This window comes from Schistocerca piceifrons, chromosome 3 (assembly GCF_021461385.2).
Source record: "Schistocerca piceifrons isolate TAMUIC-IGC-003096 chromosome 3, iqSchPice1.1, whole genome shotgun sequence".
In the NCBI taxonomy this organism is placed as follows: domain Eukaryota; kingdom Metazoa; phylum Arthropoda; class Insecta; order Orthoptera; family Acrididae; genus Schistocerca; species Schistocerca piceifrons.
Window position 1 is genome coordinate 800,577,730 of NC_060140.1, and position 144,179 is coordinate 800,721,908.

A 144,179-nucleotide genomic window follows, 5' to 3' on the forward strand; every position below is an offset into this window, starting at 1 on the left:
TAAACTATTACTGCTAAGCACAATAATCTATAATCAGGAAGTTCATACAATGTATCAACTGTTGAAATATCTCTTCTCATGAGCATGATAATTAATTTTCTTTTAAGAACTAATATGTCTCTCCAAGAACAGTCACCTGACTATCCACCAGCACATGTAGTGTCTGGAGTCTCCACAGTGGGCTGGAAAATGTGGAGGATCATGAACCGCATAAAAAACAATGACGGCAGTTAAACATGATCAGGTGGAGTCACGGTAACGTGGATAACGGCGAGTGCGATTTTATGCTGTGCTACTGTGATGCTGTGCAAAACGTGGAACACCTCCTGGCCCTGTACCTACAGTTGGAAACTCGACATTTTGCGGCTGGAGAAGACAGAAACCCCGTACGTAGCTCAGTACTGGACCCAAAGGCTATGAAAAAGTTAATACAAGATAAAGTACAGTATTTAAATTAAATATTGTTTTTACGTTAGATACTCTCAGATTAATTATTGTGCAAATTTCCCAAATCATAATCATTACCTGTGGCCCAATATATTGTTATCCATTTACATTTGTGCACACATAAATTCATAGGTTATATCTTAGAAAAGTGACCGAATCAAAATTAGTTTCCCGGGTTGGGAAGATAAAATCACAAAGCGGGGATTTTGCAAAGAGTGTGTCAGAGTTCCATTCGCACCCGACTAATCGCAAAATACTTATTCGTAAATAAAGTCCCCTCCCTGCGATCTTACACCACCTGTTTGAGAAATGCTGCCGATGACCAATAGACAGGGGTCCACTTTAGATGAAAGGAGTATAACTGTCTACAAGCAAAATAACTAACAACTCCCCTAATGCTATTAATCAGCCGGACAAGATTTAACCTCAAATTTACGCAGAAGATGGTATCCACCGAAACCTGGGAGCAGCAGAAGTACTGGCAGCAGTCGGAAATTCGTTACCTATCCCTCTTTTTCCCCACCGTCGCCTTTCCCCCCACTCCTTAGTAGGCAGATATTGGAAAAAATTCAAAAGCCTTCAGTCATGTAGGTAAAGTCGCTAAATTTGTTCTAAGGTTTCATTTTGGTCCCTTGTTGGCCAGTCTGGTGTGGCAGTTGAAGATAGCAAAATGAAAGCCCAAGTTTTAAATTTCACGTTCAAGAAATCGTTCACACAGGAGAATCGTACAAACATATCGCCATTACACCATCTGACAGACGACTCCCGTATGGGAGACATAGTAATAAGCAGCCCTGGCGTAAATAAAGTACTGAAAAAGTTGAAAGCTAGTAAATCACCAGGTCCGAGTGGAATCCTAATTCAGTTCTACAAAGAGTAGCCTATGGTGTTAGCCCCTTACCTAGCCTGCGTTTATGGTGAAACTCTCGCCAACCACAAAGTCCCAAGCGATAGGGAAAAAGCGCAGGTGTCTTCAGTATATAAGGAGGGTAAAAGTACGGACCGCAAAAATTACAGAACAATATACGTAACTTCGGTCTGCTGCAGAATCCTTAAACATATTCTCAATTCGCAAATAATAAACATTCTTGAGGTCGAGAAGTTTATGTCCACGAACCAGTATGATTTTAGAAGCATCGCTCGTGCGAAACTCAGCTTGCCCTTTTCTCACATGATTTGCTGCGAACTATGGATGGAGGGCAACAAGCAAATTCCATAATCCTAGATTTCCGGCAGGCGTATGACACGATGCTCCATTACAGACTGTAAACGAAGATACCAGCATATGGAGTAAGTTCAAAGATATGTGAGTAGCTCTAAGACCACTTACATAATAGAACCTACTATATTGTCCTCGACGATGACTGTTTATCAGAGACAAGGGTACTGTCAGGACCGCCCCAGGGAAGTTTGATAGTACCACTGCTGTTCTCTATACACCGGGTGATCAAAAAGTCAGTATAAATTTGAAAACTTAATAAATCACGGAATAGTGTAGATAGAGAGGTAAACATTGACACACGTGCTTGGAATGACATGGGATTTTAATAGAACAAAGAAAAAGTTCACAAAATGTCCGACAGATGGCGCTGGACAGCAAAACGTCAGTGACTGCGCGAATAACAATCGTGTATAAAGGGAGCTGTAATGAGAGAGAGAATCAGATACGCCAGCAGTCGCAGCATATTGACGTTACCTGAAAAGGCGCTTTTAGTGAAGCTGTATTATCAGAATCGGGAATGTGTTAGTTCAGCGTTGCGATCGTATCGCCATAGGAAAGGGATTCGAACGGGTAAAGGTCCGTTGACAAATGCAGCTGTGGCAAAAATGATTACGAAGTTCGAAGCCGCGGGTTGTTTGGACGATAGACCCCGTAGTGGGCGATCGAGAAATAGGCGTAATGCTGCTGGGACAGTTCAGGAACAAATGGAGGCTGTAGCGGGTTCGTCTGTTCACGGGGAAGTCAGCCCTCGTGCAGTCGCACGTCGCATCGGCATTCCATACACTACTGTTTGGTTGGCACTTAGGCGTACCCTCCGATGCTATCCGTACGAAATCCATGGGCATCATGAACTGTTACCTGGCGATTTAGTGACGCGAAGGGCATTTGCGGTATGGGCGTTTCAAAAGATGACGGAACATGACGATTGGTTGAGTAACGTGTTGTGGACCGACGAAGCTCATCTCACGCTCCGAGGGTCTGTCAACGCCCACAACTGCAGAATTTGGGCTACCGAAAATCCTAGAACTGTTGTCGAAACTCCATTGCACGACGAGAAAGTCACGGTATCGGGCCTTTTTTCTTCGAAGAAATGCGTGGTTCTGGTTTTGTAACTGCTACCATGACGGGTGAGAGGTACGCCGGTATGTTACAGAATCGCATAACCCCCGCCTCGCTGATAAACACCTGCTGGAACGTACGATGTTTATGCACTCCACCCCTTATTGCTAGACGCGTGAAAGATCTCTTGCGCGCGTCGTTTGGTGATGATCGTGTGCTCAGCTGCCGCTTTCGTTATGCCAGACCTCAGTCCATGCGATTATTGGCTTTGGGGTTACTTGAAGTCGCAAGTGTATCGTGATAGACCGACATCTCTAGGGATGCTGAAAGACAACATCCGACGCCAATGCCTCACCATAACTCCGGACATGCTTTACAGTGCTGTTCACAACATTATTCCTCGACTACAGCTATTGTTGAGGAATGATGGTGGAAATATTGAGCATTTCCTGTAAAGAACATCATCTTTGCTTTGTCTTACTTTGTTATGCTAATTATTGCTATTCTGATCAGATGAAGCGTCATCTATCGGACATTTTTTGAACTTTTGTGTTGTTTTGGTTCTAATAAAATCTCATGTCATTCCAACCATGTGTGTCAGTTTGTACCTCTCTTACCTACATTATTCCGTGAATTATTCAGGTTTCAAATTTACACTGTTTTTGATCACCCAGTACATTAATGATGTGGTGGAGAGGGTGGGCAGCAATCTGCGGTTGTTTGATGATGATGCCGCGGTGAACGGTAAGTTTTCGAAGTTCAGTAACTGTAGGTGGATGTAAGACGACTTACAGAAAATCTCTAGGTTGGAGTCATGAACGGCAGCTAGCTTTAAATGTGCAAAAATGTAACACAATCAGGACGAGTAGGAAGAACAAACCTGTAATGTTCGGATACAGTATTACTACAGTCCTGCTTCACACAGCGAAGCTTTTTAAATATCTGGGCGTAAAGTCGCAAATTGGTATGAAATTGAACGAGCTTGGGAGAACTGTGGTAGGGAAGGCGAATAGTCGACTTCGGTTTATTGGGAGAACTTTAGGAAACAGTGGTTCCTTTGTAATGGAGGACGCTAGTGCGACATATTCTTGAGTACCGCTAGAATGTTTGCGATTCGTACAAGTTCGGATAGAAGAAAGACATCGAAACAATTCAGAGGCGGACTGCTATATCTGTTACCGGTAGATTCGATAAGAGTTACGGAGATGTTTCGGGAACTCAAGTGGGATCCCCTGGAGGGAAGGCGGCGTTCTTTTAGAGAAACACTCTTTAGAAAATTTGGAGAACCGGCATCTGAAGCTGACTGCCGATCGATTCAACTGCAGCCTACGTACATTGTGCGTAAAGGTCACGAAGATAAGGCACGAGAAATTGGGGCTCATACAGAGACATGGAGATAGTCGTTTCTCTATCCCTCTCTCTCTATTTGAATGACTAGTAGTGATACAAGGTATCCTCAGCAACGTACAGTACAGTAGGGTGCCTTGCGGAGTATCTATGTACGTGTGGATGTAGATCTATCTGTGCACACCACCGATCTTTGATATTCTGCAACACCCTATAGAAGTAACAGCAAGAACTCTCTTGGTGAACGTGAGTGAGAAGTGTAAGTGACGGCTACGTAAACCATGTTAGTAATACGCTTCTGTTCTGTAATAGTTGACTGTTTGTTACATTGCTTGGAGGAAATGCCATTAGAGCTGACACTGTGGTAACAGCGTCCATTTCGGTAGTGGGGAGAGGGAAAGGGGTCTTAACGGAGGTAGCAGGCAGAATGCGAGGGGTAGGACAAGTCACCGTACTTCAGCCCGTTAATTTTCAACCCTAGAATGCATAGTACTGAAATCATACATGAATGTGTATGCACAGCCTGCGACGCCCTGTCCTTATTTTAAATTGTTCTCTTTTCATACACTCACTTTCTGTAGTTGATTTTATTTGTTTCAAATTTATTGCAATATTAAAACGTTTCTAAGTTATACTAAAAGAATCGCCTGGCCCTAACCAATGTCTTACTCATATTTTAAAGAACTCGATTAGTTCATCTCATACAAACAACACATGATTATCATTATGCACTGAAGCACCATAGAAACTGGTATAAGTATGTGTAATCAAATGTAGGCCGTTGTGGCTGAGCGGTTCTAGGCGCTTCAGTCTGGAACCGCGCGACCGCTACGGTCGCAGGCTCGAATCCTGCCTCGGGCATGGATGAGTGTGATGCCCTTAGGTTACATAGGTTTAAGTAGTTCTATGTTCTAGGGGACTGATGACCTCAGATGTTAAGTCCCATAGTGCACAGAGACATTTGAACCATTTATATTCAAATACAGAGACATGTAAACAGGCAGAATACGGCTCTGCGGTCGGCAACGCCCATAACAACAACAAGGATCCGGGTCAGTTGACAGATCGGTTGCTGCTGCTACTATGGCAGGTTGTCAAGATTGAAGTGATTTTGAACTTGGTGTAATAGTCGGAGCACGATCTATGGTTCACAGCATCTCCGAAGTAACGATGAAGTTTGGATTTTACCGTACGACCATTTGACGAGTGTACCGCGAATATCAGGAATCCGGTAAAACATCAAATCTCCGACATCGCTGTGGTCGGAAGAAGGTTCTTGCAAGAAGGGGACCAAAAACGACAGAAGGGAATCGTTCAACGTAGCAGAAGAGCAACCATTCCGTAAATTGCTGCAGATTTCTATACTGGGCCTGTGATATCACAGTTAAATAAAAATTTTTAATTTTTTTAAAAACCTTTGCTATATTTGTATTAGTATGTTGAAGTAGCGATATATGGTGCAGAAGATTAAATGTAAGTGGAATCTGAATGAGTATATTATTTGAATACGTTCTTTGAACATGTAAATAGAAAGTACGAAAGCGTTAATAATCAATGGAACTAAAAATGTTAGGGTATCAGGATGCAATATTCGTACTGATTGTAAGAACCTCATGGTTATTTAAATTGTGATTCATTTAAACAAACATAAAGTAAACAAATAGGGAATTCACGTCAGGTTTTACATGCCCAGTTGTGTGGATGAGCCGGCCGGAGTGGCCATGCGGTTCTAGGCGCTACAATCTGGAACCGAGCGACCGCTACTGTCGCAGGTTGGAATCTTGCCTCGGGCATGGATGTGTGTGATGTCCTTAGGTTAGTTAGGTTTAATTAGTTCTAAGTTCTAGGTGACTGATGACCTCAGAAGTTAAGTCCCATAGTGCTCAGAGTCATTTGAACCATTTTTTTTGTGTGGAAGACCTTGGCGAGAGCTGTGCCAATGGGGAAAAGATACAAAGTTACAATGGAGCCCTCGCACTTTGTACATCGTGCTGTGTCATGTCCGCCGATGTATGGCCTAAACAGTGCTAATAATGTGTAAAAAGTGCGACTAATATTTTTGCGACAGCGTAATTTATGTCCTTAGGTCGTCTCCATAATTGTAAGTTCGGAAATCAACAGTATCCGACTGTTTCATATGACGGAATCCAGCCGACGCATCATCAAGTAAACATGGCTGTCTCGGACTGCGTGGCTAGCTTATATTAATTCCATCACTCGTGACGTGAAAAGCCAATGGAAATTATTCTGCAGGGAACACTGTTCTAGCACCTAAAGGTGCACAAGGCAAGACACAGTTAATTAACATTTCCATCTCGGAGTGTATGAGGGGTGTTACATTCACAGTTTTGGCCTGAAGACGAACAAATGCTGTTAAAAGTATTTCTGAGAATGTTTAACCCAAGTCACAACTATTTACATGTTTCCTTATCATTTATGTATAAAAGTTACTTGTGTGTTAAAGTAAATTTGTTTATTTCAAAAGTTGTGGAAAATGCACAAAAGTTGAAATCTTCCATGCTATGGTTTGGAACTTGAAGAGGAGACTGGAATGCCACACGCAGTCATAGGCTCGTTCAATGTCGAGGGAGAGGAAGATAGTGGAACGACGGGAATTAAGCTGTTCGGAGAGGAGATGAGTGAGGTGAAGGAGAAGGTCATTGGAAGAGAAGGACGGCAGAGAGCCACACTGGGTAACGGGAAGGAGGTGGTGTTGGCAGAGATGGTGGTGGATGCATTGGGTGAGGATGGATTCCAGGACCTTGCTGAAGACTGAAGTAAGGCTGATTGGATGGTAGGAGGAGACAGCGAATGGCGGGTTGCTGGGTTTAAGGAACATCAGGATACGGGAGGTTTTCCACAGGTTCGGGTAGTAACCGGTGGACAGGACTACATTGTAGAGCCTGGCCTGGGTGGAGAGGAAGGAGGCAGGAGCTTCACGGAGGTGGCGATAGGTCACACGATCATGACCAGGAGCGGTGTTGCGTTTCGTGCGGAGTGTAGCGATGAGATCCTGTGTAGTGACAGGGGATTTGAGTTACGTGTGTGCAATGTTGTCCAAGTACTGGAAACCAGGTGCGAGGGGAGGAGAGAGGTGTCAGTTCGATCGCGGACATCTGGGAAGAGGGAGTTATCGAACTGGGGATCGTCAGGGATGGTACAGACATCGGAGAGGTAGGAGGCAAAGTGATTGGACTTACTAAGGTTGTCAGCGAAGGGTTGGTTGTCATGAAGGAGAGGATAGTAGTTGGGGCTTAGATCTGGTAAGGCGGCGGAAGGCAGACCAGTACTTGGACGTGTTGATTGGAAGGGTAGTATATAAATGGGTGCATGTCTGCCGCCAGTCCTGGCGTTTCTTAGCCACGAGAAAGTTACGGATGTGTCTCTGGAGTTCCGGTGGTGTCATAGTGTGTCAGGGTCACGTGTGTGGAGGAATGCATGGTAGAGATGGCGGGATTCATGGAGGAGGAGGATGGCCTGTGGGGGTAAGGTAGGATGGTGGGGCAACAGAAAAGACATGGGCCTCCACAGCCTCAGACAAGGTCTGCTGGAGAAAGGAGGCGCCCTGGGTAATATCATCAGGCTGGCGGTAGGTGAAGGGGTGGCAATCGACCTGGGTGGATAGGGTATCCTGGTAGGCATTCCAATCGGCACGGGAATAATCATGGGCGTACTTCAGGGGAAGGTCATGACAGGGGTCGGGGTGGGGGCGACGACCGTCTGAAATGGTGAGGAGGACAGGGAGATGGTCACTACCAATGGGGTCCAGGACATCTGCTGTTATGCGGCCAAGGAGGTTAGGGGAGGAGAGAACGACATCAGGAGTTGAGTTGGATTTGGGGTGGGTGTGCTGGGGAATGGGGATGAGGTCGCCCTGCAGGGATAGGAGGAACCAGTGCCACCACCGTAGCTGGGTGGTGGAACGACTATGGATGTTGAGGTTGGCGGCGTTCACGTAGGTGGAGAAAGTATGGTCAATGTGGGAGAGGAAGTCAAAAGGAATAGGGGCGTTAGGGCAGACGTAGATGGTGGCGCAGGTGATGGTAAGGCCAAGGAAAAAGAGACTAAGGATCAGGTGTTCTGTGGGGTCGGGTAGGAGAGGTTGGAGCCGAACTGGGATCTGGCGATGGTGACCAATGGCAACTCCGCACTATCGGAAAGGGATTGTTGGAGTGGTGGAGGAAGTAGGGCGAGGTGTGAATGGTGTGGTGGGGCTGAAGAAAGGTTTCATTGAGGAGGATGGCATCCACGTGGTGGGTGGCCAGTCTGTGCATGAAGAGGTTCTTGTTGGCGGGAAGGGAACGGATGTTGTAGAAAAGGATACGGTCCTGTCATGCCATGACAGGAATTTAGACAAGGGTGACGAGACGGGAGAAGGTGAAATGGGCCTGGTTGTGGGAGTAGGTGGCATACATTTTAAGGTGGAAGACGGAACAGTTGGCAAGGAATATTTGCTGGAGGGTGTGAGGGCGCTGGAAAGGGTGGACATTCAGTAGAACAATGGTGAGGAACCTGATGATGTCCTCTGCGGTGGGGGGGGGGGGGAAGGGGACGAAGGGAATTGCCAGGAGGGGTGGGGGCGTCCAGAGGGCGGACAGGGATGGTCAGTTCAGGAGTGGTCAGAGGGGGTCGGGCCTTACATTTTTGGGTGTATGTGGGATGCTGGAGATTACAGGTATTACAGGAAGGAGGGGACTGAAGGTTAGGGCACTGCCGGAGGAAATGCGCTTGCCTATAGTGCGGGCGGGTGGGGGCCTCTTGGCACTCAGCTGTTGTGTGTGCGTTGTAGTGCAGACACCTCTGGCAGTGGAGGGATTGAGGAGGGGAACGGCAGGGGTCGACCTTGTATCTCTGGTTGAAGAGGAAGGCGCCCTCCTTCAGGAGACGGTCAATGGAGGGGGCGTCTTCCGAAAAAACCCGCATAAGGTGGGTGGGGCCGGGAGAGTTAAAAATGTGATGGACCACCCAGACCTCCAAATTGGATGCGCCTTAAGCTCCACCAACACCTGCTCCTCCGTGATCATCAGACTAAGCTGAGTGATCACGGCGGTGAGGGTCGATGGGCGACGTGGGGGTTGGGGTTGGTGGGTAGGAGATGGGGAAGGAGCAGGGGTGAGGGAGGCGTTGGGACCAAAACGGGTGATGGGAATGCGGGAAAGGACGTCAGTATGAATGGTGAGGCTTGGGGAGGAGATGGGAACAGAGTCTCTTCAGGGAGTGAGGAGGGAGATGGGGGCTCCCGGGAAGTGTTGGCAGAGGAGGAGGGAGAGGTTCTGGGCCTCAAGGAGGGAAGGGTTGGGATGAGAAAGGAGGTATTAGGAGGAAGAGGGGGGGAGAAAGAGGAGGAGGCAGAGGGATTAGGGCCAGGCGGGGAGACATCCATGGCATCTTGGGGGAGGGGGGGGGGGAAGGAGGACAGGGCGGGGCCTTTTTGGGAGCTGAGGAGGTGGTGGTGCCACAAGGGCGTCTGCGAGCAGCGGAAGGGTGAGTGGTGACATGCGGGACGGGAGCAACAGGGAGGTGGCGGCAAATGGCCGGTCCTGGCGTGGATGCAGTAGTCAGCGCAGGAGATGGCGATAGTGAAGGCGACGGCGACGGCGATGACGGTGATGGCAAAGTCGATGGGGAGAGCTGGGCATGGTCGGTGGCACGTCAGGCCACCACCCTAGCTGGAGCTCCAGTGACAGGCAGAGGGAGTGGGGGGAAAGGATCAGAGGTGGAGGTGTGGGAGGAAGAGGCTGGGGAGGGGGCGACGAAGAGCATGGGCGAAGAGAGAGTTAGAAGAGGAGGGGTGGAAAGAGAGAGGGGCGACTAGGCATACCATGTAATGGTGGTGGTGGCGGCGGCGGAGGGGGAAGTATAAACTTTTGCGTTGGTGGTGGTAGTAGTAGCGGTGGTGGGGGCTGACATGACGACAGGTGGGAACTAAGACAGTACAGGACGAAAACGAGAGAGAAAAACCGAGGACGGACGAAGACGGACGAAGTCGGACGAAGACGGACGATGATGGACGAAGACGGACGAAGACGGATGACAACGGGGGCCAAAGTCCCACGCTGTCGGCACTGGCGACTGCTGGCAGGACCGCTGGCTGGCAGGAACGCCGCTGCTGCTGCTGCCGCGGACGGGACCGCCACCGCCGCCACCGCTGCCGCCGCTGCTGCTGCTGGCTGGACCGCTGCTGCAGCCGCTGCTGGCTGGAACGCTGCTGCTGGCTGGACCGCTGCTGGCTGGCTGGCTGGACCGCTGCTGGCTGGCTGGACCGCTGCTGCTATCGGCTGGCTGGCTGGCTGGCACCTGCAAACCTAACACTTCGATTAGTGACAAAGCACGAATCGAAGGGCGGTGAGCCGCGGCTAGGTTGCTCGGCGCTTCGCGAAGATGCCACTCCTGTTGTGTGTCGTTCTAGTCAGCATACTATTGACTGACGTCGTCTCTCACAGCCATCTCTGCTCTTCCGATCTTCATCGTTGCGCTGGCACTTGTCGCTACACCAGACCAGATTTTGAAATAAAACAGACGTTATTTAGATTCGACATCTTAATTCTTTATCTCTACGTTTTCATTTCTGAACATGGTCACCTTCCCGACGAAGACATTTCTCCCAACGTCGGACCAAATTGCTGAAGCCACCAATATAGAATGTTTCATTTTGTTGACGGATCAATAATCTCACCACTGCTTGCACAGCTTCATTACTATCAAAATGAAGTCCTCGTAGGTGTTCTTTAAATTTTGGAAACAAATTAAAATCTATGAGGCCAAGTTGGGACTGTCTGGGGGATGATCGATGACAGTGAACCCAAGGCGTAGGATTGTTGCAGATATCGCAGAGCTGGTGTGTTGTCTGGCATTTTAATACTGAATGATAGGGCTCTCCACTCATGAACGAACTTTCCTGCTGTCGGAAACTCGATTACAGCGTGTTGTTTCTCACTCACAGACACATTTACTTTACGTACCTCCATGTTACACAGTACATCCAGTGCCGTGTAGCGGCGGAGGGCGGCAAATATGTCGACTTGAAGAATAAAGATGTAGAATGTTAATAATTTTTGTTTTCTTTTAAGAGCTGTATGAGTTTTCACACAAAGAATTCGAAGAAATTACTTTTCACCACGTCCTGGAGTATACCAAGAACCTCAAATGAGTGACCGTTACTCCTTCATCATCCACAGAAGGTGATGTCCACTATACATCCCACACTGAGTAGTGTTACAAGTTGATGCCTATAGCAATGTGCGAGCAGCTACCACTGCCCAGAACATGTACATTACAAAGAAGACGCCAAGGTTGTCAGATATGTAGTTATGCATAGGACAATGCGAATCCACATACCAACTGTTGTCCCGAATATAAAGGTAGAAGCGAAATTCGCGCACTTGGGCTTCGCAGCACGACTCCTCACATGCTAGCGATAAAAAAATGTCGCTCACAAAATTTCGTTTGGTGAGTACATCTGGCAGAGAAAGAATGTTAAAGAGTGGCAATCTGGCAACACTGTAACCTGGCAACACTGTAACCACATGTGCGGTAACTAACTCTGTCAGCACATATTAGCTGAACTGTACAGATGGTGCAGAGAATAGAGTTTTGGGTTAGCATGCAGGAGGTCAATGGTTCGATCCCGGCGTTGAGGCACATGTTTTTTATTTGGTAAACGTAGTCCTGGTTGTATGCTATCTAGCTTCTTAATCGTTAGCAGTGATTGCAAGGGGTCCTCTAGAAAACGTTTCCACTTACATACTACAATCGTAAAAATGTAAGATTCCATGTATTCTTTGTGCCCTCCTCCAATGGTCCCACAGATTAGTACCATCTATTATTCTTGCCTCGTACACAAAAATGGTTCAAATGGCTCTGAGCACTATGGGACTTAACAGCTGAGGTCATTAGTCCTCTAGAACTTAGAACTACTTAAACGTAACTAACCTAAGGACATCACACACATCCATGCCTGAGGCAGGATTCGAACCTGCGACCGTAGGGGTCGCGCGGTTCCAGACTGAAGCGCCTAGAGCCGCTCGGCCACTCCGACCGGCTGCCGCGTATAGGTCCATTACATTTCGTTAGTGCCTTGCCTTACCGGTAGGACTAGCAACAAGCTTTGCGAATAATGTCCAAACTCGGTTACTATTTGTTTTGTTATCACCATGGTCCCGCTATTTATGCCTTTCTACATTGAGTCTGGGAATCACATGCTGTTTAGTACATATAGAAAATTATTATTATTTTATTATTATTATTATTATTATTATTATTATTATTATTCTATCGATGGCATTGTGGAAACATGACATCTATTACTTTTAAGGAAACAGTAATTCCAAAATTAGCGGTGTCAGGATCAATCATTCACAACAATATCTGTCAGAAGTGTAATGCGCGTTAGGTGGAACAGCGCAAGGGACTGATGGAGTGTTTACTCTGTATGCACTGTCCACCAGACAGGGACTAGTTTCGAGTGGAGTAACGCACCTTTGACAGACTCCAATGTACATCCGTACACGTAACAAATTTTCTCATTGTACAACCTAAACCCGTGTGGCAGACGTATGGTATACACAAACGATTAATATGTGGGTATGCTTCTGACCCTTGGTGCATCTGATAACCGGGCTGGTGTTGCCACTCGTGGATATTCTTCTAGATATCCTCGTCGATGCCATCCAGATAATGATGTGTTTCGTTGTCTGGAGCTGCACGTTTGGGAGTAAAGTTCTCTCCTTCCATCACTGCGTGACAGAGGTCGTCAGCGGACTCGAGGTACCAAGAACCTCAGCAAAGTACATGTAGCGTAGCAAGGCAGCTGCGTGTCTCCCAATGCACAGGCGTTAATGTACTGCATGAGCATGGGCTGCACCCCTATCATTATGCTGTCATGCTACACCTGCTTCCTGCAGATCGCCATCAGCGGATGCTACTCTTTGAAAAGTTCCGACAACAATAGGAAGCCAACGATGACTTCGTTAACACCGTAATATGTTCAGATGAAGCAGCATTCTCTCGTGAGGGTGTCTTTAATATGCACAATGCCTTCGATTGGTGTGGGGTTAACCCGCACGTCACCAGTGATTGTGGATGTGAAGTAAGCTTTGGTATCAATGTTTCGGCCAGAATGTTGGGCGACAGGTGTTTGGGCCCCTACATGTTACCTGACCAGTTGACTGCATTAAGGTCTCATGCATTCCTCTCAAATTATCTGCCTGATGGGTTGAAAGATATTCCATTACATGTTCAGCAGCGGATATTGGACCAGCATGTTGGTGCACCTCCACATTCTGGAATTAATGTGCACAGTATTTGGAGAGAATATTTCCAGGGAAATGGCTCTGATGTGGACGTCCAGTTGTGTAGCCACCGCGTTCACCTGACCTAAATCCACTGGATTTCTTCCTGTGGGGACACCTGAAGGAGCACCTGTACTCTACTCGGCCGACAAATGTGAAAGGATTGGTACCGCTTCTTCAAGCTGTTCTTGTTACGGTGGACTCAGCTTTGCTCCGTCAGGTGCAGAGCTCCATGACTCGGCGGGTTGCGCAACATTTGTACGTGCAGAGAGGCCGCTTTGAGCATGTGTTGTTCTGAGGACAATGTATTCTGTTGTGATGGTCATGCGGTCATTAATATGGATATTAGTACTGTCACTGGTTCTTAAGTGCGACATTTGGGCCCTCTTATTACGTGCTGGCATGAGGAAAGTTTCCATGCGATTTCTTATACACAAACAGCAGTTGACCGGCGTTGCCTGGTGAAACGTTCTTGTGATGCCTCGTGTAAAGAGCAGAAATGCATACCATCACGTTTCCGACTTTGATAAAGGTCGGATTGTAGCCTATCGCGATTGCGGTTTATCGTATCGCGACATTGGTGCTCGCGTTGGTCGAGATCCAATGACTGTTAGCAAAATATGGAATCGGTGGGTTCAGGAGGGTAATACGGATCGCCGTGCTGGATCGCAACGGCCTCGTATCACTGGCAGTCGAGATGACAAGCATCTTATGCGCATGGCTGTAACGAATCGTGCAGCCAAGTCTCGATACCTGAGTCAACAGATGGGGACGTTTGCAACACTACAACCATCTGCACGAACAGTTCGACGACGTTTGCAGCAGCATGGACCATCAGCTCGGAGACCATGGCTGCGGTTACCCTTGACGCTGCATCACAGACAGGAGCGCCTGCGATGGTGTGCTCAACGACGAACCAGGGTGCACGAATGGCAGAACGGCATTTTTTCCATTTTCTCGGATGAATCCAGGTTATGTTTACAGCATCATGTGATCACATCCCTGTTTGGCGACATCGCGGTGAATGCACATTGGAAGCGTGTATTTGTCATCGCCGTACTGGCGTTATCACCCGGCGTGATGGTATGTGGCGCCATTGGTTACACGTCTCGGTCACCTCTAGTTCGCATTGACGGCACTTTGAACAGTGGACGTTACATTTCAGATGCGTTACGACCCGTAGCTCTACCCTTCATTCGATCCCTGCGAAACCCTACATTTCAGCAGGATAAGGCACGACCGCATGTTGCAGGTCCTGTACGGGCCTTTCTGGATACAGAAAATGTCCGACTGCTTCCCTGGCCAGCACATTCTCCAGATCTCTCACCAACTAAAAACGTCTGGTCAATGGTGGCCGAGCAACTGGCTTGTCACAATACGCCAGTCACTACTCTTGATTAACTGTGGTATCGTGTTGAAGCTGCATGGGCAGCTGTATCTGTACACGCCATCCAAGCTCTGTTTGACCCAATGCCCAGGCGTATCAAGGCCTTTATTACGGCTAGTGGTGGTTGTTCTGGGTACTGATTTCTCAGGATCCATGCACCCACATTGCGTGAAAATGTAATCACATGTCAGTTCTAGTACAATATATTTGTCCAATGAATACCCGTTTATCATCTGCATTTCTTCTTGGTGTAGCAATTTTAATGGCCAGTGGTGTATTAGAATGTACCAATAAGAGCAGTGTGTAAGCACAGTCCAGAAACTTTTCCATGAAATTATGGGTTGGTTGTGAAGGTGAAATCATGTCGGCCATTTCTTTGGTTATTTCGTATTATTTTACCCTATATCTAGAGAAAATGCTAGTCAACATGTGCTGAAATAATCTGACGATATCGGAAGAGGAGTGGTTTGACCATAAAACGCAAAGTACCTTCTACGGGTACTATGGTAAATAAAATAGAGAGATTATAGCGTGACTTGCCATAGTTTCATCTGCGAGTGTCTTTATGAGTCTGACTAAACCGAGAGACATTTGAGGGGTCGTAACGTAGTGTTCACAGTGGCCAACAGTAGACGCCATTAATTCCGTTAAATACTTTGCCAGTCTTTGTGTTGGGGAGGCAATAGCACCGCCGATGGATCTTAGTCGTACGCATCTTTGCGAATTTTTGGTGGTCTACCAGGCACTAGTTGCAGATTCCATCCGACTTAATTAGTAAGGCCTATCATTCTACGAGTGCCTGCGCAGGAGCACGTCTCTTAAGTCATTACATACTGTCCTCCAACAAAGCAGAGAATTTCTCATGATGCTCTGCGACATTACAAATATATGTAGTATTTCCCCCATCAGCTGGAAACTTAATTACATCTTCAGCATCCTGCAGGCCTTCTCTTCCCACTCTGCTGCTACTGATCTTTGGGAGTTTGGCAGGTGCTAAAACAAGGCCAACAGAAAGTCTTATATGACAATCCCCTTTCCCAGTCGGAAGGGGCAGGGCTTATCACACACCACTCGTTAGGCGCACTACTATTAGGGTGCGTGGAATTGGACTGCAATTTCACCATTCATGGAGAGGAGAAACGTCATCTTCGTCATACTCCATATTCAGTAATTTATATAAGTACGAGGGTTGGAACATAAATAGTGGCAACTATTTATTCCCAAGCGATAGAAAAGGGAAACATGTTTGCACTTGTTACTGTCCTTCAAAGTAGTCACCAGCGTTGGGTAGAACCCGTTGCCAGCGATGTGGAAGGCGTAGTATTCCGTTAGCAGAGCCCGTTCTGTTGATGCTGCGAATGGAGCGGTCTACTGCCTGTCAAATCTCTGGAACATTTCAGAAGCGAATGCCACGAAGTGGTTCCTTCATCTTCGGAATCAAATCAAAGTCACAAGGACTTGTGTCCGGGGAGTATGGTGGATGGCACGGTACTTCCCAGTCCCATCGACCCAACAGAGCAGTCACAGCTTGTGATGTATGCGCCGGCGCATTGTCGTGCAAAATAATGGGTGGGTTGCGCAGAAAGTGTCGCCGCTTATTTCGCAACATTGGTCGCAGGTGCCGCTCCAAAAACGAACAGTAATACTGTGCATTTACGGTCTGCCGTGGAGGAACGTAATGCATTTGTGTCTCCGCAACAGTGTTGCCACTATTTAAGTTCCAACCTACATTGGAGCATCACTTGCTACCAGCTTGGCGAAAGAAGCGGCGACAATATCTGCGCAACCCACCCATCATTTTGCCCGACAATGCGCGGGTGCATTCAGCGCAAGCTGTGGCTGCTCTGTTCGGTCGATGGGACTGGGAAGTACTGTACCGTCCACCATATTGCCCGGACTTTGATTTGATTCCAAAGATGAAGGAATCACTTCGTGGCAGTCGCTTCAGAACTGTTCCAGAGATTCGACTGGCAGTTGACCGCTCCATTCGCAGCATCAACAGAACAGGCTTTGTTAATGGTATACTACGCCTTCCACATCGCCGGCAACGGGTTCTACACAGCGCTGGTGATTACTTTGAAGAACAGTAACAGGTGCAAACATGCAACTCTTTTGTATCGGCTGGGAATAAATAGTTGCCACTATTTAAGTTCCAACTCTCGTATATTATATGTAATTTCTAGGAACTACATACGGAGCAATGAAGTTTCTGTCACTTTCAAGTTTTTTGACTGGTTTGATATGACCCTACAACAGCCTCTTCATCCCAGAACAGCCCAGAGCAGCCTCTACGGAGACCTGGCAATCAACAAAAGCACTGTTAGTCTTCCGGCGAGACGCATGTCATCATCGCAGCAAGGTCGCGCAAACTTGCCTGATCTCCCGCGTGACGGCCGGCCACACACAGCTGTGAATGCTGCAGTGTTGGAACGTGCGGACAGTCTCATTCGAGATGATCAACGGATCAGAATCACAAACACCTCGCTGTACAACTAGACGTCTGTATTGGTAGTTCTGGCACACTTGTCCACCAGCTGGGTTACTCAAAGGTTTGCCCCCGCCCCGTTCTTCGCCGCCTTACAGAAGACCATGAAGAGCAACGAAGTATGATCTGTGCTGAAACGCTTCCGCGTTACGAGGCTGAACGTGACAATTTTTTGTCGAATACCTTCACAGGCGACAGAACACTGGTTCATCATTTCAGGCCGAAAACAAAACGTAAAACATGTACTGGTGCCACACCACCTCTCCACCGAAGAATAAGTTGAAAGGCGCACCCTGAGCCGGTAGTCATGTCTACGGTCTTCTGGGCCTCGTCCATTATGGTGCAACAGTCAATTCTGAGGCGCATTATGTACCATCAGGAAATTGAAGAAACGACTTCAGCGTGTTCGTCGCCGCAGAAATGCAAACGATTCTCCTTATCAATGAGAACGCAAGGTCTCATACAAATCTGCGCGCCCGAGAGGAACTCACAGAACTTCATTGGACTGTTTTACCTCATCCACTCTACAGTATTGATCTCGCGTCTTCGAATTTCCTTGTGGTTAGGCCAATGGAGAATGTATTCCACACGAAATAGTCAGTGGAGATGCTGATGCGGCAAGACATTGGCCCATCGTCGACCAATAAAGTGCTACTACGCTGGCATACAGTACCTCCCAGTAACGTGGTGTAAGGCCGTCGCATTGAACGGAGCTTATGTTGAAAAGTAGTGTTTTGTAGCAAAAAGTGAGGGATCTAATATGATGTATTGGGATCCTGAATAAAACCAATATACCTACAGAAGAAAATGTTTACATTACTTATTATTCGCTCCTCGTATACCCTCCACATCCAGTCCGAAGCGGGCAGAACTGTAGTCACAATATCGAGATAGTGAAGTAAATTGCAGGTATTAGCGTCTAATATGCATAAGAACGTTCTGTGTCATTTTGTCTGCAGGCTACTACGCAAATACAAAAGGAAAGAGAACTACCTTTCTTAGACATTGGAAGATGACCGCTGTAGTTTTAGCGACTTTCATTATCTCGTACTCGCACGACAAGTATAAGTCGTTAAGTGAAAGACGGTTCCGAAGCTAGTCGATTTTGTTTGTTGAAGGGGTGCATCCTTACAGTGGGAATCTGCAAGTATCTCTTAGGGGGACGAGGAAGCTTTTATTGGTGCCGGTCATTCCGAGCACTCGGCGCGTATTTGTCAGTTGAAACATCACGTGCAGTTTTAGCATAAAGCTCTCTTTTTCTTCCTGGTAGCTCATCGAACGGAAATAATTTAGACCCTTGTCTTGTGCTTTCGAGATGGATGCATTCCACAGACATCTTTCAGCATTACGTAGAGATTACAACAAGCGCCGAGCATTCGAGATATATTTAGGCCTTTGGAATTGGCGTATTCTTTCAGGTTATAAAGATTGGTGTCCTTTTCACGATTCCTATTGCATTCTAACACGGAATGGAAAGCGCTATGCTTTTGTTCTGGCTTTTGATCTCATGAGCACACGAGGTGATCGGTTCCTTCCATAGTTAACCATCCGTACATTCAAAAGACATACAAACAAATTTTCGGGCCTTATTTCACAAGTTCGTAACTTACGTTTTGAAGTTCTTGGGCAGTGATGTTCAGTTGGGATGTTAAACTGTTTAATCCGATACTTTTATTTATTCATGAATAGTAATTTTATGTAAGTTGTTCGTACGACATTGTACTGAATTTAACGTAAGTATGGGCTTCTTAAATTTATTATCTTGCACCTCTTCCCTTGTTCACGAATTCCACCACTTGTCCCATATCTCCATACGTGAATACCTAAAATTTGCTTCACAAAACGTGTTCCACTCACTTTTATTACGACCTGCTCAGGGGCAACGATAAACTCATAGGCAGCACTTGCTGTTACATTCCATAAGAACTTTAGAGGACTACAGGGCAAGAGGCGTATTTGTGTTACTTTCAGACATGCGGCAGTGGAAACAGCTACATAGAAACGTATTTCAACCACCATACTAGGTATTACTTATTGAAGTTCCCAGTGCAGGCTACGAATGATAAATAAATCTGTCCTGCACAAACTAGACCTATAAGGCACAAAGTATTTGAGGTGTACAGTACGGTGTTTACAGTCAGTGACCTAGTTGTAACTTTCAGTAAAATTTAGTGCAATACCTAAATGAATCCCAATTATATTGAAATACTTAAATGAATGGCTGAACTGTAAATTCATACAAAACTGGAGCTGTCGTGTAGAGTGTTGTAGTTGCAAATGGTGTGCTTACTCTGTGTTACACTACTGGCCATTAAAATTGCTACACCCAGAACAAATGCAGATGATAAACGGGTATTCATTGGTCATATATATTACACTGGAACTGACATGTGATTACATTTTCACGCAATTTGGTTGCATTCATCCTGAGAAATCAGTACCCAGAACAACCACCTCTGGCCGTAATAACGGCCTTGATACGAGTGTGCATTGAGTCGAACAGAGCTTGGATGGCGTGTACAGGTACAGCTGCCCATGCAGCTTCAACACGATACCACAGTTCATGAAGAGTAGTGACTGGCGTATTGTGACGAGCCTGTTGCTCGGCCACCATTGACCAGACGTTTTCAATTGGTGAGGATGTGCTGTCCAGGGCAGCAGTCAAGCATTTTCTGTATCCAGAAAGGCCCGTAAAGGACCTGCAACATGCGGTCGTGCATTATCCTGCTGAAATGTAGGGTTTTTCAGGAATCGAATGAAGGGTAGAGCCACGGGTCGTAACATATCTGAAATGTAACGTTCACTGTTCAAAGTGCCGCCAATGCGAATAAGAGGTGACCGAGAAGTGTAACCAATGGCATCCCATTCCATCACGCCGGGTGATAACGCTAGTATGGCGATGACGAATACACGCTTCCAATGAGCATTCACCGCGATGTCGCCAAACAGGGATGCGACCATCATGATGCTGTAAACAGAGCCTGGATTCATCCGAAAAAATGACGTTTTTCCATTCGTGCACCCAAGTTCGTCGTTGAGTACACCATCGCAGGCGCTCCTGTCTGTGATGCAGCGGCAAGGGAAACCGCAGTCATGGTCTCCGAGCTCATAGTCCATGCTGCTGCAAATGTCGTCGACCTGTTCGTGCAGATGGTTGTTGTCTTGCAAACGTCCCCATCTGTTGAGTCAGGGATCGAGCCGTGACTGCACGATCCGCTACAGCCATGCGCATAAGATGCTTGCCATCTCGTCTGCTAGTGATACGAGACAGTTGGGATCCAGCACGACGATCCGTATTACCCTCCTGAACCCACCGATTCCATATTCTGCTAACAGTCATTGGATCTCGACCAAGGCGAAGAGGAAAGTCGCGATACGATAAACTGCAATCGCGATAGGCTACAATCCGACCTTTGTCAAAGTTGGAAACGTGATGGTACGCATTTCTCCTCTTTTCACGAGGAATAACAAGATCGTTTCACCAGGCAACGCCAGTCAACTGCTATTTGTGTATGACAAATCGGTTGGAAACTTTCCTCATGTCAGCACGTTGTACGTGTCGCCACCGGCGCCAACCTTGTGTGAATGCTCTGAAAAGCTATCACAGTATCTCCTTCCCGTCGGTTAAATATAGCGTCTGTAGCACGTCATTAATGGTCGGTATTGCATATATAGCGAAACTTTATACGAACTGATTGGGCTACGAAATTCCCAATACCAATAAAGAAATACAGTCACTGAAAAATACATTCAGCCGCTAGGGGACTGAATCCTCTGGCCCTGTTCCAAACTGACAACCTTGGACCCTGTGACATAACAGATAAATAAAACAGTCTTACCTCTAAAGGAACGACGGTGGATCGCATTGTATTCTGCTCTCTCAAGAAAAAGAATAAAAGCTACTAGCTACAGGCTCAGCGGTGTGCAGTCCTGACCAGAATGTTTTGAAATATACGTGAAATTAACTTGGATGATAAATGAAAACATTTAATTAACATTCAACGACTTTAAAATACATATGACCTAGACAGGGGGCGGTAGTGATTTGGGTGAATTACTGTCACTGTCCTTTTCAATAGTGAAATTGTATTCGGAGTTAAGTTTGGATTTTCAAAACATCTGACAACTGAAATTACATTACTCAGACAAATCACATCCTTTTTACTAAATGAATACCTGTCTTTGGTGACGTAGTTACAAACAATGCGATTTGTACAGCAAGTACTGTCTAACATCATCAAAGAGCATAAAGACAAATCATCAAATTACGTATACCTGTGTTAACCAATCATAGAAACATTGCAAAAGGCAAATAGCTAATTAGCGCCCTGCAAATGGGAAGCAATAAAAATTTAAGTTCTTTACCTTAACTGCAAGAAGACTTCTGCTTCCACATTTATGTTTTTAACGATACATGTACTCGTAATGCTTCTTTGTAATATCAATCCTGTAATACTATCTTTTCAAATTAAATTTACATTTTATTATAATACCACTCATCATTTTCAACTACCTATTTTACGTCCTACATTACAATGTAGCACTTGGTGGCTTTACAGAGCACACCACAAAAACTGCCTGCTGCATCCTCTTTCGCTCACAGACTGACACACACTGGTGTGCGCCAGGCCCTCTCTTATTCCAACACTACAATCTCAGGCCAGAATCAGTGTCTTTGGCCCTGCGGTCTTGCAAAGTCAGCGATCCGCTGTATACAGCCCATCAGAGACATACATCGTTTGCAGTATAGTAGTTTAATTTTCGTTTGCATTAGTATCATTACAATATTCGGGTGCCACATATAAGTGTACCCCCACAGACTTCTTTCGTAATTTAAATCACAACTGTGTTGCTTCGGAGTAAATCCTCACATTCTGGTCGCAATTTCCAAAGGCTTTAGCATCTCTGGAACGTTAATAGTAGCCAGACTGTGTTATTAATGGCTAATGGTCAGTAGCTGGGGCTATAGTTCAGTGTAGAACTCTGGTTGGTAATTGAAGAGTGTAAAATCTAACATTCGTTAGGAGAATGAACATATTTGTATAAATCTATTAGTACAAAACTACTTTGTATCCAGCAAGTGAGAAGTTCTTCTCAGAACACAGAATTATGCTGCTCACCCCATCAGCACAAATAATGAGACAAGATAGCAAATAGACATCATTTTTAAGAACGTTCTAAATGCCATACCAGATAATTGACTAGCTCTAAATTTCCATAAATAATCTTTGTAAGTCATTTAATGGTCGTCGTCAGAGCTCTGGAAAGTCACGCTAGAGAAAGGCTGTACAGGAACAATGAATGTAATGTTTCTATGGGTACCAGTTAACAGTATACTGGAGACGAAAGATGGTGCAGAGGGATTAATATTTGCTCTTGGACACTCAGTACATCCACGCTTACAGATATCACAGAAGCATAATGTATGTTGTTACACTAAGTATTCAGTTTTACACAAAATTAACAGACGCAACATTCAGATAATTTTATTGTATGGAAAAGTTAGTTAGTGTCATTGTAATATAACTACAATGTATTACTCGTCTCTGCCTTGGGTGATGGTGTTTGCGCAATGCGCTCCCTCCATACACTAGAGAGTTAGATAATTTGCGTCAACGATCTTTTGGAATACTCCTTTAAAATAAAAAGAAAATAACGTAATACTACGTCCGATATCTTTACGGCGTTACGCACCAGTTTATTCTCTGCTACTACGAAAGAATATGCTATGGCAAGCTCGGCGAGATGTGCATTTTTCCCATCATGTTGTGCCACGTGCCTCTTTGTCTTTGGTCGTCACTCTGCAACCCGCAACGTATCCTTCTCTGCAGGGTCACGTTTCTGTCATCCAAAATTGCGTGATCGCATAGACCTCCGGGCCAGCACGCACCCGTCTTCTCCCTGCCTTCAGATCTAGAGGATAGGTCCAGACAGACTGGAAATCGCTGGGGTCTCTCCCTCGCAAAAGGCTTGAATTCACCTGATGTCTAATCTCTGTTGCTGCTCACCTCACTCCTTATGTTACTGACTTTTATGGATTTCTAAGTCGAAGATAACTTCGCAACCTAAGGAAACTTTTTATTCGCATTCTTTCTTATCAATATTTTACGTTATACAGCTTTACAGGACCATCTGTTTGTTGTCCTGCACTGATAGCTCGTCAACTGCAAACCAAACGATATAAATGAGGATTTAATCGGAGACTTAATATGTCCACAGATTTTTTTAAAACATGATTCTGACGTGGTAAATTGTTTTTCGTATAAATTTGTTATTAGTCACATTTAGTTGTGACTGGTCCATTTACATTGTTTCGTTTGCAGATGACAAGCTATCAGTGCAGGACACCACACAGATCGGCCTGAAAAGTCATATAATATAAAATCGTGGTTAGAAGAAAAACGAACAAAAACTTCCTTTAGGCCTCACTTTTTTGGATCAGTTTCAACCTAAAATATGTTCACTTTTTGCAATTTTCAATAAACAAAACCCACTGATCATGGCACAGAGGTGTCACAACATGTTTGGGTAAAAAGTAGAAACAGTGTTTCAGCATAAAGGTATAACCTGTAACCTGTTATACGGGAAGATGAGTGAAATCTTGGGTTTCCAAGCGTAGCTTACCGCTGACGTTATACAACAAACAACAGAGATTTGCGTGACATGGAGCCAGAGCCCACTTGAAAATTTAGTGTAATTCTGTGATGTGCACCGCTGAGTCTCACCTGCGTGGCGATGAAATCGACGGCATCCCCGTAAACGCCCCAAGTCTCTCCAGTTGCTGGAATTATGCTCGGGGAGCTATTAGATACGACTAAATCTACATCTACACGGTGTCTCAGGAGGAGTAGTCAATATTCAGAAATATGATGGGAACGCTGATTTGAAACAAAAAATTTCATGTGGACAGAAGGCCTATTCCGAGTAGTTCCCGAGACATAATATATTTAATGTACATTGTTATTTATTTTCTACATTATTCAACAGATTATCAGGTTTACACAAGTACACATAAACGACATTTAGTAGCCTAAACATTACACCATTGATTTTTCAGATTATCAGTTGAAAAATACGCATTTCTTAACACATTAGCCTCTAAACATTATCGTACTTGTCAGATTACAGTTGTTGTATAGTTCACAATAAATGATTGAATATCTCACCGTAAATTTCAACATATTCGTGCAATCTTGAGATGTGATATTGTATTTCTGGTCTGACTGCCTCTGCACGTTCACTAATGAGGGCAGTAGCGCCCATGATACTAGAAAGCAGTCACCTTTCGTTTATACAGCTGGGACTTCATCCGACCCCATGAGCTGGAGACCTTGGTAGCCAGTTCATTGTATTACCACGACCAATCCAGCGATTATGGCAACTGTGGTTGAGATGTTCCCTCAGACGTCTGAGGAAATGTGAAGGGCCTCCGTAGTGCTGGAAGTACATTGCCGAGAGCGTGACCCAAGGAACGTCCTCAAGGTGTTCAGCAAACGAATTTTCCAAAAAATGCACGGCCTTTTGCCCCGTTATTTGTTCTTCTAAAATGAATGGACCTATCAACATGTTACTGATCATGCCTCACCAAACGCTGATCGCAAAACTAAAATGGAAATGGATTACACTGTAGCGTGTGGATTTTGGTCCGACCATGGAAGATTATTACATATGCTGTTAAGTAAATGTTGCTTCATCAGTGCATAGTGTTAATGGAAACAAATAACGATTACAATACAACCAGTGGCAAAATTCAAGTCATGTGGTATTGTTGCTAATGTGAACATTGTGTACACGGTGTATACGAAATGGATACAAGTTCACCTATGTAATGTTCGTCGTACACGTGTTCGTGGGACATAGGTAAGTGCGGAAAGTCGCCATTTTGTTAGTAGGAGAATTAGGCTCAATATTTCAACAATGTGTTGATGTTCTGCAAGGGCTGTTGAACTGCACCTTCAGAAGGAAGATGGAAGCTTGGAGGAATACTTCTTTCACGCAGACTGCTGAAAACTGTGTAAACACTGTAACGTCAAGAATTCGACTTCACTCACAACTCGTCATAAACAACAGTGCTTACAAAGGCCTAGTTTGTGACAAAAAGACTTAGTCTTTGAAAAGAACGGTGTGGTGGTTAGTGGGGCAAATGAACGGCAGATAGGAATTTCCTACTTATCGCAATAACCCTGTCTCGCCCATGAACAGACTTCTAATGATATTAAATGCATATTCAGCTGGAGCATCAATGATATATGGGAGTTCATAGCAGCAATGTCTCCCTGATACGTAAAGTTGCTTTCTCGATCAGCATTACACTCCGCGATGGATGGTTTCAGGGTAATGGGCGGATTTCCAGCAGTCATTGGTATCACAGTGGATTTCAGTGCTATGGCACATCGATGATCTGTCAAAAGCGCATCGTTTTTATACAATTTCTCATAATTAAATATCAAATAACAACATCTGTAGATACGGTATTTACAAAAGGTATATCGATTCGGAGGGACAGCAGCATGCTTAATGCCATAGCCGAATTGATAGATCTTTATTTATAAAGAGAAAGGTGGTAGATTCTAGTCGATCAACTTCCAAAGTTCTTTTAATCAAATATTTTCTGAAAGATGCTGACGCTTTCTTCTTAATTTAATAGAAGTAATACACGCAGTAGTCGATGCTATTTATTATAAAATCTGCAATTCTTGTTTCAAAGGCCAATGTCTAGGATATTGCCCCAATGACCAGAAACCATAACGTGGCCTAAATGTCAGTCTGTCAGAAGATAAGTACAAGTTACACACTGCCAGTTTTTATTGTGACGAAACTTCGTGTAAGATATATACAGGGTGTTACAAAAAGGTACGGCCAAACTTTCAGGAAACATTCCTCACACACAAATAAGGAAAAGATGTTATATGGACATGTATCCGGAAACGCTTAATTTCCATGTTAGAGCTCATTTTAGTTTCGTCAGTATGTACTGTACTTCCTCGATTCACCGCCAGTTGGCCCAATTGAAGGGAGGTAATGTTGACTTCGGTGCTTGTATTGACATGCGACTCATTGCTCTACAGTACTAGCATCAAGCACATCAGTACGTAGCATCAACAGGTTAGTGTTCATCACGAACGTGGTTTTGCAGTCAGTGCAATGTTTACAAATGCGGAGTTGCCAGATGCCCATTTGATGTATGGATTAGCACGGGGCAATAGCCGTGGCGCGGTGTGTTTGTATCGAGACAGATTTCCAGAACGAAGGTGTCCCGACAGGAAGACGTTCGAAGCAATTGATCGGCGTCTTAGGGAGCACAGAACATTCCAGCCTATGACTCGCGACTGGGGAAGACCTAGAACGACGAGAACACCTGCAATGGACGAGGCAATTCTTCGTGCAGTTGACGATAACCCTAATGTTAGCGTCAGAGAAGTTGCTGCTGTACAAGGTAACGTTGACCACGTCACTGTATGGAGAGTGCTACTGGAGAACCAGTTGTTTCCGTACCATGTACAGCGTACACTTCTGCGAATGGTTCATCCAACAATGTGTCAGTCCTCATTTCAGTGCAAATGTTCTCTTTACGGATGAGGCTTCATTCGAACGTGATCAAATTGTCAATTTTCACAATCAACATGTATGGGCTGACGAGAATCCGCACGCAATTGTGCAATCAAGTCATCGACATAGATTTTGTGTGAACGTTTGGGCAGGCATTGTTGGTTATGTCTTGATTGGGCCCCATGTTCTTCTACCTATGCTCAATGGAGCACGTTATACTCCACCTGTGCTGCTAGAACATGTGCCTTAACAAGTACGACACAACATGTGGTTCATGCACGATGGAGCTCCTGCACGTTTCAGTCGAAGTGTTCGTACGCTTCTCAACAACAGATTCGGTGACCGATGGATTGGTAGAGGAGGACCAATTCCATGGCCTCCATGCTCTCCTGACCTCAATCCTCTTGACTTTTATTTATGGGGGGATTTTAAAGCTCTTGTCTACGCAACCCCGGTACCAAATGTAGAGACTCTTCGTGCTCGTATTGTGGACGGCTGTGATACAATACGCCATTCTCCAGGGCTGCATCAGCGCATCAGGGATTCCATGCGACGGAGGGTGGATGCATGTATCCTCGCTAACGGAGGACATTTTGAACATTTCCTGTAACAAAGTGTTAGAAGTCACGCTGGTACCTTCTGTTGCTGTGTGTTTCCATTCCATGATTAATGTGATTTGAAGAGAGGTAATAAAATGAGCTCTAACATGGAAAGTAAGGTTTTCTGGACACATGTCCACATAACATATATTCTTTGTTTGTTTGTGAGGAATGTTTCCTTAAAGTTTGGCCGTACCTTTTTGTAACACCCTGTAGACTTATCTGTCAGCTTTATGGACTGCCTCATGATTCTATGTTGCTGGTATATATCTCCATCAGTGATGATAAGCAGCTTCGAAAAACTTTCCACTTCCAGTCAAACGAAATAACGAAACGAATCCCTATCTAAAGGTCTCTGTGATGAAGTACGTTCTTTCATAGGGACGATAGTTAATGCAACATCAGGAATATGAATGTTATGCATGTTCAAACTGGCATTAGACACTGTAATTTAACTATATTCAGTTTAAAACCTAAAATGGGATGAAGAATCAATGGAGGTAACGAATAACTTCTACTTGTTTGTGTGTCAGAGCACTGTACAGCATTATTTGCTGTTCAACGCCCCGAAGAGTCACGAATCTTCTTAACATAGTTTTTCCACATTCAAATTTTGAGAATTTATGACTTCTTTTCTTTCTCTCCATAGCGCAGTTAACAATACCCACGTTACGAGAATAAACTGACAAGCGCGCATTTGCACCATAGACAGCGATTATCATTAAATCTGCATGTATAATGGGCGTTTCCCTTTGTAACACATGGAGTTAACCGCGGTCATATTCTCAGTTAACCGAACGCGTTTTGCTAACCGGCGCTTAACCTTGTTGTACTGCGATTACGCTTTAACCGTAATCACGGAACCCTCTATTACCATGCTCTTCAATGGACGGTATTGCGGTCGGTCCCTAGTCTAATATATGAAGATATTATATGTTTGTTGGTGCAATCAGTAATTGATAACTTGCTTGGTTTAGATATTGCCATCAAGCACAATAAATTTAATTAGTGGCACAAATAATCGTCTCTCTCAAATTACTTTCTTATCTTGAATTACGAAATTAGACTTTAAGACAGAAAGAACGATGCACAGGAAATAACTATCCGAATGTAACGGAAAGCGACATAGCGCATTGGCCCACCTATGGCAGTTATGCAAGCGTTTATTCGGCTTGGCAATGATCGACAGAGTTGTTCGATGTCTGCCTGTGGTACATGCGTATTACTGATTTCTGTCCGATTGGCGCCTTAGGTCGACAAAATGCCGAGCTGTTTGGAGGGACCTGCCCATTATGCTCCAAACGTTCTCAATTTGGGAGAGATCCGGTGACCTTACTGGCCAAGATAGGTTTTGGCAAGTACGAAGACAAGTGGTAGAAAGTCTTGTCGTAGGCGGACGGGCGTTGTCTAGCTGAATTGTAAGCCAAGGATGGCTTTTCGTGAAGGGTGAGTCGTTTCGTTTCCTTTTATTACTTATTTTTCGTCTTAGAGTTCTTGCGTTATTTTGATCATAATTCATTAAAGTTATTCTTTTATCTAAGTGCTAAGTGAACTACAGCTCGTGAAGTTCTTATATTTATCGTTTACATATTGATGCAAATTTGTGCAATTAGCATATAGTCAGTAACAGACATTTCATTCCTTGCTTCCCATTGCTGAAAAATAAATTTTGGGAGTTCGAAAAATATCTCTCACGTTTTTTTACATGTTCTTCCAAACTTTTCCTAATATGTTATTAGTCTTCTATACATTTATCCCTTAATACAACCTACGGTACCAGTTTCTGTCTTCCAGTTCGTTGAATTTCTCTCCATCACTATAGTGAGTCTTCATCATCAATCGCTTGCAGACTAATAAATATCGCACCACATCCCAACTGATATACCTACTGTTATGTTCCAGTAATTGTAGGCTTGTATGATAAATAACTTATAAATTCTGTTTCACCATCACTAACACTCTTACTCGCTCCATTATCCCTACTCCACTGCTTCATAGAATACGCTCTCATTCAATATTTTATCATTATATTACCGTTTTATGGTTTTGTTATGGTTCTCAGTCAGAAGACTGGTTTGATGTAGCTCTCCATACTACTTTGTTCTCTTCAAGCCTGTTTAGCACCGAATAACTACTGCAACCCACATTCACTTCCATATGAGGCAACACTCTAGAATAATACCTCCACAAAAGACTTCCTTATTACTTAAATTTATATTCGACGTTAATAAATGTCTCTTTCTATGAGAAGATTTCCTCATCATTGCCAGTCTGCATTTTATACTCCCTTTACTACGGCGATCATAGGTATTTCATTACCCACATAGCAGAACTTTTCAACTACTTTTAATGTCTCACTTCCTAAACTAATTCCCTCAGTATCGCCTGATGTAATTAGAATACATTCCCATAGCCTCGTTTTCTTTTCTTGATGTTCATCTTATAAACTCTTTACAAGATACTGTCCATTCCGTTCAGTTAAGTCAAGCCTCTCCTTAAATTGACTGTACAGCTTAACGGGACAAATTAACATTATTTTACATAGTCCAGTAACATAAATGTGACCACCTGTCAATATCCTGAATAATCATCTTCTGCAGCACGGGCCGCTACAAGACGTGCACGAAGAGAGTCAATGAGGTTTCAGGGGGTACCGACAGGAATGTGGAGCCATGCCGACTTCAGTGCCTTGGCCAGCTCCTCTATGTCTCTCGGTTGAGGATCCACAGCGCGAACAGCCCGATCGAGGTGGTACCACAGCTTCTCCATCGGGTTTTAATCCAGGGAGTTTGGTGGCCATAGTAATATGGTGAACTCATCCTGGTGATCTTGAACATCACACGTACACCGCGAGCTGTGTGACACGTTCTGCCGGATAGATGCAATTCGATCGTGCCGAGGAAAAGCAAACTGCATGTAGGGTGGACATGTTCCCCATGGACCGCTAGGAAAGGGGTCTGCGTGGCGCCACCGGGGCGAGGTGTGTTGCCTTCCATAACTCGGTTAAAACCGCCAGGAGATCCTCTCATTCCAGGAAATCTTCTGATTATCCCGAAATACTCTGTCGGCTCAGAGGAACCTGCGTGGGGCGGGGACCGTAACGGCCTATTCCGTGGCCTTCATGAGACCCTGGCGCTCAGTAGCCCCCTGGATGGGGTAAAGCTAACACGGGAAGGGCCGTCCATGCGTGACGTTAAAAGGTTAGCCCTTGACTGGGTGAAATCCTCACTGGTCCCCACTGGCCCACCGTAAATTATCAAAAACGGTGGGTGAGACATGGTCGGTCATGATCCCCCAGTATGTGTGGAGGCCCTCCCCGGAACGTAACTCTGGTATGAGTGCCGCACGGTCTAGTTGACGTCATAATGCACAATGCCAACATATTTCTACATCTATGGGCTGCATTGAACGGTGAGGGTTGTCATATGTCAAGGAAGGACTTTAAGCTCCCATCATGGTAGGACGTCAAACGCCCCCAACCCAAAGCGAAAGCAAAGGGTGCGTGGCTCAGGGGAAGCTCCGTTACGAGAGACACGCCATCTGTCTCTCTTGAACTGAGCGGCGGTGGTCGGGTGGGGAGGTGAGGGCAAGTCTAACGACGAGCCCGGGCTCCTGCGGCCTGGATGCTGCCACTCCTCACGTCCTGCACGACGTTACAAGTCTCCCAACCCAAGGCGAAAGCAAAGGCTGGGTGGCGCAGAGGGAGCTGCGCAACAGGGACACCACATCTGTGCCTCCTGGGTCGAGTGGCGGATGTAGGGCGGGAGCAACGCGTTGCTGGCCTTATCTGCGGCGTGCTGCGTCTGCCTGGCGCCGCTGCTCCTCAGAATGCAGAGACGTCTCCATCTGTGTCTCTGCTGCCGGTGGCCCGGTTTGCCGTCGTGGGATCTTGTCCCAAGTCGGCAAGTGTGCCTCTCCGTGCCTCTGGTCTTCTGAGGCGAGTTCCGCCAAGCCCAGGAGGTGGTAACACAGCCCAGGTTAGGTTAGATGTGTCCAGATCTCCCAAACGACTGGGTGACCGACCCACCACCTGATTAGGAGTGGGCGCCTGGCCTCAAGGTGGAAGCTCGTGCTAGTAGGGGGCGAAAGGTGCATCCACTTCTCTGGAGTGCGGGATGCACTTGCAAGACGAGTGAAATCGGCTGTGATCAGGTACTGAAGGGGACCAGTGCGCTGGAAACGGCGTGTTGAACACGACAGCTCTGAGGGGTCCTTGGCCTAGGGGCGACTCTCATGAGGGAGTTACAGTTTAGTCCCCTCCCCCCGTGCAAGAGGAGTCAGTGCGGGGAAAGAAACGAGGCTCCCAAATATTTCGCTCGTCAAAATACATGAAGGCTTCAGATGAGACAAGCGATTCTGGTGCGCCCATAAGGGCTTCGATGCTAGCCGATCCCTCACCACAAGATGGCCTGAGTCAGGCGACAGAGGACGATATTATGGACAGGTATACAAGGATCACCCAGATATTTGATCAAAGCATTAAGAGCGGAAAAATTGGTCAGGCCGCAGTCCAGGCCATTAAAAATTAACTGGCTGCGTGGGCAATTGCCAACGCGAAGCTAGAAGGCCGCATTGAAGAGCTAGAAAAGGAAAATGATAAGTTAAGGAAGTAACCTGTGAAAACATGGGCTGGCGTGGCTGCACAAGCAGCACCAAAAGCCCAGTCAACCAAACACAATAGACAAAGTTTCCAAACCGCCGAATGCAGCGGTCTTTCTAAGACCCTACAGTAAACCTGTCTAGAGAAAAAATAAACATAAACAGAGTCAAAGCAACCAAGAATGTAGTTGATTATGCCACCGAAGAAGATAAGAATAAATTCCTAGCCGATCAAAAGCTGTGCAAGGTCATCAAATGCGAGAAACCCCGAAAGTGTAACCCATTGATTATCTTATATGATGTCCCCACGTCTCTAAATGATCAGGACCTATGTGAGACTCTGTATCATCAGAATTTAGATGACATGGACATTAACACTTTCATGAAGTATTCCAAGTTAGGTTTTTGACAGGACCTAGGGACCGAGATGTACTTCATCACGTTGCCAAGGTCTCGGCTCTCCTGTGGAAGTAACTAACGACTATGGGCAAGGTATTCATAGGCTTCCATGCTATAAATTTTAAAGATTACCTCGTGGTACCTCGTTTCCATAAGTGTTGGGACATTGATCATGTTCACAAGCACTGTAGCAAGAAGCCGGCATGCTCCAAGTGCGGAGCTGAGGATTATGTAAGAAAAGACTGCACAAAACCAAGAGTCTGTATTCCATGCACGAGCAGAGGCAAAACGACCTGCAGTGCCACTGGTAGAAACTGCCCAACATACAAAACGCTAGAACAGCGTTTGATATCTCGAATCGATTATGACTGAAGCTGTCACCATGACTAGGATGGTCAAGAACGGAAAGTCTCCGAGTAGAAGGAGGAGAGATGCTGAGAGGATATGGAAATTCAAAGACATCCTGAAGTCTTCGTCAGAAATGAGAGCGCGAAGAATAACGATGGGTGATGTATGCATTTAGACTGAGCCAGTGGCTCAGGCTTCTCGAGGTGTCTCCTCCTACCTCAACCAGAGGCACAGCCAAACGTGGAAAGACATGTGGGGCGACCAGTGGCAGTGGGCCAGCCAGTAATAATGTCGGGCAGCGAAATCATAGACAAACGCTCGCGGGCCAGTACGATTAACAGTACTATACCTGCGCACAAAGAACAGTGACACCAAATAACTCAGGATAGTACAGTAATCAGCACGATACCCCTATTGGAAGCGGCGCAAGTAAGAGGTACTGGTGCAGACCCAAAAAGGGTATACGCCAATTAAGAGCATGCCATGCAGCTGTCGCGCTTGGAGCAGCTGGCTGTCCTGAAAACTGCACTAAGACACGTCGTTCATGTAGGACACAAATATGACAGAGAAGTCACCTGCTCGACCACGGAGGCTGTGAACAGAATACAGTTGAAGTCGATGAATCTCCTCATTCACATTGGAGCCCTGCTTGACCTCATTAAAAAGGCTTTTGAAAGAAGAGATGAAAGGTTTGACCAAGATGAAATCTACATACAGACCGTATTAGCAAATGGGCGCATTGCTCTAGACTGGAAAAACACCTGGCCAGATTGTAATGTGTACACCTATTTTCCGTAATGTATCGTGAAATAAACATCGAACAGATAAACACGCAGAACAGTCGTTTGGTGATGCAGTAGCTGCAAAGGGTTGTGGAGGAGTGGAGACAGGATGTAATCTGCCTGCAAAAGCCATACCCCCAAGCTGTGGCATATCTCTTTTACGGCTGCCACTTGGCAGATGATTTGTACCGGGGAAGAGCCAGAAGCATCTTTAATTGTAGCAACAAGGCTCTACAGGTCACAATCCTAACACAACTATCACATAGCCACTGCAACGTCGTGGAACTACGGTCACCTGTGGGGCTCGTTTACATCGTCCACATGTACTTCGAGTATGGAGGTAACTTTGAAGATTCCTTGGATCACCTTACACGAGTCACCACGGCGTTGCGAGGGCGCAAGATCATCCGATATGAGCGCTAAATCCCCCTTATGGCTCAGCGGCACTGGAGATGCAAATGGGGAGAAAGCTGAAGAGCTAATAATGGCTTCACAACTAGTTGTGGCAAGTAGACCAGGAAATCCTCCTCTGTTTGCCTGTTGAGTGAACATAGATGTCACCCTGCAACACCCAGTGTGATCAGCAACATTAAAAACTGGAGAGTCCTAGATCAAGTCACAACAAGTGACCACAATCTGATGATGTTCAAGAGAAGTGACGAGGAGTGCCGCTGAGACATGGTCTGGGAGGTTCAAAATAATTTCAATTGAACAGTTTGGGATAGCCTAGCTCAGGAGTGTGATGTTCCTCCATTGCCCGAAGGTGACGAAGACGTGGATAGATATGTCAAAGAGCTGGTAGGGTCAGTAGTCAGAGGGGTCTTAGCTGCCACACCAACCAGGAGCAAAGCCACTGCGGCCTCCCCATCTCCATGGACTGCCGACCTTTAAAGTATGCGTCAGTCTGTAAGAAGGGAGAGGAGGTACTATCAGGGAAGTGTCGTCTGGCAGGAAAAACAGTTCTGGCTTCAGAGATACTGAGAACCAAAGATGTTTTCCAGAAAGATGTAAAGGAGACAAGGATAAAAACTTGGGAGAGGTATGTGATGCATCTGCTAGCTACTGACCCTTGGAGAGTCCCCTATGAGCTGGTCAGGGAAAAAATGAGACCTCCCGCGGTTCTTTCCACCATCAGGGATGGCGGCCGAGTCCTGGCACGAGACTGCTGTGGTCCTCCTTCGGAAATGCAGTGTCAGATATGCAGGGACGATTTAGAAGAGTATACCAACAACACCGTGGTGTACCCCTTGTCGGAGGTCGAAGTGGCGGCACATATCAAATCTCTAAAAATTGGGAAAGCTCCAGGGCCAGACGGCATAGTAGGGAAGGCCATGCAGTTCCTCGCCCCTCAGCTAACTGCACCTCTCTGAAGGCTTTAAAACGAGAGCCTAAGTCTTGGCAAATTTCCGAAACCTTGGAAAGAGGCAAATGCCGTTATTATAAAGAAGGGGAAAGACGAGGATCCAATGGAAGCCAAGCTCTACAGGCCAATATGTCTCCTGGATATCTTGAGGAAAATACAGGAGAAACTATTGGCTGCCAGACTGACGGAGTGAGAAGGAGTGCCCAGGGCCATCTACGGATGTCAGAGGAGGTATTGTGAGGACAGGGAGATCTGGTTATCATCGCCTAGCGGAAAAGTAAGTAAAACCATTATGAAAGGGTGCCCTCAGGGACCTGTCCAGGGACATAGACATGCAACCTCTGCTAGAAAAACTACGGCTCAGTGAGGACGTGCTAGACTTGATAGCCTATGCAGACGACCTCCTGCTGCTGGCCGGCGGCCATAGCCGCGAGGACTTAGAACCAAAAGTAGAACAGACCATGACATCGCTCGCTGAATGGTGGCACAAATCGAAAATGAAGGTTGCACCACACAAATCAATGTACTTACTGCTGAAAAGTAATCTAATTAGGTATCCTGCTGTAAGAATTGAGGGAACACCAGTTCTTTGGCGCCACGATGCTAGATATCTTGGAGCCATGAAAGATTAAAAATAGAATTACACATCTCATATAGATGCCACAGCCCAACGACCTTAGGAAATCGTAAATAATCACATCAACATTGGCCACAAAAGATTACATCTGCCACCCAGTCTAATTAAACTGTACCATAACAGCATTTTAACATCAATTATGCATTTGGGGCTGGGGTCTGGGCACGCAGGCTCACGAGGGTTATGCCTGCCACGACTGTAAGAAGGGTGCAGCGGAATAAGCTGCTACGCTCTGTTGGGGTGTACCGAAAAACTCCTTGGGGGGCGGGGGGCTTTGCTAATGTTAATGGCGCTATGTCCATTGTACTTATGGATACGAGAACAGGCAGCATGGTATTGGATAACCAAAGGGAGGATTGGAAAGACCAGAGAGATTATGGGGGTACAGGTAGGCGACAAATTTGAAATTTGGAGATGGGTGAGGATTTATAGCAGGAGTCGTGGGAGAATGAGGAAAGGTGGCGGAGGGTCTTCCAACTGCTGCCTGACTTACGGAGAGACCACAGATGGGTTATTTTGAGCCGAGTAGGGGTCTGTAGCACTTCCTTACAGGGCATGCACCATATCCGACATACTTATGTCAGTTTGGGAAACGGGCTACACCCGCGTGTGACTTTGGCGCTGAAGAAGGTACTAGAGTGCTGCAACGCTCAGTGTTTGACCGGTCACGGCTCGCCTGTTGACGGGGGGACCGAGCAGCTCGTGTCCGGCCCCACACGACTCGGCTCGGTCACGTACTCGCCCCATGTCTGATGTCCGGATTCCGGACACGCGGATAACCGAGCATGACCGGTCACCGCTGACGTCTCACCTCGCTTCGCCCCGGCTCGCTGCACTGTACTTTACTGCACAAATCCAACGCCTCTCTTTCTCTCTCTCTCTCTCTCTTTTAATACAAAAGTAACATTTCCAAGAACGGGTACGTGACACAGCTAAATTCATAAAGCACGTGGAAAGTAAAATGATATTTCAATACAATCGCGGATAGAAGACGAGTCTCATTTCCAAACAAAAAAGATATTTTTCCTTTCATTTATAGGAAACATTAAATAAGTGCTTTCCCTGTAATATAGAAGACAACCATCTTCATAAAGAAAGCATACAAAGACCATTAAACATTTACAGACGTAACTTGTCATACGTTCAATTGCTTGCAACATAAACAAAATTATAGTTATTGCTGATCAGCAGGAAATCACTAACGCGTTCCGGATTTAATTGGCTGCGGCAATTTGTTAGTAAAATGCCGGCTTTGCTAAAGCACCTTTCACTAGGTGCGCTTGTTGCTGGGATACATAAAATATGTCTTGCAACTGCAGCCAGACCTGGCAGATCTGTTTCATGTCTGCTCCACCACTTTAAGATGTCATCATCATCTCCGGGGTGCATTAAAATGTACAGATCTACTTCATCTGCTGCGGATGATCTGTTGTTCCTCCATTCCTTGAAACGAGCTCTCTTTCTGGGTGGTGATGACACAGTACTTGAAGGTTCTATGATAATAAACAAAAGAGACAAGTATTACAGAACTGATATGGAAATCATCGAAACATTCCCATAAGAGACCGATGACCTCGCTGTTTGGTCTCTCCCCCCAAACAACCCGACCCCCGTTCCCATAAAAACGAGATGCTTTACGTTAATGAAATATTATACGAGTCACAACATTCCCGTTTCTCTATAATACACATTCCACTAACTATACAAAAACGATTATGTTAATGATTGAATGTTGTACCTGCGTACGTAGCACACATTTGTCGCACATTGTTAAGAATTTCCTGCTTTTCACTTATTTCAAGCATATTAAGATAACGGAAGGACGGCCAAAGAAACGATCTTTGTGAGGTTTCTTGCAACTGTGTTTCTTTAAATGACTGGTTCCCGACTGGAAAACAATAAAGTGGAGCAGTTTATGCACGATACGTACCCAGTAGACGCAATGTTTTCATCTACAACAAACTGAAATGTACTCCATACTTGGCTTCTTAGACCTTCCCACTTCTTTAATGTGTAAACATTGGTTTCAATCTTACGTCTTACTACACTGGCTTCCTCGCGCTGCATGATTACAGAGAGACACACACCACAAATAAGAAGCCCGTACTGGCTGCAGTGTCACACGGATAATAACACGTGTAATGTGTTTGAAGTTACGTGCTACGTATTCGGTCACGGCTTCTATGCTCGGTCACTAGAACTAGTGCGGGCAGCCTATCCAGTTAGGGTGTGCTCGCCCCACCTCGTATTTTGTGCTCGCTTACTCGGTCATGCAGGACTCTAGAAGGTACACCCGACCACTTTACTTAAGTGTGTCCAATGTACGACTCCGTGGCATCCGAACTACGACACCAATTACCGAACGGCGACACCTATTATCTGCTACGACATGCCAATACCTAGCAGATCCTCAAAACCTTGGCAAAAGAGGTATCACAGAAGAACCTGAGGGAGTTCATTAGGGACCATAATGGTCAATGAATAAAAACCGATAAAGACTGAGATGCACCTGCCCACTACTGCTGGGGCGCGGAATGGGCGATCGTCGTTACTACCTAGATCCGCCGCGCTCCAGGATCAGAGAGGCAAGTGTATCAAAAATATCAACCTGATACAGCACTTCCTTTTAACTATTAGGTATTGGCAATATAGATCAGAATGTAGATATTAACTAACACTGCAGGGACTTAAAGTAATTTGGGCCAGCCCAGTGCCAGGGGCACGCCCACTGCGATTAGCTCGGTGGGCAGGCCAGCAATAGTAGGTTTGTAGTACTACCGGCACACTTGTAACGCTGCAGAATTAGACTTTGTACTTTGAAGAGTAGACTAATAGATTTGCATTTACCTTGTCCATGGCAATATTAATAGCCACTATCTAAAGTAAAAAGCAGCAATTGTTGTTGTAATAATTATAAGACCCGCTAATTACTTAAGGTAGTGGGCTATTTTGTATGATTATTATTGGATTGTACCAATAACTTTTTTTTTGTTATAAATGCAGACTTGGGTTGCTCCCTTGTCCCCACCAGAAGGGTATGCCACGAAACCGTTTCCCAGACCATAACGCTTCCTTCTCCGGCTTGGACTGTTCCAACGATTGTTACAGAATTTTTGCTTTCAGACGTTTCACACCGTAAATAACAACGATGAATTGTCACCTGAAAAGGCCACCTATCATCACTCAGTGGACGCCCAGTTGCAGTATTGGCGTGCAAATTCCAGCCTTCGCTGCCGATGAATCCCAGTCCGCATGGGTGCATGAACCAGGTGCCTGATGACCAACAATCTTTGCTGAACGGTCGTTGAGGATACGTTGTTAGTAGTCCCTTGGTTCATCTGGGGGGGTCAGATGCTCAACAGTTGCACGTCTGTTCGCCCGTACACATCTCCGCTGCCCTCGTTCACCCTTGTCATCTATGACCCATCTTGCACCATAATTGCGTAGCCAACGGTTGTGAATGGCGCCATTTTGTCAAGCACGTGTACTTTAACCACCACGACACGCGAACAGTTTACAAACGTACCCGTTCCGGATATGCCTCCACCCTTGGCCTGAAAGCCAATACTCGTGGCATTCTGTACGTCAGACAAGTGGCGCCTTTCCTCATTACAACAACAACTGCACTGTTCTCCGCGTGCCCCTGACACGCTGTATATGCTCTGCACTGTTAGTGCAGCCACCTTCCGTCTGAGTGGTAGTCGCACGTTGACGTCGAACAGAGGTGGTGTTCACATTAACGAGACTGGACCTTGTATTATCGTTTCCACTGCCGTCATAAAATGGTTTTGGCAACTTTACGGCGCGTTTCTCGATATTTTACTAATTATTTACATTAAGAACAATGTGAACTCTGGTCTCTCTCCAAAACATATGGACCTACCTAAATTTATGATCAGCACAAGAATAAACTCCGATCTAGTCTTATGAAGGGCATGAGTAGTACCAAAACTAGCAGTAAAGCCTCGTTCTCTGGTTAGGAGATCTGACCACGTGTACTCTTCCTTATATGCTTTATGCTGTGTGTTTCAGCAAGGAATTTGAGAAGTAACTGCCACGAATAATTTGTGGGATGAGTAGTAAACATGAAACACCCTCCCTCACTTCCCTAACTCAGCGGAAAAACAGAACGGAAATTGGGATAGACACACAAGACAACAAACTTGTGATATTATTATTTCATTTTCTGTACATTGTGAACTTTCCACCAGTAGTACTCTACACGACTGTCTTTGTTACCAGTACAAATGCAGACACGATTTTCTGCTGTTTATTTTACTACTGAATCCCAACAAAATGAAGCGTGGGAAGGTATATTCGTACCTTGAAAACTTATCTTATCCCCTTTCGTCACTGGCTCTTACGCAATCACTGACTTTCATTGTTTCTGAATATGATCCGACGTGTATGTTTAGTGCGTAATTTTCGCATTATGCGCAAGCCACCATGTGTGTATGCGGAAATTTAAAATCATTGACGTTATTGTCAAAACATTTCATGTCTTTAATGTTCCACGAAGGTGGACACCTGGTTCTAATACTATGTTTCCTCTATTATACATCCTACAATGGTTGAGGTTACTGCTTGGAATGTTAACAATCGTACTCTATGTGATCAAAAGTGGCTGAAAATGACTTAGAAGTGTAACCGAAGTTTAACAAGTTCCTTTCAGCACTCATGTGATGACCTCACTCTTTTCGTTATTTAGGGTCAGCTGCCAATTTTAGCATAATTCAGATATCTTTTCTTAATCGGTTTTCAGTTCGTTTTGATCCTCTGATGAATTTATTAGTCGATAAACGGCAGCGTCATCTCCAAACAACTTAAGACCGTTGCTCAGATTCTCTCCCAAATGGTTTATGTAGATAAGAAACAGAAAAGGGCCTATAACACTACCTTGGGAACGCCAGAATTCACTTATGTTTTCCTCGATGACTTTCCGTCAATTACTATGACCTGTGACCTCTCTGACAGGAAATAAAAATCCAGTCATATAACTGAGGCGATATTCCATAAGCACTCAATTTCACTACAAGCTGCTTGTGTGGTACATTGTCAAAAACCTTCCGGAAATCCAGAAATAAGGAATCGATCTGATTTCCGTTGTCAATAGCACTCAACAGTTCATGCGAGTAAAGAGCTAGTTGTGTTTCACAAGAACCATGTTTTCTAAACCCATGTTGACTGTGCGTCTATAGTCCGGTTTCTTCGAGGTAATACATAATGTCCGAACACAATATATGTTCCAAAATCCTGCTGTATATCGACGTTAATGACATGAGCCTGTACTTAAGTGGATTACTGCTACTACCTTTCTTGAATGTTGGTGTGACCTGTGCTACTTTCCAGTCTTTGGGTACGAGGCTTTCGTCGAGGAAACGGTTGTATATGATTTTTGAGTATGGAGCTAATGCACCAGCATACTATGAAAGGAACCCAACTGGTATACAGTCTGGACCAGGAAACCTGATTTTATTAAGTGATTTAAGTTGCTTCTCTACTCCAAGGATATTTACTTCTACGTGACTCACGTTGGTAGCTGTTCTTGATTAGAATTCTGGAATATTTTCTTCGTCTCTTTTGTAAAGGCAGTTCGGAAGGCTGTGTTTAGTAACTCTGCTTTGGCAGCACTATTTTTGATAGAATCTACACTGCTACCACGCAAAGAAGGCATTGATTGTTTCTTGCCACTAACATACTTCACGTACGACCAGAGTCCCTTTGGTTTTTCTGCCGGGTTTGGAGTAAAGTTGCGTTGTGGAAACTGTTATAAGCATCTCGCAATGAAGTCCGCGCTAAATTTCGAGCTTTTGTAAAAGATGGCCAATCCTGGGGATTTGCGTCCATTTAAATTTGGCATGTTTGTTTAGTTGTTCCTGCAACAGTGTTCTGACCCATTTTGTGTACCAAGGAGCATCAGATCCGTCGTCTTTTAATTTATTTGGTATAAATCTCTCAATTGCTGCCGATACTATTTCTTTGAATCAAGTCACATCTGGTCTACACTTAATAATTTGGAAGGAGTGGAAACTGTCTCTCGGGAAGGCGTCAAGTGAATTTTTATCTGCTTTATTGAATAGGTATATTTTTCGCTTATTTTAGGAGGATTTGGGGATTACAATATTCAATCTCGCTACGAAAACCCTGTGTTCACTAATCCCTGTATCCGTTTTGATGCTCGTTATTAACTCAAGATTATTTGTTGCTAAGAGGTCAAGTGTGTTTTCACAACCGTTTACTATTCGCGTGGGCTCATGAACTAACTGCTCGAAAAATTTTCAGAGAATGCGTTTAGCACAATTTCGGATGATGTTTTATGCATACCTCCGGAATTAAACATGTATTTTCGCCAACACATCGAGGGTAAATTAAATTCACCACCCGCTATAATCGTATGAGTCGTGTACGTTTGAAATCAAACTCAAGTTTTCTTTGAACCTTTCACCTACTGTATCATCTGAATTTTGAGGTCGGTAAAAGCATCCAGTTATTATTTTATTCCGGTTGCCAACAATGACCTCTACCCACACTAACTCACAGGAAATATCTACTTCAGTATCGCGACGAGATAAACTACTTCTAATAGAAACTAACACGCAACCGCCAACCGTGTTTAGCCTATCCTTTCGGAACACCGTTAGGTTATTCGCAAAAACTTCGGCTGAGCTTACTCGTATATCCGGCTTTAGCCAGCTTTCATTGCCTTCTATTAGCGCTTGGAGCTCTGGTATTTTCCCAACACAGCTACGACAATTTACAACTGTGATACCGATGGTTCCTGTATCTACGGTCTTCCTGTGTTCGGCCTGCACCCTATGAGGCTGAAGTCCTTCTTGTGTTTTCCCGAGACCCTCTAACCTAAATACCACCCATTCCACGCCACACAGTCCCTGCTACCGGTGTAGCCGCCTCCTGCAATTCATACTGAAGTGGCTTTCAGAGAGTTCTTCCAATGACATTCAAACGGTTTCTTACCGCATAACTCTCTAACAAAGCATGGGATATCTTTCTGTACGAACTCTGACTTCTTTTATTATGATGATCATTTCTCTCTGTGTAGATGGGCGAAAATAAAATATTTTCACATTTAGAAGCGGAAGTTAGTGACTGAAATTCCATGAAAAGATGTCGCCACAAAGAAAAACGCCTTCGTTTCCTGTAGACGGCCCAATAAGCCTCAACCAAATTCGAAATAAGCAAATATCAGATGAACAATAACACTGTGCTTGTTATTCTATCTTAAAAATACCTTTGTTTCAATGATAGTCATCCCAATTCGCTTATCGTATCCCTGGCACTGTATCCCCCATTTAGCTATACCACAGTACAAGCTTGCATTCCCTGGACTTTTTGCGATGTCCACCGTCAGTCCTGTCTGGTGAGGATCCGATGCAGCACAGCAATATGCTAGCAGAGGACGAACAAGCATTGTGTAGGCAGTCTCTTTAACAGATACGTTGCGTCTGGAAACAAAAATTAATCTTTGGTTTACTTTCCTGACGAAATTTTCTGTGTCTCTGTTCCTACTAAAGTTATTCGTAATTGTAATCCCAAAAATTCCAGTCAGCATTTAGATGATTGTGATTTATCGTGTAACCTACATGCACCGGATTGCTTTTTGGACTCATGTCGATGACTTCACACTGTGCCTTATTTAGAGACAATTGCGATCTTTCGCATCATTTGCACTGAAAAGCCAAAGAAACTGGTACACCTCCCTAGTATCGTGTAGAAACCCTTCGAGCACGCAGAGGTGCCGCAATACGACGTAGCATGGACTCGACTAATGTCTGGAGTAGTGCTGGAGGGAAATGACACCATTAATAGCGCCCGGCTGTCCACAAATACGTAAGAGTACGATGGGGTGGAGATCTCTTCAGAACGGCAGGTCGTAAGGCATCCCAGATATGCTCACCAGTATTCATGTCTGGTAAGTTTGGTGACCAGCCGAACTCAGAACAATGTTCCTGTAGCCACTCTGTAGCAATTCTGGACGTTTGGGGTGTCGCATAGTCCTAGTGGAAGTGCCCATGTCCGTCGGAATGCACAATGGACTCGTACCTAGACGTATCAGGGGTCCCATATCATTCCAATTGCATACGCCCCACACCATTACAGAGGCTCCAGAAACTTGAACAGTCCCCTGCTGACATGCAGGATCCATGGATTTATGAGGTTGTCTCCAGACCCGTGCACTTCCATCCGCTGGATATAATTTGAAACGAGACTCGTCCGATCAATCAACATTTATCCAGTTATCAACGGTCCAGTGTCGGTGCTGACGGGCCCAGGCGAGGCGTAAAACTTTATGTCAAGCAATCAACCAGGGTGCACGAGTAGGCCTTTGGCTCTGAAAGCCCATATCGATGATGTTTCGATCAATGGTTCGCACTTTGACACTTGTTGATGACTCAGCATTGAAGATTGCAGCTATTTGGCCCAGGGGTGCACCTCTGTCACGTTGAGCGATTCTCTTCAGTCGTTGTTGGCGTTTTCTTTCCGTCCGCATTGATGGAGATTTGATGCTTTACGGATTCCTGATATTCACGGTACACTAATGAAAAGATCGTATGGGAAAATTCCCACTTCATCGCTACCTCGGAGTTGCTGTGTCCCATCGCTCGTGCGCCGGCTATAACACGGCGTTCAAACTCACTTAAAAAGTGATAAGCTGCCATTGTAGCAGCTGTAACCGATTTAACAACTGCACCAGACACTTATTGTCTAATACAGGCGATGCCGACCGCAGCACACTGGACTCGCATTCTGGAGGACGACGGTTCAATCCCGCGTCCGGCCATCCTGATTTAGGTTTTCCGTGATTTCCCTTAATCATTCCAGGCAAATGCCGGGATGGTTCGTTTGAAAGGGCAGGGCTGACCTCCTTCCCCGTCCTTCCCTAATCCGATGAGACCGATGACCTCGCTGTTTGGTCTCTTCCCCCAAACAATCCAAAATCCGTCCCGTCCCGTATTCTACCTGTTTACGTATCTGTGTATTTCAATACGCATGCCTATACCAGCTTCTTTGGCACTTCAGTGTAGATATCGTGTCTAATTCGTTTTGTAATTGGTTTTGGTCTTCTGATGACTTTAATAGCCGGTAAATGGTAGTATCATCTGCAAGCAATATAAGGGGGCAGCTCGCATTATCTCCTAAATCGTTTTTGTAGGTTAGGATCAGCAAAGGTCTATAACACTTCCGTGGGGAACGCCAAATATCACTTCTGTTTTACTCGATAATGTTTCGTCAATTACTACGTACTGTAACTTTTCTGAGAGGAAATAAAGGATCCAGTAGCACAGCTGAAGAAATAATCAATAGACAAGCTATTTAATTAGAAGTATCCTGTGAGGAACAGTGCCAAAAGAGTTCTGGAAATATATAAATATGGAATCGATATGAGATCGCTTGTAGATATCACTCATTACTTCATGCGAATAAAGAGCTAGTTGTCTTTCAGAAGGACAATATTTTCTGAATCCGTGCTGAATGTATGTCAATAGACCGTTACCTATGAGATAATTCATAATTTTCCAACCCAGCTTGTATTCCACAATCCTACTGTCAATGGACGTTAGTGATATGTGCCTGTAATTCAGCAGATTTATCCTATTTCCTTGCTTGAGTATTGGTGAGGGCTTTAAAACTTTCCAGTCTTTCGGTACGGATCTTTCGTCGGGCGAGTGGTTATACCTGTATATGTTTGTGAGGTATGAGGCTATTACATTAGCATACTCTGAATTGCTGTGCTATCTGGACCGGAGAACTTGCCTTTAATAAGTGCTGTAAGCTGCTTCGCTACACCGACGATATCTACTTCCAAATTAGTAATGCTGGCAGTTTTTCCCATTTCAAATTATGGAATATTTATTTCGTGTTCTTTGGTGAAGGAATTTCTGAAAACTGAGTTCAATAACTTCGCATCAGTGGCGCTGTCATTTGTAATATTACCATTGATATCGCGCAGTGAAGGCATTGATTTTGTCTTTCCGCTTGTGTCCTTTACATATGATGAGAATCTCTTTGGTTTTTCTGTCAGCTTTAGAGGCAGAGTTTCATTGTGGAAGCTATTAAAAGCATCTCAGTTTGAAGTCCACGCTTAGTTTCGAGCGTCAGTAACAATTTCCACTCTTCGAGAATCTGTTTCCCATTAAATTCGGCATACTTTTTTCGTTGCTTGTGCAACAGTGTTAGAACCTGATTTGTCTATCATGGGGATCAGCACCATTTTTGATTAATTTGTTTGGTATAAATCACTCAACTGCCCGAGATTCAATTTTTTTTTATTCAAGTCATATCCCATCTACACTTAAATAGTTTGTCTGGAAGAAGTAGAGGCTGTCTCTTAGGAAGGGGTCAAGCTAATTTTTGTATCTGCTTTTTTTTAAACGGATATGTTTTGCGTTTACCTTTGGAGGATTTGGATGTTGCGTTGGTTAGTCTCGCTACAACGATCATGTAACAGTAATCCTAGTATCCGTTGTGATACTCGCTATCAGCTCAGGATTAGTTTTTGGTGTGAGGTCAAGTATGTTTTCGCAATCATCTTACGGTTCGAATGGGCTCCTGAACTAACTGCTCAAAGTAATTTTCTGAGAAACATTCAGTACAACTTCTGACCTGCTCTGTGTGTGTTCTTTCGCCAAGAAATCGAGGGTAGATGGAAGTCACCACCAACTGTAGTTGTATGAGTGAGATAGTTGTCTGTGATAAGACTCAAGTTATCGTTGAAGTTTCAGTAACTGTATCTTCTGAGTCGGAGTGTTGGTAAAGGGAATCAATTATTAATTTATTCTGGTTGCCAAGTTCAACCTCTGTCAATCGTAACTCACAAGATCTATCTACTTCAACTGCCCTACAAGGTACACTACTTCTAATAGCAACAAAGACGCTGCCAATAACTCTAATATATCCTTTATAAACACTGTTAGATCCACTGTAAAAGTTACTGCTTAACTGACCTCTGCTGTTAACCAGCATTTGGTACCTATAAGGGTTTGAGCTTAAGTGTACTCTGTTAGAGCTTTGAGCTCTAGTTCTTTCCCGAAGCGCTTTCTGCCCTTTCCCGAGACCTTCCAACCTAAAAATTCGCCCAGTAAATTCCACACACCCTCCAATTTCCCGTGTAGCCGCCTCCGGCATGTTGAGAACAGCTGACGTCTTAATCAGAACCTGGAGCACCAGCACCATATACCCCCAGTCGAGAAACCTGGAATCTATGCGGTCCTAGAACTGTCGGAGCATCTGATTCAGACTTTCCACTTGGCTCTGTACCAAAGGTCCGCAGTCGATCCTGTCGACGATGCTTCAGATGATGAGCCCTGCGTTCATCTCTCAAGAAAGACTGACAGTCCTTACCACTTCAGACAGCCGTCCAAAACCAGAGAGAATCTCTTCAGATTCAAAGCAATAGTCATCATTCTGACGTGAGCCATCACCTGCAGTTGGCCACATCTGGAAGCACTCATTGCACATTGAGTATGACTCCTCCCGGTATGCACACAGAGTGCCGACTGGATTTCTTCCCCTCCTTGGTAGACATATCTGTAAGGGGCCTCATAACACATCAGACTCTGGAGCTCCCAGCTACCCGCAAACCCTTCCTCTATGAATGCACAGATCTTGCGTGTAGAGAGGCTTCATCTGCTTGAGCGTCTCTGTCAGCCATAGCAAGCACCCGAAACTTGTTCATCTGACGAAGTGGGAAGGCACTTCGATTGGTCCTTTCCATAGTTTTCCACAACCTGCCACTTCTTGGAACAATCTCCTACTTGACCATACGTGAGGGGTCATCATCAATGCTGGGGGCGATAGTGGCTGACTGACCGGGGATACGAGAGACATGCTGGACGTATCATGCATCCCCACATGGAGCCAACCAGAGCGATGGCCATTGGCAACAACCTCTAGCTACATGACCGAAGCTGGCATCAACTGGAACTGTGAGCGAAGGGTCACCAACTCAACCCGCATCTGAACACAGCAATCACAGTCCCTATCCAGCCTAACGTCGGAGGAACTATAAAATAAGCTGTGATTAAAACGCGGAAGTCGCAAACGGGACTCTGTGCTGTGAACGCTGCTGCCTTAATGGGAGCTGGTGATCAACTGTTCCTAATTAAAAGAGAAACAAAAGCCTATGTCAAGGAGGAGACCAGCTGGAGGACTTGAACATCCCTCCCAACGACATGTCGCCTTTTCTTAGCCTTTGGATACTCCTGGAGGCTGTTGATGAGTAGATGTGATCTCTGATTTTCATTAACTCCTTACAACCGAACACAGTAGTAGTACAAAAACTGGTATGTTTTTAGTTCCCAAAGCTGATTATAACTTCCTTTAATAAAACAAATGACTTCGCTGTTCTGTAAATCCATGGTCAGAATAGCTCGAAGTAGACAGACCATCCTCTCGAGTGACTTCAAACTCATTATATCTGTCACATTAAACACTGCCTTTAATGCGGTATGGTATTATTTGATGATGGCGGACTGCCTTGTCGCGGTGGTAAAATCAGTCCCCCGCCAGGCCACCGAAGTTAAACACTGTCGGGCTTGGCTAGCACTTGACTGTGTGACCGGCTGGTCTTCCGAGCGCTGTTGGCAACCAGGAGGCACTCAGTCCTCGTAAGGCAAACTGTGGAGCGGCTTCATAAACTGACATACAGCCGGGAGAGCGGTGTGGTGCTCCACATCTGCATCCAGTGACGCTTGTGGGTTGAGGATTACAATGCGGTCGGTCGGTACCGTTGGGCCTTCATGGCCTGCTCGGACGGAGTTTCTTTAGTATTATTTGATGAGCCACCTTTTTCTGTGCTGGCGTTTAGGTCATATTTTACACAGACTGGTCTAACCAAGACCATTGCAAAACTTCCGCATCGTGTAGTCGCTGCACAGGAAGCGAAATTTACACGTGTTTGGATCCTGTTAGATCTGGACTGGCACTGTGTACACAAACAACAAACTAATATTATACTTATAGTATCGATACTCTCTTCGTACCATTCCTGCGTGCCTTGCAACCTTACGATACTAACCGCAGGTTTTAATAAACTTAAGTACCCACCAGGCATTACGCCTAGTTGCGGGATGAAAAAGGCATTTTTTTTAAAATAAATAAACCCATAATGATGGTCATTTAAACTGGTTCACAGTTTAAATCAGATTTAAATCTTACTTTATATTTCAGTATCTCGGTGACATTAAGAGTTTGGACGTTTCTATGACCACCATCACTCATTTACTCATTAATCACCCGGAATATATCCTCCTTATAAGATCAGTTTACAAAGTATTTGCGAAAGAAAAGGCCACAGATCAGACGTTTATGTGAGCTGTAGGGTGTGCTAATGATATCATATTGGCATAAAATTTCACCTGCGTTCTGCCCAGTGCCGTTGTGACTTCTCACACGATGAGAATGTCAACCAAACCCCTCTAACCCCTTATTTAGACCTCTTATTTAGACGTCTCTGCGATGGCGGTCAGAATCACGACATCCCGGGTTGATATCACGCGGTTTTTTTTTTTGGGTGGTATACAAGCATTTCAGATGCACCACCACTAAAAATCGAAACGACAAAACCTCAGGAGGTCGCATAAAGGGATCAGTGAAACCACCCCTTCCCTTGTGGGGTTGATTGCCCCACGTATCGCGGTCGAAAACGACGGTTGGCTGCATGGTGGGCCACACGAAGAAGTTCTTCACTGCCTCTGACACTGCTAACATCCTAGGACGTTTCAACCCTTCTCTAAGGACGTTGTGCGGCTGCATCCCCGTTGCACGTGATGGAACCCCTTTGAGTGCAGCACGACCGTAATTTCTGCTCTCGTGTACATGTTGGAGCCACTAGGGACAGTTCGAAACGTCCCCTTAGGAAAATTTATGAATGACTGTGCTGATAAACCTCTTACATTATTTGATTTTCAAACAGCTGAGCAGAACTGAACGTACTCAGACATTTCGCTCTTTACCTATTCTGATTAACACTAAACTGACACACAATATTTTTAGCGCAACGCAATCTGACTTTCAATAATCAATACGAAAGAATGGCCCTGACTAACGTTAACCAATACCTTTCACAAATCACTTACCACACAAAAATCTTCGTTACTGGAACTACTGCAATATAGTGAGCGCCACTACTGCCAGCTAAATAAAAATTCAAACTGTTGAAGGCACTAACTACTGACAGGCATAGTTAGCAAATGAAAGATTTTGATAGAGAACAAGCAATGTATTCACCTTAGAAGTGTTCATGAAATCCAGTCTTACAAATTTACTATCTCTGTCCAGATCATCCGCTGTCAAAATTCAACCATCTCTCTCCCCACATCCACCACTGCTGGCGGCTCACCTCCAACTACGCTACGCTACGCGCTGTTAACAGCCAGCTGGCCAACACTACAATTGCGAATCTTCCAACAATGCCAACCAGCCACAGACTTCACACAGCACAGCCAGTGATTTTCATACAGAGCGCTATGTGGCGTTACCAATATAAAAACCTAAACAGCCTACTTACATTGCCCCCATGCTCCCCACAAAAAATTTTACAAATTGTTTTGGGCAGTGGCCAACACATATTTGAAAAAAAAAATTCATAACTACAATAAGAAAGATATCAAATGCACACACTTATTGATACACTGTTGGTCAAAAGCAAAAATTGTTCTCATAAAGACAGTCCTGATCGTTTATCACAATAGTAATTACAGTTTTTTTCACAAAGACTCGTTAGTAAAAGAAAATGCACGTGGAAGTAGTGGATTTCCATGCAGTCTTGAAGAAGTAGTGTTGTCCTTCCAACTGAAAGACAGTGCTGACTCTTAACATGCAGACAGGTAATGGGCCACAATAGAGCAAACCCACCACAGAGTCAGTCGAAGTTTTGAAGAATATTGGTAAGTAGGTCATCACAGAGCAGACCCACTGTAATCCTGGTAGAGATTACGGTACTGGTGGGCCACCAGAGGTGTAGACCCACTGCAGTCCCTGTAGAAATAATGGTATTGGTGATCCATCAAAGATGCAGACCCACTGTAGTCCTTGTAAAGACGGCCAGCAGCCGTCTGTTGCGACTGTGCAGGCGCACAATCACCATCGAAGAGTCTTGCAGACAATATAGCAAGTCCATAAACCACCACTTGTGCACTCACAAAGTTTTTGAAAGTGTCTTTAGAACCAGCAATACTGTTAACCAGTCCCTTGCTGAATTCTTAACACACGTGCAAACACTAACAGTCCCAAATTCTCCCATATTGTGCATATACTATGACCAACAGAAATATGTGCAGTGAAATGAATGCTTACAAGTTTCTTAATTTGATGAACTGGTGTCAGTTACAATTTTATAACATGAGAATACAATTACAAAGGTACAGAAATCATCATTAAAACATAATAATACAGATAACATTTTTAGTAATACAGGCTTTACAAAAGAATAGAAATAGACATATGCATCAGTGTTACAGGAATTATGACATAAGTAAATATATAAAATAGTGAGAATAGTTTACAAAACATTAATTTCACACATGAGCATTAAAACAGAACAGAATAAATAATGTCTAAACATCTTTACAAAGAAAATAACATATTATTAGAAAAATTCGACAAACAACTTGTATCAGCTAAACACATAATAACAGGAAGAACACAAATACACAAGGGTACACAAACACCTAGCAGAATAACACAAAAGGGAAGGACAGGGTTTGTTTTACTGCAGTATTTTGCAAACAAAACTTTCTTTACTTCTTCGAGGTCTCCCTTCATTCATCATTATTCCCAATAAGTCCTATCTATACCTGTTGTCCTTAAACCCTACTGTTTTGTTCATATCCTCTTTCTAAATAAATTTTTCTCATTCTACAATACTCATTTTTGCCCAAATATTTTTCATATAGCTTCTCAATGCATTCTTTCCCTATTCTTCATAGTTAGTTTCTTATATAGCCTACCCCCTCTTGAGTTAACTTAAATCTACTGAGCTCAGATATATAAATTAAGGGACGAAGGAATGCAGCAGCACAAAACAATTAACACAAACTGCAATGACAAAAAAATGCAAATTGGCAAAGCAAGCAGCAGTATATCTAAATTACCAAAGCAAATGCAATATTACAACTAATATAAGGCAATGTGCAGCGAACAAGATAAATTAATCAGTAGTAAAACTGACTTAACACAAGGTAAAATGCAGTAGGACAATGCTTGACAAACAACAGCAGCAAATGCAGTAATTTATACCTAAACATGACAAAGCTCAAGCAGAAAAAATATTACAGTAAAGATAGGAAATGTTTAATACCTATGTCACATCTTAACTCTAGAGTGATGCATCAACTTGACGTACTCTACGAAACAAGTTACCCAGTCATTCACAAAAATTATGCATGCAATTCCTGTGAAGGGAAATGTCTATTTGTGCTCCCTCGTTTTTTTTGGGACTAGATCACAAAATTATTATTTACTGGATCTTTAGGCATAAAATACCTATATTAGTACATCTATTAAATTTTATTTTAACCAATGCTGCAGTGCAGCTAGAAACTAGATATTAAACAAAATGAGCAATCTCTCAGCTAGAAAGACAATAGATGTAAAATGTTTCTCATCATTTCATTAGGCATTTTAGTAAATATAATAAATTAAGAGCTCCACAGTGTAATCATACGTTTTCAAGTTCAAGCGTGTCGTATTTGCGATGCTTTCTACAAAGAAATGTCAATAGCAAGGATAATGGCGTCTTTTCTTTCCCCACCTAATGGCTTAGGCTCCTGGCAGCTGGCAGCTGGGTTCCCACAACGCATTACGCCAAGGTCACTTAGCTTTCTTACCGAAATATTTACGACAGCAGTTTACACTACAGTGACAGTCTTACATAAAAAAATGTCACAGGTCGGGAACTTGCGTTACAAAAGTGTAGAAACAAAATCCTACAAATATAACAGTGTCCAAAATATTTTCGTTGGCATTGTGATACATTCACATATTTACACACATTTCATAACCCTTAAAGTATGATTCTTGGTTTCCAACATCCTTTTTCACAAATCAGAGTCCCTAACCACTACTCATTATTCCTTACTTTTTTACACATATACATATTCGTCGACACTTATTCAATATTTCATCATAATAAATACATAGCATAATGAAATTCCTCATATACCATCAGCTTATTGATCATAAACATACCTCAACAGCATAATACACATCGTCATTGTAATAATAACATCATAACACCTCAGTCAAATCTCAAAATCGTCATACTTCCTCCAATACTTTCAAAAACCTAAAGAAAATTGTCTGCTCATTTCAATAGTGTCATCTATCTCAAACGTACATTAAAAATCATGATCCCACCCCAAGTACATCATTCAAAGCTCTCATTGTATCACAATGGTTCCGAAAAAAATATGAACAGTTCACAAAGTACAGACAAAATACAATTTCATAAGTGTTAAGTTATCCAACTGTGTAATTACGTTAACATCTGTCACTGATGTAGTAAAAAAAAATTTGTTTCTCCGTTAAATAATCAGATAGTTGTGTAATTCTGTGTTAGAGAAATATGGTACCGATGTGTAAAGCTGTATAAGCAAATACCATATTAGCTAGAGCTCCCTGTGCTTGCCAAACACATGGTACAGAAAGTAAACGTGTACCCCCCTGAGGATTAATGTAATTATACCCTCAGGTGTTACAGATTACAGCAATGGAATGAAATGTATCACAGAAAACCTTTGTATCATTGTAACTCAAAAATCTTTAAAATTGAATGTTTTAAGTACAAAATTAATCACTCAAATACGTGTCCCTTAGCGCTAAATGTGCGTCTTGCTGTAAGATAATCTTGTGGAAGTGTCGTAGTTATCGTCCGCCGAAAGCTAAGTTCTGCAGAAGTCAATGTACTTACCTCATCATGAACAAAAGTGAGATGCTATGCATATAGATATCATAGTTATTACGTGCATTACAGTGATCAAAAAAGTACTTCGAATAAAGAATGTCTTTTCAAGTACCCCAAAATGTTGCATTAAAATCTCATTAGCAGTATATGTTCTAAGTATAGCCTTAGCCTTATAGTCGTTATGTAATCGTGCAACTAACAAGCAAGAATGTACACACACAATAACACTGTGTCCTCTGTTCACTATAACAATGCATTTGTAATTACTTGTCTAAATAAGTTCCCTAGGTTCTTGACTGCATAGTTAACTTTAAAACATAGCTGCATGTTAACAGTTTGTAAGAGTGACAAAGAGTACTAGTAACGTGAAGTAAAAAATTTTATAGTAAAAACTAAGTTAAAAAACAGATTATCTCTCATTAAACGGTTTTACATGTGAAATATGGTGCAGTCCTTTTACCCTTTATAGTGTGCAGACATTCAACTTCGAAGCAATTATCATGTTGTATACGTCGGTAAGGAATGCTAAAATTTTTCTCAAGGTTAGCGTGTATGTTATTTTTCCCTGAGCCAGCCGGCGCACGTAGCTGCCTGCGGTGCGAGTGATTGTCTGTTTCTTTGTTGGCGCGCGTCGTTATTGGGATTTGGAGATCTATCTTCTACAAATTCACCTTGTCGAGAAAGCCCTGCCCTGTTTGAATCCCACCAGTTCTGATGAAATTCACGACTGTCGTTTTGTCGGTAGTTTAGTTAGTTTCTTTTTTGTCGGTCATGTGGTGGAGAATTTCTCCCGGAATCGTAACTGCGTGGCGGACCGTTGCATCTCCCATGATAATAATTGTTTTGGTTCCCATATTGTCTGTTTCTCTGATTGTCTCTGTGATAGTCATTACCATGGAGAGGTGATCTTTCCCTGTAATTATTACTACTCTGCCAACGGTTGTCATACGGATGGTGTCTGTTTTTGTCACGATTTACGTTGTAAGAACAGCCTTGTCCTGTCCAGTTATTCTTTCTGTCATCGCTGAATTGTGACGGATGTGACCTGTAATTGTTGTGCTCCTGTTATCGCGTTCCGCGATTGTCAGCATCAATTTCCAATTCTTGAAACAGTCCCTGAAAAGCTTCAATGTCGTCTTTGCAACGTCCAGCCAAATTAATATGTCGTAAATGTTTAGGCAATTTGATTAAGCAAATGCACACGAGTTCTGAGGGGCTGTGTGGGTTTGAAAGATACTGATTCTTATGTAACATGTCTTCGAAATATTTGACAAGACTGGAAAATACAGATTGTTTGAAATGTTTCATAATTATAATGCTGTGTTTTACTAGGTCTTGTGTAGCTGGAGACCAATATGCTGAGAGGAAGGCATGATAAAATTCTCCTTCACTGTGACAACTGTGAATGACCGATCGCATTCTTACAGCTGGTTCATTCTCTAAATAGCCACACATAAATTCTTATCTGTGCTCTAATGACCAGTTGGGAGGAAAACAATGAAAGAATTTGATGAAGCCATGCTTGTGGATGAATGTCGTTGCCAGAATTCTTAAATGTTTTGAATTTACGTGTAGTAATGAACAGCTTATAGTCAAAATCATCATGTCGGCGAGTCGCATATCGGTCATTGTTACTTCGTTTCGGCGGTTCCATCTCAAAATTCGGTGTACCTTGCCAATTTCTTTCATAATTTCCGAAGTGCCCTATGTTATTATCTTGTGGCTGTTCTGTATTTCTATGTCCCTCTTCCCGTATTGGAGGGCGAGTGTCCTCTGATATATGTAGTTCTTGTATTGTGTGTGTCAACTGATCTTGTACTTCCCGGATATCTCTTTTGTACTGTGTATTGATTTGATTTTGATTTTGTTTGAATTTTCTATTTTGTTCATACTCTTCTGTGTCAGTGTAGGCTAGGGGTCTTGTGTCATTCAGATCATCATCTACCTTTGTAGATATGGTATTGAACTGTTTCGAAAGTTCGGCTTTTTTATCCGATTGTGAACTTATTTCCTCAGTGTGTTTTTCTGAACCAAGTTTCGGAGTGTCCATTTGTGTTGAAATCATATCTACTGTGTCCTTTAAGTTTTCCTGAGTTTTTGCAAGTCGTGTAACCGAATCGGTACATGCAACTAAGTCAATTTTAGCTTGCTAGGTGTCGTGATTTTCATGAATAATAGTTTGCAGTTCTTTTATGGCTGCTTCGTGATTCAGTAATGCATTTTCATGACGCGAAAAAATAGGTTGAAAATGCTCACAAATTTGTGTTTTTACGTTATTACAGACTTTTTTACATTTCGATTCGATTTTAAGTAACTCAGCAGTTAAACCTTCACGTGTTTGTTCAAGCGTGGTATCTAACTTTTGAAGCTGTTGCTGTGACTGTTTTTGATTTTGTTCCATTGCGTCTAACTGTTGCTGTGTTTGTCTCTGGTGTTGTTCCATTGTGTCTAACTTTGGCTGTGTTTGTCTCTGATTTTGTTCCATTGTGTCTAGCTTTTGAAGATTTTGTTCCTTTGTGTCTCACTTCTGAAGCTTTTGTCCCACTTTTTGCATTAATTGTAATTACAATGCACTGGTGTCTGAAACATGTTCCTCAGTGCTATTCGGCTGTGCATTTGAACCGGCAATATTCGCGTTTTGAAAAGCAGAAAATATGTCTTGACATATTTGAGAACGCAAAACCTGAATGTACAGTACTTGCGGCGTTTTGAAAAGCAGAAAATATGTCTTGACATATTTGAGAACGCAAAACCTGAATGTACAGTACTTGCGAGATTTTGTCCTGTCATTTCGGATTCCTGAGGCGAGCTGTTGCCGACCGATCGATCGATAATGCTTCCCTGTTCACTGATTGTTTCACTGTCCACACCATTATCTGCCGCGGCCCGATTTCCCTATGCACAATTACCAAATTACTACTTTGAACATCAGTTAATTCATTACACGGTGGTGCTGATAAGCTACACTCGTCATCACTATCATTTCTCAATTTACTTTCGAGCCTGGTGTTACGGTTTCACACGCCATAATTGTCACGTATTTCACACGATAACAAGAAAGGCACAATTTGAAGAGCAAAACTAAGAAAACATATTAGCATAGCACTGAAAATATCATCTCGTTAATTGGAACCGCAGCTGCGAAATACTTCATACAAATCTACATGCAAGCCACAACTGTTTTACTGTACAACAATAAAATACTACAACTACAAAGGAAATTCTCTCTATAATTACGCGCGCTACGCTAATTACACTAGCTACAAGAAAAAATATGAAGATTCAAGTGAGGTATCCTCGGCTAAGGGTCGATATATGAAACGTCCCCGTAGAAAAATTTATGAGTGACTGTGCTGATAAACCTCTTACATTATTTGATTTTCAAACAGCTGAACAGAACTGACCGTACTCAGACATTTCGCTCTTTACCGATTCTGATCAACACTAAACTGACACACAATATTTTTAGCGCAACGAAATCTGACCTTCAAAAATCCCCACAAAAGAATGGCCCTGACTAACAATAACTTATACCTTTCATGAATCACTTACCTCACAAAAATCTTCTTTACTCTAACTACTGCAATACAGCGTGCGCCAATACTGCCAGCTGAATAAAAGATTCCAACTACTGAAGGCACTAACTACTGATAGGCATAGTTAGCAAATGAAAGATTTTGATAGAGAACAAACAATGTATTTACCTTAATAGTGTTCAAAAGTCATAATATATATATATCAGTTCATGACATCCAGTCTTACAAATTTACTGTCTCTGATGGACAAACGTTCAGATCATCCGCTCTCAAAACTCCGCCATCTCTCTCCCCATATCCACCACTGCTGGCGGCTCACCTTCAACTGCGCAACGCTACGCGCTGTTAACAGCCAACTGCCCAACACTACAATAGCGAATCTTCCAACAATGGCAACCAGCCACAGACTTCACACAGCACAGCCAGTGATTTTCATACAGAGTGCTACGTGGCGTTATCGATATAAAAACCTAAACAGCCTACTTACAAGTTCTAAACCGTTCGACGAGATCGGAACGTGTTCCGAGGCAGCAAAGAGAACTGATGCTTTTTCAGCTCCCCTGTTTTCTACACTCATGCGACGTGATTGCGATGGAGTGAAACATTCACGTATGCTTGAATAAAACGTCAAAGGATGCTACTAAGATCCCCCCGCCCCAGCTCCGGAGCATCCTTGATGTCCTCCACGCAACTTTATTGACCACGTTACAAGTACACTGACAGAAAAAAATTGCAACCCCCAAAAACAATTTAGGCAGAGTAATGAAATTTCAGGACTACATATGTACAGATAACGCATTTAAGTGATTAATATTGCAAGATCACAGGTTAATGCAGGCGCGAGGTAAGCCATTGCAAAGGGTTTCAGCTTTGGAGTAAGAGACAATTTAGGCGGGCTGCAGCAGCCTCTTGGGTGAGTTGGTATAGAAGTTTCTGACAGGTACATTTTTGACTTGTTTAACAAAAGTGGGTGTTGGCAGTGAGGGTGTTGCGTAACTGGGGTCAGTTTCGATTTCGAAAAAGTGATAACTGCTTAGCCATGTAGACAAATACAGAACAGCATCTGCTTTCGTTATCAATCCGAAGAAGAGTAATATTTTTCGATTTAATACTGCTTAAGCAATTCTAAAACCGTTATTGAACAAAGAAATACAAAATTTTACGCAAATTTATTGTGAGGTATACAAACAACTTATTTGTTTTGTATACAATTTAATTTCACGGCATGCATTAGAACCTAGTTAAAAGGCTGAAAGAAAGCGTCAAATACATAAGTAAATTTTAAGAACACTTTAGGATCTGTGTGTAAGTACATAGATAGGATAAATTGATATAAACAGTTTGGAACTTGGAAATAAGGTGTTTACGATTGTCGATAATCCTCACAATTTTACGCAAATCGGTTGGACAAGAAGAGAATGCTGTAGATTTTACTTGACGTCACCGCAAAAACGGGTATCAAGGTCTCATATGAAAAGAGGGAAAATTTGAATACAAAGAGCAAGGGGAGAAATACTTAGAGCTAAAATATGCGAAGAATAAAAGGATCAACAGATTCAAGTACTGAGGATAATAGATCTAACGAAATGGTTTGGAAATAGAGGCAGTCAAAAGAAGAGGAAGAAAATAACGCTCTGCTTACAAACTAACATAGAATAGGTACAACAAATGGGTCATATTCTACAAGACCAAATTCAGGAACTATAATTCAGGTATCAAACCAGAAAGACTCTACGCTTCACAGTGTCATATTTTAAATAAAAAGGGACATTTGAAAGAGCTTGATTAGAAGGAAACGAAAAACTTAAGGGAAATTCTGGGACCCCAGCAAACTACTGATGGAAAAATAAGGAAAACAAGTTGCTCTACAAGTACACTAGAGAGATCAGGGACACAATGTTGAAACTTTGGTTTAAATTTTCTGGGCAACAATAAGAATCGACGAAAAACGACTGAGCAAAAAGGTCTTTAGTTAGCTAATTGAAGTACTCGCACACCTCTAAGTAAGTAGAAGAGGTCAAAGAAGATCCACAACAAACTGATGTTAAAATACAGAGTCCAAAACAGAGAAGAATTCACATGCAAAGTCAACAGTGTAAAATCATCTAACGTGAGACAACTATAAACGAGGTACATACATCACATTTCCCAGGAGGAGAAAAGGAATAGAAGTGAAAGAATAATGAGGCTCTGGGAGAGAGCAAAAAAATGTCCTACAACCCTTACGTTCTACGTGGATCATCGTTGGCCAAATTCGGAGGAAAAACAAATTCTTGTCTCCCAGTTGCCAGGTACAAACCTGTCAATTGAGTCCCTTTAAATTATCCCCATAATTTTGCTGTGGAAAGGTGACCTGGAGTTTAAGATGGATCCGAACCGAGTGAAGATCCTGAAAAATTTTCACATCTCTAACATGTAAACACTAGGTTAAGGATTGTTTGTTGTTGTGGTCTTCAGTCCTGAATCTGGTTTGATGCAGCTCTCCATGCTACTCTATCCTGTGCAAGCTCCTTCATCTCCTAGTACCTACTGCATCCTACATCCTTCTGTATCTGATTAGTGTATTCATCTCTTGGTCTCCCTCTATGGTTTTACCCTCCACACTGCCCTCCAGTGCTAAATTTGTGATCCCTTGATGCCTCAGAACATCTCCTACCAACCGATCCCTTCTTCTAGTAAAGTTGTGCCACAAACTTCTCTTCTCCTCAATCCTATTCAATTCCTCCTCATTACTTATGTGATCTACCCACCTAATCTTCAACATTCTTCTGTAGCACCACATTTCGAAAGCTTCTATTCTCTTCTTGTCCAAACTATTTATCGTCCATGTTTCACTTCCATACATGGCTACACTCCATACAAATACTTTCAGAAACGACTTCCTCACACTTAAATCTATACTCGATGTTAAAAAATTTCTCTTCTACAGAAACGCTTTCCTTGCCATTGCCAGTCTACATTTTATATCCTCTCTACTTCGACCATCATCGGTTATTTTGCTCCCCAAATAGCAAAACTCATTTACTACTTTAAGTGTCTCATTCCCTAATCTAATTCCCTCAGCATCACCCGACATAATTCGACTACATTCCATTATCCTCGTTTTGCTTTTGTTGATGTTCATCTTATGTCCTCCTTTCAAGACACTGTCCATTCTGTTCAACTGCTCTTCCAAGTCCTTTGCTGTCTCTGACAGAATTACAATGTCATCGGTGAACCTCAAAGTTTTTATTTCTTCTCCATGGATTTTAATACCTACTCAAAATTTTTCTTTTGTTTCCTTTACTGCTTGCTCATTATACAGATTGAATAACATCGGGGAGAGGCTACAACCCTGTCTCACTCCCTTCCGAACCACTGCTTCCCTTTCAAGCCCCTCGACTCTTATAACTGCCATCTCAAATCTATACTCGATCTTAAAAAAATTTCTCTTCTTCTGAAACGCTTTCCTTGCCATTGCCAGTCTACATTTTATATCCTCTCTACTTCGACCATCATCAGTTATTTTCCTCCCCAAATAGCAAAACTTAGGAGACTGAAATAATCCGTGGTCAGGGCGAGTTCGATCCAACGACCATTCGGTTGCAGGCACGTGGTTTACCACTTGATCACCAGGATCAGCAGAGCAAGTAATTCACTGGTAAAAAAATATTTTTTTTTATCGTTTGAAGAATAACACACACCGTTTCTGGGAGTTAATTCACCAATGAATCCAGATCTAGTTTCAGAGAGTCTGTATCGGTCTCAGTTTTCACGTAATATTATTGTTATTATATTCTTCAGTCCGAAGACTAGTTTCATGCAACTCTGCATGATACTCTATCCCATGCAAGTCTCTTCATCTATTAATAACCGCCGTAACCTATAGCCTTCTGAATCTGCTTACTGTATTCATCTCTCCATCTCCCTCTACGATATTTACCCCTCGCACTCCCGTAGAATACCAAATGGGTGATCCCATGATTTCTTAGAATGTGCCCTGCACCCTTCAACTACTTCAAGAGTCTCGTCTCATAATCTAAATCCCTTAGCATCGTCTAATTTAATTGGACTGCATTCCGTTATCCTTGGCTTGCTGTTGTTAATTTTCCTTTTACATCCTACTTTTAAAACATTGTCCATTCCGTTCAACTGCTCTTCCAATTCCAAATTCCTACTTCAAAATTTTCTTTTGTTTCCTTTACTGTCTGCTCACTGTACAGATTGAACAACATCGGCGATAGGCTACAACCTTGTCTACTTCGTTTGCAACAACCGCTCGCTTTCGTGACCCTCGACTTATAAATACCAATGGAAATGGCTGTCTCTATACCTTTGGACGAGCCCTAATTTCTCTTACCTTATCTTCGCGGTTCTCGAAAAGCGGAATTAACGTTGAGGACAGTGGAGTCGTTCTGTGGCCAGTTGTAATTGCCAGTTCTCTAAATTTTCTCACTAGTGTTTCGTGACAGGATTGTCATCTTCCCTCTACGGATTCCCACATGAGTTCACGAAGCTTATCTGTAATATCCCCCGCCGGCCTGGGTGGCTGAGCGGTTCTAGGCGCTACAGTTTGGAGCCGCGCGACCGCTACTGTCGCAGGTTCGAATCCTGCTTCGGGAATGGATGTGTGCGACGTCCTTAGGTTAGTTAGGTTTAAGTAGTTTTAAGTTCTAGGGGACTGATGACCTTAGAAGTTAAGTCCCATAGTGCTCAGAGCCATTTTTTTTTTTTTTTTTTGTAATACCACCTTGTTGACGGAACCCACCGCTAATAAATCTGGCCAGCCAGCCAATGAATTACTTCGATGTCTTTCTTTAATCCTACCTGATTATAACTTGGTTGCATATTAAAACTATAAGACGTTTGCTCGCGGCTAGTTGATATACCCTGTAAAACATCAAATCTCCGTCATCGCTGCGACCGGAAAAAGTTCCTGCAAGAACGGGACCAACGATGACTGAAGAGAATCGTTCAACGTGACAGAAGTGCTACCCTTCCGCAAACTGGTGCAGTTTTCAGTGCTGGGCCATCAACAACTGTAGGCGTGCGAACCATTCAACGAAGCATCATCGACATGGGCTTTCGGAACCGCAGGGCCATTCGTATACGCTTGACGACTGAACGGCACAAAGTATTACGCCTCGTCTTAGCCCGTCAACACCGACATTGGACTGTTGATGACTGGAAACGAGCTGCCTGGTCGGACGAGTCTCGTTTCAAATTGTATCGAGCGAGTGGGTGTGTATAGGTATGGAGACAACCTCATGAATCCATGGACCCAGCATATCAGCAGAGGACTGTTCAAGCTGGTGGAGGCTCTGTAATGGTGTGGGGCGTGTGCAGTTGGAATGATATGGGGCCTCTAATACGTCTAGATAAGACTCTGACAGGTGACACGTACGTAAGCATCCTGTCTGATCACCTGCATCCATTCGTGTCCATTGTGTATTCCGACGGACTTGGGCAATTCTAGCAGGAATATTCGACACCCTACACTTCCAGAATTGCTATAGAGTAGCTCCAGGAACACTCTTCGGAGTTTAAACACTTCCGATGGGAGCCAGACTCCCCAGACACAAACATTTTTGTTCATATCTGGGATGCCTTGCAACGTGCTGTTCAGAAGAGACCTCCACCCCCTCGTACAATTACGGATTTATGGACAGCCCTTAAGGATTCGTGGTGACAATTCCCTCCAGCACTATTTCAGACATTAGTCGAGTACACGTTACGTCGTGTTGCGACACTTCTGCGTGGTTCAAAAAAATGGTTCAAATGGCTCTGAGCACTATGGGACTTAACATCTTAGGTCATCAGTCCCCTAGAACTTAGAACTACTTAAACCTAACTAACCTAAGGACATCACACAACACCCAGCCATCACGAGGCAGAGAAAATCCCTGACCCCGCCGGGAATCGAACCCGGGAACCCGGGCGTGGGAAGCGAGAACGCTACCGCACGACTTCTGCGTGGTGGCGGGGCTCCTACACGATATTAGGCAGGTATACAAGTACCAGTTTCTTTGGCTCTTCAGTGTATAAGTACAATATCCCAATTAAGAAACATGATCCCGGACGGTTTCTGTGCACTGCTAGCAGCTGCTGCCCGTGTCTACTGCAAGATTTTGTAAACGTCTCTATGATGCGCCATTCCATATCTTTACAGGATATTGTTTTCGACTAAAATCGTTTGGGCTTCAAGGTTGAATGTTATCAAAAGTGGTGCCAGGTGTCAGGGATCTCCTGACTCAACTGTAGTAGTGTCTTAGTAGTAAAGAATAAATGTATTAAAACTTCATGCATGATGCGCAGTTTTTTGACGTATCTTAGCGTCGGTGACGTCTACCTCTTGAACTATGCGTCATAAAATGATACATTTGTGAAGATACATCCAACGGCATGTGTGGATACTGTCAGCAAAATCTGTTGCGAATATAGTTAGTAGCAAAGAATTAATAAATTTATACACCATGCATGTTTGGCAATTTTTCACGCATCTCATTGTTTGCGACGTCACATCTTCTAAACTGTGATAGACAGATGGTCCTTACTCCCCAGAGATATGGGTACCGAATTTGGTTGAAATCGGTCCATTGATTTAGGACGGGGCGTGGAGCATACACACATACACAAACACATATGTATATACATCCATTTTTATAATGTGTACGGATATAGATGCAAGAGTCAGACCTATGCAGAATGGAAATACGTAAAAATTCGTATCAAGAACCAACGTCACAATATAGTTCAGCTGAAATCAAACCAGGACCATTATGGCCTACATATGTTACACACTAGTGTAGATTAGTAACAATCAATGAGTGGCCTCTTGCTACTAAGCAGCGACTGGATGAGCTAAGTGAAGCATTGTATTTTTACGCCACCAACCATGATCAAAAAGTGTGATTTAATTGTGGTGGTGGTTTGAAGTATTGGTTCGAAAATGATGAACGATGGATATAACAGGCTCTGTGGTTCTCCAAGTGTATGTTTCCGATTCGCATGAGGGGTACTGACTTTGTGGATACTATCTGCCGAACGAAAAATGTGATAATTACAGGAAACGATGTTCATATATTAAAACTATCCGAAATATTCCGTACACAGAAGAGTCTCGTTAACAGCATGTATCTGAGAGGGCTTGTCTGTGTAAAATTTGTTTCCAGAAAAAGGTAGGTGCAAAATTCAATCCATGTGGACACATTACTACTTGTCTTAAATGTACACTCATATCTGCATTAAAGCACAATGAATATCATCTCTCTCCCTCTTTTTTAAGGAAGTTCATGTATGTATCCACACGCCATTCACCCACGAACACCGTGACGCTAATATATTTACAGAGGGGTCCAAAAAATGTATCCACTGTTACAGTAGAATATGGGCTTTGGACAAGAAATTAGAGACGAGTAAGACTAATTAAGTTCTGTAATAAATTTCACCTAGTAATAGCGAATAGTCAGTTCAAGAATCACAAGAGGTGGAGGTATATTTGCGAAAGGCCGGCTGTTATGGGAAGATTTCTGTCATATTACATCATGATCGGGCAGCGATTTCCGAAATCAGATACTAGATAGTAATGCGTACCCAGGAGCAGATATAGACTCAGATCACAATGTAGTAGTGATGAAGAGTAGGCTGATGTTCAAGAGATTTGTCAAGAAAAATCAAGTCGCAAAGAAGTGGGATACAGAAGTACTAAGTGATGATGAGACACACGTTCTCTAAGTTTATGGGTACATCAATAAGGAGTAGACCAGTAGGCAGTACAGATGAAGAGGAATGGGCATCTCTATAAAGGGCAATCACAGAAATTTGAAAGAAAAACATAGATACCAAGAAGATAACAGCGAAGAAATCATGGGTAACAGAAAAAACACTTCAGCAAATAGGAAGTACAGGGAATCTAAGATGAAGTGGCTTCATGAGAAATGTGAAGAAATCGAAAAAGAAATGATTGTCAGAAAAACAGACACAGCATACAGGAAAGTCAAAACAACCCACGGTGACATCAAAGGAAAGGGGAGCAACATTAAGAGTGCAACAGGAATTCCTCTGTTAAATGTAGAGGAGAGAGCAGATAGGTGGAAAGAGTATATTGAAGACCGCTATGAAGTGGAAGACTTGTCTGATGTGATGGAAGATGACACAGGAGTCGAATTATAGGACATAGGGGATCCAGTATCAGAATCAGAATTTAAGAGAGCTTTGGAGAACTTAAGATGAAATAAGGCAGAAGGGATAGATAACTGTCAATCAGATTTTCTGAAATAATTGGAAGAAGTGGCAGCGAAACGACTGTACAGTTTTGTTTATAGAATGTATGAGTCTGGCGACATACCATCTGACTTACTGAAAAATATCATGCACACAATTCTTAAGATTGCAAGAGCTGACAAGCGCGAGTATTATAGCACAATGAACTTAACAGTTCATGCATTCAGGTTACTCACAAGAATAATATACATATGAATGGAAAAGGAAGGAAAATGTGCTGGGTGACGAACAGTTTGGCTTCAGATAAGGTAATGGCACCAGAGAGGCAATTCTAACATTGCAGTTGATAATGTAGGCAAGACTAAAGAAAAATCAAGACACGTTCATAGGATTTGTTGACCTAGAAAAATCGTTCGACAATGTAAAATGATGCAATATGTTCGAAATTCTGTGAAAAATAGGGGTGAGCTATAGGAAGAGATGGGTGATACACAATATGTACAAGAACCAGGATGGAATAATAAGAGTGGATGACCAAGAACGAAGGACTCGGATTAAAAATGGTGTAAGACATGGATGTAGTCTTTTCCCCCTCCCGTTCAATCTGTACAACGAAGAAACAATGATGGAAATAGAAGGAAGGTTCAGGAGAGGAAGTAAAATTGAAGGTGAAGGGATATCAATGACATTGCTATCCTGAGTGAAAGTGAAGAAGAATTACATGATATGCTGTATGGAATGATCAAGACGAAAGTTGTGATAAGTAGTAGAAATGAAAATAGCGATAAACTTAACATCAGGATTGATGGTCACTACGTAGATGAAGTTAAGGTATTCTGCCACGTAAGCAGCAAAATGACCAAACATGGACGGAGAAAAGGGAGACATCAAAAGCAGGGTAGCACTTGCTAGAAAAGCATTTCTCGCCAAGAGAATTCTACTGGTATCAAATATAGACCTTAATTAGAGGAAAAAATTCCTTATGTATGTCTGGAGTACAGCATTGCTTGGTAGGGAAACATGGACTGTGAGAAAACCAGAACGAAAGAAAATCAAAGCATTTGAGATGTGATGCTACAGGCGAATGTTGAAAATTGGGTGGGTTGATACGGCATGGAATGAGGAGATTCTGGGCCTATTCAGAGAGGATATGAATATGTGGAAAACACTGAAAAATAGAAGGGACTGAATGATACGGCATCTGTTAAGACATCAGGGAATGACTGCCATGGTACTAGAGTGAGCTGTAAAGAGCAAAAACTGAAGAGGAATACATCCAGCAAATAATAGAGGAGGTTGGTTGCAAGTGCTACTCTGAAATGAAGAGGTTGGCACAGGAGAGGAATTCGTAGCGAGCAGCATCAAGCATGTCAGAAGACCGATGACCCCCTCCCCAAACCAAAAAAAAAAATACTTGACTGCATTGATCACTGCAGTTCATTTTCATATCTGGTGGGAAATATCTCATCAAATTGACTGACGATTTGGCGGGGAACAAAATGTTGAATCCTGCTTTGTCGGCAATTGTGGGGTGTCTAGGAAACCTGCTTTCTCAGATAGGTAGAAAAATAGTTCAAACAAATCGTATTAGTGAGTTTTATTACGAAAAGTAGATGATAATACTTAACTCTAACAATAAAATAGAAGTGTCGCAAGCAGAGAGCGACATGCAAATAAGAAATCTCTTCAGTATATACAATTCCTAATACAAGTCAAATAATATACACTCCTGGAAATTGAAATAAGAACACCGTGAATTCATTGTCCCAGGAAGGGGAAACTTTATTGACACATTCCTGGGGTCAGATACATCACATGATCACACTGACAGAACCACAGGCACATAGACACAGGCAACAGAGCATGCACAATGTCGGCACTAGTACAGTGTATATCCACCTTTCGCAGCAATGCAGGCTGCTATTCTCCCATGGAGACGATCGTAGAGATGCTGGATGTAGTCCTGTGGAACGGCTTGCCATGCCATTTCCACCTGGCGCCTCAGTTGGACCAGCGTTCGTGCTGGACGTGCAGACCGCGTGAGACGACGCTTCATCCAGTCCAAAACATGCTCAATGGGGGACAGATCCGGAGATCTTGCTGGCCAGGGTAGTTGACTTACACCTTCTAGAGCACGTTGGGTGGCACGGGATACATGCGGACGTGCATTGTCCTGTTGGAACAGCAAGTTCCCTTGCCGGTCTAGGAATGGTAGAACGATGGGTTCGATGACGGTTTGGATGTACCGTGCACTATTCAGTGTCCCCTCGACGATCACCAGTGGTGTACGGCCAGTGTAGGAGATCGCTCCCCACTCCATGATGCCGGGTGTTGGCCCTGTGTGCCTCGGTCGTATGCAGTCCTGATTGTGGCGCTCACCTGCACGGCGCCAAACACGCATACGACCATCATTGGCACCAAGGCAGAAGCGACTCTCATCGCTGAAGACGACACGTCTCCATTCGTCCCTCCATTCACGCCTGTCGCGACACCACTGGAGGCGGGCTGCACGATGTTGGGGCGTGAGCGGAAGACGGCCTAACGGTGTGCGGGACCGTAGCCCAGCTTCATGGAGACGGTTGCGAATGGTCCTCGCCGATACCCCAGGAGCAACAGTGTCCCTAATTTGCTGGGAAGTGGCGGTACGGTCCCCTACGGCACTGCGTAGGATCCTACGGTCTTGGCGTGCATCCGTGCGTCGCTGCGGTCCGGTCCCAGGTCGACGGGCACGTGCACCTTCCGCCGACCACTGGCGACAACATCGATGTACTGTGGAGACCTCACGCCCCACGTGTTGAGCAATTCGGCGGTACGTCCACCCGGCCTCCCGCATGCCCACTATACGCCCTCGCTCAAAGTCCGTCAACTGCACATACGGTTCACGTCCACGCTGTCGCGGCATGCTACCAGTGTTAAAGACTGCGATGGAGCTCCGTATGCCACGGCAAACTGGCTGACACTGACGGTGGCGGTGCACAAATGCTGCGCAGCTAGCGCCATTCGACGGCCAGCACCGCGTTTCCTGGTGTGTCCGCTGTGCCGTGCGTGTGATCATTGCTTGTACAGCCCTCTCGCAGTGTCCGGAGCAAGTATGGTGGGTCTGACACACCGGTGTCAATGTGTTCTTTTTTCCATTTCCAGGAGTGTAGCTTCTAATCAGGTCGCTAGTCGTAAGCTTCTGTAGAACTGGGCTATGGCCAATAGCACGTCACCCTTATGTTCTCTTCGCATAGAGGCCGCTGCTGTCACGTTGTCGTCCTGGAGATGGGTCGGTCACCGAATAAACTGGCTGACGTCTACTTCACAGCGCTCTCTCTCTCTCTATTGTTCCCGACTGGCATGCCGGCGCTTCACTTTACGCCATAACAGAAAGTTCGCAGATCATCAATTAAAAAAAAAAAAAAAACTCATACCACTCGAAACCTGACAACTACCGTACTGCCCTGCTGCTTGAAACAGATACAGATCATGGTTCAATACACGTTACTACAAGTGACAGAAAATGCTTCACTGCTCTAATTATACATCCAAATTATCGTGAAAAGATCACCACTTCTAAACAAAAGGTAATATTGCGAGACATGCACTGGGAATTGAGAAAAATCACTGTAATAACACAACTATTACAAAAATTGACCACAAAAGACCTCACCACAATGAAGTGGAAGCCGCTACACATGTGTTCACACCGATGTATGGATACAGGCTAGCCGGCCGGGGTGGCCGAGGGGTTCTAGGCGCTACAGTCTGGAACCGCGCGACCGCTGCGGTCTCAGGTTCGAATCCTGCCTCGGGCATGGATGTGTGTGATGTCCTTAGGTTAAGTTAGGTTTAAGTAGTTCTATGTTCTAGGGGACTGATGACCTCAGACGTTAAGTCCCATAGTGCTCAGAGCCATTTGAACCATTATTTGTTACAGGCTAAGCAGCTTAGAACCACTATTACCTCCCCTCCTACCTCCCATTCTCCCACCTCTCTTCCCCCTGTAGGTAGGCATATTGGTTTTCCAGGCTTGTTCTAACCTGTCACTGATGGTAAACAAAATTTTATCTGCTGGCAATGATATACTATTTCCAGTTTGCTAAATCAGTCACAGATAGACAAAAGACTCAAGAACAGGATGCTTCCTGTAAGTTGTTATACATATTTCTCGGAAAGTTTTCCCCCATGGAACAATAGAAAAACACATGGCAATCTATAAAGTGACTATGATAAACTTTATGTCATCATTTGCAAAAGAGCTTTTATAACACTACCACTGCTATTGTTACACCATAACTGCGAAGATCGAGGTAGTTCGTATAGTGAAATTATTTTTATTAAAGCAAATACAGTATAAAGAAGCAGCGGAATGTTACCCTCCGAAAGGAATTTTGTTGTTTTGACCGTGATGTACCTAACGGAGGTGGCTTTTCGAAAGTGAAAGTCAGGATGTAAATATTTAAACAGTAACAAACAATATTTTGCTTATCCACGCTGTCCAAATGATAAAGAAAACGATCGCCAGCCTAATTAGGCATAAGAAAAAGTAACATTTTTGTTCAAGAAACTAAATATGAGTAACTTAGTGGAATGATACAACCTATACTTTGTCACACGAAAGAGCAACGAACTCTGGCATAAGCATACGTTAACGTTGAAGACGCAACTGACAGTCAGAGCAGAACAAAGGTATTCGCATAAGTGCAATAGATAATGAGATACACCTTTGCCTTCAAGGCTTGTTCAAATTGAATGGTTTGAAAAATATTACAATTAAAGTGCACTTTAGGATTATACAATTAAGCATAGATTTAGTCTCACTCTTCAAATACTTTCCTATCCGACTTGAAATGTGAATATCGTTCACTGCAAAATTATGTATTGTGCATATATTTCACTAGCAAACACTTTCTCACTGACCTTTGAATACAAGTAGTTACTATTTTCATAGGTAGTGGTCTTTCTGTTAATTGTTATGTAGCACGAGCACAATATACAAACTGTGGAGCTTATTACTTTATTAATATGCACTTTCAATACACAAGAGTAACAAGCACTTAGCAAGCATGAGCATTTAACTTCCCACACTTACAGTTCTCAACCTTTACTGCAGTGAGACGCAAAGTTGACATATTTATAAGATACCGACTCACCTTTTATAATTTACAACCGGCAGCACTATGATCATTTACCAAGCAAAACTACATAAGCCTCAGTTTTGAGAAATTTTAATTTTGAAGTTTAATACCTGTTTGTACTACTTCATTACTTTCATTTCTATGTTTCACTTTAGATTTTTTGGCAAGCCCACAAACTTTTGATAAGCAGTTTTAACTGCAAAATTACTTTCAGCAAACATTATTTACTTTAGTACATTCTTTTACCACATTAACTTTAACTATCTTCTTACTGTGTTCAAGAGCCATTAATTAGTAAACACTAACTTTAATATTCTTTCAATGACACTCGGTAAACACTTTAGCATGGGAAGGATCCTAAGTGGATATGTGATTGAGGATAAATCAAGGTAAGTTTTCATAAATAGTCTTTTTGTTTACGTTATTACTGAAAACAAATAAATCATCCACATGAGCTGATCCTTCACTGTACATTTCTACAATTCCTTGGTCCGTTACAGTGATTGCGCAACGTGGTGGCGAGTGCTTGTTGATGGGTGGATTTGCAGGCGGAATTGCTGGACTCTGTCATTTCTTGGTGGTGATTATACATACCAATTCCAGAATAGTTCCAGCTATTTATCCATCCATCCGAGGCTTTGACACATTGGTAAACGGTACGAAAAGCCTCTCTCGGTATCAGCACAACACACAACTTTTACATGAGCTGTTGGCAGGTAGGAAGCTCGTCCCAGACTGACTCTTCCGTCCACCTTTCTATACATGCCAACCACATTTAGCGCACGTTACAAAGTTCCGTTCCGGAGAGGAACAACACCATGTTTTATATCATACAATAATTAAAAGCCCTTAGTGAAGGTCAGTAATTTACATAACAGCAAACAGTTACTTTAAATAAAATAGATCAATTACACATATTAGTATTTCTACATAAAATTATTCACTCAGAAATTACAATTGTATACAGTAAGTTTTGTCTCCTCCAAATGAGGCAAATAATTTAAATAACAGAGACACTACATCATATAGGAATAACCATGACATCAAAGTTTTTACAAAGGAAAAAGCGAATACAATATTTACAATATTTTAATGACAGAAGGTAGAACAGACAAAAAAGAAAAAATTATGTCAGTAGAACTATGGAGCTCTGGTGTTTGTAATATTATTGGGCTTTCCGTCTTATGGAAGCTGTGAGTACCCTTGGAAAGGCTTTCACCTTGCTGTGTATTAAATGATCAACCTATGAGATGAGACCTATTCTTAGAAAGACATTTGTTTTACATAATTTGCGTAACTGTAAAGATGCGCATCTAGCGCGAACGCTAATACATCGATTGCGCAGTCAAAGAAAGATTTTAACAGAAAGTAAACTGAGGGTTCCGCTTCAATCTAAATAAAAAAATATGACTGTAAAAAACCTTTGTAGATCTTCAGATTTTGTCGTACTTCTTCTTGTAATGTAAAAGCACAAAGAAGGTCGTCTTTAAGCCATAAAAGTGAGCGGTCTTATCATCCTGCAGACAACAGGTGTTGATTAATAAAATTCAAGTAATTTATGTTCGATACTGTAAATCGGCAAGTTATTCTTTGAAGGTGTTGAACGGTGCAAGAATTGTCTCGAAGGAAGGAGAAACGTAATGACTGTAATTTGTGACAAAAACGTGAACCAAGAAATTAGCACAGGACCGGCTGAAATCTGATCGCACTATAGTCAGAAAATTACTTATGTAAGTTGTACTGTTCATAAATAAGCCCCAATTGCTTGTGAGAATTATCTGAATATATTTAGTGTTTACCAGATTTCTTATTCTATTCTTTTCCTTTATATTTTTACCACCATGTCATATTAATTTTATAAATGTCAGACGGCCTTTACTACAGAAGACAATACTGCGGCATCCTGGTCGTAGGCAGAAGGCCGCTCCTTGTCTTCTATACAACTCATAGCTGTCCCATTTATTAATGATTTCATTTACATATGCTTTTTTTTATTGCTCATTGTTAAAGGTCCCTTAGGTAATTATAAATTTCATACTGACTACGTAAAGAAAACCGGGTTGTTCTTTTCCAAATAATAGAAGCCTTTGCGTTATCAAAACCTAGCCTCCTTCTGACAAAGATCAGGAGCCGACCAGAAGTTGTCTTGTGACAGCCAGAGCGAGAGCACCAGCAGCAGCGAGTACTGTTTGTATAAAGCGTTTTTGTACTTATTTGCTGCGCTTAGCTTTTAAATAGTTTTTCTGGGAAAACCTAGCGTAGTTTTCGCGTCTCGTATTTCAGTGAGTGTTTCTTGATTATCAGAGTAGCTCATCAGAAGATTATCTTGGGAATTTGTCACCGTATAGAGTAGGGTAAACATAGTCATGTGTAGGGACTGTGGTTGTTGTGAGCGGACGCAAGGAGAATTGGCCACTCTTCGGGGGCAGGTGGAGGCTTTGTCTGTTAGGCTCATCGAGCTCGAGGCGCAGGCGTCGGCTCGTAGTGGCGTTGGGGCAACTGTGGTGAGACCTATGCCTACTTCGGTGGCCTTGGAATCACATGGAACCCCTGATGTCGCTGCGTCTTCCGGCAGTGAGCATCTTACCGGTCAGCCATCACTCCAGGGTGAATGGCGGACAGTGGTGGGCTCGCGCGTGCCTGGCCGAAAGGCGAAGGTGGGATCTGGCCGCGTGGCAGCTGCCTTACCCCTTTCCAACAGGTACGGGGTGCTTCCTAGTGGTGATGACATCGTTTCCGAGCCACCACAGGATGCCTCGCCTGTTGGGCCAGTGGCCGATTCTCCGGCAAGGTCCCGACAGTCACAGAGGGCGGGCCTATTAGTTATAGGGAGCTCCAACATTAGGCGGGTTATGCAGCCCCTCAGGAAAATAGCGGGTAGGTCGGGGAAGAATGCCAGTGTGCACTCGGTGTGCTTGCCGGGGGGTCTCGTCCGTAATGTGGAGGAGGCCCTTCCGGCAGCTATTGAACGCACTGGGTGTGACCGGCTGCAGATAGTAGCACATGTCGGAACGAATGACGCCTGCCGCTTGGGTTCTGAGGCCATCCTTGGTTCCATCCGGCGGCTGGCTGATTTGGTGAAGACAACCAGCATCGCACGCGGAGTGCAAGCTGAGCTTAATATCTGCAGCATAGTGCCCAGAGTCGATCGCGGTCCTCTGGTCTGGAGCCGTGTGGAGGGTCTAAACCAGAGGCTCAGACGACTCTGCGACTATAATGGTTGCAAATTCATCGACCTCCGTTATTGGGTGGAGAACTGTAGGGCCCCCCTAGACAGGTCAGGCGTGCACTACACACCGGAAGCAGCTACTAGGGTAGCAGAGTAAGTGTGGCGTGTACACGGGGGTTTTTTAGGCTAGAGGGACCCCTCCCTTGGGCGAAACGATAAAATACCTGACGGCTTACCAGAGAGGACATTTTCATCGTTGATAAAGAACGTCCGTCCTCAGAGACCAAAAACAGGAAAAGTTAACGTAATATTGGTAAACTGCAGGAGTATCCAGGGCAAGGTTCCTGAATTAGTATCTCTTATTGAAGGAAATAGTGCGCATATAGTATTAGGAACGGAAAGTTGGTTAAAACCGGAAGTGAACAGTAACGAAATCCTAGACACAGAATGGAATATATACCGCAAGGATAGGATAAACGCCAATGGTGGAGGAGTATTTATAGCAGTAAAGAATTCAATAATATCCAGTGAAGTTATTAGCGAATGCGAATGTGAAATAATCTGGGTTAAGTTAAGTATCAAAGGTGGGTCAGATATGATAGTCGGATGCTTCTATAGACCACCTGCATCAGCAACCGTAGTAGTTGAGCGCCTCAGAGAGAACCTGCAGAACGTCGTGAAGAAGTTTCGTGATCATACTATTGTAATAGGGGGAGACTTCAATCTAGCAGGTATAGAATGGGATAGTCACACAATCAGAACTGGAGCCAGGGACAGAGACTCTTGTGACATTATCCTGACTGCCTTGTCCGAGAATTACTTCGAGCAGATAGTTAGAGAACCAACTCGTGAAGCTAACGTTTTAGACCTCATAGCAACAAATAGACCGGAACTTTTCGACTCCGTCAATGTAGAAGATGGTATCAGTGATCATAAGTCAGTGGTTGCATCAATGACTACAAGTGTAATAAGAAATGCCAAGAAAGGAAGGAAAATATATTTGCTTAACAAGAGTGATAGGGCACAAATCGCAGAATATCTGAGTGACCACCATCAAACGTTCATTTCTGAGGAAGAGGATGTGGAACAAAAATGGAAAAAATTCAGAAACATCGTCCAGTACGCCTTAGATAAGTTCGTACCGACTAAGGTCCAAAGCGATGGGAAAGATCCACCGTGGTATAACAATCATGTACGAAAGGTACTACGGAAACAAAGAAAGCTTCATCATAGGTTTAAGAGTAGTCGAATCATAGCTGATAAGGAAAAGCTGAACGAAGCGAAAAAGAGCGTAAAGAGAGCAATGAGAGAAGCATTCAACGAATTCGAACATAAAACATTGGCAAACAATCTAAACAAGAACCCTAAAAAGTTTTGGTCATATGTGAAATCGGTAAGCGGATCTAAATCCCCTATTCAGTCACTCGTTGACCACGATGGCACCGAAACAGAGGACGACCGAAGAAAGGCAGAAATACTGAATTCAGTGTTCCGAAACTGTTTCACTGCGGAAAATCGTAACACGGTCCCTGACTTCAGCCGTCGCACGGACGCCAAAATGGAAAATATTGAAATAAACGATATCGGAATTGAAAAACAACTGCTATCACTTAGTAGCGGAAAAGCATCCGGACCAGACGAGATACCCTTAAGATTCTACAGTGATTATGCTAAAGAACTTGCCCCCTTTCTATCAGCAATTTATCGTAGATCGCTGGAAGAACGTAAAGTACCTAGCGACTGGAAGAAAGCGCAGGTCGTTCCCATTTTCAAGAAGGGTCATAAATCAGATGCGAATAATTATAGGCCTATTTCACTTACGTCAATCTGTTGTAGAATAATGGAACATGTTTTGTGTTCTCATATTATGACGTTCTTAGATAATACAAATCTCCTTCATCATAACCAACATGGATTCCGCAAACAGAGATCATGTGAAACTCAGCTCGCCCTATTTGCCCAAGAAATTCACAGTGCCGTAGACACTGGCGAGCAGATTGATGCCGTATTCCTGGACTTCAGGAAGGCATTTGATACGGTTCCGCACTTACGTTTAGTGAAAAAAATACGAGCTTACGGAATATCGGACCAGGTTTGTGATTGGATTCAGGATTTCCTAGAAGAAAGAACACAACATGTCATTCTTAACGGTTCAAAATCTGCAGATGTAGAGGTAATTTCGGGAGTACCGCAGGGAAGCGTGATAGGACCTTTATTGTTTACAATATACATAAATGACTTAGTTGACAACATCGGTAGCTCCGTGAGGCTATTTGCAGATGACACGGTTGTCTACAAGAAAGTAGCAACATCAGAAGACTCGTACGTACTCCAGGAGGACCTGCAGAGGATTAATGCATGGTGCGACAGCTGGCAGCTTTCCCTAAACGTAGATAAATGTAATATAATGCGCATACATAGGGGCAGAAATCCATTCCAGTACGATTATGCCATAGGTGGTAAATCATTGGAAGCGGTAACGACCGTAAAATACTTAGGAGTTACTATCCGGAGCGATCTGAAGTGGAATGATCACATAAAACAAATAGTGGGAAAAGCAGGCGCCAGGTTGAGATTCATAGGAAGATTTCTAAGAAAATGTGACTCATCGACGAAAGAAGTAGCTTACAAAACGCTTGTTCGTCCGATTCTTGAGTATTGCTCATCAGTAAGGGACCCTTACCAGGTTGGATTAATAGAAGAGATAGACATGATCCAGCGAAAAGCAGCGCGATTCGTCATGGGGACATTTAGTCAGCGCGAGAGCGTTACGGAGATGCTGAACAAGCTCCAGTGGCGGACACTTGAAGAAAGGCGTTACGCAATACGGAGAGGTTTATTATCGAAATTACGAGAGAGCACATTCCGGGAAGAGATGGGCAACATATTACTACCGCCCACATATATCTCGCGTAATGATCACAACGAAAAGATCCGAGAAATTAGAGCAAATACGGAGACTTACAAGCAGTCGTTCTTCCCACGCACAATTCGTAAATGGAACAGGGAAGGGGGGATCAGATAGTGGTACAATAAGTACCCTCCGCCACACACCGTAAGGTGGCTCGCGGAGTATAGATGTAGATGTAGAAGACGGACGTCTTCGACCGCTTTCGTGTTTCCTTTGGCGAAGCTGTGCCAAACTGGGAACACGACATTCTAGTATGAAACACTGTATATAAATATATATATAATTATCAGATTAAAATTGAAAAAAAATTTAAATAACTTATTTTTTTCTTTTATCATAATAGATGTTACACATTTCATTATCAGCTTGGGGACTGCAATATACAATTACAGAATGTATTGCATATTTGATCCTATGCAAGACTGTTTAAGTGTTTTTAAACTCTAACAGACGCTATTTACAGTCCATTTTTCTGACTATCTACCAGTTACAACCGTGTGGTGTCAGTTAACAAATATATTACAGAAGTTATAGCATGGTTTTTAACAACATTCTGCTGTACGTCTACATAGGTAAGAGAAACACATGCAGGTTGACTGCTGTCTTAGTTGCTTTCGTAGAAAAGAGAACCGACTATCTCTACACTGAGATGGATCTGCATTAAAGGATGATGTAAAGTAGATGGAGAAACTTTTCTGCATAGTGTACTGCGACATTGCGTAAGTTACAGGAAGTCCATAACTAAACTCCCATTTTTAGAAACGCTGTAGAAAGAGAACCACTGCTCAAACGACGTCAAATTTTAACAGCATAATTACTGTTGACCCTGGGAGACATGTCATGAAATAAAAAATTTTAACGAAAATTTGACCAATAGATGGAGCTCTAAGGGTAAGAATATACACGCTACCAGACACGCGGTTGACCCCCAGTGTAACTGTCTGCATGAAGGATCGCGGGCTACGGATAAAGCTCATGAGAACGGTGACCGCGGTAGTAGCCCTGCAGAGGTTCCAGAATCCTAAGGGAATGAAAAAAGACAATGATCGGATTTCTGCTAAGTGTCTGGCGGAAATGGTTACAAAATTCGACAAGGCACGTTCTTTTGAAGAGAAATGAGGCAAGCGGAGGAAAGCAAATGATCTGACGTCTGTGGAAGATGCAGGCACAGCACTGAAGGAGGGTCCGAGCGGCGGTGTCCAAACGTGCAGTGCGCTGGGAACTTGCCGAACGTTGGACATGCCAGCGAGTACGGTGCATAAAATCCTACGAAACATTCTGCATTCCTGTCTATACAAAATAACCCATGTTCAGGAGTTGCTTCCTGCTGGCCTGTCAGCAAACCAAAAGTTCACTCTGTAATTTCTTGCTCGCATGGAAGTGGACAATGAGTGGCAGTGGAGGTTTCTGTGGAGAGACGAAGCCCATTTTCAACCCGAACGAAACGTCAATTGACCGAATTGCAGTGTATGGGCAACGGAAAACCGGGATGCACATCAGTCGTTACCACTTCCTTCCATTTTGTTTTTTATTCCATGTGGTTGCTTCCTGGGTCAATAATATGCTGTTTAAATTTGATGTTACTCTGAATAGTGGTATTCTTTCAGCACATCGAACGTAGTGGGGTATGTGACCGACTGACGTGATGGCGCAGGGAAATGCAGCAGACATTCCCTTTTTTTCGAGTCATCGAGAGATAGCTCAGAGGAAAAACTGTAAGAAAGATAGTCAAAGACATTTATTTATAGTTTTTAATCACATGATGCACTTTCTACTGGTTCAAAATTTGCAGCTTAGATTAAAGTTCGTAGAAACTGCGGAGCTTTACGCACAAAAAATATACGTTTCTAGGCGCCCTGAGCTGGTCCTTGTCGAGGATTATCCACACAGAGAGAAACTTTTATCGCCACCGCTAGGACAGACTTTTTCCCTCCAAGGGAGAGACGAACGACAACGTCATTATCGAAGTTGGAAACTGATGAACGTGCGGAGACCGCAGAAGGCGGCATTTTCCTCCAGCTACCAGGGACTGGCACCCACTAATTGAACAAGTGATCCGTTCCAACTTCCTCTCCTCTCTACGGAATCCCCTGCCGATGCGTGCATCTCTCTACAAGAACTAAAAAGTATGTAATCCCTCACTTCACTCAATATCCCGTAAAAGTTTTATCGTTTCACGCAGTGATGCATGTCTAACGATTATATGCAGGAGCATAAATCGTAGGGTAATTTCAATAGAAACATATTAGCAAAAACTTACATAAATACAAGGTAACAGAACCAAAAGATTTCCAATTAAGTAGCACACAAAGGAGCCATTCGCAAGATAATTGCTAATATATGGTTACTAGCCGCTATTGACTCCAGTTTGAAATGTTGTCTTCACCATTACAAATCTATTTGTAGTGGAAACAGCGCAGGACTTATGTATAAAGGACATAGTATTAGGCGGAGTGGTCGTGCTGAGTTTTACATGGGTAAGTAATGACATACCAATGAAGAAAGTGAAGCTTCTTTATTTAAATGTGTGAGTCAGTACTTAAATTGCGGAATGTCTGAGAAGATGAAATTTCTATGTTATCTGATTCTGAAACAGCTGAGTAAAACTGAACGTACTGAGCCTACCTTCACTTTACATTGTCTTATCATGTCAACACTGACCCACAATATTCTAGCGCAACGCAGTCTGACTACTCAAAACAATTACAACCTGCCTTCATATAATTAATTCAGAAGAATGGCCCTGACTAAATAGAAATCTTAGCAATAACCTGTACATTTAATTAAGCACTTACCTCACAAAAATCTTCATTTCGAACTACTGCAATACAGTGAGCGTCAGTACTGCCAGCTAAATAAAAGATTCTAACTACTAAAGCCACTAACTACTAATAGGCATGTGGTTAGCAAAGGAAAGATTTTGTTGCAAACCAAATTACGAATTTTTTACCTTAATAATGTGACATCCAGTTCAAACACGAATATAAATTGTCATTGACATCTAGTACATAGGTATATAATGACGAATAATATTCAATCTCCAAGTCGAACATGTACAAATCGTTAGCCTAAGCCAACACTTCAGATCTCTACCCTCCATCAATACTAACTTCTCACGTCTAACATCCATCACTGCTGGCTGTTCACCTCCAACTGCTCAACAGTACTGGTGATTAACTTCATACAACGAGTCCAACCAGCCACAGAGTCTCTTACAAAGAAAGCGCAGTCAGAAATCTAATGCAAAGCGCTACACAGCGCTGCCAACAGAGAAGCCACCCACTTACAAAAGTTTCATACCTTTATTGCACACAACTATTTAAATAGAAAACTGAAGAGGTGAAACCCCAGTTAGCCTTACAAAGGAATCGATAAAACATTACTATAGCACAATGAATGTACGGCAGAGAGTGTGTTACTGCGAACAGTTCAGTGCTAGGATTGCTCGTATCAGAATCGAAAGCATACCAACATCGACAACGGTAATTTAGGTAGACCTGCCGACGACAAGCTGAAGATGAAGAGATAGATACAGAAAGTATATGAGGATACTGAAAGCGTAATGCAGTACTTAAAGGGTGGTGAATATCTGATAGTCATGGATTGCATTTGTGGGGGAAGGAGTAGAAGAAAAGGTTACGGCAGAATATAGGGTTGAGACAAGGAATGAGAGAGGAGAATGACAGGTGGGGTACTGAAGTAAATTTTATCTAGCTGTAGCGAATACTCTGTCAAGAATCACAAGACGAGGTATACTTGGAAAACAACGGGTGATGTGCAAAGATAACAGTTCGATTACATTATGCTTAGACAGAAATTCCGAAATCAGGTTCTGGAATGCAAGGTGTATTCAGGAGCAGATATAGACTTAGATCACAATGTAGCAGTGATGAAGAGCAGGCTGAAGTTTAAGACGTTAGTCAGGAAGAATTAATACGCAAAGAAGTGGGATACGGAAGATCTAAGGAATGACGAGATACGCTTGAGGTTCTGTAAGACTGAAGGTGCAGCAATAGAGAATAGTCCAGTAGGCAGTACAGTTTAAGAGGAATGGACATCTCTAACAAGGGCAATCACAAAATCTGGAAAGAAAAACATAGGTGAAAAGAAGGTAGCTGTGAAGAAACTAAGGGCTACAGAAGAAATATTAGAGTTGATCGATGAAAGAAGGAAGTACATAAATGTTCAGAGAAGTTCAGGAATACCGAAATACTGGGGAATGAATTAACAGGAAGTGCAGGGAAGCTAAGGCGACATGGCTGCAGGAAGGAAATAGGGGATCCAGAGATAGGGGATCCAGTGTTAGAATCAGAATTTAATAGAGCTTTGGAGGACGGAAGCTCAAATAAGACAGAAGGTATCGATTACATTCCACCAGAATTTCTAAAATCAATAAGGGAAGTGACAACAAATCGACTATTCACGTTGATGTATAGAATGTGTGAGTCTGACAGTATACCGTCTGACTTACGGAAAAATATCATCCACACAATACCGAAGACTGCAAGTGCTGACAAGTGCGAGAATTATCGCACAATTAGCTTAACAGCCCATGCATCCAAGCTGCTGACAAGAATAATATACAGAAGAATGGAAAAGGAAATTGTGGATGTATTAGTTAACGATCAGTTTCGCTTCAGGAAAGGTAAAGGCACCAGAGAGGCTATTCTGAGGTTGCGGTTGATAATGGAAGCAACAGTAAAGAAAAATCATGGTTTGGGTAGATTTGTCGACCTACAAAAAGCGTTCAACAATGTAAAATGGTGCAAGATGTTCGAAATTCTGAGAAAAATAGGGGTAAGCTTTAGGGATAGATGGGTAATATACAATATGTAGAAGAATACAGAGAAAATAATAAGAGTAGACGACCAAGAGCGAAATGATTGGATTTAAAAGGCTGTAAGGGATGTAGTCTTTCGCCTCTACTGTTCAATCTGTACATCAAAGAAGCAATAATGGAAATTAAAAAAAGGTTCAGGAGTGAAATAAAAATTCGAAGTGAAACAGTACTAACGACACGATTCGCTGATAACATTGCGATCCAGAGTGAAAGTGTAGAAGAATTAAGTGATCTGCTGAATGGAATGGACAGTCTAATGAATTTAGAATATGGTCAGAGAGTAAATCGAAGAAAGGCTAGAGTAATGAGAACTAGCATAAATGAGAACATCGAGAAACTTACCATCAGGACTGATGGTCACGAAGTAGATGAAGTTAAGGAATTCTGCAACACAACAGCAAAATAACAGATAACGGACGGAACACGGGGGACATCAAAAGCAAACTATCACTAGCAAAAAGAGCATTCCTGGCCAAGAGATGTATACTAGTATTAAAAATAGGCCTTAATTTGAGAAAGAAATTTCTGAGAATATACGTTTAGAGCACAGCATTGTATGGTAATGAAACATGGACTGTGGAAAAACCAGAGCAGAAGAGAATCGAAGCGTTCGTGATGTGGTGCTACAGACGGATGTTAATAATTAGGTGGACTTACAAGGTAAGGAATGAGAAAGGTCTGCGCAGAATCGGAGAGGAAAGAAATATTTGGAAAACATATGTAGCAGGCAATTGGCTATTGTGGGCGATGACACTTAGAGGCAAGGCACTGCATTTTGAAAAAAAAATGCATATAAAATTGTTCAAGTAACGTTATGCATCTTTAAATGTTGTTGTTGTGGTCTTCAGTCCTGAGACTTGTTTGATGCAGCTCTCCATGCTACCCTATCCTGTGCAAGCTTCTTCATCTCCCAGTACTTACTGCATCCCACATCCTTCTGAATCTGCTTAGTGTATTCTTCTCTTAGTCTCCCGCTAAGGTTGTATTTACACTACTGGCCATTAAAATTGTGTTACAGACGCGAAATTTAACCGACAGGAAGAAGATGCTCTGATATGCAAATGATTAGCTTTCCAGAGCATTCACACAAGTTTGGCGCCGGTGGCGACACCTACAACGTGCTGACATGACGATAGTTTCCAACCGATTTCTCATACACAAACAGCAGTTGACCGGCGTTGCCTGGTGAAAAATTGTTCTGATACCACTTGTAAGGACGAGAAATGCGTACCATCACGTTTCCAACTTTGATAAAGGTCGGATTGTAGACTGTCGCGATTGCGGTTTATCGTATCGCGACATTGCTGCTCGCGTTGGTCGAGATCCAACGACTGTTAGCAGAATATGGAATCGTTGGGTTCAGAAGGGTAATACGGAGCGCCGTGCTGGATTTCAACGGCCTCGTATCGCTAGCAGTCGAGATGACAGGCATCTTATCCGCATGGCTGTAACGGATCGTGCAGCCACGTCTCGATCCCTGAGTCAACAGATGGCGACGTTTGCAAGACAACAACCATCTGCACCAACAGTTCGACGACGTTTGCAGTAGCATGGACTATCACCTCGGAGACCATGGCTGCGGTTACCCTTGACGCTGCATCACAGAGAGAAGCGTCTGCGATGGTGTACTCTACGACGAACCTGGGTGCACGAATGGCAAAACGTCTTGCTTTCGGAAGAATCCAGGTTCTGTTTACAGCATCGTGATGGTCGCATCCGTGTTTGGCGACATCGCGGTGAACGCGCATTGGAAGCGTGTATTCGTCATCGCCATACTGGCGTATCACCCGGCGTGATGGTATGGGATGCCATTGGTTACACGTCTCGGTCACCTCTTGTTCGCATTGACGGCACTTTGAACAGTGGACGTTACATTTCAGATGTGTTACGACCCGTGGCTCAACCCTTCATTCGATCCCTGCGAAACCTACAATTCAGCAGGATAATGCACGACCGCATGTGGCAGGTCCTGTACGGGCCTTTCTGGATACAGAAAATGTTCGACTGCTTCCCTAGCCAGCACATTCTCCAGATCTCTCACCTATTGAAAACGTCTGGTCAATGGTGGCCGAGCAACTGGCTCGTCACATTACGCCAGTCACTTACCTTGATGAACTGTGGTATCGTGTGGAAGCTGCATGGGCAGCTGTACCTGTACATGCCATCCAAGTTCTGTTTGACTCAGTGCCCAGGCGTATCATGGCCGTAATTACGGCCAGAGGTGGTTGTTCTGGGTACTGATTTCTCAGGATGTATGCACTCAAATTGCGTGAAAATGTAATCACATGTCGGTTCTAGTGAAATATATTTGTCCAATGAATAACCGTTTATCATCTACATTTCTTCTTGGTTTAGCAATTTTAATGGCCAGTAGTGTACATTGTTAGTGTAGGATCCTTTTCCAGCTGCTTAATTTTTACCCAGCACCTACGCCGAGACAACTTTGATTTTTATATACAGTGTTTCGCCACTGTATCGCAAAATATTAGTTTTATTGCCACAGAAAACTGGCGGTGCTGCTCAGCCCACAACTCAGTCACCTAAAGTACGCCAGATACGTACCCAGTCTAGACTGGCTGACATGCTCAACGTTTCTCATAACCCAAAAGATATGAAATGCTACGGACGTGGAGAGAACTGATACCTTCGAGGTACTTTGCTTGCAAGACAACATTTACTGTTGTTCTGTACTGATGAAGTACAAGAACTACAATTTCTGATTACAACTGTACAGTAGCTACTTCCATTTGTTTGTACGACACTGAAAGTGGAGTCACTAGTACATTAGCATGAAGAAACATCAAAGCAATGAAAACACCATGACTGCCACTGTAATTTCAAAGTTTAACAGTTCATGATTACTAAAGCAACGACCACAAAATTAACGAGATGAAGGTATTTTCCATCTGGATGCCACAGATTAGAATGGACAACTGCAACTGCTATGAGCTATGGTTAATCGCAGAAGCAAAAACTGTGATACGCACGTACAGATTCACGCTGTAACTTTCGAGATAGGGACGTAGAATATCATCGATCGATACCGTGCGCCATTTTTAAAAACAATAGTCGATCAATCCAGCGAAGCAGAGTGTGGCTGTTGGTGAAACACGATGCCGATCTCCGTAAATGCTAGGCTGGAAATAACAGACGCGGATGGGAATAATACGAATATACCTGAAATAAAAGTTATGGTATCCAAAAAAATACAGGCTAGTGACTATGTGAGGAAAGGGACAACATCCGTATTAAGAAAGTTACCCACACTTGACATTGTGAAGCTGGAGGGAATGGCGATAACTGCTGGTTTAATATTCGTATCGGTAACAATAAAATAAACAAAGACAATGAGTTTGTACTCACTGCGACAGTCCAGACAGATGCTTCACTATTCAGGAAGTGCAGAAGTGCCTAGAAAATGAGTATAACTCCTAGATATTCAAGAAATAGTACCAACTCTTTTTTTTATTTTTTTTTTATTTTTTTGAGGCAGTTATAGATTCAAAGTCACTCATTTCTCAGAACGCGACATGGTTTCACATGAATCCAAGTCTATTTAAATTTTGTTTAAAGGACACCAGAAGACGTACCTTCCCTCTATGTACCAAACTGGCAGTTGTGACACGAAATGAACTAGCGACAACGAAGTGTAACCATAGTAGGAACAGTCTGCCTAGTAATGCTTTACTAAGGCATCAAATTCCTCTTCAAATCCAATTTTTTATGATTAGGTCTTTTTATAAATTATATTATTTTCACAAAAGACCAGTTTCGTTCCATATTTTAGTCTTGAAATTCAATCGTTTACTTGTTCCAATGTCAATGAAGCGTCTTCTCTACAATTTCGTCTTCTTAAATATGTTCCTGCAGATTACTTAAAAAAGGAATTTATGTAAGTACCTCTAACGTGGTATACAAAAATAGCTACATAATATAACATACGTTTTAAGTTTAAAATAATACAATTAGAAGATGTTGTAACCTATTTTGTCTAAAGCTAAGCTTGCTTTCTTAGCGTACAATGTCATTGGAACAGGTTGTGAAGTCACTTGTTCTAAGAAATGTGGACGGAAAGATAAACCCTTGCCTTCCTCTCTTCGTTCGTAGGAGATTTGGATCTATTAACTTTGTGGCGTTGTTTCTATGACATACATGCGTAGCTATCTTTTGCTTGATTCAACAGAAGGTACACTGTTGGACAAGAAAAGTAAAGAACGCCGAAGCATAGGACGAACCAAAATGAACATCAGAGTTTTATAGGGTATTGTGGCGCCTCTTTTCTTAAGTTGAAGAGTTTTAAGTCGTTTCTTTGGTTTCTTAATTACTTATATATAATAATGGTTAATGCTGAAGCACAGTGGCTAAGATTATGTAAGACCGAGGAGAAGTAAATCGTAGAGAGGTAATACGAATTACATCATCATGCAACAAGAAGGTTGTATCACAACTGCTGAGTAAGTGATGAAACAAAGTAGTCTATTCCATTAGCAACCGCATTCCCATTCCCATTCGCATCGCATTCCTGTCCAGATTTGATTTTGATTGCTGTTCATTGCTGAATTAAGGTAAGCGCAAAGTGTTATTCAGTCATGTGTATTACTTACGAAATTCCAGTCACAACTCAATTTCAAAAATATTGTGAGACAAGTCGCGTATGTTAAGGAGGACATTTTTGTGGGAGAGTTTTGAATCGGCTTCATCGACATTTAATCCTACTGTATATCTGCGAAACCAAACTGAAATTGTCGATATAACGTTAAAGCTGTTCTATGATTTTCCAGATAGCGAGTGCGGTCAAATGTTTTCAGTGACCTAATTCAATCACAGAGAACTTTGACTTGGAGTGGACCTATTTTATTGAGCACATTTACTGAAATAAATTATTAAATAGCAAAATGTTTAGTTTCATTAACACTTCACATAAAAGAAAAATTGTTATGCGCGCAATTTACAAACCAAAGATATCGCACGATCGCATTCCAGATTCGTGCAGGATTTCACTTTTATGGCTAAATAAAAGTAATTATAATCTCTCACCAAATACAGTATTTAAGCTTGAGTAGTAAGATTAAAAAAAAGTGTTTTTTTACCTAGTTAGAAGAGGCTCCAGTGTGCAGACACTTATTTTTCAGATATAACGTAAATGTTGGTTATATGTGTAAAATTCGATTTTTTGTGTTTGATGAACGTGTGATTTCTTTCACATATGGAATGAAAGTTGAGAAACTGACAAACTAGTGTGGAGAATTTGTGCTGAAATTAATACAGGACAGCCAGACTGAACATATTTCAAGAAAGGTTACGTAATTTTCAACTACGTAGTGTTGTATCAACTACAGGTAAGGATATCAGCGCTGGGTCCTCTGTGTATGCAAAGCAAATTCGGACTAGATTTTTGTCAAAAAATCTCTGCCTTACCTTGCTTTAGAGCGTAATTTTCAATTTTTGAAATTATTTTTTTATGACGTAGCAGATCCTGATGCAAACACATTGTTTCATTTTTTAGCCTCACAAAAGTGGAATAGTAGCGAGAGTACCTATTGATCTGCAGTCTTCCATTTTTTTGGTCGTGTTATTAGCAATTAGACATTTTTTAAGTGTAGGGTAAATTTTTAATAGTGATTGTATTTGCCGTCGGCTATGGGAAAGATTGGTAAATCGAAAGTAGTACTGAACAGTTCGCAGATGACGAAACTGCTACCGAAAACGAAACTGAGATTACTGGACCATCTCTATTTGATGTAAAAAGTGAAGCAGGACCACAGAAGCTGCGATAACTACTACAGCTGTGTTGGATCCATTCACAGCTCTTTTGTTAAAACTGCAGGATCGCGATCAAAAGTTATTAGAGGAGCACGAACAGCGCATGAAAGAGTATTTCTGCAAACAACAACAGAAATACGCATTGAAACAAACTGAGTACATAGCCTCGCAACAAAAACAACATATGCAACAGCTAGATAAAAAAATGGATGAAGGACATGATATAAGTTTAGAATAGTTACATAGAAAACAAGAACTAGTTAGAACACTGTCAAAAGAAATAAAAAATTTTGGAAGTATTTGGAGTTTAGACAAATCAAATAGATCTCTAAAGACATTTCAGACCGTTTAACTAACCTTAACCCTGAAGTAAAGAAAATACAGACAGTCAAACGAGTTTGGAATCCTCTGTGAATAATTTGTCGACAGAAACGCAAAACCTCACAGCACAAAGAGTCAGTGTCATTAAAAAGTACTTTGTGGAACAAGAACAAGGAATCTAGATCAGTTTAACGAATGAATAAGAAAAGGATGCTCACATTAGTGAAAAGTTAGAAACTGAGTCATTTGACGCAATATAACAAGTTAGTTCACAGGATATGGTATGAGAGGATGAGAATACTGAGGTCATCAAAGCAAAGTTACACGAGATCACACGAGATTTGCCGCAATGGAAAAGGCACACAGACGATAAAATGAAAGATTTACTAGGAGTTATGAGAGAAGTGAGGGACACTGGTTAGTCTAACATACAGCCAAATCCTCACATGACCAAAATTTATCACACGAGAAATTTGTACGAGTCAGCAGATTGTCAATATGCAGCCCAAACGAGTGTACCAAACAGTAGTTCACCAAATGTGTGGACACTGTCTTCGGTTTCCACAAAGGTAGCCAAATAGTGTTTATTAAAGAGCAGACAATTCCAAACACACACACCAGAGATGATAAGCCCACACCCCGCTGTTGGTACAAAGATACCGCAAACCTAGGCAGAACAATAGAAAATTTCTTTTGTAGTAGCTTACGGTCCAGACGATGCTGAACTTTGGGCTACTGAAGCAAATCAAGGGTTTCACGCGTTTGCAGATTTGAGAAGGCGTTTCTACCTACATGTTTGTCAGTATGTGTATAGGAAAAGTTATGGAAACAGGTATATAATCCATAAACATGCATTTTAAAACAGGGAACTTTAACAAAGTTTCTCGAACGTTACATTAATAAAACGGAATACTGGGACGAACGTATTTCGTACAAAGACGTGTTAAGAGTATCAAAGGCAAAGTTACCAGTTAATGTGAAGGAGATATTGATTTACGTACCTCAGACTGATTAAGAAAATTTTCTAGCTATACTTAATTCTATAGAATTGTTACAGAAGCATAGTGAGGCACACCACAGTAATAATAATAGATACTCACAATCCACAAATCGCCTCAGTAATGACCAAAATAACAAGAGAAATCGAGGTTATCACAATAATAACTCAAATATGGCATCCAGTCAGAACAACAACAGTTTTCGACCTTACTGCAACAATAACCACTCACCGGGTTCGAAAAATAGGTGGAAGTATCAAAATTGATACCACAATGGCTATCATTCTAATTGTAATAGCAGTAATACAAATAGCTATTCATGTAACAATTAATGATAAAGTAACGGTATAGGGCAGTGGCCAAAAATCATAGTAGACCCCGATACAAAATATGCCTATGCAGAATCAAATTCCTGACAATCACAAGAAATACACAGAAAGCAAAGCGGGCAGCAACCAAACTACAGTGTATGCGTTGTTGAAGTCGTCGACGACAACTGCACAAGTGCATCGGCACAGTTAAATTGAAAGAGACCGCATTCCACCCTCTAATGTTGATCTTGAATTGAATGGGGCCAGAATCACATTTACACATCCACACAGTATAGCAGTTACGAAAATGTAAACATTAATAGCAATGGAAGTAAACTCAGGTATAATGATGGACACGAAATGTATGAAGATTTGTGCACATAAGATATGAAGTGTAACAAGCAAAATAGAGAAGTAGTGCAAGCTGCAGCCGGACTAGTATGTGTCATATACTAATTACAATAACACTCTACACAGAAGCTACTATCAATGTAATGAATGATATTTCCTGAAAAAGGGTAAGTAGTGGTAATAAGATACATACCTTGCCAGCAAATAACTGTACGGTGAAGGGGGCTATCAGTGCTCGTTCACAATGTGTTAAGGAGCAGATACGTGTTGAAATTAACGTGGGAAGTGGGGTCTATTTGTGCACGTTTCTCGCAGTGAAGAATTCGTCGATAGTTTGCGTACTCAGTATGGAATTGCTAAGAGAAAAGGGAGCCGGACTCGATTTCGTTAGAAGTAATTGTTTTACTAAGTATAAAGTTGAAGAAGTGGCATGGATTAAATTAAAACGCCAGCATTTCATGGCAAATTCTGTCGTGAACTAAAGTCAAGGTACACAAAACCGAGAATCTAACCTGTAAGGAGACAGTGTCTTGAGAATAGGGTTATGAGTAGTAGAATAACAGATGTAGAAGTGGATGTTAGTCTTGTGAACATATATGGTAAAGTTAGTCAACCTCAATGCCTACAGGATTACCAACAGAACAATTATACAACCTTCTTGCCAAACATTTATCAGTATTCTCTAATGAACCTGGTATTTTTAAGGGGTATGTGTATAACATGGAAGTGGTACCCCACAAAACATTTTGTAAAACAACATATTCTGTGCCATGGACTAAGAGAGAGGTGATAAGTAAGGAAATTAAAGGGATGTGGCTCAGGGAGATTACTGAACCATCTTCTTCAGATATGGTAGTCGACTCTTAGTGGCAGCTAAGTCAGATGATAGTATGCTTCTGGTGTTAGGTGATCACGTGATTAACCAGATAACTGTACCAGCAAGTTCACGTCCTGACAATTTAGAGAAACAACTGCAAAGATCTTATGGTATAAAATATTTGAAAAATATCTAATTCCGCAGTTCGTATTGGCAGGTAATGCTATCAGAACGATTCCATAAGTACACGGCATTTATATGTGCAAGTCGGAGCTATGTATCCCGATTAGTGCCATTTGGTTTGAAACTTAGTGCTGGAATATATATTACTGTATTAAGTAGAGTATTAAACAAAGAAGTGAGAAACATAGTAATTTTGTATGTAGGTGATTTGCTGACTGCAAACTCTCCTTGAGAGGAACATTTAGATATATTAAGAAACATATTAAACAGAATTACAGAAGTAGATACGACAACAATAAAGCTTTTGAGACATATAATTTCACATACTGGTATAGTGCCAGAACCGAAGAAACTTAATGATATTAAGAATTGCCTATAACCTATTTCTAAGAAACAGCTGAAGGTGTTTCATAGCCTAGTCTAATTTTTTTTGCAAATTCGTGCCTGAACAGTTATTGAATAGCAATTCAGTATTAAACTTATTACGTAAGAACACATCTTGGATCTGGAGTAAGGAATGTGAAAGAGCTTTAGACGCAATTAAACATGACTTACTCGCCGGCCGGAGGGGCCGTGCGGTTCTAGGCGCTAATCTGGAGCCGAGCGTCCGCTACGGTCGCAGGTTCGAATCCTGCCTCGGGCATGGATGTGTGTGACGTCCTTAGATTACTTAGGTTTAATTAGTTCTAAGTTCTAGGCGACTGATGACCTCAGAAGTTAAGTCGCATAGTGCTCAGAGCCATTTGAACCATGACTTACTCAATTTAAAGATTCTACGTCATCGCAACACGGATAAGGATTTTTGCCTAGCTACTGGCACATGAAGTTGTGGTCTAGGCAAATGCTTATTGATGGTAGAAGAAAGAGAAGCTGAAACTGAATTAAAGGTTATTGCTTTGCAACTCGTCTTCTCTCATGTTGTGAGCAAACTCATACTACAACAGAATTAGAGGCATTCGCAATCGTCTGGGAACTAAAGAAATTTAATTATTATATTTAAAGAAGTCACATATGAGGGTACTGTGACCACCAAGTATTAATTACACTTTCTCATGACTTGTAAATTGTTGCATGAAAGTTTAGCACGTTCCGCACATATACTTCAAGACTACGGCGTTGAAGAAATACAGAGTAAGGCTAAATACATCATAGCTGATGTCTTATCTAGGTTACAGCAAGGCTTACCAGAATACAACGATTTAGTTGATCAGTGATCTAGGTTTGAAGTACTAATGATCAAGGACCATGTCAAAAAACAACAAATTTTAGCTATGTACAGAAATATGGTAAAATTGCAGGAATCTGATCGGAGATGGAATAAGGCAAGACAACTATCGACAGGAAATGAAGATGACAAACTTAGGCAACATGATAAACTATACGACAGCATATTGTTTTATAGAAATAATGTTACATCACGTAGATGGTGAGTGTATTTTCCAACGGTCAGTTTAGATAAATTGGTGCTGGATACTTACAATACATGGGGTATTTTGGTTCTACAAAATGCGGCAGGAAATTAGGATTATACTGTTACTTTCCAAATCGACAGAGATATTTACGTAAGCAGCAGAACAGAAATACATGCCATTCTGCCTACGAAACTTTTTGCAGTTAACATGCTGCTTTGTTAGCTGCAACATGGAGAAGATGTGCTTTATTGATGCTGCACGTTTTTTGACCGAGATGAACCGAGGCTGCAGTGTTCTTCTTTGGCTCGTCAGTGCAGAAGTGTGCACAGAAACAGCTAACTGAAAAATTCGTCCAATACGCACGTTTATTTATATATAGAACCCGACTTCGAAGTTTTTCTTTGTGTGAGACTATATGTGCAACATTGGTGTGCGTGTGTCAATTTGAAGTTCTATATTCACATATTTTACTGTTCGCGTTGCTTCTGCAATCATTCTCTGATTTTATTGTACAATTACTTGAGATACAGTGTATTTTAGAGAAGTTTCGGACGCTTACAAAGGTAAGTTACCGGTAAAAGTATCTTATATAAGTAACTTCTTTCTTAGAAAATCAGCGTTTGTGGTTCACAGTTTTGCCAGAGAATATATCACCGCTGAATTTCATTGTGTATCAACCCAAAGAAACATTCGTTTTTGAGAATTTTTGAAGCAACCATTGTCATTTGCATAATCTGTGAGCAATCTGTAGCACATTGGCTTTTGTGATTTAATTACTGTAGTGGATATTCTAAACATATTGTATTAGATCTAGTTTTTCCTTAAATAGGAGTAGTATATATATATATATATATATATATATATATATATATATATATATCCATTTATCTTAAATTAACTAAAGATGTTTTAAGAGACTACTAATTTTACCACAGGTTTATGTGTTGCCTTAATACAAATCTCGTTTTGCGCATTTGTTTCAACTCTTATTGGGCATTAGCAACTTTTTAGCTGAACTGATAAAAAGGTAACCTGCAGGTTTATTTTAAAATTATTTGTTCACTGCTTTGTAATACATTGCACCATGCAAAATGCAGCCCCATAGTGAATGCTGTTCTCGAACACAGGATGAGTTCGTTGACGTTCATAAGCAGCTGGATATTGCCCTGACTACTGTCACACGATTGGCAGCTAACGCCAATTGGTGTGTTGGAAGAGCTCCTGAGAATCGTCTACCTGTCACACCAGAATCTGAGGTACCTCAGGTACTATCCCTTCCTGTGGATCCTGTCTTCTCACCAGAAAGTACAAGGTCTGTCATTACTCGTCCAGTTTACTGCGAGTGGTGTGTCAATGGTAGATCTATGCACCCTGTACATGGCGGATGGGGAACAGGGAGGAGTCAGGGCATTGTACTGATCCCCCTAACCAATACGTTTGAGATTCTGTCTTTCACTGACACAAACTGACCCACATGGACTCACTTCTACTCTTTTGGGGAAACTTCTTCTGTCCGGTGTCAAGAGGAGGCAAACATAAACGTGTAAGAGTCTATTAAACGTCGGAAGTTGAATCATACGGCGAATGGTAGTACCACCTAGGAAAATGGCAGCAAGTGCAAGGACAGGATACCAAGTCCACTCAGGGTGTTTGCCTGAGGCCGTCATTCAACATGCTGAAGAGGCTGTTCCACCAGCGAATGGGGAAACAGAGTGCAACCAGCTGCAGATTATGGAGCATGTTGGAACAAATGATGACTCTCCTCTGGGCTCTGTCTTTCACTCTTATATATTGGCTCATTGCAGGGACTGGCAGAGAAGGTTGAGAAAACCAGCCTTGTTGATGGAGTTTCGATGAAGCTCACAATTTGCAGCATGGTCCAAGAACTGATCGTGGCCCTCTGGTTCTGAGTCTGGAGACCAGCGACTTGCTTGACTTGCGCGATAGGGTTGAGAATTGTAGGGTCCTACTAAACGTATCAGATGTGCGCTACACATCAGAGGCTGCTACTCAGGTAGCTGACTGTGTGTAGGGTGCACCAAGAGTTTCTTTGGTTAGATAACGAAAGCTGTAGGAAACCTGGAAGTATCAGTGTAAAATCGAAAGAAATGTCTCCCACATGTGAAAGTATTAAAATCCTTAAGGTAAACAGTCAAAGCATTTGCTCAAAAGTGCCTGAGTTTGAAGCTCACATAATACTTGGTTGAAGCCTGATATTGAAACCAGTGAGATTTATGGCAAAAGTTCAAGTATAAATCGATAGGACAGTCAAATGGAAAATGGAGGTGAGGTATTTGTTGCAGTAGCCAAGAAACTCTAATCCACCAGAAATTGATGCTGCTTGTGAGATTGAAATAAGTATCAGTGTCAGTGTTGTTGAGAAACAGATAAATCCGTTAATACTGAATAAAACTCCAGGACTGGCTGTAATGCCTGTAAGATGCTACACTGAATTTGCGGCTGAGTTAGCCCATCTAATTAGAATCTATCGTAGATTCCTAGAACAAAGACCATGCCAGTACTTGTAAAAAGCGGAGGTCACACCCGTCTACAAGATGGGTAATTTTTGTGGCGGCGTTCGTAGCGACAAACAATTCGCTGTAGAAACGGCTTACGAAGTCACCGCCACACTTTTAATAGCGGGCCGACCGGTCCGCTGGAACAGTGAACAGAAAGATGAAAACCCAAACACTCTGATTAAATAAAAGTCGGTACTTATCTTTATTGACGAAGATACAGAAACACAATAGTGAACTCCGTGTCTACAGAGATCTGTCTAGTTCGAGTCGGAGCGGCTAGGTCAGCGTCGGCTGGCGACAAACAACAACTCTGCTGCGATGAACACACAACTGACTAGCAAGTACACAATTCGGTGGCGAGTATACAACTGAGCGGCGAATACAGAACTGTCCTAGCGCTCGCGACTCCAGCGCTTAAGAAGCCAGAAGCCAGCGGTGGCGCGCGCAGACTTGCGGCGATTTCCTGTCTCGCTGGCGCTGCTTATGCGGACGGCGTCCGGACTTTGATGCTGCCAACCTTTTGGCAGCGGGCTCGGGTGGCATTACTGGCTAGGATATAACAGTAATAGAAGTGATCCACAAAACTACCGTCCAGTATCCTTGACGCCGATTTGTTGTAGAATCTTAGAGCACATTCTGAGCTCAAACTTAATGAGGTATCTTGAAGAGAATGATCTCCTCAATGCCAACCACCATGGATTCCGGAAATATCGATCATATGATACCCAATTCGTACTTTTCTCACACGAAATACCGAAAGCTTTGGATGGAGGCAATCAGGTAGATGCAGCATTTCTTGATTTCCGAGATGCATTTGACTCAGTACCACAACTACGCTTATTGCCTAAAGTACGATTATATGAGATATGAAGTGAAATTTGTGACTGGAATGAGGACTTTTTGATAGGGAGGGTACATCTTGTCATATTCAATGGAGAGTTATCGTCAGGTGTAGAAATAACTTCAGGTGTGCCTCAGGGGAGTGTGTTGAGACCCGTCCTGTTCACGTTGAATGTTAATGACCTTGCCGACAATATTAATAGTAACCTCAGTCTTTTGACAGGTGATGTAGTCATGTACAATGAAGTACTATCCGAAAAAATCTGCATAAATATTCAGTCAGATGTTGATAAGATCTCAAGGTGGTGCAAAGAGTCGCAACGCGCTTTAAATGATCAGAAATATGAAATTTTGCAATTTATAAAACGAAAAAACGAAGTATGCTGTGACTATAACATCAATGAGTCGCAGCTGGAATCGGCCAACTCATAGGAACATCGGGGTGTAACACTCTGCATGGATATGAAATGGCATGATCACATAGGTTCATTCGTGGTAAGCATGTCGTAGACTTCTGTTTAATGGTAGAATACTAGGAAATGAAATCAGTCTGCAAAGGACACTGCTTCAAAATCAGTCTGCAAAGGACACTGCTTCAAAATCACTCCTGCGACCTACTCTACAATATTGCTCAAAGGTGTGGGACTCGTACCAGGTATGACTAACAGGGGATATTGAACGTGTACAGAGAAGGGCAACACGAATGGTGACAGGTTTCTTCGATCCGTGGGAGAGTGTCACAGATGTAGTGAAGGAACTGTACTGGATAACTGTTGAAGATAGACGTAAATTTTATCAAGAAAGTCTATTGACAGGGTTTCCAGAACTCGGTTTAAGTGATGACTCTTCCTATTGCTCATATAGGGATATGTACGCACAGAGGCATTCAGACAATAATTCTTCCAGCGCACCATACGTGAATGGAACGGGAAGATCCACTAATAACTGGTGCAGTGGGAGATACCCTCTGCCATGCACCTAATTGTGGTTTATTGCGGAGTATAGATGTAGATGTAGGAGTATTGACATCTGCATCCATCCTCCCTGTGCACCAGGAGGACTTAGGTATTTAGTAGCAATTTGCTACCTATGGCAGTAGAAAATAGTCAGCGACTATACACCACACGTCAGCAAGTCAGAGAAGATCTTTACGAGTGCTAAATGGAAAACATTCCTAAGGGAACACAACAGTAAACTAATTATGATTTCCATATTCCACCCACAATCAAACGGTGTAGGGCGTATATTTCTGGAATGCAATACATTTTTCAGTATTTACACTGCACACAAACAAACTAGGTGGTTTGAACAAGTTGAACCAGTTGAACAGATTGTAAATTGTGTACGACATTTCCCGACAGCGTACACTCCTGCAGAGCTGATGTTCAGACAAATGGAATGAAACGAGTCGTTAGACTCATATTCAACAACAGGAAGAGGATCAGTGGGAGATAAACGAAGAAGTACATTAATATAATTTAGCCAAAAAGCTAAGATAAGGAAAGCACTATATGACAGAAACCTAAATAACACGCAAAAATTTTAAGATTGGCGAAAAGCACTATTAAACGTTTAAACTATATCTTCACTGATCAAGAAGACGAGCAAGGAATGGCAACATTTGTTATAATTACAGATATACCATTCCATGGAGGCTATTTTCTAGTATATCCAGAAACAACAAAGCCAACAGAACTTTATCCCATAACGATCTGAAAAAGTATATTTTTTAATTTATTCCATTATTCAGTAGCAAATTTTTCTTCCCTGCAATTAGCACTTTTTAACGTAGATATTAGGATTATGTGTGAAGGCTGAACTGCGGCAGCGACTAGCATGATGCCAATGAGAGACTTTCACGTTAAGCAGACATAGGTGTAAATATGTAAATACGTAGCAGTTTATAAGTAAATCGTTAGTGCTGTGAGCCATAACGCTTAAGTCTTTGAACAGAGGTGTGCCAAAAGAATACAGAAATTGTACCTTTACAATTAACACAAGATAAAAATAATTTATGTGACAGAATGATGAGAAAGTAGCCACTTATCCTTCATAAAATATGCGTCAGATAAAAAGCATAACCAGACTGAAAAAGAGTGTAAGTAGGACGACTGAAGATTCTCTGTTATACTTGACTGGAATATTTGGTTGATCTCTATTTTTGCGTTTAATAAGGCTCCTGCACCGCCTTCACTGTCTTAGTGAACTAATAATCGTGTATGACCTAGAACAGGGAATTCAGTAGGTTATTGGCAAATAGCGGTATGAGCCACGGATCTGTGAACATTATTTTGAACTTTTACAGTAGCGCATTCGTATGAGCGTTTTTGCTTTCAATGTTGTTTCTGTCTTTGCTGCAAGAGTTTTATTTTATGGATTTGCATTTGTACTCGCGAGTGCTTTCTATAAGTTGAAAGGTCTACTTTTTTTTTTTTACTTAAACTGGTGAATGCAACTGAACGTACTGAATGCTGCTGAGTGTAACTGAACCTACAGTCACTTTGCTATTTTATCATTTTAACACTGGCCTATATAAATTTTTCTGACAAATACAACTCAAACTTATTCATTTCATTTATTATCCACAACATACAAATGCAACGCAACCTGACTGCAAATAATTAACACAAAAGAATGCCCTGAATTAGAAGAAATCCTAACAGTAACCCATACATTCAATAAATCACTTACCTCACAGAAAATCTTAAAGACACGAACTACAGCAAATACAGCAAGCAGTAAACGCTTCCACCTAAATAAAACGATTCTAACTGGTATAGGCTGTAACTACTAATAGGAATGTGCTTAGCAAAGGAAAGATTTTGTTGCAGAGTAAACAATGTATTTAGCGGATTCTACCTTATTCACGTGACAACCAGTTCCAAAAATTATAGCCAGCCGCTGTGACCGAGCGGCGCTAGGCATTTCAGTCCGGAACCGCACGACTGCTACGGTCGCAGGTTCGAATCCGTCTTTGGGCGTGGATGTGTGTGATGTCCTTAGGTTGGTTACGTTTAAGTAGTTCTCAGTTGTAGGTGACTGATGACCTCCGATGTTAAGTCCCATAGTGCTCAGAGCTATTTGAGACAAAAAATATTTAATCGTCAATAATACCATTTCCCAACATTAGCAGATACAGCCATCATCATTTTATTATCCATGTCCAACCAATATTAAATCTCCATGACGGACACACGTCCAGACCGTCTGCTGGCTTTAACGCTGCCAGCCTCCATCACTTCTAACTATTAACCGCCAACTGCGAGTCCTTCCAGCCACAGAGTCTCTCTGAGCGAGGGCGCAGAGCTCTTTCAGTGATATTAATGCAGTCTATAACGCTGCCAACATACAACATACAGACAGGCTACATACATAGATGCCCTGCTCCCCTCAGAAAATTTTAGAAAGTGTTTTGGGCAGTTGTTAAAATTTTTTCATATTAACAATAACAAATAGATCAGATGCACACAAAGGTTAAGTAAGAAGTTGATGGTCAATAAAGCAAAAATTCTCCTCACAGTCCCTAAAGACAGTCCTACTCGTCCATCAGAAGAAAAGTCTATGACAGTTTTATGCACAAAGGTTGAGCAGTAAAAGAAAATGCACACATAACCAGTGGACCACCACGCAGTCTGAAGAAGTAGTGTTGTCCCCCCAACGGAAACACAGTGCTGACTCTTGATATGAAGATTTCAGTTGAGAAGATCGGTACTGGGCCACAACAGAGCAGACCCACAGCAAAGTCAGTCAAAGTATTGAAGAATGTTGGTAGAATTGGTAAGTCGCCACAGAACGGACGCACAGTATTCCTTGTAGAGATTATGGTAGTACTGTGCCAACAAAGGTGTAGATCCAATGTATTCCTTGTAGAGATGGTTAGCAGCCATCCATTATGACTGTGCGGGTGCACAGTCAGAATTGAAGAGTCTTGAGGATAAATTGGCAAGTCCATTAACCACCACTTGTGCACTCACTAATTTTTGTAATATCCCTAGAACCAGCAATGCTTTTAAACAATCCCTTTCAGGGCACACACGTGCTAGTACTAACAACATTATATAGTCTCTGATATTTGCTAAATAAAATATGACCAACAGACAAATATGTGCAGTAAAGTGAATTCCTACCATTTATCTAACCTGGAGAACCGGTGTCTACACAATTACAATTTTACAGCATAAGAATACAATTATGAAGGTAAAGAAAACATCTTTACAGGAAACAACATGATAATAGAAATGACTTTTCTAGTAATACAGGCTTTACCAAAAGAATAGAAATCAACACATACATGAGTATTACAGGAATTATGACATAAGTAAATAAATGAAAAATGAGAATATCCTTAGAAACATTAACTTGACGTATGAACATTAAAAGAAATCATAACAGGATAAATAATGTCTGAACACCTTCCCAAAGTAATGAATCTCTTATAAAAACAGATTCCATTTGAGGGTAACAGTATTTCTCATCATAGTGAATGCAGCTCAGTACTAAAGGAAAAACAATTCTACCAAATTTATCTTATCAGGTAAATGCACAGAGACAAGAAAAACACAGACACGCAAGCGTACATGTAAACATAGCGGAATAACACAAAAGGAAAGGACTGGTTCTGTTTTCACATGTAACGTTTAGTACAGCACTACTTGCGGTAAGCATTTGATACCTCTGTTTCATTTTTGTCCTTTCAATAATATTCTTCATGCTCATACCTCTTTAACTTTCAGCAAAAACTACTCCATTTCCAACCAAAACTTAATTTACCTCTCTTACTTCAATTTTTGTCCTCTCAAAAAAAGGTCCTATCTAAGCATGCTATCTGTATTTATACTTTCAATCAGTGCTTATACTTCCATATTTTTCTTACCTCATCATTCGTTTACAAGAAACTGTTGTCAGTTTACCCTACTTATATCTATTCTTATCCTCTTTCAACAAAATTACTCCTCATTATACAATATTCTTTGGCTAGAACTATTCCTTATAGCGTCTCAATGCATGTCTTCCCAATTCATCACAACTCATTTTCTTATATAGCATACCCCCTCTTAAACTAACTTAAATCTACTGAGCTCAGACACATAAAATAGAGAATGGGGCAATGCAGCAGTACAAAACAATTAACAGAAACAATGACAAAAATGGAAATTGGGATAGCACACAGCAGGATATCTAAATTAGCAAAGCAAATGCAACATTACAACTAATGTAAGCCCATATGCAGCAAGCAATGAAAGTAAACCTGTGGTAAAATTGGCTTAGCACAGTAATACAATGTAAAATCCAGTAGGCCATTGCCTGACAAATAGCATCAGCAAATGAAATAGCTTATACCTAAACATGACAAGGCACAAGCAGAAAAAAATTTTACAGTGAAAACAGCAATGCAGATAAGGGAAATATCTATTCACGTACTAAAGTCTTCGTCACATCTTAACACTGAAGTGGTGCACAACAACTTAATCTACCAAAAAATTACCAAGTCCTTGAAAAGAAAATTATCTATGCAATTCCTGCTACTAGTTCCTTCTCTTTCTTATTGTTCTTTCCTTTCCACGTGGTCTTTCTAACAATGTGGATCATAAACTTATTATTTAATCGATCTGTTGACAAAGTGTTCACATTAGCATACATATTAGATTTGATTTTATAAAACCAATGTGCAGGGCAGCCAGAAACCAGATATCAAAGAAAATAAGCAAATATTTAGGAAGCAAAACATAGAAACATTATTCAATAGCCACGTGGCAATTGATAAGTCAGTAGAAGTTCTCTCAACTCTCATATATACTTGTCATAATCAGATGTGTAAATGTAAGAAACTTTTTCACCAATTAATAAGCATTTCAGTAAGTACAAGCTCCAAAGTGTAATCATATGTTTCCAAGTAATAGTGTGCCATGTTTGTGGCACAAAAAAATGGCTCTGAGCACTATGGGACTTAACTTTTGAGGTCATCAATCCCCTAGAACTTTGAACTACTTAAACCTAACTAACCTAAGGACATCAGACACATCCATGCCCGAGGCAGGATTCGAACCTGCGACCGCAGTGGTCGCGTGGTTCCAGACTGTAGTGCCTAGAACCACTCGGCCACCACGGCCGGCGTTTGTGGCACATTCAGCAAAGAAATGTCTATAGTGAGGTCAACGGCCTTTCTTTTCTACAGCTGTGTGAGCACTTGTGGGAGTGTGCTGAGCTTCAAAAAGGCTTAAGGAGCACCAGTCAAGTTGAAAGGCAACACAACAATGGGTTATTCCAGGCAGCTAGCGCTCAGCGTGCACAGCAGAGCATTACGTCAAGGTTAAATACACTCTTTACCAAAAATATTTCCAACAACAGTTTCAGCTATAATGACAGTTTCATACAAATAAAAAGATTTCAGAGGTTAAAAAATCACAGGAGAAGCGTGTAGAGATGAAATTTCATCAATAACAGTGTCAAAAAATTTTCATCGGCGTTGTGGTACTGACATTCACATATATACTCACATTTCATAACTTTTTAAGTACATTTCTTGGCTTCCAACATTCGTTTCCACAAACCAGAGTACCTAACCACTACTCATTATTTATTGCCTCATTACACATGTACGTATTCGTCGATAATTCTTAATATTTCAACATAATAAACACATAGCATAATTGAATGAATGTTCGAATGTGTGTGAAATCTTATGGCACTTAAATGCTAAGGTCATTAGTCCCTAAGCTTAAACACTACTTAAGCTAAATTATTCTAAGGACAAACACACACACCCATGCCCGAGGGAGGACTCGAACCTCCGCCGGGACCAGCCGCACAGTCCATGACTGCAGCGCCTGAGACCGCTCGGCTAATCCCGCGCGGCCGTAGCGTAATCATATTCTTCAAATAGCATATCCTTATTGGTCATAAACATATCTCGACATCATAACAAACATCATTCTTCTAATAATATCTTCACAACACATGAATCTAAATCGTCGTAGCTTCCTTTAATATTCTGAAAACCTTAAAAAATGCTCTCTGCTCGTTTCAGTAGTTTCATCTACCGCTAATGTACTTTAAAATTATGATCCCATATAAAATACATCACTCAAATCTCTCGCAGTTTCACAGTGGTTCCGAAAATATATGTGAACACCTATCTAAATGCAGACAAAGTAGAATTTCATTAATCCTAAGTAATCCACCTGTTTAATTACGTAGACATGTAACAGAGACATAGTAAAAAATGTTTATTGCTCTCATTTAAATGACCAGATAGCTGTGTACTTCTGTGTTATAGAAATATTGTAACGATGTGTAAATTTGTTTAAGCATAGCTAGGGCTCCCTGCACTTGTCACACGAATGGTACACAAAATAGGTATACCCTCTGAGGGATAATGTAATACTACCTCAAATGTTACACATTAAAACTGTGGAGTAAAATGTACAGCCGTAAACCTTTCCTGTATCGTTGTAATAAAAAAATATTTTTAAAAATGTTCCAAGTACAAAAAGTAATCACTGAAATGTGTGTCTTGTAGCGCTGACCTATGCTTCTTGCTATTAATTTCGCTCATTGGCTAACGGTGAAAATGTATCAAGTGTCGTAGTTATGGTCGCTCATAAGCAAAGTTCACCAAAAATCAATGTACTTACCTTTGTCATATACAAAAGTAAAGTCTTGTGCGTATAATTCTTATAGTAACTAAGTGCATTGCCGTGACCGTGAAAGTACTATACTATAACGTATCGTTATGTTACGAAAATAACTATCTCATTGTAGCTATGCCACAAAAGTCATTACCAAAACATGTTTTACTTTTCAGAAGAACGTAGAAAAACTGTGCAGACATAAAACAGAAACAGTGTAAAAGTGATTATGAAAACTGTATCACTCATCAAATACTGTGTCATCTGTGACTTCTCAGAAAGTACTTTGACAAAAAATGTTTTTTCACGTAAACCAAAATGTTGCAGTAAAACATCATTAGCAGTATATGTTCCAAGAATGTGAGTATTATAGTCTTGACGTAATCGTGCAACTAACTACAACAACAAAAAATGTACGTACAATACGACTGTGTCGTCTGTTTCCTATAACAGTCAACTCATAAAACTACTATCTTAATAAATTCCATAGATTCTTGATTAGATAGTTAACTTCAAAACAATGCTGTATACTAAATGTGACAAAGCGTGATAGTAGCTTCAAGTGAAAAATTTTATGGAAAAGACTAATCAGAAAGCAAACTAATTCTCAATAAACGGTTTTACACGAGAAAAGTGGCATAACTTTTCGCAATTTTTTTTTACTCTAATGTCTAATTTGGAGGAAATAATTAAGAAAACTGATGAAACCAAGTCTGTGGATTTATGTCATTACTAGAATTTTTGGATGTTTTAAATTTACACGTTGTAATGAAGAGCTTATAGTCAAAGTCATCATGACGCCTAGTCACAAATCTGTCATTGTTACGTCGTGTCATTGTTCCCATCTCAATGTTCAGGACACCCTGCCGACTCCTTTCAAGATCTCCGAAATACCATGTATTATTGCCGTGCGACTTTTGTGTCACAATCGTATCTACTGTTACCTTAAAGTTTTCTTAATTTTTTACAAGTTGCGTGACCGTATCGGTAGATGCAATTGAGTCAATTTTAGCCCGCAGGCTGTCGTGATTTTCATGTACAACGATCTGCAGTTCTTTTATAGCTGCTTCGTGATTCTGTAGTGTGTCTTCATGTAAAGGAAAAATTGGCTGAAAATGCTCACAAACTTGTGTTTTCACATCTTTAGAAACTTTTTGATATTCCGATCCAATTTCGAGTGACATAGCGGTTAAAGCTTAATTGTTTGTTCAAATGCGTCTAATTTTTAGATCAGTTGCAGTATTCGTTCCTAATTTTGTACCATTGTGTCTAACTTTTCGGGCTTTTAGTCTACTTGTTTCTGATTTTGTTCCATTTGTTGCCCCATTTGTCTATCACTTTGAATTAATAACAATAACAATGCATTAGTGACTGAAACATGTTGCATTCGTGTTTTTTGTCAGTGTGTTTGCTTCGGCAATATTCAAATTATGAAAAGCTGAGAATATGTCTTGACATAATTGAGAAAAGTGTAATGATGCAAAACCTGCAACTACGGTATTTGTAAGATTTGGTTCATTTATTTCGCATTCCTGAGGCGAACTGTTACTGACCGATCGATCGACAATACTACCCTGTTCACTAATTGTTTCAGTGTCCACCCTGTTATTTATTGCCTGATCCATTCCCTACACACTATTATCAAATTAATATATTGAACATTTGTCAGTTCGTTAGAAGGTGGTACTAAGAAGCTACGCTCGTCGTCACCGTTGTTTCTCAGTTTTCTTCGCTGCCCAGTATTACGCTTTTCAAGCGCCATGATTATCACACTATTTCACACCATAATACACAGATAACAATTTCGGAAGAATTCACCCGCTATGATTATAACACTATTATACACAATAACACACAAAAAACAATTTTAAAAGCAAAAATAAGACACACTAAAATAGCACTAAAAATAATAAATATCTAATTAATTGCAAAAGCGACTGCGAGATACTTAGTGGAAATCCACATGCATGCCACATCTACTTTGCTCAGTACAATACAGGGCAACAATAAGAAACTACAACTACAAAAGGAAATAATATATACAATTATGCACTAGCAGTAAACAACTAATATCTAATCGTGCTCAAATTATTCAAACTACAAGAAAATGAGAAAATTCCAGTGAAATATATTCGGCTAAGGGTCAACAGGTGAAACATCTAGGTTTTTACTTAAATTGCTAAATGCTTACTGTCATTTCACTGACCTACAGAATTTTCCCTGACAAACACAGCTCACTCTTAATCATTTCATTTATTACCCACAATGCACAAACGCAACGCAATCTGACTGCAAATAATTAACACAAAACAATTGCCTGAATTATAAGTAATCCTACCAATAACACATAAATTTAATAAGTCACTTACCTCACAGAAAATCTTCATGACACGAACTACAGCAAATACAGCAAGCAGCAACTGCAGACAGCTTAATAAAAACATTCTAGCTACAATAGGCTCTAACTACTAATAGGCATGTGGTTAGCAAATGAAAACATTTTGTTGCAGAGCAAACAATGTATTTAGCAGATTTTACCTTATTCATGTGACAACTCGTTCCAAAAATTATATAATCGCCAATAATTCAATTTTACAAACATTACTAAATACATCCATCATTATTTTACAATCCACGTCCAACCAATACTAAATCTCCGTGATGGACACTCATCCAGACCATCCACTCGCGCTAACACTGCCAAACTCCATCACTGCTAACTATTAACCGCCAACTGCGAGTCCTTCCAGCCACAAAACCTCTTAGCGAGGGCGCAAAGTGCTGTCAGTAATAATAATGCAGTCCATAGCACTGCCAACATTCAAAATATAAACAGGCTACTTACAAAGTAGACGCCCCAACATTGATGTTCTAAGTACAGAAGCAAAATGAAAAACGTAACACAAAACAAATACCGTTTAATTGGTGATCGTAATTCAATCCAAATTTCACTTTTATGTGTGGTCAAAACAAAAACTCTTTTAGAGAGAATTTCATTTCATCATCAGTGGTCAGCGCGTGTAGATTTAGAAATGGAGAATTTTTTTTGGTTCAGCAAAATGGATACACTGAATATCCCTGTTTTCTTTGTCTGCCGGGTAGTCGTGCGCAAAATGAACATTGATGGAGGAAAGACAAGCCGCCGAAATGAACCTCAGTGTAGCGAAGGGTAAGACAGTTCATGAACCGTTTATCAATTGGGAAAAATTATTCTTCCGCCACTACAGTTAAACTTGGGTTCATATAACAGTTTGTTAAAGGTTTAGATAGGAATTACCATTGTTTCCAATATATTTCTCAGTCATTTCCTGGTCCCAATAAAGAAAAGTTAAATGCAGGAATGTTTGATGGGCCACAAATTTGTACTTTTATAATCAATGATGAATTCCCATACCACATGACTCAAGTTGAATTAGAAGCATGGACAAGCTTCTAACTATTATAAGGTTATTTAATGGTAAGATGGTGGATGACCATGTCTGGGGGTCGATAAATGTACGAACAAATTAAATACTGCTGGGTCGAAAGATGTCAATTACGTTAACATACACAATGAAAATACCTAAATTTGAATGGAGGGCGCTAAAGAGCAAGCAAAAAGAAGAACGCAATGAAATAAATTCATAACTCTATAGGGGCTGATCAGTCCTTTTCGTTAGATTAGGCGTCTCGCATTTCTGCTTCAGTATTAAGCCTGACAATCGTGAATGTGTTTAACTACAGGTCATGGTTGTGTGAACGAAAATTAGGAGAGATTACCACAGTTCTGAGTGTCAATTGAATATCACTTGCTGGCATAGCTCGACTGCTTGTGATTAGCTTGTGTCGGCAGTGGCAGTGGTGGCTGTCGGCGCGAGCTGTGAGTCTGAGAATCTATTCCAGATCACTCTCGACTGTTAATCACCAGCCTGATACATTTACTGAGTCTTGGGTGAAGCTGAGACTCCTATTTATTCACTAGCTAAGCTAATTGGCATGGTACACGCTATTTGGCTGGAATAACACATACGTCATTGTCCTCAAATCACTCGCAAGCGTTAACTGTGAGTACTCGGTGCGATTCTCTGTTCTAGGAGACTTTGCAGTTTAACTCCTTACGAGTTAAGACGAGCCTGTGGATAAGTGTTTACATAACGACTCTCGGAATCGTCTCAGCGCTGCACGAATTACCTTGCTCAAACACTCAACAGTTTTCTCCCAGAGAGGAAGCCTATTACTCTGTATGCAATTTGCTTATATCAAAGCTGGTGGTCACGTGTTTTCTTTCTGGCCAATCATGGTGTTCGTACTTGTTATATCTCCACAAACTAGAGTTTTTGTAGCCTATCACAGGTGTCGTTTCTTTCATAGGGAAGAGTTTAACTTCTGTTATATAGTGCTGACACAAAGATCTTTTTCTTTCATGCGAGTTTTAATGCAGGTGGCTACAGTGAGGCACCATTGTTTTCATTGGGTTTCTCTGGATGTTTATCTGCGATCTCCAGCTGTGTTCCTATAGAAAGGCTTTTCGAAGGTAGTAATTAAAAGCAGAGACAAGGGCTGGTTTTCCTGGCGGCCTATGCATTGGCTGTGGTTTCTCATTGTGTCAGCTAGGTGTCCTGTGGCGTGGGTTTCAGCCAAGTGAGATCGCATACCATCATAAAATTTTCCTTTTCCCCAGAACTGAATGTCGTAGCTCAGATCTGGGATATTAATTTCGTTCAATTACTAGTGTGACTGTTAGTGGTTTATGTTCATGAAATGTTGGTTTGTTTCTTCACTTCACTTTACCTATCAATAAATTTTGTACATTTTCATGTAACTATGTCTTGTGACATATGGAGTTAACAGGATTTCTTTCACGTATTCAGTGTAAGGTATATTATTTGGTTGACACCTTACATATAAACCACCCTTCTGTGATAATTTTTTATTGAATTAGACAATTGCTGAGGCATTGTCTAAATCAATATAAAAATTACTGCTTTTCTCAAGCATTGAATATTGGTCAGCCACTTGGTCTAGTTCTTATTCTATTTAATTCTGTTGGTTTGTATACTTTAATTTTTAACATGGTTAACTTTGTTATTGATTTAATTGACTCCATTAAGGGAAGACTATAAATTTTTATACCGATATCAATTTCTTTTTCTTATTTATTTAAGTATGTGTTGTGTGTATTTTAGATTTTATGTCGAAGATGAGGAGCCTCTCAAATGGATCTTTTAATACCAGTTTCTCAACCATTTACTATTTCAATCAGCTTAAAAAAAGTTAAATACTTTATACATAATCCAAAAATGCAATGATTACATTCTGCTGTTTGTTTTACTAAAATTTAAAATTCTAAGAATTAATGTAAGAATGAAAATAGTTCTTTAGCAAATCCCAATCATGTAAAAATTTTGAAGGATTTTGTTATTGATTTATACAAATTCAAAAATGTTAGTCACAAATAATATTCATACACACATATTATTCTAAGAAAAGTATTGCCCTAACACAGAATGTGGTTTTTCGGAAATGTAGCATTGATAATTATGCATGTAAAGATTTGGAAATATTACACACATAGACAGTAAATTAACATTACAAAAGTGTTGTTTTTAAGACGCAATATACCTGAATAGGTTTTCTATTTAACATATTATTCTAATTATCATCATACGACTTCAAACACTTCTTTACAAAAATATTTCTACTGCATTGCTCATTAAACAAAGGTTATAAAAGATTGATATCCAGTTCCTATTCAGACATTTATACGTATTGTATAGACAGATGTAAATTGTAATTAATCGATACGAATACATCGAAGTCCTATGTTAATTGTTGTGCTTTTTGTGGCTTTTCCACTGCCTGTACCTAATTTCGACAATCATTTCCACACGATGTCTACGAATGTTCTTCCGTGAGGTTGGCGATGACTGTCTTTGCACGAAGCTCAAGGACTTGTGTGAGACGCTGGTCAGCAAACCTTTGGGTGGCAGCATCGTTCTTCATAAAATGATCCAACAGGATGTTTCCATTGTTTGGTGTGTCTCTGATAATAATGTAGACGTTTTAGTGCAGAGTCTCATGGAGTATTGGCTTTATATCGTGTACGTTTCTTCTCAAGACATTCTTGAAGGTATTTATATTTTTGTTGCACTTCGTAGACAACTAGTTTACAATAGGATGGATATTTGGAAACGTGTACCTTGAAACATTTTCGCTGATCTTCTCTCTTCAACAGCAGTTTTCGGACTCTTCATCTTCTGTTTTTCCAAGTATCTTCCTTTCTTCAGACTTGAATCTTGTCTCTTCTCTGGGCGGGATACAGGAAATTATTGACTACTAGTTGCTTCGAAGTTGTCCATTTGTTAGTGCTTCAATCGTTGATTAGGACGTGGAGTTCAGCATTGATTGAGTGATTTTCCTTCAGCTATGTAGTTCAATGTGATATCAAAGTGACAGTGCGATTCTACACGTAATTTTCTGCCTCAGCCATATCGGGGGTTAGGTGAGGCGTTTTCTTTTTACTCCGCACGCTGGGTGCTGTTTCGTTTTTGTCGCCCGTCGTTCCCTGAAATCCTTCCAATTCGAGTACCGGTCGAAAGTGAATTTTCGCGAGGCCTGGACCCGACGTTGATCTTCTGCTGCTCATCCACCCTCCTTGTACATTCTGAAACTTCCCCCTAAAAAAATTAATGAATTACTGTGCTGGTAAACCCCTTACGTTATTTTATTTTCAAACAGCTGAGCAAAACTGAATGTACTCAGACATTTCTGTCTTTACTTATTCTGATCATCACTAAATTGACACACAATATTTTTAGCGCAACGCAATCTGACTTTCAATAATCCCTACAAAAGAATGGCCCTGACTAACAATAACCTATACCTTTCATGAATCACTTACCTCACGCCGGCCGCGATGGTCTAGCGGTACTGGCGCTGCAGTCCGGAACCGCGGGACTGCTACGGTCGCAGGTTCGAATCCTGCCTCGGGCATGGGTATGTGTGATGTCCTTAGGTTACTTAGGTTCAAGTAGTTCTAAGTTCTAGGGGACTTCTGACCTAAGATGTTGAGTCCCATAGTGCTCAGAGCCATTTGAACTTACCTCACAAAAATCTTCGTTACTCGAACTACTGCAATAAATAGTGTTCAAAAGACACACGTCCAGATCGTCCGCTCTCAAAACTCTGCCATTTCTCTTCCCACATCCAACACTGCTGGTGACTCACCTCCTACTGTACAACGCTATGCGATGTTCACGTCAACTGCCCCACCCTACAATAGCGAATATGCCAACCAGCCATAGACTGCACACAGCACAGCCAGTGATTTTCATGCAGAGCGCTACGTGACATTACCAACTTAAAAACCTAAACAGCCTACTTACAATTCTTTATCACGGCAAGGTTGCTACTGGAGTTAGGTACAATGGTTGGCTTGGTTAAAAATCTCCATCATTCTCGTGCCCTTGCCTGCGCCTCAGCATCGTAAAAATTGCTGATCTCGTCCATTCACATCCCATATACAATTTCAGTTGTCGTCCGCCGCATTGCCGTGGGCACTTCATGATTGTTTCTTGCAGGAGGTCGACTGCAAAAATCTTTTCTTACAATCTACCTTAAGCATAATACCTAATTTACGCCGCTTAAGAAATTCTTTATATGTTTCGGCCTCGTATCTTTTCGTTAAAATTCTAGTTTCTTTATCAGGTTCCAGTTTGTTCCTGATATGTTGAGCTATTGAGACTCCTTATGTCAGTTGTGTATGGTGTCGCCACGTCATATTTTAGTATATCATGCTATTAGATCATCACCTTGTCAAACTCTACATGTCACGTTAATTGCTACACATAAAAATTTAAAGTGACTTTCAGTTCTATCCCTTCTTTTCCTCAGACTCCTAGTCACGTCCTCTCTGAAACATACTTCATGCCTTCTTTGATATTATTAGCTGATGCGTATAAGTGATTATTCATCATAGCTTTTAATATGGCTTGTATGATGAAATCCTAAACTTTTACTTGTCTAATTCAATGCTCGGTTCGTTCTGTCTATACCATTATGTTTGAGTGGTGAAAAATCGTTCCTTAGGTATGGAAGGCTCTTGTTCCTGCACCTGTGTTTGACAATGTACAGCCCTGGCTCAAATAGAAGTGACGCAACCTTTTCCCATGTTTGTCAGAGCTTGTCTTCGATTCAGAAAATCCACACCTATTATCATGTCCACCGTTAATATCGGTATGACAACGAAAGTGGCTTTCACCTTTTTACTTTGGTACGAAAGAGTTAACCTTGTTTGTAAATTGACATCTGCAGTATGATTTTTGTTGGGACCCTTCACTTTAATCTTCTTCGTTCTCAAGATCGATAATTCTTCATTGGCATTGCATTGGTTAAATAAGTACTCCCAAATCGTGGTTACCTCGCTTCCACTGTCTATGACTTCATTAATTAGGATTTTCGCTATGATGACCCTCACAACTGATTGTATCTCGACCGGTTTGCTCTGTTCTTTCTCATCTCCCTGGATGAAAGCATCCTCTATTGATTCATATGTGAGTCGTTTCAAGATTTTTACCTGTTAATTCGATCCTTATGTCGGATATGCCTCGACCACTATCTCTCTCTCTCTTCTAATGCTTCTTCTTCACATATAACTTCGTCTTCTCTCAACTCAATTTCATCTGCCTCTTCTTTGTTCGCGGAAATTCCCAAATAGTCGCATCCAAACCCCCTTATTATATCTCTGTAACTTCCATCATTGTACACATTGGAATCTGTGCCCAATCGCAATTTATTTTAAACTTCCGTCAACTGCGCAATCCTCCTTGAGTTCTTTTTCTCTGGTCTCAGCCTCAAATAACTCTGCAATTTTAATGACTTCGTCCCTTTTCTCTTCCCCCATTGTGCCTTCCTCTGGTAGTTCGTTTTCTTCGTCGATATCCTCCTAGTTAAATTCTCCTCAGCATGATGATGTTGTTTTCCTGCCTTGTTCGATCCCTGCGACTCTGTTTCCTCATTAATTATCTGTCGTGACCAAATGTTTCTGTCGATGGTAAGTTATTCTACTGGAATTGGCTCTCCCTAGTTTCAGTATTAAATAACTCTGCAATGCTAATTACTTTACCTCTTATCTCGACTTCTGTTATGCTTGCTTCATTTTGTTCCAGTTGTCCGTTTTTTCACGAAATCTCCCAACTAGTTCCTGACCAACTTGCTGTCTGCATTATCTCGACTTCTTTCGGTCTCTGCGGTTCTGTTCCTTCACCTTTCACCTCTCGCGATAAGGTGTATGTTTCTCTCATTACGTTGCTGTTGCCTGCTTGGGTAGGTGCGTTGTTCTCCCTGACCTGGGCGCTCTCTCGTCAGTTCGAACTTTTGTTGTGTTTGGTGGCCTTATCTTCACGTCTTCTTTCGGTTCTTCCTGTCTTTGTTCGACTTAGTGACACGGGTGTCGTTGCTGATAAAGTGTTGCCCTGTTTGTCCTCCAATACCCACTGCGATTACCGTTACTCCCCATGTAACAGTTATTGCCATTCCTGTGTGGATTACCGTTACCATTTCTTGTTCCGTACCCTCAATCGTTTCTTTGTTGGATCCTACTGCCACTTCTCTGCGCGAAGTTATCACGGGGTTTGCAGTAGCTGACATTCCTTCATATGGCCTCTGGTTCATTTGACGGTCTTTCATTCACGTTTTTACGCAGGTTTCGCTTTTTTCTTGCCTCATCTTCCGAGAACATGAATTCTAATTCTGTCAAAATTCCTTTAAAGGTTTCCACGTTATTGCCTCTGTTGGTATTTTAGTGGCAGCTTCTTGGTACACAATTTAATCAATTCTCCCTCGCTGTACGGCACATCCGAACATTGGTTTTTCTTTTCCATTGCTCCGAGAAATTATACAGGGCTCTTTTCTCCGGAATTATCAAAGTATGGGTTTCGTAGTAGATCATACTTCACCCTATTTTGCTCTTCACTCGACCAGTAGCGTAAGAGAGACTTATCTCTGACATATTCATATGATCGACACGTAGCTCTTATGTTTTGCATCGTTTCTGCTACTGTTAGAGACATATGGGCACGTACAAATCTAGTTTGCGTGCTGATGTCCAGTATTCTTGTAGTCCTACTCTGTTTTGATCAATTAAGGTTCGTGGATGCAATGAGTTCCCTACACGGAAATGCTTAAAACTTCCTTACAGTGATGAAATGATCGTTGTCGTAACTCGTCATGGTACCGCAAGAATTTCGAGAGCCCTCGCTACTTCTGTTCTCGATCATTTAATGTGCCAATCTTTCGGGTTGTGGTAAATCCACTGGATACTGTCCACTCTAAATTTCGCCTAGTCTCGCATGATATCGTTGTAATGGAACGCAATGACTTTCTTCCATCGGCTCTGTGTGAGTGTTGGTATGCTTCACGCTACAACCTTTGCGCCCTTGCATTTTCCAGTCACGTAGTGGCTCGGTGTCTCGCAATGGCTAATCTGGCCGCATTTTCATGTGGCCCGAATTGTTCCGAAAAGTATGCCTGTGATACCCAATCTGTTCGTGGTGCCGCGCCTGCTCTTCGTGTGTTTCGAAACGTGCCTGCGGCAACGCGGGTGGTCAACTATCGTGTAAGCCCTAATAGGAAGCACTGGAGCTCAAATAGTTATAGGTACGGAAAGCTGGATAAAACCAGAATTAAGTTCAGGCGAAATTTTTTCAAACGACCTAAACTGTTCAGAAAGGATAGATGAAATACAGTTGGTGGAGGGGTGTTTATTGCTGCCAGAAGTCGGTCACCTTGTGGTGAAATTGAAGTAGACAGTTCCTGCGAAATAGTATGGGTAGAGATTATACTTGACAGTCGGACTCAGCTATTAATTAGGTCGCTTTACCAACCCCCCCCCCCCCCCCCCCCGACTCAGAAGATTTAGTATAGTAGTATAGTTGTTGAAAAGTTCAAAGAAAACTTGAGTCTCATTTCAAATAGATACCCCAAACATACAATTATAGTCGGTGGTGACTCCAATCTACCCTCGATATGCTACAAAGATTATACTTTTAAAGCCGGCGGCAGGCATGAAACGTCATCCGAAATTGTACTGAATGCTTTCTCAGAAAATTATTTTGAATAATTAGAACATGAGCCCACTCGAAGCCTCCTAGCAACAAATAATCCTGGAGTTATAGGGAGTATCGTCACAGTTACATGAATTAGCGGCCACAAGGTACTTGCTGCTAGGCTGAATACCGTAACACCGACAACCATCAAAAAGAAACGCAAAGTACATCAAATTAAAAAAGCTGCTAAAAATGCTCTTAACGCCTTTTTAAGAGACAGTCTCCACTCCTTCCTTTCTGATCATGTCAGTGTAGAAACGATGTGGAATGATTTCAGAGAGATAGTATCGACGGCAATTGAGAGATATATACCACTGGTACAGAACCCCCCATGGTACACAAAACGGGTCACTTCGCTGTTGCAGAAGCAACGAAAAAAGCATGCCAAATGTAAAAGAACACAAAATCCCCATGATTGGCAAAGTTTTGCACAAGTTCGAAAGATAGCGTGTGCATCAATGCGAGATGCTTAAAATTATTTCCACAACGAAACTCTGTCGCAGAATCTGGCAGAAAACCCAAAGAGATTCTGGTCATACATAATGGACACCAGTGGCAAGACGCAATAAATACCTTCACTGCGCGATAACAACGGTGAAGTCTCTGATGGCAGAGCCACTAAAGCATACTTATTAAACATGGTTTTCCGAAACTACTCCACCAAAGAAGATGAAGTAAATATTCCTGAATTCCAATCAAGAACAACTGCCAAGATGAGAAACATAGACGTAGACATCCTGGGTGTAGTAAAGCAATGCCTCCGGTCCAGAATGTATACCAGTCAGCTTCCTTTCAGAGTATTCTGATACAATAGCTCCATATTTCGCAATTATTTGCAACCGCTCGCTCACAGAAAAGTCCCCACCTAAGGACTGGAAAATTGCTCAAATCACACCAAGACCCAAAAAGAGAAATAGGAGTAATCCACCGAATTACAGGCCCATATCACTAACGTCGATTTGCAGTAGAGGTTTGGAACATATACTGTATTCGAACATTATGAAGTACCTCGAAGAAAACGGTTCATTGACACATAGTCAGCATGGATAAAGAAAACATCGTTCTTGTGAAATACAACTAGCTTTTTATACTCCTAAATTAATGAGTGCTATCGACAGGGGATGTCAAATTGATTCCATATTTTTAGATTTTCTCACAAGCGTCTTCTAACCAAACAGCGTGCCTATGGAATATCGCCTCTGTAGTGCGACTGGATTCGTGATTTCCTGTCAGAAAGGTCACAGTTCGTAGTAATAGACGGAAAGTCATCGAGTAAAACAGAAGTAATATCCGTCGCTCCCCGAGGAAGTGTTATAGGCCCTCTATTGTTACTGATCTATATTAACGACATAGGAGACGATCCGAGCAGCCGTCTTAGATGCTGCAATTTACCGTCTTGTTAAGTCATCAGATGACCAAAGCGAATTCTAAAATGATTTATATAAGATAGCTGTATGGTGCGAAAAGTGGTAATGGACCATGAATAAAGAGAATACACTTGAGTACTAAAAGAAATCCGCTAAATTTCGATTACACTGTAAGTCACACAAACCTGTAGGCTGTAAATTCAACTAATTACTTAGGAATTACAATTACAAATAACCTCAATTGGAACCATCACATAGATAGTGTTGAGGGTAGAGCAAACCAAAGACTGCGATTCATTGGCAGAACACTTGAACGGCGCAACAGGTCTACTAAAGAGACTGCTTGCACCACGCTGTCCGCCCTATTCTGGAGTACTGCTGCGCGGTGTGAGATCCGCATCAGGTGGGACTGACGGATGACATAGAAAAAGTGCTGAGAAGGGCAGCTCGTTTTGTATTATTGCGAAATAGGGGAGATAGTGTCACAGACATGATACGTGAATTGGAGTGGCAATCATTAAAACAAAGGGGTTTTTCGTTGCGACGGGATCTTCTCATGAAATTTCAATCGCCAGTTTTCTCCCCCGATTGTGAAAACATTCCGTTGGCACCCACCTACATAGGGAGAAACGAACATCACGATAAAATAAGGGAAATCAGGGCTCACACAGAAAAATTTAAGTGCTCGTTATTCCCGAGCGCCGTTCTAGACTGGAACGGCATAGAAACAGCTCGAAGGTGGTTCACTGAACCCTCTTCCAGGCGCTTTATTGTGAAAAGCAGTGCAATCACGTAGACGTAGATTTCTTCTTCGCCTGTGATTGGAGTTGTATGTGGATAACATCTTTTTTCATTCCTTGTGAAACTTCTTGCCTCTCTGGTAACGTTAATGATTCGGAAGTTGTTACAGATTCAGAGCTTGCATGATCTTCATCACTTCGCTATTGTATAGTTCGTAACAGTTCCTCTATGAGTTTTTCGAACTTATTTTTCGTTTTCGCTTCTATTATCACAATACAAGTTCAAATGGTTCAAACCTAACTAACCTAAGGACATCACACACATCCATCCCCGAGGCAGGATTCGAACCTGCGACCGTAGCGGTCGTGCGGTTCCAGACTGTAGCGCCTTTAACCGCTCGGCCACTCCGGCCGGCACAATACAAGTATCGTACCTCTTGAGAACCTCTTTCGTGATGCGTTTTTGCAACAGACTATCTTCAACTATTTGCCGCGCTGTGCCCGCTGCTTGGCGTATAATTGCATTAACCTGTTTGGCCATCTCTGCAATTTCACCGAGAGTATCATCACATAATGTTTTGATTTCAGTCTGTGTGTCGTCACGCAACGTTTTTATTTCGGTCTGGGTGTCATCCCGTAATGTCTGCACATCCACTTGGACTTTTTCAATATCTGTTCTTGCGTGTGACCTATTACTAAATTTTCGATCACATCTCGGGATTCTTTTGCCTCTTCCTCAATGTGACGTAATTGTTCTTTGACTTCTGTTTTGTTTCTTAGTTTCATGCTCACGTTTCGTTGTTTCTGCATTCTACTCATGTATTTGTTACAGCTATTTCGCTGTTCCCGCACTCTGTCACTCTGCTCACGTATCTGTTGTTGCTGTTGTTGCGTCTGTTGTTTTATCTCTCTGTTTTGTATCGTTATGGTGCTCAGTAACTGCTGCAGAATTTACGACAAATTGACGGATCCTGCTACCTCTTCTTCCAACGCACTTCGTTCTGCAATTACATTCTCGCGTCTGTCCGCAACTGACTGCAGTGAAACCATGCGGTGACACATTTCGAGTTGTACATGGTTGTGAGGGAGGTCCTATTACATGTACTATTGGTTCTACGTATTCAAGGCGTTCCCCATCATCCTGCACCTCTGCATTATGTTGGCCGCCCCTCATGGCACCTTGTTCCCATACGTCATCTTGTTAGCTGTCAATCTCAATTCTTTCAAGGCCTCGATCTGTCATTGCTAATCTCTGATTCCCGTCTTTGCAATTTTAACTGACGCGCCATACTTCGCGTAACCATGCGATCATACGTCCTTACTCGCATCCTAAAACTATTCCCTTCACCCTTTCATTCCAGTTTCTAATTCCCTCGAGACAATAATAAGACTGCACGATTGTCACATGGCAGTTGGGACAGAACCGACTTATCAAAGCTGTGTCAGCCACCTGTGCGCGTGCAAGAAATACTTAAACTAACAATGGCATCAAAACTATGCTATAGAAATACTGTGCATGTCTCTCAGTGCATTGCAATGTCTCTGTCTCCCTATTGATTTGTAAGTAGCCGCTAATATTTACCATTGGTTGATACAACACAAAAATTAAATACGAAAGGTTTTTAAATGATATATTCCTTAACCTATTAATAACATATGGTGGACCACCTTACCATGGTCTTACACCATTCTGGCAGAATCGCCATTATCTGACACATGTGAGAGTAGTTCTGATCTGTCTTCCCATCACAGCTGTGCAAGGATGCACTGTGAGTGTTTTAGGAATTTAGTGTTGAACCTACAGCCAGCAATGTAGGAAGAAACCGTCCCACACATACAGAGTTCAGAAGAGTGCAGCACTACAGACAGCGATATAATCAGACAATGATCTCAATGTCGGTTCCACTACACTCCCTGTAAAAGAAACGTTATCGCTATCAGAAATTAGTGCCGCGCGGGATTAGCCGAGCGGTCTCAGGCGCTGCAGTCATGGACTGTGCGGCTGATCCCGGCGGAGGTTCGAGTCCTCCCTCGGGCATGGGTTTGTGTGTTTGTCCTTAGGATAATTTAGGTTAAGTAGTGTGTAAGCTTAGGCACTGATGACCTTAGCAGTTAAGTCCCATAAGATTTCACAGACATTTGAACATTCAGAACAGAAATTAGTGTACAGGTTCAGGCATAAGTATATGTAAGAAAAATTGAAAGTTTTAGATTTTCGTTAGAAGGTTTATTTTTACACTAAATATGACTTCATAACAGAACAATGCTAGCAAAATTACACATGCGATGGCAAAACATTGATAGTGGGTGTTCACAACTGTGTAGCGAAATTCCTATTATAAGATTCTTTCATGGTGAGGTGGTTGATGACCTCGTCTAGCTGTCGATAAATATACAACAAATTAAATACAGTTGAGGCCAGAGATATTAATTACGCTGAATTGCCCAATGAAAATACCCAATTTGAATGGGGTTGGGTAAAGAGCAAGCAAAAAGTAGTGTACAGTTAAAACAATTCATAACTCTACAGTGACAGATCAATCCTTATCGTTTGATTGGACATCTCGCGTTTCTGCTTCAGTACTACGCCTGGCAATCGTGAATATGTTTAACTACAGGTCATGGTTTAATGTACGAAAACTATGAGAGATAGAGATGACCACAGTTTTGAGTGTCAATTGAATATCTCTTATTAGCATAGCGCGAACACTTGTGATTATCTTGCATTGGAGGTGGCAGTGGCAGCTATCGGCGCGCGCTGTTAGTCTATCTCCTCTAAATCTCTCTCGAGTGTTAAACACCAGTCTGATACGTTTCCTACGTCTTGGGTGAAGCCGGGACTCCTATTTATTCACTTGCTAAGTTAATTGGCATGGTACAGGCTATTTGGCTTGTATAACGCGTACGTCGTTATCCCCAAATCGCTCGCAAGCGTTAAGTATTAGTACTCGGTGCGATTCTCTTTTCTATGATTCTTTGCAGTTTAACTCTTACGAGTTAAGATGAGCCTATGAACAAGTGTTCAAACAATGACTCTCGCAATCGTCTCAGTGCTGCGCGTATCGCCTCGCTCAAACACTCGACGATTATCTGCCAGAGAAGAAGCCCATTACTCTGTCTGCAACTTGCCTATATCAAATCTGGTTGTCACACATTTTCTTTCTGGCCAATCAGGGCGCTCGTACTTGTAATATCTCCACCAACTAGAGTTTTTGTAACCTATGACAGGTGTCGTTTCTTTCTTCTGGCAGATTTTAACTTCTGCTACGTAATACTGACATAAACAGCTTTTTCTTTCATGCAAGTGTTAACGCAGGTGGCTACAGTGAGTAACCAATGTTTTGAGTTGTGTTTCTCTGGATGTTTATTTGTGATCTCCGGCCCTGTTCCTGTAGAAAGACTTTTTGAAGGTAGTCACTAATAGGAGATAGAAGGGCTGCTGTCACTGGTTGCCTATGCAGTGGTAGCAGCGTCGCATTGTGTCTGCTAGGTGTTCTATGGTGAGGGGTTCAGCCATCATATAGTTCTTCTTTCCCTCAGAATTGCATGTCGTAGCTTGGATGGGGGAAATTACTTGCATTCAATTACTAGTGTGTGTGTTAGTGATTTGTTCTCATGAAATATCGGTTTGTTTATTCACTTCGCTGTACCTGTCGATAAACTTCATACATTTTCGCATAACTATGTTGTGTGACATACTAAGTTAACTGGAATTGATTCAGGAATTCAATGTAAGGTTTATTACTTGTTTCTCACCTAACATTTCTTATATTTTCTGAGCAGTTGAACTTTTTTTTTTTTTACTCTTCCCTTCCAGCCTGAATGCATACACTGGTTTGGTTGGTGAGGATGTAATAAAGCTGTTGTATCATCTCCTGAGGCAATTTGTCCCCCAGCTGATTGAATCACAATTGATGTCCTCGGTATTGGCAGTGGGACAGAGTTGACACCTGACATAGCCCCACACATGTTCTGTAAGGGACAGATATGGCGATCATGCTGGCCATGAGAGTACCACAGGGCCACTCATCCAGTTTACAGGGACATGGGCCATATGTGGGCAGGTGTCGCCCTGATGAAAAACGGCATCTCTAACTGTAACATGAGATGCAGAACATGAGTATGCAGTATTCCTGCAATGAACCGTTGTGCCGTAAGAGTCCATTCCATCACTACCACCTGTGATCTGAAATCTTACAAATGCCAAGATGCCTGAAGTATCACCTGTGTGCTTCTCCAAAACATTCCGAAAATGGTACCTCTCCCCACATTATCACCATACTCACCGACTATGATAGTCTGGGACAGTACAGTGGTCAATGCTTCCTGGTCTGGGGACCACTCCAAATGCAACAATTTGTGTTATGGTGTTAATGGCAGCCTACACATTGGATGGTAATTCAGTAATCTGGTTGCTGCTAGTCTCAGACAAATCATGCAGTGATACGTCTAATGGACTCAAATGGAATACTGTCTTTCATGTACATAGCCACTACCCCACCCCAAAAGGAACTCCTTAAAAAACATCCAGCTAATCTGTATCATGGTAAAGGAAGTCTCTGAATTGTCAAGTTATTTAAGTGGTGCTCCGACATACCAATAATTTCAGAGTCAACATCTATAAGTAGTTCATTAACTTATATTTTGATGAAATATGCTAATTCCTTCTCTACGTGGAAACATTATTTCCTCTGAAGATAAGCCCTTAGAGGGACTTCCTTTAAGTACGTATACCTGTCAACTGACTTCAGTCTAAGAAAGATGCAGCTGTAACACCAACTACTACAGGAATTTTTCCTTGTGTGCAATCCATTACACCACTGTAACAGTACAACTCACATATCTGCACAGACTGTTCTGCACTAATGCCTCCTATAACACAAACTTCAGTTCGCATCTTCAGCTCAAGCTTAAGGTGAACACGTGAACTGAATTTTCTGTTAGGGGAGGCATTCGGTCAGGGTAGTCCGAGCAGCTGTGTTAGCAATATTGCTGCAGTGGTGTAATGGCTACCACACTTCTCTGCTAAGCAAGGAGACACAGGTTCAATTCTTGGTCCTAGCACAAACTTTAATTTCATATATTTTCTTCATTTCATTCAGCTGGGTAATTTGAGCGTCATGAGTTACGCTGCTTTAAGACATATGCACAGTTTCTAACAGTAATACTTGTCTTAGTGTGTGTTACAATTGAACCCCTTGATGAGGTGATTACGAGAGCTTTATAAACTTTAAAATCTGGTGAATACACCCACATCTACATCGCTACTCTGGTAGTCACCCTTAAGAGCATGGCAGAAGGTTCATGAAACTTCCTTCGCACTCTTTCTCCACCGTTCCACACTCTAACAACCTTGGAAAAAATCAGTACTTAAAATTTTCTGTACAAGCTCATATTTCTCTTATTTTATTATGATCATCATTTCTCCCTGTGCAGTATGATGACAGTAAAATATTCTCACCTTCAGAGGAGAAAATTGGTGATAGAAATTTAGTGACAATATTTGCCTGCAACGGAAAACGCCGTTGTTTTAGTGGCTGGCATCCCAACTTGGTAATCATATTTGTGACACTCTCTCCATTATTTCGCGATAATACAAAACGACAGGCTCTTCTTTGAACTTTCTCCATGTCCTCCATCAATATTATCTGGTGCGGATCCCGCACAGCACAGCAGTACTCTAGTAAATGGCGAGCATGTATAGTGTAGGCAGTCACTTTAGTAAATCTATTACATCTTCTGAGCTTTCTCCAGATAAAAGTAGTCTTTTGTTTGCCTTCACGAAAACATTATCTATGGGATCGTTTCGATATGAGATGTACAAATTGTAATTGCTAGGTATTTAGTCGAACTGACAGCCTTTGAAGTTGTGTCATTTATCGTGTAATGGAAATTTAACGGATTTATTTTTGTAGTACTCGTATATCGATGACGTGACCCTTTATGTCAAATATTAGAGAGCAAAATTTTGTGGCCCTGTAAGCCGCTATATAGGCAACCTGCAACTTTAATTTAGTAACCGTGCACCAGGTTAGTCGTTTAGTAATAATGATAAAGCTGTTTGACACTGTGGTGGAAGGAAACAAACAGAAAAAAATGTAGAAGACCAAGAAATACGAACATATGCAGTTATTTTCATCGCCTTTAGAAACTATACAGAAAGCGCATTTAAATGTCATCGCTTTCGACCATATATTAGCTATGATAACACATGTTGGACAGCAAATGATGGAAAGTGTGTCCACGGCACACATTTTTGTATTCATCGTGGACGCTCTGTTCTTCATACTGTACGGTGTCTAAAACATGCGATACCTGAAGATAGTTAGTGCAGGGTTGAAACAGACAGAGATTGAAAGATAGTTCTGTGACAGTGTCTATATGAAATATACAGAATTGCTTATAGAGGTACTACACTTTTCCCCATTTAGACGTTTCTTTATGCAAAAAGTACGGCAAAATACACTATGCAAAGGAAGTACTGACAGGAATCTTGCTGAAGGTCTCCTTAAGAACAGAAACAAATGGGCAAGAGATACTAATCAGAGGCAAAATCTGGAAAGTGCTAACTTAAAGGGCGTCTGTCAACGTAAAACGTAGGTGTTGGAAGTCTGCAAAGTTCATTATTTTGTTCATATTTGCCGTGTTGTACGTATAGTGCGTCTTTGAGGTTACTAAATTTGGCTGCAAAGTCTATGAGTCAACGCACACGCTTCGTGAAATCGTAACTGTACTGCCCATACTGAAAGTGATCCCGTGTTACTTCTCAATCGTTGACTGCGTCAGACCGTACTAGGAGAGAGTATCTCTCAGTATTCCTACTAGAGGGCTGAGGGGCGCCAGTCCGTGGATGTCGTTGTACTCTCAAATCTGTATGCGAGATTACAATTAAGTTGAGACAAAGTAATACATAGGAGAGCTTTACAGTATTATGAATCTGCCAAGAATTATAAAAAAATATTTAAATAGTTATCAAATAATAAGCAGCAGAAAATGGCTATGATGACAAATTATTGACAACCTTCTACAGATAAGAAAATAAAACAATAGTAAAACAATTGCTTTACAGAATCGGAAAGAAAGACCACTGATCGCATACCATTCTCAAGCAAACCATCCTACAGAATAGTAAATATTTTCAAACCGCGCAACATTAATATCGCTTTTACACATAACAAACTGCAACTGAAACTGGGACGCAACATAAACATGCAGTCAGATAAACTCACACAATCAGTAACTTACAGAGGAGTGTGCAGTACAACGAACGCATAAATGCCTAAGACGCAAACGATTATGCTAAATGAGGAGTAGCCAGCCACGTTAAGATCTCTGAATATCTGGTTCCCATTTTTGCGAAAGATCAAATGAAATGAATAAGGGACACCAACTGGACTTGTATGAATAACTAGAAATTTTCATTCATGGCACTGTGCTAATTGTTCAAATATTTCTCCAATGTGAAATGTGTGTCTTAATAATCAAAATATATATTAGCTTAACATTTCTGAGTGACCAACAACATCGAATAATCACACTACTTAATATCTTCCATGACATGAACAAATTTAAGCAAAAAAAATTTAGTGCAAATATGTAAAAAGAGATCAGTGAAATGATTTAAACATAAACTCAGTTAGGGCAAATACTGGAATAAATGAATCTTCCTGTACAGGGTTACATTTTGTTAACAACTTTACTGACACACCCAGCAAGTAGTCCTCATCACTCTTCAGATTAATACACGCATCAAAAAAAGTTTTGCATGACCCCGGTTCCCAGAACTCCTGAAGATAGACGTTAACTGTGGATACGGTATCAGATGCAAATCACTTTGACTGTTCAGAGATGTCATTAAACCCGCCCAAAGATGCAGACAACCATGCACGAGCAACGCCTATTCGACGAAGGCGGTCCGACAGCCGATCAGTACCAGTCATTCCACCAGGAAGGAGGTACACGACTCATGTACTCTGTAGTTCAACCATGACTAGACAGTCAGTACAGCAGACTCTCAGCAAGGGAAGTGTCCAGACGTCTCGGAGTGAACCAAAGCGATGTTGTTCGGACATGGAGGAGATACAGACAGGAACTGTCGATGACACGCCTCGCTCAGGCTGTCCAAGGGCTACTACTGCAGTGGATGACCGCTACCTACGGATTATAGCTAGGAGGAACGCTGAAAGCACCGCCATCAGGTTGAATAATGTCTTTATTGCAGCTTCAGGACGTCCTGTTACGACTCAAACTGTGCGCAATAGGCTGCATGATGGGCAACTTCACTCTCGACGTCCATGGCGAGGTCCATCTTTGCGACCACGATACCATGATGGGCCCAACAACATGCCGAACGGACCGCTCAGGATTGGCATCATGTTCTCTTCATCGATGAGTGTCTCATATGCCTTCAACCAGACAATGGTCAGAGACATGTCTGAAGGCAACCCGGTCAGGCTGAACGGCTTGGACCCACTGTGCAGCGAGTGCAGCAAAGTGGAGGTAACCTGTTGTTTTGGGATGGTATTATGTGGAGCCGGCGTATGCCGCTGGTGGCTATTGAAGCCGACGTAACGGCTGTACGATACGTGAATGCCACCTACGACCGATAGTGAAACCATATCTACAGGAATAGGCGAGGCATTCGTCTTCATGGACGACAATTAGCGCTCCCATCGTACACATCTTTCGAATGAGTTCCTTCACGATAACGACACCGCTCAACTAGAGTGGCCAGCATGTTCTCCTGCCATGAACCATATCGAACATACATTGGAAAGATTGAAAGGGCTGTTTATTGACGACGTGACCCACCAACCACTCTGAAGGATCTATGCTGAATCATCGTTGAGGAGTGGGACAATCTGGACTAACAGTGCCTTGATGAACTTGTGGAGAGTATGCCACGACAAATACAGGCATTCATCAATGTAAGATGGCGTGCTGCTAGGTATTAGAGGTACTGGTGTGTACAGCAATCTGGACCATCACCTCTGAAGGTCTCGCTGTATGGTGGTACAACATGCAATGTGTGGTTTTCATGACCAATAAAAACGGCGGAAATGATGTTTATGTTGATCTATATTCCAATTTTCTGTTTAGTTTCCGGAACTCTCGGAACCGAGGTGATGCAAAACATTTTTGATGTGTATAATGTACATACAACTGTAAAGCACTTGATGGTGGCAGATGGCTGCTGAAACACGTAGCGCAAGTAAATATTGGTAAAAAGTGACTTATAGTGCGATTAAAACTTTACTTTGTACTTGACAGCTTGCCGGGCGCGTAGCATTGGGAGAGTGTGGACCAATCCCACGCTGAGATTCAGCACCCCTCCACCTGTCATGGTTGCCACTGCTTAGTCATTAGCGCTCTATAGCTGCTGACACGTGGTCTTGTGTCCGTGGTGTCGTGTGAACAGTGTTATCTTACTGTTTGCTTTTAATTTGTTTCCATTGCTGGAGTGTGACAAATTACTGCAGTGATTTGTTCGTACGAAAGGTCTGAAACTAAAAAGCGAGGTCGTCCTAGAATACACAGTCCGAAATCATCTCTGAAGAAAGTCGAACAAGGAATACCATTGCGAGGACGATCACGTGATTACGTCTGCAAGGTCAGACAATATTTGCAGATGGAAAGAACGTTTGGAAGGCCTCTTATTTCTATTAATAAGGCAGTCCAGAGGACCGCTGTGGCATTAATAGTAAATAGTAAGTGAAAAACAGAATACGCGTACCTGACCATCAAATTTTAATTCAGAACCGCCAAGTCTGGGAACTCCGGGGGAGAAACGATGCGTCGGAAACATGTGACAAATCACGATTCTTTCGAACAGGGTGCGATTTTCAGACATTTGTATGCATATTATCACCATTGAGAGAAGCCATCTTTACTAAAACTGCAAGTAACGCTTAAAGAAGCTGATCTTCTTGTTGGCAGTAAGTCATCTCTTTGGTCGGTGTTATTTAATCTTGGGATAATTACGAAAAACTATCTGGTCGTAAGGTACTCTTGGAACAACAAGATGGCGATGCCGATTTTTTGTGGCATGTAAGGGGCTTTGATTTCGATGATTTAGCATGGCTAGATGAAACGTGGGTGAATTCTGGTCATATGTTGAAGACAGGTTGGTCTGACGGATCACAAGAAGGAATGGCAGTAACTGTTGGCTAAAGAAGCAGAATTATTGTTGTTCATGCACGTACAGCCCATGTCTCTGTTCTTGGCCGTCGACACATTTTCAAGTCCATGAAAACCGGATTTTCGTGCGGAAATGAACCACACCACCTTTTTACGATAGTCTGAAAATTCGCTGTTACCGTATTTAGAGAAACCATCGTATATTAATACTGACAATAAGCCGTACCACACTGTTGTAAAGGACAAAGCTCCCACGAAAACTTCCAGAAAAACAGAAGTCACAAAATATCTACGACGATATAATATAATATTCGATGATTAAATGAAAGAAGCACAACTATTAGAACTTGTACCACAAGGCACCATAAGGCACGACACTCGACATAAATTGTAAATGAAGTTGCCTACAAGCATGGACATTCTGTAACTATATAACCGCCCTATCAGTGTCACTTTAATCCTGTGGAGCTCATATGGGCCCAAATCAAAGAAGACATTGCACGTGAAAATAAGAAATGCATGCTTTCAGAAGTAGAAAGGCCTTTATTTGAAACAGTTTCTGAAGTAACTGTTGGACACTGGAGAAATGTTGCAGCACATGCAAAAGGTGTCATTCAGGATGCAAGGGAGAACGAATGCATTTTGGAAGATAGTGTTTCCGAGTTAATTATTGTCTTCGGGGAGTCATTTGATAGTTTCAGCGACACGGGTATTGGCGGCATTTTCCAGCTGTCGGACACAGAACATGTCCAGTAGTGGTAAAAAGTTTCATTTTTTTTGTTGCTTATAGATTTATGTGTCAGGTTCATGATGATGTGCACATCATTTCGTTGATGGTCGTAGTTATTGAGATATTTACACGCAAATAACACAGTGCGCAATATTCGAAAATGTTTGCAATGAAAAATGGAGCTTGCGTTTGGAGCAAATTGCATAATACGTTGCTGTGTATGAAATTTAGGCATATCGAATCTTTCTTTCGATTTGGGTTGAATTCTCTATGCGTCACCAAACTAGAGAAAACTGATCTGATGTAGCACACCCATTTGCGATCGCGTCGCGCCAGCAATAAAGCCAAAATGAATTATCCACAACATTCCTCAAATTTCGTAAACGGTCTGGGATATCGAAATGAGATTTTGACAAATCATAGCATGCAAGGAGGACTGTATCTTACCATATTGTTATTGTGCAAAACGTAGTTATCTACCATGCTAATTCACTAACTACAGACATCTTCGACGAAAGAATGTATTTTTTATGGGGCGCCGATAGCTGGTGAAACGTGAAATCCTATATATAATATAAGTGAAGACATTACACGGTCATACTATAACGAACATGTGCTTTTTTAAATAAGGCTCTGACCTTACTTTTCCTCAGTCGCTCACTTAATAAATTTAATAAACAACTGTCTCAGGATTCCCTCGCAATAGTGTCTGCGCAACATGTTACAGAGGTGACACTGTGTAAACTCCGCTGTGTATTTGCCAAAAGAAGCAAATTTTGGCATAACAGCCAGAGAAATATGTACGCTTTACTCAAAACTCGCCACTCATGAAGTTTCTCTGGCAGTTATAAATGGTTAACAAGCCAAGCGAAAATAAATTGCTGCGTTTTCGGAGGAGTTATTTTTAGGTACCAACCAAAGCACACCATGTAGGTGTGGGCTTGGAGGGGCTCCACTTAATATTTACAAAAAATGTGAGTGTGGGGTTCAGTTTAGAGCGGCATTTCTCCTCCAGCACTCGGCATTTCCCCTACGGCGATTGCCCATAACCCCAACCAATACTGCTTTCCCCATGCATTCCCTGTCCGCTGAAATCTACCAGCCAATAAGTGGTATTTTCCACCTGTCGGAGACATAACATGTTGAGTGACAATCAGCACTCCGTCTTCAGGCTCACCGGGACCATCCGATCGCCGTGTCATCCTCAGATGAGGACGCAGAAAGGAGGGGTGTGTGGTCAGCACACCGCTCTCCCGGTCGTTATGATGGCTTTCTGTGACCGGAGCCGCTACTATTCGGTCGAGTAGCTCCTGAATTGGCATCACGAGGCTGAGTGCACCCCGAAAAATGGCCACAGCGCATTGTGTTCCGGATGGTCACCCATCTAAGTGTCGGCCTCGCCCGACATCGCTTAACTTGGGTGATCTGACGGGAACCGATGTATCCACTTGCGGAATGGCCGTTGCCCGAGTGACGATAAGCTACAACAAAATTTGTAGTTTTTTTTGTACTGGTTTCATTGTATTCACATTCTGAATTTTACGATTTGTTGCCGAAATTCGTGTAACAAAACGAAAAGTGACGGTAACCCTACAAAAGCGAAGGTACATCTACTGCTTTCCCTCACTCGGTATAAGTTGTACATAGAAGGGCAAAAGAAACTGGCACGGGCATACGCGTTCAAATATGCCGCTGCGGTCGGAAACGCCTATATAAGGCAACAAGTATCTGGAGCAGTTGTTACACCAGTCCCTGCTTCTACAATGGCAGGTTATCAAGATTTTAGTTACTTTCAACGTCATGTTATAGTCGGCCCAGGAGCGATGGGACACAGCATCTCTGAGGTAGCGATAAAGTGGGGATTTTCCCGTACGGCCATTTCTCGAGTGTGCTGTGAATATCAGGAATCCGGTAAAACATCAGATCTCCGACACCGCTGCTGCCGGAAATAGATCCAGAAAAATGGGACCAACGATGACTAAAGACAATTGTTCAACGTGACAGAAGTGCAACTCTTTTGCAAATTGCTGCAGATTTCAGTGCTGGGCCATCAACAAGTGTCAGCGTGCGAACCATTCATCGAAGCTTCACCGATATGGGCGTTTCGAGACCAAAACCCACTAGTGTACCCTTGTTGGCTGCAAAGCTTTACATTTCGCCTAGGCCCTTTAACGCCGATATTCGACTGTTGATGACTGGCAACATGTTGCCTGGTTGGACGAGTATCGTTCCAAATTGCATCGAGCGCATGGACATGTACGGGCGTGGGCACAACCTCCTGAATCCATCAACTCTGCATGTCAGCAGGGCAGTGTTGAAGCTGGTGAAGGCTTTGTAATGGTGTTGGACGTGTGCAGTTGCAGCGATATGCGATCCCTGATACGTCTATGTATGACCCTCACAGGTGACACGTACGTAAGCATCCTGTCTGATGAAATGCATCCCTTCATGTCCATTGTGCATTAGACAGACTCGGGTGACCATAGAAAGGCAAAGTGATAAATTTTTGATTTTTAGTTTCGCTTGTCTCATTCTGACTTAAATTATCTTTACTCTATTTTTTTGGATACCATCTCATAAATGTCCATGACGTATTTCAACGGGTAATTATTATTTCTTGCAGTTTGTTTGACTATGTTAAACTCTTTCTCATGGTTTTCATTAGATAAAGGTAATAGGAACATACGATGAAATGGAAATGGAAAAACGCTTTTTTGTGTTGGCCAGGGTGTTGTGAACCATAATCTAAGATGATATCTGTGAATGTTGATTTTCTGTAAATGTCAAATGTATGTTTTCCATTTTCCATTCTAATGCTTAGGTCTATAAAATTAATGACTCCATTCTGTTCTTTTTCAACTGTGAAAGTAATTTTGTTGTGTAAACCATTAAATGTACTGACGACTTCATCAATATCAGATTGACCGCCATTAATTAGCAATAGCGTGTCGTCCACATATCTATAGTAGTATACGAACTTTTCAGCTAATGTGGGAAAATCTTTTAGTAATTTCAGTTCAAGATAGTTAATAAAGATGTCTGCCATAATCCCTGACACAGAGTTTCTCATGCTGAGTCCGTCCTTTTGGACATAAATTTTGTCATTAAATGTGAAGTAGTTATACTGTAAACAGAATGATAACAGTTCTATGAACACATTGATTTCCACGCTGGACATATGACTGTGGTTTCTGAGATTAGCGTCAATAATCTGTATTGTTTCCTCAATCAGGATTTTCGCTATATAAATTGACAATGTCTAGCGAAAGAAACGTCATAGTGTCTGTAACATGCATATCTTTTATTTTCTCTACTAATTGGGCACTATTTTTAATCGAGAAGTGTTGCTCAAATTTATAATGCTTATTCAAAATAGTTAGGCATTTTTTCGCAATATTCACCAACGGGCCCCCTCTCCCATCAACTACAGACCTAATGGGGTTAGACTCCTTATGAACCTTGAATTGTGGTCGTAGGTTAGGAATTTTAGGATTCATTACCTTGAGATACTGTATCTCACGAGGGGCTATTACATTTGAAAGTGATTTAAGTTTCTCATTTAACTTTCTTTGAATCTCATTCGTTGGGTCTCTCGCAATTGATGTAATACCGTTTTCGTGAAAAAATTGTAAAGTTCTTTCTTCGTACATTTCTTTTGTAACAATAATAACAGAATTCCCTTTGTCTGCCTTTGTGACAATTGCATTACTTTCTTGTAATTTATTATTCAAGCTTTTTACTGTCAAATGATCCCTCCTGTTTTGGTTATTTGCTTTTTCTGCCTCGTTCTTTAATAGCTTTTCTACCGCTACAGGCATTTTATTCTGTTCTACCTTATTTATTTTACAGCTATCCATTGCGAATTTTACCTGCACTAGTGTATTCTTAATTGCCCTATTATCCAACTGTTTATGTACATTGTATTTTAAACCCTTACTCAAAAGTTCACTAATGGACGCCTACTGAACATAATTTTACTACAGTCGACATCTCGTAGGCGTTGACACAAAGTAATATGAACCGGTTATCACTTTACGTAATTATTTTTAATTTATGTTAACAATTCCTTTCCTGTTTGAATAAGTGCTGGATATCATGCATAGCCTATGTTTAATTTCTCTAAAGTACGATGTATATTTCTGGTATAAGCGGCACTATTACCTGTCCTTCCTCATGATGGTTTCTCGATGTTCGATGTATACTACACGTTCAAACCTTATACTTTTAAATTTATTTCAATTACACAATTAGACTTATAGGTACTTCTCAAATCTTCTTTTATTTCATATGGGTCCAACTGCTACTATAAGTTATGTAAAATCAAATTATTTTATTAATATTCAAAACCGGTTGCTTGGCAATTTTATTACTGTTTTATCAACCTGTGAATGTACGTATGGGTTCTGACCCAGTGCTTATGCGGAAGCGTACAACCAGTGATGGGACGAATGATATGTAAACTATCACGTCGTTAAATATGATAACAAAATTGTTACTCTACACCCTCAAACCATTTTTGTTGTTGTAATGAATGTTATTTAATGGCATTTGAATTGTTACTTAGTGGCATTTTCGTACTATTACAATTTTTATATTTTTGGCTTCTCAGTTTTAACGTAATATTTACGTAAATCAAGAACGATAGACTTCTAACTTCCCACGCCAAATGGTGGGTGCTATGTTTTACAGTAAGCAACCATGTATATTATTTGTCATGTATGTATGGGTTCTGACCCAGTGCTTTATGCGGAAGCCTATAATCACTGTTATAACAATGCTACCTTGTTCAAAGGGACAAACGAGACGTACATCAGCATGTCGGTTAAATATGATAACAAAATTGTTTATCCACACCTACAAACTTTTTTGTAATGAGCGTTGTGTTTCACGGCATTTTAATTATTACGTAATGGCAGTCTCGTACTATTACTATTTTTTACATATTTGACTCTTTATTCTTAACGTAACATTTTACGTAAATCACGAACGTTGTCCTTCTAACTTCCCACGCCAGATGGTGGGTATTCTGTTTTTTTTTTTTTTTTTTTTTTTTTTAAACCTGTGTTATACCTCATTTCATATTATACCTCATTTCATGTTATTCATATATTATTCTTTTCCATTGTCTGATTCTCTTTTAGCGGGCCTGCACTCTGTCAACTTATTATCGATCTGTTTTTTGTTTTGTAAGTTTGTTTTTTAAAAACAATACGCCAATGTATTTTAGATGTTTCCTCCCCCCTTCGTCTGCTATGTGTTTTACGTACATTTTAAATTTGAATTACTTCATGATTCACAAATGCACAAGAGTTATTTAGTGTTAATATCTCGCAAAGCCAGTAATATTAAGTCTTCCCGTGACAAATGTCACATAGAAGGCGTTCCAAGCCCTGTCACACCGAGGTCTGCTGAACAAGTGCATGTAAACAGCGGCCTCAGTTTATGTGATCGCTCTAAGCTTGTTGACACCAGTGCCTACTAATTTAAACTGTATGTTACAGGTATGTTCCTACCAACTGTTATGTTCATATGCAGATGTAGCTGTGATTTTCTGTTTTATGCTCTCTGACCGTTATGCGAAAATTTTTAACTTGTAGCACTGAGGATGGTCACTAAGTGACCGAAAATCGATTTTGCGGTTAATAAAACAAAAAAATATGACCAATGCTGTCTCACCTTCCAAGTATATCCATTATCTGGTCGTGGTGCACAGGACACTCCATGGAGTCGCCAATCAATAATTTATTTGGGTTCTGTGTCTGCCCATGCAGACAGTTCCTTAGAAGGTCTGGATGAGCCAAGTCCCTGAAAATAGGTTTAACTGCTGTAATAACAGCAACAGGAAGAGAATGTTGATAAGAATAAGATTCTCCAGTTGCCTGAGCCCTATTGTATTTGCACCACGAATTTTCTCCTGATGGACACAATCCATGACATGGCTTATCATCAGTAGAGGACTTATGGAAGAATATGGCCCAAGCATCTCTCTTCATTGCCTCCAGATTTTCTTTATTTCTCCTAATTGCCTACCCATAGTATACCTGCAAGTTTTCTATAACCACTACTCGCAATCACACTTGAACAGAACCAGCAGCGTGTTTGAAAGCGTGTTGTTTACAGACAGCAGAAACAAAAGAATACCGACCGTTGCGTTCCAAGGATAGCCAAAACACTCGGGATTAAAATAAAAATCTCTAACATGCAATGTACATCTACATCTACATACATACTCTGCAATGCACCATAAGGTGCGTAGCGGAGGGTAACTCGTACCACAACTAGCATCTTCTCTCCCTGTTCCACTCCCAAACAGAACGAGGGAGAAACGACTGCCTATATGCCTCTGTACGAGCCCTAATTTCTCTTATCTTATCTTTGTGGTATTTCCGCGAAATATAAGTTGGCGGCAGTAAAATTGTACAGCAGTCAGCCTCAAATGCTGGTTCCCCAAATTTCCTCAGTAGCGATTCACGAAACGAACGCCTCCTTTCCTCCAGAGACTCCCACCCAGTTCCTGAAGCATTTCCATAACAGTCGCGTGATGATCAAACCTACCAGTAACAAATCTAGCAGCCCGCCTCTGAATTGCTTCTATGTCCTCCCTCAATCCGACCCCATCGGGATCCCAAACGCTCGAGCAGTACTCAAGAATAGGTCGAATTAGTGTTTTATAAGCGGTCTCGTTTACAGATGAACCACATCTTCCCAAAATTCTACCAATTAACCGAAGACGACAATCCGCCTTCCCCACAACTGCCATTACACGCTTGTCCCACTTCATATCGCTCTGCAATGTTACGCCCAAATATTTAATCGACGTGACTGTGTCAAGCGCTACACTACTAATGGAGTATTCAAACATTATGGGATTATTTTTTCTATTCATCTGCATTAATTTTCATTTATCTATATTTAGAGTTAGCTGCCATTCCTTACACCAGTCACAAATCCTGTCCAAGTCATCTTGTATCCTCCTACACTCACTCAACGACGACACCTTCCCGTACACCACAGCATCATCAGCAAACAGCCGCACATTGCTATCCACCCAATCCAAAAATCATTTATGTAGATAGAAAACAACAGCGGACCTACCACACTTCCCTGGGGCACTCCAGATGAAACCCTCACCTCCGATGAACACTCACCATCGAGGACAACGTACTGGGTTCTATTACTTAAGAAGTCTTCGAGCCACTCACGTATTTGGGAACCAATCCCATATGCTCGTACCTTAGTTAGGAGTCTGCAGTGGGGCACCGAGTCAAACGCTTTCCGGAAGTGAAGGAATATGGCATCCGTCTGATACCCTTCATGCATGGATCGCTAGCTATCATGTAAAAAAAGGGCAAGTTAGGTTTCGCAGGAGCGATGCTTTCTAAAGCCGTGCCGATGCATGGACAGCAACTTCCCTGTCCCAAGGAAATTCATTATATTCGAACTGAGAATATGTTCGAGAATTCTGCAACAAACCGATGTTAAGGATATTGGTCTGTAATTTTGAGGATCCGTCCTTCTACCCTTCTCATATACAGGCGTCACCTGCGCTTTTTTCCAGTAGCTCGGGACTTTACGTTGGGCAAGAGATTCGCGATAAATGCAAGCTAAGTAAGGAGCCAATGCAGTAGAGTACTCTCTGTAAAACCGAATTGGAATCCCATCAGGATCTGGCGATTTATTTATTTTCGAACCATTCAGCTGCTGCACAACCCCAGGGATGTCTATCACTATGCCCTCCATACGGGAATCCGTACGAGACTCAATCGGTGGTATGTTTGTAAGATCCTCCTGCGTGAAAGATTTCTCAAGTGCTAAATTTAAAATTCCAGCTTTCGTTTTGCTGTCTTCCGTTGCCAGGCCAGACTGATCAGCGAGTGACTGGATGGAAGCCTTCGACCCGCTTAGCGATTTTACGTAAGACCATAATTTCCTTGGGTTTTCAGCAATATCTTTTGCTAAGGTATGCCGGTGGTAGTGGTTGTATGCTCCGCGCATCGCTCTTTTTACAGCAGCACGAATCTCTACTAAATTTAGCCTGTCCTCATTCTCCCGATCTTTCCTGTACTGCCAGTGCAACTGTCTTTGCTTCCTGAGCATTCTCCGAATTGCGCAGCTAAACCACGGTGGGTCTTTTCCGTCCATAACCCACTTTTCTGCACATACTTCTCCAATGCGTGGTTTACAATGTGTTTAAAATTCGCCCATAATTCTTCCACGTCCATCGTACCGGAAGTAAACGAAGTCGATTCATTTACTAAGTGGGATGCTAACAACTGCCGGACGGAGTGGCCGTGCGGTTCTAGGCGCTACAGTCTGGAACCGAGTGACCGCTACGGTCGCAGGTTCGAATCCTGCCTCGGGCATGGATGTGTGTGATTTCCTTAGGTTAGTCAGGTTTAATTAGTTCTAAGTTCTAGGCGAGTGATGACCTCAGAAGTTAAGTCGCACAGTGCTCAGAGCCATTTGAACCATTTTTTGCTAACAACTGCTTATCTGCTCTTTCTAGTAAGAATACTCTCCTAGCCTTCTTGACCGACTTTTTAACATTTGTAACCATAGCCGTAATGACAACATCGTGATCACTAATCCCTGTCTCCACACTGACACTGTAGATGAGGTCTGGTCTGTCCGTGGCTACCATATCTAAAATATTTCCATTACGCGTCGGCTGTCGATTTAGCTATTCGAGACAGTTTTCGGATAATGTGGTCAAAAGTAATTCACACGACGGCTTGTCTGCACCACCTGTAATGAATCCATAGACATCCCAGTCTATACTAGGTAGGTTGAAGTCGCCTCCGAGTAATATAGCATGATCCGGGTACTTCTGCGATACAGAGTGTAGACTCCCTTTGAATGATTCTAGAACTGTCACGGTGGAACCTGATGGCCGGTAATAACACCCAACAATTAACTTTATTTCTCCTAGTCCTGACAAATGTGTCCAGATAATTCACAATCACACTCTACTTCGATCTCAGTAGACACAATATTTTTGTCAATTGCAAATGAAGACACCACCATGTCTTTCCGATACACGTTCCAACCCTCACGAAATATTTCAGAACTTCCTATCTCAGGGTTCAGCCAGGTTTCAGTCCTGTGAGTAATTTGCGCGCCACACGCTTCCTGGAGGGCAGTAAATTCAGGAACTTTATTCCGAACACACTGAAAATTTACTGCTAATATCTTGTTAGCTGAAGTGTCTTTACACTGAGCGCGTCCTGATTTCCCTGCCTGCACGTCGACTGGTGAGTGTTCATCAGGACACTTCGCACTACTGCCTAGCCTAAAAAAAACCCATGTGCACGCGACAAGTACTCTGCTACCCGAGTAGCCGCTTCCTTTGTGTAATGCACCCCTGACCTATCTAGGGGCGTCCTACAATTTCCCACCCAATAGCGCAAGTCTAGAAATCTGCAGCCAAGACCATCACAGAGTCGACGAAACCTCTGGTTGAGACCCTCCACTCGGCTCCAAACCAAAGGACCCCGATCCACTCTGGGAACGACGCTGCAAATAGAGAGCTCTGCTTGCACCCCGCGTGCGAGGCCAGCGGTCTTCACCTAATCCGTCAGCCGCCTGTACGAACTGAGGATCGCCTCAGAACCCAAGCAACAGGCATCATTGGTGCCGTCGTGAGAAACTACTTGCAGACGACTGCACCCCATACGCTCGATAGCCGCAGGCAAGGCCGCCTCCACATCTTTGATGATTCCCTCCGGCAGACAAACCGAGTGCATGTTGGAATTCTTTCCAGCCCTGTACGCTATTTCCCTAAGGGGCTCCACCACCCGCCTAACGTTGAAGCTCCCAATAACCATCAAGCCTTTGCCCCCGTGTGCCTGCTCGGGCCCTGCTGAAGGAGCGGCCACCTGCCCACTGACAGGATGAATGGGCGAGGCCAGCCGGCCAGCCTCCACATTGGCCCTCCGCCTCGAGCGACGCGAACGCGTTGCAGTCCGCCACTCACCCTGAGGTGAGGGCGGCCCCAACGCGCCGGGTACACTAGAAGGTGCCTCGGCGGCTGAGTCAGCGGATGCAGCAAGCGACACCTGTGGTGTCTCTAGCGACCCGCCAGACCCTCTGCCGTCGCTGCACCTCGAGGCAGCAGTCTGAAGGCGACTGACCGTGCCTACAGCACGCTCAGCTGCTCGCGAACCGCGGCCAGTTCCTCCTGCGCCCGCTCACAGCACGCACACACCCTACCCATCCTACAGCTAGTATCTGGACGTACAGAGTTGCGACAAATAAAACAGCAATATGCGACTGCACAGTTGCGTCACCAGCGCCAGATTGAGCTGCGATATATGAACAATTACTTACTAACTAAGCAATCAAATGACCACGACTACGTCACTATACAAATATTACAATGCGATCCTACCCCTGTCTTAGTACAAATGACAACCGCCTACGCGATGTTACACTCTACCGTTATTAAAATTTGATATTACCCCTTTCTAATTCGAAAATACGCAAAGATCCGAAAAATTTCACCACGCAAGCACACAAACACACGAAGCAATTTGAATTAAACCTGCTGAACTAATACGAAAAACTGAATATACGTCTAGTTTCTCCTACCACTGCTCGCACACGTCACTCTGCAAGCACAGATGAAACTGCACTGGCCTCTGTCTGCTGCTAACTGACTCTACGAAATAAACAGAAAGCACTGGCTGTCCAAAACAAACAACTGACTAACGACTCCGCGAATTTATACTTTACAGCTATCAATAAGCAATATTACTCCTCCCAAATACGAGAATACCCAAGGATTTTATGTAATTAAATATGCAAGCGCACAAACACTCGGAAAGAAATTAATAATCAAACTACAAAACAAATATGAAAGCTAGATATGCGACTCCCTGCTGCACTGCTGCTGCACTACTGCTGCACTGATACTTCAGCGGGTGCTCAAGGCAATGTAGGGGATATAAAGATCTAAAATATATGCAGAAAAGTGGGTGACAGAAAAGTGGGCGTGGAACATAATCACACATGGTCGGAAAATGCTCTTTAAATGCTCGAATTTTTTTTCAGAATAATCCTTTTCAGAGTACTTAAATAAAACCTTAACCTATCGAAATACGATGACAAAGGAAAATGAATTCTTTTCGAACTGAACCACAGTGTGGTCCCCTTAACACGTATTTACCGCAAAACGTGATTTGATCAGACAGTTCTATTTCGCATTTAGTCACGTTTTGTGGAAAATACGAATTAAGTAAAGCTGTGAGCAAAATTTTATGAATAACAGTCTGGAAACAGTGTACTCAATGACAGTAGAAAGAGAAATCCACCAGAAATATACAACAGAACCGAAAATATGCTGTCAAAAACTACAAAATGGGGCGTAAATGTATAACGACACAGTTTCACAAAAAATGGAATTCTCAGAAACGAAACTTGACCCACAGAAGAAGACACATAGGTGTCGAAACATATCTGGGTAAAGAACAAGAAATAAAGAGTATTTGCATCAGACGGATTTTCAGAACAACGCATGTTTTAAATCGCAAACACAGAAAAACTTGAACGGAAGCTTCAAACCCTAGTAAGATGATACTCTCAAAGTGATGCCAGGCTCCTACAGATGTTTAGCCTCATCATGAGAATTTCGAAGTTTGTGAAATGGCAAAATATGAGAGCTTACAAAACTATGGTGGGAAAAATAGTTACCCTCAGAGCTATTGGTCGATGATCAGAAAACTAAAATCATCAAGAATTAAGTCTAGTCAACTTAATCGCAATATAGTACGATATAAAAAATTTAGTTCACCGAGTCGCTACAAAAAGTGCGACCGCAAACTGGTTCATAATGGATTTTATATTTAAAACGCTTTGTACCACGAGTGATAAACCTCGCTGTTAATTAGAGCAAGCGCTGGTGCCTCTCCGTCTGTAAAAGCAAGCGCACAGATAGAGGGGCACACACGCCCTCGCCAGTGTACGCTTCTAGTGAGGCTCTTAATTTAGCCGTGATAAGAGGCGGCAGTGGGCGGCTTGTGCGATGAGAATGGAACGCCCACACACGAGGTCTCGTTCCCCGCAGCGCCTTATCAGAATGTCGGGTCACCGGAAGTTGTGCCCTGGCGCGGTCGCCTCCACGGTTCGTGGCGGGCTTAACTCCGACTGCCGATACGGCACGTGGAGCTCTCCTCTGGGGACCCAGACGGCAGTGGAGAACCTCGTCATGGCGGGGGTTTTCTGGAGAGCCGGGCGGGCGTCGGCAGCCGAGAAGTACGAGGTGCAAGGCCGGGGTGGTACCGCCCGCCCGTATCTGAAATCTCTCGGTCTCCCTTATGTCCCCTTCCTCTAAGTCTCTGTCTCTCCGTTCCTCTCACTACCTCTCTCTCTCTCTTTCTCTCTCTCTATTTCTATCTCTCTCTCTCTCTCATTACGGCTAATGTGTGTGTGTGTTTGTGTGTGTGTGTGTGTGTGTGTGTGTGTGTGTGACGAAGACGACTGGTTGGTATGTTTGGGGGAGGGGGGAGGGGGGGAAGTGAGGCGGATCGATGGAGAATCAGAATCAGTATTGTAGCTAGCATCATACCTTACAGAGCTGCATCATTTACTCATAGCCTTTATTTATACGTAAGTTGTAAAATGTACCTAGCATTGTTACAATAGTAGACAACGAGAGCGATAAACTACGTGATTGATGTGCAGAATGATTTGTTCACATTTGCTATTTTACTGTTACAAATGCCAAAAACCAATATTCGATTATTTCATGCCACAGCAAAACATTCACACATAAATCACACAGCCTGCCACAGCAGTTTTAAATAAGATAATTAGCAGATGCCTTCATTTTTAGATAAATATCACTGCTTCACATCCATATATGCACATCCGCACCTTGCTGATCATCAGATGTACACTGACGGAAAAAGAAATTCTAACACAAAAAAATAATTAACGTTTTAAAAGGAAATTTCGGGGTTACATCAGTCCATGTTACATGCGTAAGTGTTCAACACGGCGAGACCACATATTAACGTAGGCGAGACAATTCGTTGGAGCCGGCCGCTATCGCCGAGGGGTTCTAAGCGCTTCAGTCTGGAACCGCGCGGCCGCTACGGCCGCAGGTTCGAATCCTGCCTCGGGCATGGATGTGTGTGATGTCCTTAGGTTAGTTACATTTAAGTAGTCCTAAGTTCTAGGGGACTGATAACCTCCGATGTTAAGTCCCAAGGTGCTCAGAGCCATTTGAACCATAATACATTGGAAATCTGGAATGCTGGAACATTTATAACAGGTGTAACCACCAGAATATTGAATGCAAGTGTGAACACGTGCATGCATGATGTTGTACAGGTGTCAGATGTCAGTTTGTGCGATGGAATTCCATGCCTGTAGCACTTGGTCGTTCAGTACGGGGCGGTTAATGCTGGTTGTGAATGAAGCTGAAGTAGTCGACCGATGATGTCTCCAGTGTGTTCGATGGGAGACAGATCTGGTGATCCAGCAGGCGAAGGCAGCACGTAACACTCTGTGCGGCATGTCGGGTTACAACAGCGGTATGTGAGTGAGCGTTGTTCTTTTGGAAAACACCAACTGGAATGCTGTTTATGAATGGCAGTACAACAGTTCGGATCTTCACGTCGACGTAAAGTTTTGCTGTCAGTGTGCGTGGGATAATCATGGTTGTGCTCCAGCTGTCGTACGAAATCGCACCTGAGACCGTAATTCGAGGTGTAGGTCCAGTGTGTCTACCACGCAGAACCGGTTGCAGGAACTCAACTGGCCTTCTCCTAACCTACACACTGCCGTCATTGGCACCGAGACAGCACCAGCTTTCATCAGAAAACACAACAAACCTACACCCTGACGTTCAATGTGCTCTTGATTGACACCAATGAAGTCGTAAACGGCAGTAGTGAGGGTTCAGTGGAATGAACGCTACAGCGCATCTGTTGCCGGGCTGACCGTGTAATAACCGATTTGTAACAGTTGGGTGTGGCACTGTAGCGCCCCCTGCTGCTCAAATTGCAGCTGCAGATGTAGTATGATGCGTCAGAAAAAAAAAAATGGTTCAAATGGCTCTGAGCACCATGGGACTTAATATCTGAGGTCACCAGTTCCCTAGAACTTAGAACTACTTAAGACTAACTAACCCAAGGACATCACACACATCAATGCCCGAGGCAGGATTCGCACCTGCGACCGTAGCAGTCGCGCGGTTCCGGACTGAAGCGCCTAGAACCGATTGGCCACCACGGCCGGCGATACGTCAGAGCCATACATCGAACACGATGGTCTTGTCTCTCGATAGTGCAACGTGGCCGTCCGGAGCCCGGTCTTCTTCCGCCCGTACATTCTCGCGACCACCGCTGCCGGCAATCATTTACAGTCGCTACATTCCTGCCAAGTCTTTCTGCAATATCGCAGAAGGAACATCCAGTTTCTCGTAGCCCTACTACTTGACCTCGTTCACACTCAGTGAAATGTTGATAAAGGCATCTTTATCACCTTAAAGGCATCCGTACCTAACATTAACTCACCAGATCCAATCTCAAAGGTAACGAACGTTAACAACCGTTACAGCGCATATTTAAAGAAAACCTGATTAGCAGCCTCATTGTGGTGCTACTAGCGCTTCTCTTATGCGACTGGAGCGGAATCTGAATAGATATCCTCTTTTAGCTGTAGAACCACGCCTACCAACTTTCGTTTATGTCGTACAACTCCATCTTGGTGTTGCGACTTTGTTTCCGTCAGTATTTCTTCACGGTCAACTTGAATACAATACACAAGTGGATAATGTTGCTCTTCTGAAAAACAGACGGGACTACCATCTAATCAAGATAAAAACAACTGCGATGTATATAAATAACGTCCTATAAAAGATTACCAAATTAAATACGAGGGTAATCCCAAAAGTAAGGTCCCCTATTTACTTTATAAGTACAGAATTCTGTTTGTGTGGCAGTTGGTCACACTGTAATGAAGAGTGCTTCACGCGCTGTGTGTAAACATGCGCACGCCGCGCTGCGGCTCTGAGTTTTCGGTTGGCAGCCGTGGAGAATGGAGCTCCCGTTGGATGTTATCGCCAGGTGCGAACTGCGCGCAGTTATTCGGTTTTTGAACGCAAAGGGCACTCCGCCGATTGAAATCCATCGCCAATTGACGGAAGTGCACGGTGAGTCTTGCATGGATGTCAAAAATGTTCATAAGTGATGTAGAGAGTTTGCATCTGGTCGCACCGAAATTCATGACCAACAAAGGAGCGGGAGGCCGTCAATTTCTGAGGAGACAGTGTTGAAGGTTGAGCAAAGCATGCCTGAAGAGAGGTGGATCGTCCTGGATGATCTCTGCCCTTTTGTTTCTGAGGTTTCCCGAAGCACCGCTCACAGAATTTTAACGGAAACATTGAATTACCGGAAGGTGTGCGCAGGATGGGTCCAACGCATGCTGACTGAGGACCACATCCTGCAACGAGTTGATGGTTCCCGCGCATTTCTTCACCGCCTTGCAGCCGAACAGGACAACATTCTGGACTCAATTGTCACGGGTGACGAAACCTGGGCATACCACTCTACACCTGAAACCAAGCAACAATCACGCCAGTTCATAACTTTCTGAAGAGCATGGCGGCGAGCTGGTATGACATGGGCATACAAAAACTGCCACAGCGTCTACAAAAATGCATCGACAGAAATGGTGATTATGTCGAAAAATAGCTAAATGTTCAAGCTGTAAACTGATGTAAACCATTGTAGAAATCAACTGGTCTGTGTACTTATAAAACGATACGAGACCTTACTTTTGGGATTATCCTCGTATATTTCTCGGAACATTTAAGGTACTGAGCAACTATCAAAAGCATAGTAATTTTTAATTAGGAAATACTCGATGTTCGGAGATAAAATCTTACATAGGTGAGTTACTACCAAGTCCAAAATAATAAATTTAGAAAAATCTTTGCGTGCCCAGCAATATTTAAATTTCAAAACGCCGAGAAGGAAGCATCTAATATTAGAATCACAGCAAGAAAAAAACTCTTCCATCAAATGAGAGCTTGTACAGAAGTCTATTAAATGTTCGCTTCTCATGCCTACGACTAGAGCCCTCAACTAAGTTTAAAACAGTTGCTGGTAGGAGTAACCCATGAGCAATATAAACACAACAACTTACAAATGGCCAACGTACAGCTCACACACGGCTTATAGTGACAAAATCTGGAGTCTCACATGTTTCGGTGCCTATTGTACGTCAGTTTCAACTGAGCACGCATTACAATACGACTATTCACACACCGAAAAGGTGTGTATGATTTATTTGTCTCTATGGAGAGTCAATAGAGTATTAACCACAGGCGAGGTTGGTAAGACTCTAATGGGGTGGTGCTGGACTTGTAGGTAAGTAAATACAATCATAACGGAACAAGTTTTCATTACTAGTAACCGGTTAAACAATGAACAACGGTAGGGAACGAGATAGGGATGATAGCGAGACCTTGCACCAATTCGAAAAAAAAAGTCACCAATCATGTATCAAGGAAGTGAGCACTGGCGGAATTTGCGGGTATCCGCGTTGCCATTCTGAACAACAATCTAGTGCACAGCGTATGGTTTGTCGTTTCTAATGTAGTGTCAGTGTGCATCAATGGCGTGTGGAGGACTGTGACGAGTTTTCATACAATATAGTGTGGTGTTTGCTTTGTTATGGTTGTAGGGAGGGAGAGAGTGAGACCCGGAACCAGCTCATGGGAAAATGCTCTTTAAAAGCACTAACAGAACCACCGAGCTTAGCGTACCCAGTTGATGGACTGTGACAATCAACAGTGTCATGTGTCCACACTGCTTGAGACACTATGAAGAGGTTTGAAATTTACTCCGGGTCATTGGTGAAAAGTCTGATGATTAGGAACTGTACGTCATTAACTTTCCTCCCATTACCAGCTAAAAGCTAACGATGACAGTTCCTTCCACCGCAAGTACAATATAAGAGCAAAAAACGAAGCGGCACGAAGGAATTATCCGAATGAGACGGAGATCGGTAGATGTGATGTACAAGTGCAGACAAACAAATGAATGCAGTTTAAGAAATATTGGATGATTTATTGAAGGAAAAGAGCTTCAAAAATTGAGGAAGTCTATAACGCTGGCTACTATGCAAGCTGTTTTACGACTTGGCATTGTTTCATAGAGTTTTCTGACGTCCTCCTGAGGGATATCATGGCAAATTCTGTGCAATTGGCATGTTAGATCGTCGAAATCTCGAGCTGGTTGTTGGAGTGGACCACAATGCTCCAAACATTCTCAATCGAGGAGAAATCCAGCTACCTTGTTGGGCAATGTACTGTTTGGCGAGCACGAAGGTGAATAGTAGGAACTCTCGCACTTATGCATTCTGTTGATGAAATGTAAGCCCAGTCTGGGTTTCCTTGAAAGGCAACAAAACGATGCATTGAATATCGTCGACGTATCGCTGTGCTGCAAGGGTGCCACAGATTAAAACCAAAGTCTTCTATGAAAAGAAGTGGCATCGCAGACCATCACTCCTGGTTGTCGCACTGTACGAGTGCGAAAGTGAGGTTGGTATCCCTCTACAGTTCAGGGGGTCTCCAGGCACGTCTTCACAGGTCACTGAGACTCAGTTCGAAACGGGCCTCATCACTGAAGACATTACCACTCCAACCAATGAGATTCCCGCCCGAAACAAAATCTAGCAACAAGTGCACTTATTCTTATGCAACTTTTTTTTTTTAGAGGCACTATGATATACATACACAAGACCTGAGTCGAAA